The 144,179-nt window shown below is 42.7% G+C and overlaps 1 protein-coding gene across 1 annotated transcript; it reads left to right on the top strand.

Moving 5' to 3' along the window:
• Positions 1-70,604: 70,604 nt before the first annotated feature.
• Positions 70,605-125,246, top strand: SCEL (sciellin). Its single transcript, XM_065423757.1, has 20 exons — positions 70,605-70,647; positions 75,540-75,660; positions 76,369-76,431; positions 76,816-76,884; positions 80,182-80,250; positions 82,163-82,237; positions 83,650-83,715; positions 86,253-86,306; positions 91,259-91,294; positions 93,112-93,183; positions 104,964-105,032; positions 108,370-108,426; positions 111,573-111,629; positions 112,321-112,380; positions 115,075-115,158; positions 117,824-117,895; positions 120,910-120,984; positions 122,206-122,314; positions 123,430-123,532; positions 125,146-125,246. Exons 1-20 carry the CDS (start codon positions 70,605-70,607, stop codon positions 125,244-125,246), a joined length of 1,455 nt encoding a protein of 484 aa, XP_065279829.1.
• Positions 125,247-144,179: the final 18,933 nt, after the last annotated feature.

The following is a 144,179-nucleotide window of genomic DNA, read 5'->3' as shown; positions in this document are numbered from 1 at the left end:
GACAAAGGCAAATTTCACACTGTGAACAGGCCCTAAAGCAGTGGTGGACAACCTGCAGTCCGTCAGCCACACACGACCCATCAGAGTCATCCGCTGGCGAGTTGCCAGACAGTTTGTTTACCTTTGCATGACCGCCCGCAGCTCCCAGTGGCCGCGGTTTGCCATTCCCGGCCAATGGGAACTGCGGGAAATGGTGGCCAGCATGTCCCTGCGGCCCACGTTGCTTCCCACAGCTTCCATTGACTGGGAATGGCAAACTGCGGCCACTGGGAGCTGTGGGCGGCCGTGCAAAGGTAAACAAACTGTCTGGCGGCCCACCAGCAGATTACTCTGATGCCATATGCGGCCCACTGGCTGCAGGTTGCCCACCACTGCCCTAAAGGAACTCCTCACTCCTAGTCCATGGGGAAGAGGCTCACCCCTCACTACCTGCATACTAGCACTACCTACCCACTGGGTAGGGGCTTAAATGTCCCTTACTGTTTCTCCTTTCCATCCTGATGGCTTTTTCCTCTGTCTTGTTGTGTAGGTTTCTGCCTGTCTGTCTTTAAGGCAAAGATACAGTAAAACATGAACATACTACATTGTACATTACAGATACAGGACCAGTTTAATATTCAAAGAACCTGGCTATCGATTCTGGCTTGCTGGCTGGGAAACCCTCCTCCTCTGAGTATGCTAAAAAGGGAGACCACATTTCTAAATACCCATCCTAAGATCCACATTTCCCTTGTGTGCATACATGATGTTAAAGCTTTTGCATTACAAGAAAAGTCCATATTATACTCTACCACAATTCTATAGGAGGAGGGGTCAATTTTTTCCTATAATGTGCTATACAAAGTTTTGTTGCTAACATAATTTTTTTTTTTGTCGTTCTGTTTAAAATGTAGATATTTTAATCTAGCACTAAGCATATATCTATACTGCAACTAAAAACCAATGGCAGGCCCATGCCAGCTGATTATGGGCTTGGGCTAAGGGACTATTTAATTGTGGTGTAGATGTCTGGGCTTGGGCTTCAGCCTGAGCTCTGGGATGCTCCCACCTTGCAGGGTCCTAGAGCCCAGCCCGCAGCCCAAGCCCAGAAGTCTACACCACAATTAAATAGCTCAAGTCAGCTGTCACAGGCCAACTCCAGGTTTTTAATTGCAGCATAGTCATACCCTCAGTAAGCAAGCCAGAGAATCTCTAGGAAGCTGGCATTTTTTTATAAGATGAAATTCCTGGACAAAACTTGTGTAGGTTTCTTAACTATGAGCCTAAACTATTTGATGATGTCCCTTGTAAAGTATGCACATAACAAAAACACGAATAATGTGCATTTTGATAGTTCCTTCTACCATAGGACCTCTATTTATTTTACAGATGTTAAGGAATGAAGGCTTACCAGCACCTTGATCGGGTAGGTATTATCCTTAGTTTGTATGTGGGGAACTGATGCACAGAGAGTAGGTGACTTTCCCAGACTCAAAGTGGAAGTCCCTGGCAGCATGCAGATGAGAAATGTGTACCTTCTGCATTCCAGTTCTATACTTTAATCACAAGCCCCTCCTCTCTACCCTCATTATGAGTAAATTGCTATTCCAATTGATATCTGCATTTGATGCTGACATTTTGCCTAGAGCAGGAGAATAAATAAATAAAGAATAAATCACTTCTTTAATCGGAAGTGCAGAATCTTTTTTTTCCTCCAATAACAAGAACCTTTCTTCTGGGGCTGCATGACTGCACCATTGAAGCATCCATCTCGTGACCTGGCACACATGAAAGATGATCAAAGCAACAGCTTTGGTTGGTTTAAAGCAATTTTATGGAAACTGCAAGCTGGACAAAGCAGCTGAAAAACAACAAGGATTGCAGAGGTATCGAGTATACTGGAACAAAGCAGGGCAGAATTAATAGATCCTAAACGTTCTTAAGGGTTTTTCTGCAGTCCCTCCGTGAGCTAAATAACCTATTTAATTAGAGCTGGTGAAGTCATCACAAATAGCTTATTCCACAAATGATTTCCCTCCCTCAATTGATTATACAAACTGTATTTATATAGGCTTTTCCCAGTATCCTACCAGTTCTATAGATGACCAGCCAACACTCATCAGATAAGTTATTTGTGACTTGAGGTTATTTTCCAACCATTGACAAATTTATTTGAAAAAATTTCCCCCTGCTATTTGACCAGCTCCAAACTCAGTATGGTTTCTCTTTTGAACACTGAACAAACCAAGAGGCTTAACAGTCACAAATGGATATATTTGTCAAAAGCCTCCAAATGCTCTTGGAACAGTCGATGTATAGCATATCTTTTAACATAAATAGAATAGTGAATCAGGAAATATGTACAGTACATTAGTGTTTGAATTAATTGGGTGTCATTGCATTAAAGCAATACAGAGAAGGCAAACAGTTTTAATCCAGAATAAGTAATTTTAATGAAATGTTTTCTCAGGCACCTATTTCTTTCAAAGGAATGTAAACCATTTGTCTCATTTATTAATCCTTATCGGTATTTGACACATGATTTATTAATGACCTGCTAAAAAGCCTTGATGTAACTGTCCAGCTCTTCCCCGCCCTCTTATGGGGGAAGGGTAAGACAAGCACTGTCATCAGCAATTGGCTCTCATCCAATAATTCTAAATAGCACTGTGTAAAATTAATTTGAAAGGCCAAGAGCTACGCATAAACATCCCTTGTGTGGCAGGATATATGTTTTAACTGATTGGTTTTGCTTTTATTATCTAATCTGTCCTGTGCTTTGCAATACTGGGAGGGAGGAGTGAGCTCCCCAATCTTGCAAAGCCACCTGACTTCTTTGTCTGCTAGTGTGCACGTTGTCTGCTACAGAACAAACCATGAAACATGTTTTCAGTGTTAATAAACTGCTCACATGTAGTCTAGACTGCAGTACGAAATGAAGCAAGACAGTGACGTAATCCAGTTGGAAACACTTTCTGTGCTTCAGAGGCTTTTTTTCCCCTCTGCATCGTGCCTTTGGAGAAAGGCAGATTAATTTACATTTTACAATTATGATTAACAATTTGAGCCAGGCCCTTGAGAACAAGAAGTGGTCATATTATATTGCCTTCCATTGTGCATACGCTGTCCCACATCTTCCATTGTTGTTTGCAGTATTGTTGTAGCTGTGTTTGGTCCCAGGATATTAGAGAGCCAAGGGTGGGTGAGGTAATATCTTTTATTGGACCAACTTCTGTTGGTGAAAGATGAGCTTTTGTGTTTACAGAGCTGCTCTTCAGGTCTGGGAACGTGTCACAGCTAACTACAAGGTGGAATAGATAGTTTAGCATAAGTAGTTAACACATATTCTAAGGAATCATTCAAGATGAAATGGCCAATTAACACCCCTGCAGTCAAAAGACAAAAAAGGGGGCTAGCAGGTTCCATATTGTTATAATAAACCATAAATTCAGTCTTTGTTAAAACCATGATTTTTAGTGTCTAGCAAAGTTATGAATTTAAGCTCCCAGGCTTGTCTTTTGAAGGTGTTGTGCAAGTTTCCTTTGAGGATAAGGACTGAGAGGTCCAGATATGGAGTGATCGTTTTGTGAAAAGTGATCATCCAGAGGTGATAGGGTGTTTTTATCTTTTATCATTTTTCTGTGTGAGTTCATTCAGGAGCATAGTGATTGTCTAGTTTCACCCTCATAGTCAGTGGTGCAAGTAGAAATCATTTCTTGCCGGTACTGCACTCATGGGAGGGACACGGGGGAGGGGGAGCATGTGACCTCCCCACATGACTCTCCATGTGACTCCGCCCCACCCCACCCCCAGCCTGGGGCCCCCACGCTCTCCCCGTCCCCTCCGGCACCCCCCTTACCTGTCTAAAATTTTACCTGTAAAATGATGCTTTGGGCCCCTGGTGCCATCTGTACTTCCAGGTGTCATTGAGGATCCAGCAGCACCCCAAATTGAAAACTTCTTAAATGAAAGGATAGGAAGGACAATCACCTCATTTTCCCTTAGCACACTATCAGTGCCTCTCTTATGTCCAAACTAAGCTTCTGCCAGCTTGCCTTTATCTAAGGGTATGTCTTCACTACCAACATTAAAGTGCTGCTGCAGAGAGCTCTCCCAGCGCTGTAAAAAACCCATCTCCCAGTGCCGGTGCACTGTCTACACTGCCACTTTACAGCGCTGAAACTTGCAGTGCTCAGAGGGGTGTTTTTTTTCACACACCTGAGCAAGAAAATTTCAATGCTGTAAAGTGGCAGTGTAGACAAGGCCTAAGTATTGCTCTCCACCCGGCACTAGGAAAGCAGAGATGCTGCGCCATCTGGGTTTGATGGAAAAGAGGCATAGAACTGTGTGTGCCATGTGCATCTTGATAGAACTACAGCCCAAATTTTTTTTTATTTTCCTCAGCATGACATACAGGAGGGGCAATCAAAACCAGCCTGGCAGAACATGCATGAGAACTGTCTCTGATCAAGACAAGCAATAGATCAAAATCACATTGTTTGATCTCTTGGGGCCAAATCCTGTTCCCATTGAAATCAAAAGAAGTTTTGCTATTGAGTTCAATGGGAACAGGCTTTGACATTTGGAGAGGAAAGAACAAAACCCCTTAAGTAAGGGTTGCTTATACCACAGGTATCAAAGGCTGATGACTCTTGAGAAAGTCAGCAGACATCTGATCTTTGTCCATTGCAAGGGAGAAATCAGCAATGAATGAGGTTAGAACAGTCTTTGTACCATATACAACTCATAAGTCCATCTGCAAAGGATTAAGGAAATATGAAAGCTCCAGATTACCTTAAAGTTCTCAGTCCCTTGGTTAGAATGCTCACATCAATATATGTTCATAGTTCTGAGGCTGGAGCAGGAATCAAAAACACTGTTTAAACACCTTCCGTCCCCCCACCCTCCCCCTCTTGAGGACTCCTGACCAACTTACCAGCACAATACATATGCTAACAAACTTAAACAAAGCCTTTGTTTAAGTTTGTTAGCATATGTATTGTGCTGTTAAACCCTTATAAAGAATGAATGCCCCCCACCCCAGCCGTGTTCTGCTCCTTTAAGGAGCAGAGTGCAGCTCCACACCCCTTCCAGAGGTGCGGGGGTAGCCTCCCCAAGTCTTTCCGGTACCCCATTCCCGCTAAAAATCTCTTGCCGGTACTGCGTACTGGAGCATACCACCCTACTTGCACTCCTGCTCATAGTTGTTATTGGGGCATTATTGCCCAGGATAAGGTATGTGTTAATTACTTAAGCTGAACAAACCCTTCTGCCTTTATTTAGCTGTGACACTCTGCAAACCTGTCCCAGACCTGAAGAAGAGCTCTGTGTAGCTCGAAAGCTCATCTCTCTCACCAACAGAGGTTGGTCCAATAAAAGATATTATCTTACCCATCTTGTCTTTCTCAGTCCCACATGATATTCTTATATGCAAACTAAGGAAATGTAATCTAGATGAAGTTACTATATGGTGGGTGCAAAAGTAGTTGAAAGACTATAATCAAAAAGTAGTTATCAATGGTTCACTGTCAAACTGGGAGGGCATATCAAGTGGGGACCCACAGTGGTCAGTCCTAGGTCTGGAACTATTCACTATTTTCATTAATGATTTGGATAATGGAGTGGAGAGTGTGCTTATAAAATTTGCAGATGACACCAAGCTGGGAGCTGTTACAAGCACTTTGAGGGACAGGACAATTCAAAACAACCTTGACAAATTGGAGAATTGGTCTGAAATCAACAAGATGAAATGCAATAAAGACAAGTACAAAGTACATCACTTAGGAAGGACAAATCAAATGCACAACTACCAGATGGGAATAACTGGCTAGGTGGTAGTACTGCTGAAAAGGATCTGGGGTTTATAATGGATCACAAATTGAATATGAGTCAACAATGTGATGCAGCTGTGAAAAAAAAGCTATTATAATTCTGGGGTGTATTACATATGACATTCCAGTTAAGACATGGGAGGTAATTGTCCGCTGTACTCAGGACTGGTGAGGCCTCAGCTGTAGTACCATGTCCAATTTTGAGTGGCGCACTTTAGAAAAGCTGTGGAGAAGTTGGAGAAAGTCCAGAGGAGAGCAACAAAAATAATAAAAGGTTTAGAAAACCTGACCTATAAGGAAAGGTTAAAAAAACAGCCACTTTAATCTTGAGAAAAGGAGACTGAGGATGTACATGATAGCAGTCTTCAGCTATACTAAGGGCCGTTATAAAGAGGACAATGGTCAATTGTTCTCCATGTACACTGAAGGTAGCACAAGAATAATAGGCTTAATCTGCAGCAAGGCATATTTGGGTTAGCTAATAGGAAAATCTTTCTAACTATAAGGGTAGTAAAGCTCTGCAATAGGCTTCCAAGGGAGGTTGTGGGACCCCCATCACTGGAAGTTTTTAAAAACGGGTTGTACAAACACCCATCAGGGATGGGCTAGGTTTATGTGGTCCTGCCACAGTGCAGGCAGCCGGATTTGATGACTTCTTGAGGTCCGTTCCAGCCCTATATTCTTTGATTTTATGTGCTGGAGCTGGCATTGTTCACAGCAGATGGTAAGCGAATTTCACTTTGTCCTTAAGCCTGGCAGTTGCCCTCTCTAGCTGTCAACGGGTTTGGGTTTGTCATATTCATTCTAAAAAGCTGATACAGGCATTTCATGTACGCTACAAAGCTGTGCAAGCAAAGGACACCTTGTAGGGGGTGGGAGGGAGAGTACCACCTGCTGAAATTAGAAGTGCAGTTTAGTTCCTGCATTAGTGCATTAAATTACCAGGTGTCCATTTCTTGTTTTGATGGAATTCATGTGAACCCAGATTCTTTATTCATTACCATAGGCAGTCCACATCATTCTACGCATAATATGATTTCCAAAAAATTTATTTTGTTTAGTTTTTTATATAAGCATAAAACATTGAATTATAAAAACTAGTTTAAATTAAAAGCTATCATAAGATGCAACTGTCCTACTTTAATTTGTTGGATAGTAGGGCAAGTTCTTATTTTTTATATAAAAAGAAAATATACACACACACAAATCAAAATCCAAGCTGGACAAAGCAAGTGTTTTTCTACAAAATGAGAAAATTCAGGTGTTAATTAAGTGCCCTTGGTTAGTGTCTTCTTCAAAGTCTTCTACATCTTTATAAGGCGTCAGTCAGCATGACTTGTAAAATAGCCTTCTTCATTCCAGCTTCAAAGGGTACGTCAATACTGCAGCAGAGTTTTAAAAAAAAATATAACGTAGTTATTCTGAAAGCAGATCAGAAATACTACTCTATCATTGCTTAAGGTTTTTTTTTTTAATAGCAATTATTTTGAGTGCATGATAATACTTGCCAGTGTGCTTTCAGCTTTCAGCTTCCACTCCTTGATATGTTCTTGAAGTGCTGCCATTTTGCAATAGGCATTGAATCAAAGGGTTGAATTGGGGAGACTGGCATAATAAAAATAGCATGTTCTGAATCTCTATCCTAGCCCTGCTTTCTTATAGGCAGGGTCACATTGTGGAGCCAGAATCTCATCAACTGACAATGGAAAAAATGTCAGAGTGCTGTCTTACCAAGCAGCTGTCAAAATTCTTAACGTTTTATATTGCTGTTATTAAAGGAAGACTTATTGTGCCTTAAGATGTAACCTAGCCTAAGAACTGTCCTCTATTTTAGGTCTAAAATATTCCATCGGGGGGAAAAAAAAAAGCAAAGAAAAATGATAAATGTAATATAGCAATTTTTACAGTGCCCTCCACTGGTAGTTGTAGTAATTATTTGCACTGTAGCAACAATTTGCTCAATGTTTCACAATACCTAATCAATTATGACAGCACTTCTTAGTATACCGGCTGTGTGACTACACTACTTAGAATCCTTTTACAAGAGTTAGATGTATTTACACTTAGAGAGTGAAAAAGCATAGTGAATTGTTAGTATTATCATATTTGTATAGGGCCTACACTGTGCTTCTGTAAGTACTTCACAGAGAAATATGAAGATCAGGTTTTGCCAAAAATATTTGATTGTAAGCTCTGTGGGGCATCATATAATCTGTTTGAGTAGATATATCCTGTAGGTGGCAGCTCGTGATTTCAGCAATGAACAAACTTTTTTCTTTGCACTGCCTTCAGCTTCTGCAAAGAAGTGCACCGCAACTAACACAGCATTTCTGTAAAGATCCAAAACCCTATATCTGCAGTTATACAGAATCTGTAAGATTATATATAACAGTGTTATCTGGTAAATCCCAATAATATTACAAACCAGATGATCCATGTAATCCATGAACCAAATGAAGTCAATGAAAGTTGGTGTATTCCTTTAGCATGGAAGGGGTCTCCTTAGCTCTGCTTGAATTTTACTAGCAAACATTTCATAAACTGTTTATTTCTATATGTCCATTTTATTGCAGATAGCAGGGCTAAATATTGTATGGCAAAAGCCACAATTGTATGCATCTTTTTCAATCTGTGCTTGGCTTAATTCCATGGATATGAGTAGAGCCCTGCGCGGATACAAAATGTATATCCACGGATATAAATTGGTATCCACAGAGATGCAGGGCTCTACTGGGAACTGCAGCAGCGAAAGCAGCAGCCTGGTGGGTGGCTGCTTTCAGGAGCCAGTAACCCGTGCTGGCAGCACCTCTGCCATGGCTGTACCATCCTCTTCCCCAGACACTGGCGTGGGCACCAGGCTCACCGGCAGCTGTCCCTGGTTGTGCTAGTGCGGTTGGCAGCTGGTGGCAGCTCCTCTATTCTAGCTCCTCTATTCTAGAGGAGCTGCCAGTGCAGGGCGCCGGCTCTTGAGAGCAGCGGCCTGCCAGGGTGCTGCTTTCGCTGTTGTGGTTCCTGGTAGAGTCCTGCATCTCTGTGGATACTGATTTATATCCATGGATATGAATTTTGTATCTGTGCAGGGCTCTAGATATGAGAGACTGAGATACATAAATCGTTGATTCCTTTCTTGCAATAGCACAGACCCAAATCCTTTATTGGATTCAACTGAAATTTTACATACACCTCTACCCCAATATAACACGACCCGATATAACATGAATTCGGATATAACGAATTGCAATATTAGTAGAATTGTAGATAAACAAAATCAAACTTGAATACTGATAGGGCCCAGTTATTCCTGGACATAATAGTTGATAATTTTCTTTGTTAAATCATCACTGAACCAACAAGAGGCAATTCAATTTTAGACTTGGTTTTAGTAAGTAATGAGGCCATCATAGAAGAGCTGGTTGTAGGAAATAACTTTGGACGAGTGACCAGGAGTTGATTCCGGTCAACTTAAATGGAAGGATAATCAAAACCGGGTTGTCGGCTATGGCTTTTATTTCAAAGGAGTAGCCTTTGTGAAATTAAGGGAATTAGTTAAAGAAATCAACTGGATTTAAAAGCACAAGGACATAAATGTGGAGGAGGCATGACATTTCTTTAAATCAACTATCTGAAAAAAATCTGCAATTTGCATCCCAAGCAAGGCTCCAGACCCAGCCAGATGAATAACTATCTCAAAAAGGTTATTGGAAATGAAATGAGTGTATGGAAATAGAAATCACTAAATCTGAGGAGGAAGAAATACTCAAAGAGCTTTCTGTGCTCAAACTGGGGGGACTGGATCGTTTCCATCCCAGAATACCAAAAGAATTGGCACAAAAGATTGCTAGTCCCGTGGTAAGGATTTTTAATAAATCTATCTAATTTGGGATTAGAACCATATGACTGGAGAATAGCTAACATCATACCTATATTTAAGAAAGGGAGAATAAAATGATTGGGCAATTACGGACCTGTTGTTTTAACCTCAATAGTATGCAAGACTTTGGAACAAATTGTGAAGGAATGAATAATTAAATTCATGGAGATAAATGAAAAAGGGGATGTAATGCAACATGGGTTTACCAAAGATAGATCATGCCAGACTAATCTGATTTCCTTCTCTTAGAAAATAATTGATTTTTTTAGATAAGAGAAATACTAGATATAATGTACTTGGATCTTGGTAAATCGTTTGACATGGTACCCCATGGAAAATTATTAGTTAAATTTGATAAGATGTGTAATAGTACATTAATTGTAAGGGCTTAAGGGTAGAAGGCAATGAGTTGTGGTGAAGGGTGAACTGTTGGACTGGAGGGAGGTTAGTAGTAGAGTTCCTCAAGGATTGTCTTGGAACAAATCTTTTATTCAATATTTTGTTAATGCTGTTGGCACAAAAAGTAGGAGCGTGTTAATGAAATTTGCTGATGATGCAAGTTGAGAGCCATCGTCATTACAGAGTAGGATCAGACTGTTATACAGAAATATCTGGATTACCTCATAGAATTGTAGGGCTGGAAGAGATTTTGAGAGTTCACCTAATCCATCTCCCTGTGCGGATGCTGGACCAAGTAAACCTAGACCATCCAGGACAGGATGTTCTTAAAACCCTTCAGTGATGGGGATTCTACAACCTTCCATGGAACCTATTCCAGATCTTAACTACTCTTATCATTAAAAAGTTTTTCCTAATAGCTAACTTAAATCACCCTTGCTGCAAATTAAGCCCATTACTTCTTGTCCTACCTTCAGCAGACATGGAGAACAATTGATCACTGTCCTCTTTATAACACATATAGCCCTTAACACATTTAAAGACTGTCCCCCTCATCTTCTCTTCTCAAGACTAAACATGCCCAGATTTTCTAAGCCTTTTATCATTGTTATTGCTCTCCTCTGGCCTCTCTCAATTTATCCACATCTTTCCTAAAGTGTGACATCCAGAACTGTACCAAGTACTCCGTCATCACTAGTGCCAAGTAGAGCAGGACAAGCAGGGCCATCCCTAGCTATTCTGGCGCCCTACGCAGGCCCCCCGTGGGGTGTGTGTGTGGGGCCCCAGGCCTCCGTGCGGGGGGGGGGGCTGGCTTAGGGGATGGGGGGGAACAACCCCCCAGCACTCACCGGTGGCGCGGCTGGGGCCGGGTCGCTGCACTTGCTGCCGCCGGTGAGTGCAGGCCCAGCCCTGCTTCAGTCCTCAGGGGAGTGGGGGTGGGGCTGGGGCGGAGCAGGGGCAGGAAGAGGTGAGGCTGGGGTGGAACAGGAGCGGGGACCATGGGAAGAGGCTGAGCAGGGGCTGGAGCAGCACGCAGCTGCGCAGGGCACCAGGACATTTTTGCGAATGGGTAAGGATGGCCCTGAGGACAAGTACTTCTTGTGTCTTACATACAACACACTCATATTAATGCACCCCAGAATGACATTAGCCTTTTTCGCCACTGCATCACAATGTTGACTCATGTTCAATTTATGACCCACTATAAGCCCCTGAAACTTTTTAGCAGTTCTACCACCTAACCAGTTATTCTGCATTGTGTAATTGTGCATTTGATTTTTCCTTCCTAAGTGAAGCACTTTGGATTTTGTCTTTTATTGAATGTCATTTTATTGATTTCAGACCAATTCTCCAATTTGTCAAGGTGCTTTTGGATTCTAACCTGGTCCTCCCAAATTCTTGCAATCCCTCCCAGCTTGGTGATATCCACATATTTTATAAGCATACACTCATCTCCATTATCCCTTGGTACGCCCTCACAGCAAATGATTGGTAACTACTCTATGACTATGATCTTTCAACCAGTTGTGCACCCGCCATATAGTAATTTCATCTGGGCTACATTTCCCTAGTTTTCTTATGAGAATGTCATGTGAGACTGTGTCAACAAACATCAAGATATACCCCATCTACTACTTTCAGATCATCCACTAGGTTAGTAACTCTGTCAAAGAAGGAATTTAAGTTGGTTTGGCATGATTTGTTCTTGACAAATCCATGCTGGCTGTTTCTTTTAATCCTATTAATCTCTAAGGGTACGTCTATACCCAGCCGCTAGTTCGGCGGCTGGCAATCGAACTTCTGGGTTCGACTTATCGCGTCTTGTCTGGATGCGATAAGTCGAACCCGGAAGTGCTCGCCGTCGACTGCGGTACTCCTGCTCGGCGAGAGGAGTACCGCGGAGTCGACGGGGGAGTCTGCCTGCCGCGTGTTGACCGAGGTAAGATCGAACTAAGGTACTTCGAACTTCAGCTACGTTATTCACGTAGCTGAAGTTGCGTACCTTAGTTCGATTTGGGGGGTTAGTGTAGACCAAGCCTAAGTGTTTTCAAACTGATTGAAAAGATACTGGAACAAATTATTAAAGAAAGTGAGGCTGACTGGTCTATAATTTCCCGAGACCTCTTTGTTACCCCTTTTTAGTGATAAGTACTATCTTTGCCCTTCTCCAGTCCTCTAGGACCTCATCCATCCTTTGTTAGTTCTTGAAGACAATTGCCAACGGTTCCAAGATTGCTTCAACTAGTCTCTTAAGTACCGTAGGATTAATTTCCTCAGGCCCTGCCAACTTGAATCCATCTAACTTATCTTAATATTCTTTAACCTGTTCTTTCTCTATTTTTCATGGGTTGTGTTCCTTTCCTCCATGTTGTTAATATTAATTAATGTACGTATCTGGTCAACATTAACCTTTTTAGTGAAAACTGAAGCAAAATAGGCATTAAGCAACTCAGCCTTCTTGATGTTATCTGTTATTAGCTCTCCTTCCCCACTATATAAAGGACCTACATTTTCCTTCAGCTTTCTCTTGCTCCTAACATATTTTAAGAACCTCTTCTTATTGTCTTCTATGTCCCTTGCTGGATGTAACACATTTTGTGCCTTAGCCTTTCTGATTTTGTTCCTACATGCTTGTGCTATTCTTTTGTACTCCTCTTTAGCAACTACTCTTCCTATCGTTCATTTGTATTGTTATTATACAAATAACAATACAGCAGTTGTACATTTAATATTGTCTCCTTAAGAAACTGCAAGCTCTCCTGAACTCCTTTATCTCTTAGATTTTCTTCCCATGGGATTTTATGTACCTGTTCTGAGTTTATTAAAGTCTGCTTTTTTTTTTGAAGTCCATTATCCTTATTCTGCTGTTCTCTCTCCTTCCTTTCCTTAGAATCATGAAATCATCTTGATTTCATGACCACTTTCACCAAAATTGTCTTCCATCTTCAGATTTGCAACCTTGAAGACTGGAGTCACAGAAATTGGATACAATTTAATAGTCCAAAGTGTAAGGGCTTGCTCTTAGCGTCTAATAATAAGAATTTCTGTTACAAACTAGGGGCTGAACAGTTAGAACTTGGGTATGCAATATAAGCAGAGGGGGGCGGGGAAGAAGCTGTGTTCTAAGGAAGCACTTAGCTCTAAAGCACAGCTCTAAAGCACACAGTAGTGCTTCTGGAGTGAAATCCTGACTGAAGTCCACTGAAGTCAGTGGGAGTTTTGCCAGTGGCTTCCATGCGGCCAGAATTTCATCCTTGGTGTTTATCACCCAGTTGTGTACCTTACAGGTGAGGTGGTGACTGGGATGGGTGGGTGGGCTGGCTGGCTGGCTCAGAAAATATCTTGTCATAATGAAGCAGACAAAAATGCAGGCAGATTTCTGCACGCAATTGCTGGAATCAGTAGAAGGAAGACAACCTCTTCTTATTCTGAGTGTCAGGAATACAGATTTTTTTTTTATTGAATATAACCAACATTATAGTCTGATTTATGTATCAGCTCAGTTTGTTTTCAGAACTGGAGAGGGGCTGGGCGTGTTAGTATTTAATTCTACAAGGTGAGTCACCACTGTCATATTCATAACCAAAACCACACCTAGCAACGCTTTTTTAGTTACTGGGACTAGCCAGATAATCAAGGAGACACACCTTCCATTTTTTAATTTTAATCTGAGATTTCAATCGTTTTGGAGGTTAGATTTGAGCTAATTTAATATAATAATTAGAGGTTGGCATATTTTAGATATTAAGGGCATTTATCTGGTAATAGTGATCATGAAGGTTCTGACATCTGGAAATCTGTCCCTAGTTGGACTCTTCTGCAGTAGAATATGGATTAATCCATGTCATGCCAATGAATTCACCTGTGGGAATTTAAAGTGTGTGTGTGTGTGTGGGGGGGGGGGGTAATCTCAAAAATGACTCAAATGACATAATGGAGTTCTGTGTTCATCTCAAGTGCCTTACTTATATGGACAAAATATTTTTTTTAACTGCCAGATTTATAAATTCAATCTGGGCTCTGGCAGTCAGGCTTGGTTCTTTACTTGTCTCACATCAGCACTAGTAATAACCATTGAGTCTACGGGTTAAATGCCTTAAGTGAAGTTGCATGAGTGATAATGATTGGCCATGTAACTGGAATAGAGCAAAAAAAATTCTGTTGATTCACAAATCCAGCTGTTACATACTTAGCTCTGTGAAACCAACCCACCTACCAGGGGCCAAAAGCACTATCTTTTGACTGTAGGCAAGTAGATATGATACTGAAAACACACAGGATGTGTGGCTGTGTAATGTGACTGTGCCACATTTAACAGCTGCTGTGTTCAGGCGTTGGTTACATTTTGGTGATGGGTAAAATGGCTCCCACTGTATACAATGTTGTTAATTAGAATTAAAGGTTCATGACAATTTCTCCCTTTCCCTTGGTTGACCTTGAGGACAAGGATTGAGCTGCAGATAATTTAAGGCAATGTCTTCCAAAGTATGGGATATGCCCAATATAAGTGGGGGCAAAGAACTAGCTAGAGGGAGCCTAGAGAGACAGATTTCACAATTGTTTTCCAGAGTCTCCAGTTTTTGTTTTGTTTTTACTAAAACGTGTCTATAGGCGTTATAACGTGCTCCAAGTGTAACTGATGCAGTTATATCTGACTTGAGTTCCTCAACTCGCTGTCAAGGTGGAGGTTTCGCTTTATAAGTTGCATATTTGACTTTTAATTTGGAAAGCTGAAGCCTTCTCTAAACCACCTTGTATCAAGAACATTCTAACAATAATGTACCCAACCTGTCACATACCCTTTGGGTTTATCCGAACACTAATTCTCACACCATCTGGAAACTATAGTCAAAACTCAAGACCATGAAGTTCATCCCATTTATTTGAAAGAGCCAGTTCAGATGGTGAAATATTTAACCTGGATAGGAAACAACATGTTCTGTTGCTCACCATGCTACTAATGGTTTTATATTCAGTTGTGATTTTTATTCCCATTACATAGTTGTGATTATTTGCTCTGTTATCTGAGCTGATTTACTACTGCCCAAAGGGACTTGGGTATTGCAATGCTGAGCATTGCAACTCCTAACTTTTAGGTGCCTAGAAAAATCACTGGGATCCACAAAGCCTGAGTTAGGCACCTAAGCTTCCTACATGGGGGCAGATAGGCACCCAAGAATGGGATCCACAAAAGGCAGGGAGCTTTCTAAACTGACCAATGGGAGATGCCAAAGAGAGGAATAAGTCCTAAGGCCCTGCCCCCATGGAGATAGACACCTAAGCTGCATCTTGTAAGAATGAATTAGCACCCTGTTTCACTCCACACAAAATGGCTGCAGGAGGTACTCACTTTCTAATTTTTAGCCCAGTGGTTAGAGCACTCATGTAGGATACCCCAGTTTTTTCCCCCTCTGCCTTATGGGGAGAGAAAATTTAACAGGGGTCTCCTATTTCTCAGAAGACTGCATGAACTAATGAGCTATGGGATATTCTGACAGTGGTGTACCTCAGTATCTCCTATTGAAGCTGTTTCACTTTAGCTAGTTATTGGAACAGGGGGACTGTACCCTGGATCTCCTACTTCCCAGGTGGGTGCCCTAACCACCAGGGTATATTCTCTGACACATACTCTCTCTCTGGCCCAGTGACTATTTAAGTATTTACACAAAGTAGAACAGCTTCAACAGGAGATAGAGGAAAATCCCATTCTCCCCCTCAGAATAGCCTGTATCCCCATCAGGCAAAGAGGGGAACTGAACTGGCATCTCCCACATCCCAGGTGAGTGCACTAACCACTGGGCTAAAGGTTACAAGGTGCACATCACAGCCACCTCCTACTTATTTTTTGAATGAGGCCCACTCCAGAAGGTGTGCTCAGAACGTGCCTGCTGTATCAGGCCCCATAGGCAAGATAGGCATTTGCCCACCTATATTCCCCTAGTTTGTGGACCACATTGGGACTTAGGCCTCTGGACGCCTTGAGTAAGGCAGCAGTGTACATGCCTAGAGGAAGAAACTTAGGTGCCTAGGGAACTTTTACAGGAGACATTTAGGTGCTGAGTGAGTTTGTGCCCGCATAGTTAGGCAGCAGCCTTGTGGGGATCTTGTGGATTGCAATGGTCCCTAGTTTTGGGGGTTTGGGTGCCCAAATCCCTTTGTGGATCTGGGCCTAAGTCACTTAAAGGAGCAGAAACTGGCTTCAGAGTGTGGAAACCCGTCCTGCCAAACTAATCTCTACTTTCCTGATGAGCTGCTGTGCTGAGAGACAAATGAAGAGCTACAACCCGGGGAAACACACAATAATGAGACAAAGCACCATGCTGATGATTAACAATTTATTAATAAGAAATAAAATAAAGAGAACTGTTTGTATTTGTGGCAAAATATTGCCGTAAACCTTTTGGGTCATTATCTATTCATTTTGAGTACCTTGATGGCACCCAATCACCACTGAATCAGTGTCATGTGCCGTAATTAAGATTTGTATAGAGATGTCCCTAGCTGACTTCACGGACTTAATACTGGACCCATTGCTGGGCTCTACAAGTAATGCAGGGGAAATATTGGGCTGGTAAATTTCATTTGAGGGTCTGTAAATCCAGGTTGCATCCCTACAACAAAACACACTTTCACTGAGATTAGACAACTGTTTATAAAATGGATGTGTGTGAGAAGTGGGGGGAAGTGGGGAAGGCCCAGGTCTCTTCTCCGCCTGCAGTTGTGGTAGCACTGCTGTTATGTGGTCTGTTCTGCTGCCTAGCTGCCAGCACACTGTTGCACCACTTCTAGCTATTTCCATTGGTTGTTATTGCTGCTGTATTCTGCATTTTTTTTTTCTGGAGCCAAATTTTCAAAAGCAATAGACTATCTAAAGACAGCTATCATCCAGATCTAAATATAATCTCATTTCCACTTTTCTAGCTAATTAAAATTAGAAAATTAGGATCAGAATCAAGATGTTTCAACAATAGTTTTATCCTACAGAGTGGTATTAATGCATCCCCTTTTGGGAACTGCCTTTTTGTTATATAACCGAAATGTATTATCACAATAATAGTTTCTTTAATTTAACAAGATCTTATAACTATTTTCATTTTAAAAATTTGTATTTGTTCATAGCCTATAATTATCAAGTGGAAAACCAAAAAGCAGTTCACTTTAACCATAGTGAAACAAGATTGCAAAATTAGTAACAATGACAGTGAATATTTCTAATACAGATCTTAGTTTCTCGTTTTAATGCTTGAACAATAATCAACTAAAGTATATAGGTAAGATGAATACTTTAGCTTGCACAGAATTTATCTCAAGATTTAGAGTAAAATAGGTAAGGAAAGAAGGAAAAAAATAAGATGAAAGTTTGAGAGATAGTATGGATTGTGTGTAAGTGCAAGTGCGCAAGAAGAGATCTTGTAAAACAGCTATTCTATTCCATCTGGGGTCTAAGCTGCCATTTCTGGCTGCTTTTATTTCCAAAGCATGTGCTGGAGCATTTTCCTGCTTCCATTTCCTATGCTGAGGGGATTACGGATTTTTCTTGTGGTGAAGGAGGATTTTTTTTAAAGCGGGGTCTTTTCATTTTTACTACTCTATTCCCACCTAGTGCTCAAACTGCAAATTACACTCTATTATGAGTACCCGTGTCTGAATATTTTGAAATTTTAAGAGACTCTGTCCTACAAATCAGGAAGTGAGAACAGTGCTATAAAATGGTTTATTCCCAAAACAGGCTGGCATGAATGCCTACACCTGAATGTCCCCAGTCCGGAGTGATGCAGAACTGGAAGGAATCAGTTTTTCAAATCTGGTCTGAATGTGACCCTAGATGTCAGGAATACCCTGCAGGTCTGATTTTTGTATGATTTCTGCCGTTCACAGAAGATAAGTGGATTCTCTACACTTATTCCATACTTTGCCTCTCTGCTGGCAGGGCTGGATTTCCAATTAGACACAGTAGGCACGTGCCTAGGGGTGCCAACGAATCAGCAGTCCTACATTTCGAGGGTTCTATATGTGGATACAACATTTTTATATGGAGCATGTAAGTGCTAATAATTATAGTTTTAAATGACTTTGTTTTATTATTTTAGTTATAGTAATAGGTCATCACCAGGTTGTTTAGGCCTCACATTTAACTTTTTTTTTTAAAGAAAGTACTTACATTGTTGTTTTTTTTTTTTTTAAAGGTTAATAGTTGGTATTAGTGGACATGTTCCCATTAATAATTCATAAAGAATTTACCAGGTTTGGGATTTTGTTCTTAATCTGATTACAAATATGGGAACAAAGCGGACCTAGGGATTTATAGACCAGTCAGCCTAATTTTGATACACAGAACGATTCTGGAACAAATGACTAAACAATCAGTTTCTGAGTACCTGGAGGATAATAGGGTGATGACAATTCCACGTTGGTGATTCCTTAAGAAAAAAATCGTACCAAACCAACCTAATTTCTTTCTCTGACAGGGTTACTGGCCTAGTGGATAGACAGGGAAGCTGTAGATGTGATATCTTGATTTTAGGAAGGCTTTTGAAACAGTCTCACATGACAGTCTCATAAGCAAACTAGGGAAATGTGTTCTAGGTTAAATTAGAATACAGTGGATGCATAACTGTTTAATATTTTCATTAATGATTTGGATAATGGTGTGGAGACTATTCTTATAAGATTTGTAGATGCCACCAAGCTGGGAGAGGGTTGCAACCACTTTGGAGGACAGGATTAGAATTCAAAAGGACCTTGACAAATTGGAGAATTGGTCTGAAATCAACAAGATGAAATTCAATAAAGACAAGTACTGTACGTAGGAAGGAAAAATCAAATGCACAAATACAAAATAGGAAATAACTGCTCAGGCAGTGGTACTGCTAAAAAGGATCTGGGAGTTATGTTCAATTTGTGATCCACTACGTCACAATATAATGTAGTTACCAAAAAGGCAAATATCATACTGGGGTACGTTAACAGGAGTGTCTTATGTAAGACACGGGAGGTAATTGTCCTGCCCTAGTTGGCATTAGTGAAGCCTCACATGGGATACTGTATACTGTTTTGGGTGTCAATCCTTTAAGAAAGAGGTCAGCAAATTGGAGAGAGTTCAGAGGAGGGCAACAAAAATTACAGGAGGTTTAGAAAACATCACCTATAAGGAGAGGTACTTAAAACACCAAAAACTAGGCATATTTATTTTTGAGAAAAGAAGATGGCAGGGGGGCGGGGGCTGATAGCTTTCAAATACGTTAACCATCTTTATAAGGAGGATGGTGATCAGTTGTTTTCCATGTCCACTGATAGAAGGGCAAGAAGTAATGGGCTTAATCTGCAGCAAGAGAGATTTATATTAGATATTAAGAAAAGCTTTCTAACTATAAGCATAGTTAAGCACTGGAATAGGCTTTCAAGGAAGGTTGTGGAATCCCCATCAATGGAGGTTTTTAAGAACAGGTTGGACAAACACCTGTCAGGGATAGTCTAGGTATACTTGGCCCTGTCTCAGCACAGGGAGCTGGACTGGGTGACCTCTTGAGCTTCCTTCCAGCCCTTCCATTTCTATTGATTTAATGGCAATATCCAGGCCATAAAGTGCTCTGCATTTAAGCATCTCTTTAGCTGAACCCTGATCTACCAGACCCTTTTTATAGCAAGGCTGGACTGTTCATATTCAGGCAGCCTGAGCAAAATATTTTTGCAACCCTCAATTCTATCACATGAAATATCTGAATAATGCACTCTACATGTGAATGTATGTGCACCCTATCTCTTTCCCCAAACCTCTGCAGAAAGCCACCCCAAACAGTAAAATACTTACTATTTTCATAGTTCAGTTAGGCTTTCCCAGGAGTGCTAGAACAATTTGTATAGTGGGGGTGCTGAGATCCATTGAACCAATCTGTAAACCGTGTATATGATGGAAACCACTGCAATCCAGGGGGTCCAGCACCCTAGTTCCAGCACCTGTGGGCTTTCCCCCTTAATACTGGGTGCAATTTAGAAGTGGTGTGTATATGTGTGTGTAAGACCTGTCCATGAAAGCGGAAGTGGGAAAAGAGCCCTCTTTTGTGACTCTTATTAATCTACCCTTCATACCTCTACGTTGTTTCCAGCACTAACAACCCCAAACTTACAAAAGTCATGAGTCAAGCCCCCAAAATCATGAGACTGGCTTAAAAATCATGATTTTTTTAAAAAGGGGGTTCTTCATCATTTGCCTTCTGGTTTTTGAGTCTTTAGGGTGCACTTAGTCACATTTTCAAGCTTTCCTCCACAACCATAAGGCCTTAAAAATCTCCTTTTTAACACTTCCTTTTAATGAAAGCCCAGATTCTCACATAAACATTTGACTCCAGGGGATGGGATGTTAAGATAACCATGAAGAAGCTTGAGCATGTGTAAATATTGGGCTGTTCAGTAATGGAGTACACCAATCCCCTACGATAACAGTAGCGTGCCAGCCATACCAATGACTTAGAGGCAAACAGCAGATGCTAGCCTGGTGTGTCCCAATAACAACTCACACACATGGCTAAGTGAAAGGATATTTTACTAGGGCTCTCAGGAAAGGGAAAGGTTGAAGGTACCCTAGGTACTAAATCTTAAGCAGTACAGTTCATCATGAGTAATTGTGTCATATTGTTTAAGGCCAGAAGGGAGCACTAGATCATCTGCACTGACCTCCTGTATATCACAGGCTACCAACACCATCCAGCCCTTGCACACTAAACCCAACAATGGAAATGAGACCGAAGTAAATAAGACCCACAGGAGAGTAGACTATTATGTGCCAGAGGCAGAGAATAGGAGGGGTTGAGGTGAACCAGTGCTCAAGGCCCCTGGAATGGCAGGGAAATGATTAAATGAGATATACACATTTAATCCTGGCAAGTGACCTGCACCTGCATGCTACAGTGGAAGGCAAAAAAACCCTTAAGATCACTGCCAATCTGACCTGGGGGAAAATTCCTTCCTGACACCACGTATGGTGGTTAGTTAGATGCTGAGCATATGAGCAAGAACCAGCCAGCCAAGCACCCGAGAGAGAGAATGTCCTGGCCCATCCCGCCCAGTGTCCCATTTCCAGTCATGGACATCCCCGATGCTTCAGAGGAAGGAAATAAAAATATCCTCACAGAATACACTGTGGGAAAAGATCCCTTCCTGACTCCTGCCAGTGGCCAGCTGAAACCCTGAAACATGAGCTTTAGGAACACAAGATATAAACCAGAATTAAGCCCCAGGGCTGTTGAGCCCTGCCCCCCACCATCACAAGCAAACCCATCAGACAATTGCACTCATAAATTTGTCCAGCTCTCTCTTAAAAATTAAATATGTTGTTTGCCCCCACAACTCCTATCGGGAGGCTGTTCAGGAATCTCACTGCTCTGAGGGTTAGAAACCATCTTCTAATTTCCAGCCTGAATTTGTTCATGGCCGGTTTATACCCATTTGTTCTTGTATCAGCATTGTTCTTCCACTTCTATAGCTCTTCACTCTCTCTGCTATTTAACCCCCCCCCCATGTATTTATAGAGTAATTATATCCCCTCTCCATCTTCTGTTTGCTAAACAAGCCACACTCTTCCAAACTCCTCTCATGTAATAGACCCTCTGTTCCTCTAATCATCCTAGTAGCTCTTCTCAGTACTGGTTTCAGTTTAAATTAATCTTTCTTGAACATGGATGACCCAGAATAGTACTCAGTATTCCAAATGAGGTATTACCAATGCCTTGTACAATGTCATTAATACTTCTCTTGCTGTCCTGGAAATGTCTAACCGAATACCTCCTAGGATCCCATTGCCTTTTTCACAGCCCCATCACATAGTCATTCTGTAATTGACCCCCCCCCCCCCGCCCAGGTGCCTCTCCTCCTCTGTCACTTCCAGCTTGTAGTAGAAGTTCTTATTATTAAACCCTAACTAGGACCTTTCACTTTGTACTAATGAATTTCATCCCATTTCTTCCCTCCAGTCTTCAAGGTCACCAGATCTTCCTATACAATGTTCCAGTTCTCCTAAGTATTGACGATGCCTCCCGACTTCGTATCGTCAGCAAATTTCATTAGCACACTCCTACTTTTTGTGCCAAAGTGATTAATAAAAATATTAAATAAGATTGGTTCCAAGACCGATCCTTGAGGAACTCTGCTAGGAGCCTCTCTCCAGTTTGATAATTCACCTTTCCGCATAACCCATTGCCTTCTCCCCTTCATTGGTAAATATATGGGTCCCTAGGGTAGTCCATTCGAGACACAGTAGTGGTCTTGTTCGATCCTATCTTTAGATTCATAGTTTCTAAGATCAGAAGAGAGCATTGTGATAATCTTGTCTGACTTCCTGCACAACCCAGGCCATAGGATTTTCTTGAATTAAAACATCCAAACTTAATTTAAAAATTGCCATAGTGCAGAATCCACTGCAGACCTTGGTAAGTTGTTCCAATGGTTAATTACCCTCTATTAAAATGTGCACCATATTTCTCATGTCACAAATGTACACAAAGCTTCAAAAGTAGATTTTTCTGTTTTTAAGGCACAGTGTCTTACCAACACAAATATATTTTTGTGTATAGACCATTGTACCAAACTCTGTTTCTCGGTTTTACAAATCCCCAATGGACAGTAGGCTAGTGTGTTTTATCCCTACAGGGCCTACATGCTCTAAGCTAAACACATTGGCCTCTATAGGTTCCTACAGTTGCCGTTCCAGGGCCTGTTTGCTCAAATGTTACAAAATTTTGCCACTATCAGCGTTGCCATTCAATTCTAAACCAGTTTCCTGTACCACTGATACTACAGTAGTTTAACACTCAGAAGAGCTTCCCTATTGAATAGCTAAACTAAATCATATCTACATACTCAGATTCTTCTAATTGTTAAACTAGTCTTAAAGGGATGGTGGCTTCTTGAAAAAAGGGAACAGCAATACTTGTTGATACTCTTTGGTGTTATTGCAGATGCTTAGCTTGAAGAAGAGCTTTCTGCCTCAAAGTACAGCTTCTCTTTATTTTGAATTCTGCAGTCAAATCACTGGGCATGACCATGTGCTCCTGTGAAAGGAATGCTGTGGAGGAATCTGAGTTATGACTCAGAGACATCATTCTGTGAGGGATAGTAGGGAGGAGACAATGACTGTGCTTTGCCAGGGAGTCTAATTGTGTAGGCATCCAGGATCTGAGGGGAAATCCCACTTTCTTTCGGGCATCTGAGGTGGTCCAGTCCCTCGGTTCTACATTCTGGGCCACCCCTCCCCTGTGGCAGTATGGTTCACTGAGCGGCTATATTACCCCTCTTCCCATCTGCCCAGTGCTCTACAGGCCTGATCCAGCTTCCACTGAAGTCAGTTGGAGTCTTAACAAGAAGTTGAATGGGAGCTGAATTGGGCCATAGTTGTTCTTTCAAGGGAGTGGAAAATGGACGTTAACGTTAGTAGACTGGTATATTTTTGCATTCTATGAAAAAACAGTGCACTCTAAATAATTTTCAATAGGATGGCTGCTATAATAGCAGGTTCAAAAATAATGAAAGTAATTAAAAATTACATATTCAACTCCAGTTCAGAATTTGTACATGGCAAGAAGCACTTGCCACATCCGCCTGTAAATAACTGAACTGAGCAAAATAAATACAGATTTCTTTCTGCATTGTTATTATATAAATTGATCATGACTAAATGAAGTTTAGTTTCTTATATCCTCTTTAACTAGGCATGCTTAAGTTATTTTGTACTGTGATTATAGCAACCTAACTAGTATTTGGAAGCAAATAGTTATTTTTGGAGAGAAGTTGTGGAAGATGAAATTAAGCTACTAGACTTAAAAATGAGGAGGAAGCTGATCTCTGTTGTGTCTGGATGGCATTTTTATGCAAATACTATATATTTTGAATTGCTGTTTGTCTAGTGGCTTAATTAAAGATGCAAATTTCTATCTATTTTATCAGCAATAGTATTTTAGTACTGTGTATTATACAGGAATTGTCAGACTGAATCAGACCTATGGCTCATCTTGTTCAGTAACCTGTCTCTGACAGAGGTCAGCACGAGATGCTTCAGAGGAAGGTGTAAGAACCTTCAGTCAGTGGATATGGCAAATGGCAGTTTTGAGAAGGTCTGTGAAAGTGGATAATGGGGTATCTTTGCCAGAGTCTACAGAGAGCTTCTCTCAAGTGTGAGGGGCAGCATGGGAGTAAGCACAGAGGTGCTTGTTTGAAAGGCTTGGCATTATGGGCTGATTGAAGGTGAGCAGCAGTAGTTCAATAGTGAATGAGAGATGACAGGTAGAATAGGGATAGTCTATGAAGGGCCTTGAAAGTGTAGACAAGTAGCGTATGTTTCATGCGATAGAGAAGGGGGAGCCAGTGGAAAGATGCAATGAGAGGGGTGATATGGTCAAAATGACAGGCTAGAAAATGCAGTGGTGTTGTAATTGTGTTGGTCTCAGGATATTAGAGAGACAAGGGTGCGTGAGGTAACATATTTTATTAGACCAACTTCCGTTGGTGAAAGAAACAAGCTTTTGAGCTACAAAGAGCTCTTCTTCAGGTCTGGCAAAGGTAATAAGAGTGTCACAGCTAAGTACAAGATCGAATAGATAGAATTTATGCTAACTACTTATGCTAAGCTAAGGGACCATTCAAGGTGAGGTGGCCTGTTAACATCCTTCTAGTAATAAGACAAAAAGAGGGGTTAGTGAGTTACAGATTGTTGTAATGACCCATAAATCCAGTGTCTTTATTAAGACCATGATTTTTAGTGTCTAACAAAGTTAAAGCTTTAATTCATAACTTTGCTAGACACTAAAAATCATAGACTGCTGATGGACCACTGTCCATTCCGATTATCTGATTTAAAGTTATATATTAAATGTAGATCTCTTCTATTTTTCCTTCAGTTGATCACTGAAAAATATCTTTAATGGAGTTCTTCTGTGGTTCTCCAAATACATGTCTATGGTAGTTGATAAATCAATATTCTATACAGCAACAGAATATGAAAAATGCCTACTATATAGAACAAGATTGTCACTGAGTACCCAACCCACAACAAGTTGTACTCGGTTACATGGTACCTGTAGCAGGCCTTGCATGCCCAACATGACAATAACAGTACTGTTGAGATTACCAAAGATTTTGTCATATTCCAGACAGGGCCTCACCAGTGCCAAATAGAGGGGAAAAATCACTTCCCTCAATCTGCTGGCAATGCTCCTACTAATGCAGCCCAATATGTCGTTAGCCTTCTTGGCAACAAGGGCACACTTCTGACTCATATCCAGCTTCTCATCCACTGTAATCCCCAGGTCCTTTTCTGTAGAACTGCTGCTTAGCCAGTTGGTCCCCAGCCTGTAGTGGTGCATGGGATTCTTCCTTCCTAAGTGCAGGACTCTGCACTTTTCCTTGTTGAACCTCATCAGATTTCTTTTGGATCAATCCTCCAATTTGTCTAGGTCACTCTGGACCCTATCCTTCTCCCCCCCAGCTTAGTGTCATCTGCAAACTTGCTGAGGGTGCAATTCATCCCATCATCCAGATCATTAATAAAGATTTTGAACAAAACCGGCCCCAGGACCGACCCTGGGGCACTCTGCTTGATACTGGCTGCCAACTAGACATCAAGCTGTTGATCACTACCCGTTGAGCCCAACAATCTAGCCAGCTTTCTATCCACCTTATAGTCCATTCATCCAATCTAAACTTTTTTTTTTAACTTGCTGGCAAGAATACTGTGGGGGACCGTATCAAAAGCTTTGTTAAAGTCAAGATATGTCGGTTCCATGGACGGCGGGTGAATCCCTGTTTTGGGAAGGCTAGCCCATTGGCTCTGCCCCTTCTGCCCGAGGCCCTGCCCCCCACACGCCGGAGCCCCAAACCCCCCTTAACAGGAGGAGCCCTGAGGGCCCACTCGCAACTGGAGGAGCCCCGGCCTTCCCGCCCCAGCCACACTGGGCTGAGCCGCCAGCCCAGCCCCAGTGCTGGGACGAGCCCCCCCAACCCTGAAGCCCACCCCAGCCGGGCTGCTGGTCCCCCAAGCGCCAGGCTGCTGGTCCAGACTGAGCCGAGCACAGAGCTGAGTGCCGGGCCAGGCCAAGCTGCCGGCCCCCCAGCTCCAGAAGGCCCCCCAGCCCTGGCTGAGCCAGAATGGCTCTAGCGCCAGGCCGAGCTGCCGGCCCCTCTTCCTGCTCAGCTGAGCCGAGCCGCCGGCCCCCTCCCCGATCCACCAGCCACCCCCCCCGCCCCCCAGCACCGGGCCGGCTCTGGTGCCCGGCCGAGCCGACTCACTCCCCTGCCAGATGCCCCCACCCGCCTGCCGCTGGCTTGCCGCATCCCTCCTCACTTCTCCAAAGAGGAGGGACATGGCGAGCAGCGGGGTCTTCCAGGGTGGGGGTAGTGGAGTGGAGGACTTACCGGCAGGCAGCAGCTGCAGGCAGTGGGGGCCTCGGGGAAGGAGCAGGTCTATTAGACCCACCGTCCATGACTGGTTCCAAACTTCAGCAGCGGGTGGGAGATGTCCTCCTCCTCCAGTAGCTCCTCTCCAAGTGAGCAGGAAAGGAGCTACTGGAGGAGGAGCACATCTCCCTTTAGCACTCCTCGGTGCTTCAGCTTCTCTTTGATCATCTGCTATCTGTCCCAACTTCATGTCTCCTCTTCCTGCAATGCCTTGCTTCTTCTAAATGTTCACACTCCCATGTCACATGCCCCCTAGAGTGCTCACTTCAGGAATTAGTTTTAGTGTGATTAGCAGTGATTTTCTATGTCAATGGCACATGCTTATTACCTCTGAAGTATGTGCACTTGCTAAAATTTAAAAGAGCTACAGTCATAGAAATTATTCATTTTTGAGTCGATATATTTTAAACCTACAAAGCTTCAGTTTGGGGCAAAAATCTGTCTGGGGATTGGTCCTGCTTTGAGCAGGGGGTTGGACTAGATGACCTCCTGAGGTCCCTTCCAACCCTGATATTCTATGATTCAGTCTCTTTTTTTTTTTTTTTTTTTTAATGGAGATATCCTATCTCCTAGAACTGGAAGGGACCCCAAAAGGTCATCAAGTCCAGCCCCCTACTTTCACTAGCAGGACCAACTACTGATTTTGCTCCAGATCCCTAAGTGGCCCCCTCAAGGATTGAACTCACAACCCTGGGTTTAACAGGCTAATGCTCAAACCACTGAGCTATCATTCTAGCTTCTCTAGTCACTGAAATTTTTTTTTAAACTGTCCCTTTGAAAGTACAAAAAACTGAGCCCTTGCAAAATGGGACTGTTCCAATGTTAGCAATATAGTAGCTCCCAGTCTGGGTTACCCAACCTCAATGTGCATTTGGGTTGAGCTCATGAATATCGTAACATAGAAATGTAGGGCTCGAAGGAATCTTGAAAAGTCATCAAGTCCAGCCCCCTGTGCTGAGGCAAGACCAAATAATCCCAGACCATCCCTGGCAGGTGTTTGTCCAACCTGTTCATAAAAATCTCCAGTGATGGGGATTCCACAACCTCCCTTAGAAACCGATTCCAGAGCTTAACTACCCTTATAGTTAGAAAGCGCTTCTTAATACCTAACCTAAATCTCCTTTGCTGCAATTTAAGCCCATTACTACTTTTTTTACCTTCAGTGGACATGGAGAACAATTGATCACAATCCTCTTTATAACAGCTCATACCATATTTGAAGACTGTTGTGAAGTCCCCGCTCAGTCTCCTTTTCTCAAGACTAAACATGCCCCGTTTTTTTAACCTTTCCTGATAGATCAGTGTAATGCTGGCAGACCAGGTGCCAGCTGAGTAGTGCAAATTCATAGCTGGAAACCAGATCGGCTCACCTATATGTTAGTATTGTTGGAGATAGGTGTTAGACTTGTAAGGATGTGTTTAGACTCTATAAAACGCTTGTAAGTTCCTGCATGCGTTAATCTTACTCATAACATCTGTATCCTATGTATAAGGTAATATGAAAGTTTTGCTTTATAATTGTAAAAATGCCTCCTCTGAACTTTTGAACTCAGACAGAAGGAGTGGTTCCCCCACCCATCAAGAAGGACTATCAAAACTAAATGGGTCATTGTAGGACAAAAACTTTGATTTCCCCATCCACCCATGAAGAAGTTACCCGCAAGAGCTCTGGGGGAAGGGCATATAATGGTTTGAACTCTGGGGGAAGGGCATATAATGACGCTCACAAAAATAAATCTCTTTGCTGTTTGGACTCTCACAAGGGCTGGAACTAAGAAACAAAAGCAGAGCTCCCCAGGGTCAACCTGGGTTAGCCCTAAAAGACACTCAGAGGACAGATTACTACATCGGTCTCCTTTTGGAACCATAGACTAACTCATTTGTGTAAATATTTGCCTGCTTTAACCTGTAAATAACTCTCACACTTCTTTTTCCTAGTTAATAAATACTTAGTTAGTTTATTATAGAATTTGTGTAAGATCTGAGGTACAAATTCACCTGGACAAGTGACTGACTGGTCTTTTGGGACTAGGAGCAACCTGAATATTTTGTAATCTTTGGTGTGAGTGACCATTTATCACTACGTCCAGCTTCTCTGGGTGGCAAAAGAGACTGGAGTGCTTAAGGGGACTGTCTCTGACTCCATGGTAAGACTGTTACAGTGATCCAGGAGTTCACTTTTGTTACTGGGTTGGTGAAATCTAATTATAGAACATACCACCAGTTTGGGGTCTCTGCCCTGGTTTTTGTATGTAGTGTAGTTGTAGCTGTGTCAGTCCCAGGATATTAGAGAGACAAGGTGGGTGAGGTAATATCTTTTACTGGACCAACTTCTGCTGGTGAGAGAAACATGCTTTCGAGCTACAAAGAGCTCTTCTTCAGAGACCTGAAGCTCTGTGTGGCTCAGAAGCTGTCTTTCTGACCACCAGAAGTTGGTCCAATAGAAGATATTACCTCACCCACCTTGCCCTGCTTTTTGGCCGTCTTCTTTGAGGTTGGCCCGCACAGTTGTGAACCAGACAGCGTGACAATCAGGTTTTCAAAACCGCTTATCATTTATGTTGCTGTCTTCAGGACTCTCTCCAGTTTGTCCACATCTTTCCTAAAGTGTGGTGCCCAAGTTGGACACAGTGCTCCAGCTAAGGTACCACACTTCACAGTGGCATAGTAGTACTGTGCTGCTTCTTGTTCCATTCTTGTGAGCCTATAGGTATTTGAAATTGATATTCAAGCCACCACATGCGGAACCAGATGCACACCCATCCTTGGTGGTGAAAGCCAGCATAGAACAACTGTGCCTGCTGCTAATGGAAATCAATATCTCCATTAGAGAAAGGAACCTGGCAGTCTTCTTGAAAAATGCCAATAGATCACCCAGTTCTGAAAGCCAACACTGTACAGAAAACCTTTCTATCACCTTGTTTCCAATAGCTTATTCTCAGGCAAAACCACAGTGAAGCTGGACATCCCAGCTCCAAAAGCATGACATCAGCCAACAGTCTGGATTCTTGGTTGTCAGGCTTCAGATTGGGGTACAGCCTGGAGACAGCCCTGATATCACTAAAAGACAACCTCCTTATGGCAGTGAATGGCGCAGTAGGTGTATACATGCTCTTTAGCCTCCCTGCAGCTACTGACACACATGACCACAAGGTTTTGCTGACCTAGTTGCATGCTCGGTGTATTCTGGTCTCTGAGCACTGCAGGGAACATCAATTTTGTCAATTTCACTTACTGGCTGGTCGACAAGAAGAGCAGAGAATCAGTGTGACAAACAGATGTGAATTTGTTAATCTGAATTTTGCTACATCACTTAACTAAGGAGCTAGCGTGCATTTCAGTTTATTTACTTTCATGGGGACAGAAAATGTTGTTTTTAACTGAAGAGGAAATTAATCAAATCTGGTGTGTTTCAAACTTGACAGCATCTCTTTAAAATGTACTTGAACCTGTTTTACCCATCCCTAGTTTTCACCACTCCCTGGGAACATGCACCACTAATAGTATCTTGTAAATCAAGAAAAACCAAACTCAGCGATTTATCATCCAGCTTACTGTGGGCATTTTAATACACACCCAAGTCAATCTTGTAATTAAGGTGCAATGCAGTGTGTCAACTCAGTTTTCTTATTCAGCTTAAAATAGTAAAACTGAAAATTCAAGGGGCTCAAGCATTTCAGGCAATGCTTAATTTGTAATGAAAGAGCTGCAGGGCCTCAAGCAACCTTTTTACTTTCATAACTGACATGGCAAGCCCAGAGGTTTCTTTCCAGGGCTATGAACTGCCAAGCCTAGAGGTGCCAGGCCACAGCCCTGGCAAACCCTGGCACAAATTAAGCTCTTAGTTCAGGTCCCAATTAATTTTAAATTAGAATGAATTTAAGAACAACTTAACGCATTAGATTGTGCACAATGTCATGGAGGTGCCGCTCACAGTTCCATGGCTAAGATAAAGTCCATTTACATTGGTTTGTCCACAGTTGATAGATCTGAACTAATTGTCTTTGTTTAACTGCAACCAAGACCTACACATTATCCAGCAATCACTGCTGGAAAACCTAAATCTTCCAGTTATATGGACAGAATTCAAATCTCTCAAGAATGACCTGATTTATAGAAGAACCTTATCCAGAGATAGAAGGACTGTATATTTCTATGCCCATGTGTGGAGGGAGAGGAATTACCCAAAAAAGTACTCCCAGGTTTGTTTATTTCCACTGTGTCATCCCCTTCTGAGCAGTGGGGGGTGCAATGGTGCAGACCTTCATGAGATCATGGGCTGTAGAGCACATGGAGACTACGGGAAACACAGGATTAGCAGAGGAGAATCCATTCCATATATTTTGTACACAAGGAACTTGTCTTCATGACCATTCTGTTCCCCTTTCTCAGCACTTTCAATAGAAATGTAATGAGTCATGCTGCCAGTGTATTTGCCCTGTTCAAGATTCTTGTGACTTCTCCAGTGAAGATCACAGTGTGAAGAGGTTTCTCGGGATACAAGATCTGCCATTTCTTGAGGGTCATATTCCTCACAGAGTAGCTGTTTCCCAACCCCTCTCTGCTTTTTCCAGGCTGTTCTCCTTTTTCAAGTTATGGACGCCAAGTAATTTGCTCAGAAGGGCTGTTGGCAACTAATCAGGAGGGGGAGAGCTTATCATACAACCACACCTCCTCTTCATGTTTCCATGCCAGCTACCCTCCTCTTGGGAATCCCTTTCGCTTTCCTCTGAGATATGTGAGCAAAGGGGCATATTGGAAAAAGATATAAACAAACAATATAAAACCCCCAATTCTTCCCTGACCTATGCATGCTCAACCAGGGCCGGCTTTAGGAAGTGCGGGGCCCAATTCGAACATTTTCGGCGGGGCCCCAGCATGGATGACTAAAAAAAAACCATGTTAAAAAAAGCCTTTCATTTCTTAGCAACCGGTTCCCTATAAAAAGTTCTGATTTAAGGAATGTGCCACAGTATGTATTTTTTGTACCAATAGGGTTACCATACGTCCGTATTTTCCCGGGAGGAATTTTTTAAATTTTAAAAATTCCTCCCGGACGGCGATTTAAGAACCAAAAAGCCTGAAATGTACGGGAAAATATGGATGTATGTTAACCCTACCTAAAGTTCTTTTTTAAAAAGATGGGCCTGAACTAGAAATGAGCTCCGTTTCACATGTGTGGGTCCCAGCTGCTCCCTGCCCCCCACATTGAAGCAGGTGTGCAGGGTTACTGCCCTGGTAACTGCAGGGCACCAGTGGACATAGGGCTGGCTGGAGGCAGGGCAGGGGCTGACTGGAGGTAGGGTCTGGCTGCAGGCAGGGCAAGGGGTGTGGGGCTGGCTGGCTTCAGGCAGGGCCGCAGGGGGGTGCGGCATGGGTTGGCAGGGCTGGAGACAGAGGAGTGCAGGACTGGCTGGCTTCAGGCAGGGGGGGCAGCAGGGGTTGGCTGCAGGCAGGGCAGGGGGTGCAGCGCTGGTGCGGACGGGAGGGGTGTGGGGCTGGCTGGCTTCGGTCAGGGCCGCAGTGGGGTGCGGCAGGGGCTGGCTGTGGGCAGGGGGTGCGGGGCTGGTGCGGGCAGGGCAGGGGGTGCGGGGCTGGCTGGAGACAGGGCTGGCTGCGGGCAGGGCAGGGGGTGTGGGGCTGGTGTGAGCAGAGGGTGCGGGTACAGCCCACCCTGTACGGTAAGTGCACCCTCCTCGTCCCTCCCCCACCAGGGTAGCAGCAGCAGCCTGGGGCTTGGGGGCTATTTAAAGGGCTCAGGGCTCCCCTGCTTCCACCACCCCAGCCCTTCCAATAGCCGCGGGAGCCCTGGGAAAGCGGCGGGGCTCCAGCGTCTATTTAAAGGGCCGGGGCGGTAGAAGCAACGGGAGCCCTGGACTTTTTAAATAGCCCCCAGAGCCCTGCAGCCCTACCCCAGGGCTTCAGCAGTGGGGCTCTGGTGGCAATTTAAAGGGCCTGGGAGCCCCAGGCCCTCTAAATTGCCCCCTGGGGAAGCTGGGCCACCCTGGTACGGCGCACCGGCTCTTGCCGGTATGCCGTACCGGGGCTTGGGTGCGGGGCCCTCTTAAGGGCGGGGCCCGATTCAGGGGAATTGGTTGAATTGGCCTAAAGCCGGCCCTGTGCTCAACTCCCACTGACTTCCTTTTGCTTGACACCTCTGAGAATTCAGACCACTTAGTTAGGTGCCTAAATCTGGATTTGGATGCTTCATGTTAAGTTCACAAGTTTGAAAAGTTTAGAAGGGAAGTGAAGGCTGCTACATACCTTATTTTTATAACAAATGAAACAAAGAGGAAGTTGATAGTAATGAATATAAAACAGAAGCTAGAAAGTCTAGAAAGTTGATGAGGAAATCAAGGGACACACAAAAAAAATCTATGGCCAGCAGAATTAAGGACAATAATAAGGAGTCTTTTAAGTATATTAGGAACAGAAAGAATCCTGACAATAGTATTGGTCCATTACTAGAAAGAAATAGTAGAACTATAAATAATAAGGCAGACGTGTCAATAAATATTTCTGTTCTATATTTGGGAAAAAACAGATGATGTAGTCTTATCATATAATGATAACACTCTTTCCATTTCACTAGTATCTCAGGAGGATGTTTAACAGCAGCTACTAAAGATAGATATTTTAAAATCAGCAGGTCCAGATAACTTGCATCAAAGAGTTTTAAAGAGCTGGCTGAGAAGCTCACTGGACCACTAATACTGATTTTCAAAATGTCTTGGAAAACTGGGGAAGTTCCTGAAGAGTGGAAGAAAGCTAATGTTGTGCCAATATTTAAAAATGGTGACTGGGATGAACCAGGTAATTATAGGTCTGTCAGTCTGGATATCAATTCCAGGCAACAAAATGGAGCAGCTGATATGGGTCTCGATTCTTAAAGAATTAAAGCCGGGGAATATAATTAATGCCAATCAAAAGGTGTTTATGGAAAATAGATCCTGTAAAACTAAGATGATATCTTTTTTTTATGAGATTACAAATATGGTAGATAAAGGTAATAGTGGTGAGGTAATGTACTTAGGCTTCTGGTTTTTGACTTGGTACCCCCTTATATTTTGATTTAAAAAACTAGAATGATATAAAATTAACATGACACATATTAAATGAACTAAACGCTGGCTAACTGATTGATAGGTCTCAAAATGTAATTGTAAATGGGGAATCATCATCAAATGAATGTGTTTTTTGTTGAGTCCTGCAGGGATCTGTTTTTGGCCCTGTGCTATTTTAACAATAACCTGGAAAAAAACAAAATCATCACTGATAAAGTTTGCAAATGACACAAAAATTAGGGGAGTGGTAAATAATGAAGACGACAAGTCAATAACACATTGTGATCTGAATCATTGGTAAGCTGGGCTTAATCAAACAATATGTGTTTTAATATGGCTCAAAGTAAATGTAAGCATCTAGAAACAAAGACTGTAGGCCATATTTACAGGATGGGGTATGCTATCCTGGGAAACAGTGACTCTGAAAAAAGATTTGGGGGTCATGGTGGATAATCAGCTGAACATGAATTCCCAAGGTGACGCTGTGGCCAAAAGGGCTAAGCAGGGGAGTTTGGGGTGGAGATTGCCAACTTACGACCCCCCCTATAATAACCTCGCGACCCCCTGAGGGGTTCCGACCCCCAGTTTGAGAACCCCTGGGCTAACGCAATCTTTGGATGCATAAACAGGAGAATCTCACGTAGGAATCGAAAGGGTATTTTACCTCTGTATTTGGCACTGGTGAGACCACTGCTGGAATACTGTGTCCAGTTCTGGTGTCCACAATTCAAGAAGGATGTTGATAAATTGGACAGGATTCAGAAAAGACCCACAAGAATAATTAAAAGTTTAGAAAACCTGTCTTATAGTTTAGACCCAAGGGGCTCAATCTGTTTATCTTAACAAAGGGAAGGTTAAGGAGTGAGTTCATTACAGTCTATAAATATCTACGTGGGGAACAAATATTTAATAATGGTCTCTTCAGGCTAGCAGAGAAAAGTGGAACATAATCCATTGGGTGGAAGTTGAGCTAGATAAATTCAGACTGGATATAAGGCATACATTTATAACAGTGAGAGTAATTAAGCATTTACCAAATTTCATGGGAGATTCTCCATCACTGACAACTTTTAAATCAAGATTGGATGTTTTTCTAAAAGATATGCTTAGGAAAGTGTTTGGCTGGTGTTTTAAAGGAGGCCAGACAAGATGATCACAATGGTCCCTTTTGGCCTTGGAATTTCTAAAAATTTTGGCCAGTGTCCAGAAAAACTAGCAATCAAAACAACACCATTTATAGTTGGCACTGATATGCTCTACTGCTTGATATTTGTGCTGTACAAATATTAGCTAATTAATTGAGATTACTCATTGTCTGTAGTAATGTACTTCAGTACAACTCATTATTTATCCATATGTTTGTGAGTATATAGTAAACAATATAAATTTAACTTTAGTGCCCAGATTAATTGGTATCCAAAGAGACTAGAGCTGGCTGGAAAATGGAAGAGGGGGAGTGTTCACTGCAGCAAATTTCAACTTTTTGGCAAAAAATTGAAAACCAAAAACTTTTGGCTGAAAACTGATTGTAAATGTTGCTGCCTTAGGGCAGTTGCAGTATAAATGCCTCATCTTTCCTCCATACCCTATTCTCCTCTATGGGCTGGGCACCCTGGTCAGTTTACATTGATGCAGCACAGTCTCTTCTCTGGCTTGTGTTGCTGCAGCACATGATTGGAGTCCCTTGCCATGATGCATTATTGCAGATGTAGTAGTTAATCTATTTACAGTTGTTGGGTCTAATGTGTGGGTGCTGGGTGGCATTGGTGGCTTGCAATATACAGGAAGTCAGACTAGATGATCTGTTTCAGAGTAGCAGCCGTGTTAGTCTGTATCCGCAAAAAGAACAGGAGTACTTGTGGCACCTTAGAGACTAACAAATTTATTTGAGCATAAGCTTTCGTGGGCTACAGCCCACTTCATCGGATGCATAGACTGGAACATAAAGCAAGAAGATATTTATACATACAGAGAACATGGAAAGGTGGAAGTAGCCATACCAACTGTAAGAGGCCAATCAATTGAGATGAGCTATTATCAGCAGGAGAAAGAAAAAAACTTTTGAAGTGATAATTGAGATGACCCATAGAAGGTGTGAGGATACTTAACATGGGGAAATAGATTCAATTAGTGTAATGAATCATAACATTCAAAAAACAGTGGGAGAACACTTCAACCTCTCTAACCACTCAGTGACAGACTTGAAGGTGGCAATTTTGCAACAAAAAAACTTCAAAAACAGACTCCAAAGAGAGACTGCTGAACTTGAATTAATATGCAAATTAGATACAATTAACTTAGGTTTGAACAAGACTGGGAATGGTTGGGTCATTACACTAATTGAATCTATTTCCCCATGTTAAGTATCCTTACACCTTCTATGGGTCATCTCGATTATCACTTCAAAAGTTTTTTTTTCCTACTGCTGATGATAGCTCATCTCAATTGATTGTCCTCTTACAGTTGGTACTTCCACCTTTTTATGTTCTCTGTATAGATGATCTGGTGATCCATTGTGACCTTTAACTCCATGTCTCTGGGTATATATTTTCAAGCACAAAGATACATAAAGCAACTTTCATGCCCCTTGTATAGTTCAATATTTTCATAATGACTTGGAAAATGGAGTAAGAGTATGCTTATAAAATTTGTATATGATACCAAGCTAGGAGGGGTTGCAAGAGCTTTGGAGGACAGGATTAGAATTCAAAAGGACATTGACAAATTGGAGAATAGGTCTGAAATCAATAAGATTAAATTGAAGAAAAACAAAGTGGAAAGGACAACATTTAGGAAGGAAAAATCAAATGCATAAGTACAGAATGGGGAATAACTGGCTAGCTGGTAGTGCTGCTGAAAAGGGTCTGGGACTTATAGTGGGTCACAAATTGAACATGAGTCAACAATGTGATGCAGTTGTGAAAAAGGCTAATATCCTTCTGTGGTGTAGTAATATGAGTGTTGTTTTATGTAAGAAACAGGAGGTAATTGTCCTGTTCTACTCGGCACTGGTGAGGCTGGAGTACTGGTTCCAGTTCTGGGCACCACACTTTTTAGGAAAGATGTGAACAAATTGGAAAGAGGCCAGAGTTTAACTATAAGGGTAGTGAAACTCTGGAATAGGTTTCCAAGGGAGGTATGGAATAATATCTGTCATGGATGGTCTAGGTTTACTTGCTCCTGCCACAGCACAAAGGGGCTGGACTTGATGACTTCTTGAGGTCCTTTTCAGGTCTACATTTCCGAGATTCTATAATTCTATGATTGTTTGTCTAACATTTTAAATTTGATTAATTTCACCATCTTGTTTGCTTTAGCTCTTCCCAAGGGCTACCAACAACAATTACACACAGTACCTGCAAATTCTAAGTTCTGCTTGCCCTCCATACACATACCTTATCCAGTCATAACTCTGTCACCCCCCCCACTATTACCTGGTTTGGAACCCAGGAAGGCATGGATCCTGAGAATTTAACCTGTCTAACCTTCCTTTCTCTAGCCACGCTCTTCCCACACGCTTGATGTTCATTAAACCAGATGGCAATAAAACAAACAAATAAGCTGTTTATCAATAACATACGATACAAATGGGCTCTACCCATTCAGCTGGTGTCTAACTGATGTCTCTTGTCTCTGCCAGTTTTCAGCACATTTTTCCTTGGACAACTATGGTTTTATCAGTAACTCTCTTTGTATTCTTTTAGCTAGAGTAGCAATGATAATGATGTGACGGGTTGGATCACAGAAACCCCCTTGGGAGCTGCCACCTAATGTGCAAAGACTACCCCTGCTTCTGTTTTCCCTGCCAGCTTAGGACTCCAGCACCCTGTTTTGCTGAGCCAGACACTCCTGTCTGCTCTAACAAAGACTCAGGGTCTGAATCACTTGTCCCAAAGCTGCAAGTTTACCCAAAAACAGCTCACAGGAGTGTGCTTGTCTTTAGCACTCAGATGCCCAACTCCCAATGGGGTCTAAACCCAGATAAATCCGTTTTACCCTGTATAAAGTTTATGCAGGGCAAACTCATAAATTGTTCGCCCTCTATAACACTGATAGAGAGATATGCACAGTTGTTTGCTCCCTCAGGTATTAATACATACTCTGAGTAAATTACTAAATAAAAAGTGATTTTATTAAATACAGACAGTAGGATTTAAGTGGTTCAAAGTAGTAACAGACAGAACAAAGTAAGTCACAAGCAAAATAAAATAAAATGCGCAAATCTATGCCTAATCAAACTAAATACAGATAATCTCACCCTCAGAGATGCTTCAGTAAGTTTTTCTCAGACTGGACACCTTCCAGGCCTGGGCACAATTCTTTCCCCTGGTACAGCTTTTGTTCCAGCTTAGGTGTTATCTAGGGGATTCTCCATGATGGCTCCTCTCTCCCTCTCAGTTCTCTTCCACCCCTTTATATATCTTTTGCATAAGGCGGGAACCCTTTGTCCCTCTGGGTTTCCACCCCCTCCCCTCACTGGAAAAGCACCAGGTTAAAGATGGATTCCAGTTCAGGTGACATGATCACATGTCACTGCAAGACTTCATTACTCACTTGCCAGCACACACATATACAGGGAGAATCACAGGTAAACAGCCATCTGCAGACAATGGGAGTCATCAAGATTCCAAACCATCATTAATGGCCCACACTTTACATAATTACAATAGGCCCTCAGAGTTACATTTTATATTTCTAGTTTTAGATACAAGAGTGGTACATTTCTACAAATAGGATGATCACACTCAGTAGCTTATGAGCTTTGTAATGATACCTTACAAGAGACCTTTTGCACAAAGCATATCCCATTTGCATTATAGTCACTTATTATCAAATTTTTTATAAAACTATCCCAGTTACATTATATTCACTTATGATCATGTTTTTATAAAACCATGTAGACTGCACAATGTCACAAATGATGCTAGATGTAAACATACAAATGGAGCATAGCATGAGCTAGCTTGCCTTGCTGATTAGTACCTTACTCATCTGAGCAGTTCCACTGATTCATAGAGTAAGGTAGTATCCAATGTAAGCATGGCAGAAACTGGTCCTAACTTAATCCATTTGCACTGAAGGATCATGTACCTTCATGAAATGTGCTTCTTCTTGTCAGATGTAGCCTGTGCACCCTTACATTCAATTTAAAAAGGGAAATAAGAGCCTGTACAGCAGTTTTCTGATGAAACTATGAGCAATGACGGGGTTAAGGCATTTTTATGCATATCACTTAGAGCAGCTCCTCCTTGCTATCTCTGGTGTATGGACTTCTCCACACCTTCTCTCAGTGCCACACCTTGTAGGAGAATAATACCCTGCCTGATACTTTTTCATTGTCACTGAAGGATTGCTTGGCATCTAAAAAATGTATTTGCAAAGCTTTGACAGCTCTGGCGGTGCTCTTTCTTGTGCTTAGAAAGGTGTGGCAAAGATATCATGCTACATACCTTAAACTTCAGAACTGGAATGTCTTCCCTGAGAAAGGCTATGTACAATAACAGTGGTTACTAGGACTGATGCAACTTATGTTGCAAGAATTAATCCAGGAGGCAAGGCACTGCCACTGGTGCATCGTTCAGAGTGCATTTCTTATCAATTTTTGGCCCCCTGAAATATATTAATTTTGATCACTGCAAACATCGAAAGCAGCCTTAACTTGTTTGCCTCTGCATAACAGCTCCTGTCACATGATATTGCTCCTCTCTCGACCCTTGTTAACACCCCAATGGACATACCACTGCAGAGGAAGACACAGAGGAGTGTGGAGTCTCTATATAGTTGGAGATTCCCTTCTTGGAAAAGGAAGGAGAAGAGAGAGGATTTTGGGGAAGAGTTAAAGAAAGGAATGCTCTCAGGACAAAACAGTTGCATAGTTGGAGGAGGCTAGCTGGAGAAAGGAAGACAACATACTTTTCATTCTACATAGACACATATACGTAGTCATAACATCTGAGAAAAGACTGGCTTCCAACTGAGGCTAGTTTAGCACAGCTCCTACTGCTTTAGGCCCAGATTTTTAAAGTTATTTAGACAATGCTGCGTGAAGCGATGCCTAAATATCTTTAAAAAGCTAGGCCGTAGTCAGAACCAAGGTCAACACTGGACAATAAAAATTTCCACACTGGATCAGACCAGTAATCCATCTAGTCCAGTGTCCTGTCATTAGCAGTGCCAGTGCCTGATACTTCAGAGGAGAGTTTAAGAAATCCCATAGTTAGGGCCCTACCAAATTCATGGTCCATTTTGGTCAATTTCATGGTCACAGGTTTATAAAAATTGTAAATTTCATGATTTCAGCTATTTAAATCTGAAATTTCATGGTGTTGTAATTATAGGGATCCTGACCCAAAAGGAGTTGTGTGTGTGTGTGTGTGTGGGGGGGGGTGTCGCAAAGTTATTATAGGGGAGGTTTGTAGTACTGCTACCCAGTGATGAGCTCCCCAAATCCTAAGAAACGGTTCGCTACCGGGTCCTCAGCGGCACTTTGGCGGCGGCGGGGGGGTCTTCACTCGCTCCAGGTTTTCGGCAGCATTTCGGCGGCAGGTACTTCACCCGGAGCGAGTGAAGACCCCCCCTGCCACCAAAGTGCCGCTGAAGACCCAGTAGGGAACCGCGCGGTGAGTACAAGCCCCATGTGCCTGTCTCTCCCCCCCCGACCCCAACCCACGTCCTGCCCCCCTCAGAACCCGCAACCCATCAACCCCCCCCGCTCCTTGTCCCCTGACCACCACCCCCTAGACCCCCCCCACCCTAACTGCCCCCCAGGACCCCACCCCCTACCTAACTCGCCCCGCTCCCTGTTCCCTGACTGCCCCGACCCCATCCATCACCACCCCGACAGACCCCCGGAACTCCCATGCCTACCCAACCTCCCCCATTCCCCGTCCCCTGGCCGCCCCCCCCCCAGAGCCTCTGCCCCCTCCAACCGCTCCATGCCCCTTATCCAACCCCTCCTCCCAGCTCTGTCCCGGCCCCCTTACCATGCTGCTGTGTAAGGATGCCGCGTGGCCGCTGGAGCTCGCAGCCCCACCCCCTTACCATGCTGCTCAAAGCGGCAGGAGCTGCAGAGCTGCCCAGAGCGCTGGCGCCGTCAGCGCGGCACACTGGGGCTCTGAGGGGGAGGGGCTGGGGGAGCCTCCCCAGCTGGGAGCTCAGGCGGGCCGGGCAGGACGGTCCCGCGGGCCGGATGTGGCCCGCGGACTGGAGTTTGCTCACCCGCCCGCCCCTTTAGGAACCGGTTCTACACCGGCTTCTAAATTTAACAACTGGTTCTTGCGAACCCGTGTGAACCGGCTTCAGCTCACCACTGCTGCTACCCTTACTTCTGCACGGTTGCTGATGCCGGCGCTGCCTTCAGAGCTGGGCAGCTGAAAAGTGGTGGCTGCTGGCTGGGAGCCCAGCTCTGAAGGCAGAGCCGCCACCAGCAGCAGCACAGAGGTAAAGATGGCATGGTATGGTATTGCCACTCTTACTTCTGCTCTGCTGCCTGCAGAGCTGGGTCCTCAGTCAGCAGCTACCACTCTCTGGCTGCCCAGCTCTGAAGACAGCAGTACAGGAGTAATGGTGGCATGGTATGATATTGCCACCCTTAATTCTGTGCTGCTGCTGGCAGGGTGCTGCCTTCAGAGCTGGGCGCTTAGCCAGCAGCTGCTGCTCTCCAGCCACCCAGCTCTGAAGGCAGTGCAGAAGTAAGGGTGACCCTCCTAAAATAACCTTGTGACCCCCCCTGCAACTCCCTTTTGGGTCAGGATCCCCAATTTGAGAAACTCTGGTCTCCCCTATGAAATCTATACAATATAGCGTAAAAGCACACAAAAGACCATATTTCACACGGGGAGACCAGATTTCACGGTTTGTCACGCGTTTTTCATGGCCATGAATTTGGTAGGGCCCTACCCTTAGTGGACAATTATGGAACACCTGCCCACAGAGAAATTTCTTCCTAATCCTGTCAGTTGTCAATGCATGCCCTGAAGCATGAAGATTTATAGCCATTGTTAAGGTTAAAATTTTGGCACAGGGATTTTTATTAAAATTCATGGGCAGAATGCAGGCAATAAACCATAAATCATGGAAACTGGAGCACTGAAGCTGAACCTTGCCCAGGGGTGGGCGGCTGATTGCCCAAGCCCCGCTGGCCCCTCTGGGGGTCTAAAGCGGAAGTCCCACATGGGGGTCTATTAAAGTCAGAGAATCCTTAACCTCCATGACCAAATTGTATCCTTAACCATTGTTTATTTCCTTTCCTCTACAATGTAACTGTGGATGTTCCTATTATCCATATAAATGTCCAATCCTTTTTTGCATCAAACTTAGCCCTTGGCCTCATTGATGTTGATGGTAATGAATTGCCAAAGTTAATTAGGCATTGTGGATGAAAGTCAGCCCTGTATTGAGGGCTTAAGTGGGACTTAAATGGTGCATAGGTCTTATCCTGATCCTCTGGGAGAGATGGGTTTTTTTTTTTAGTGGTTTGGTATTTGTTGTTTTTCAGTTTCACTGAGTGCCCCCCTTTGACTCACTTGATAAAGCTGCTGCCTACAGACCTTGTAGGTCCAAGATCAGGTCTGAATTAGAAAAATGTGCCGCATGCATGAACAGAGTCCAGCCACCAGATGGGGATTGCACTAGTTAGTTAACTCTGTTCTAGTGTCTGGCCATTGGCTAGCACACACAACAGAGATCCTATATGTATTGCTAGAGATCAGAGGTTTGCTTAGCACACTCACTTCAGCAACAGTTATGGCAGCACTTCTGAAAAATCAGGCCCACAGTGTCTTAAACTGAGGCACCACAAATTAGTGATACTTCTGAAAATGTTGGCCATAATAATTATAGGTCCTGGAGGAAATAATGTACAAATCCAACCTGCGGGATTCTGAATAGTATGGGAATCTTTCTTGGAAGACTGCAGAAAGGAAACATTACATCAGACAATTAGGTGAATGAGCTGTGGCTGCATACTCCCTATTTTGGGATTGTCACAAATTATAGTCCTCCTAACTATTCCTGGCTGCAGGATATACCTGGTGAATCAATTGGCAATCCTCTCTCTCTCTTTCATACATTTGTGTAACAGATGTACTGCACTAGACTACATTCTGATGTTTTCATATGGCTATCTTGCTAAACCCTTAGCAAGAATATGGGGTGGGAACATGAATTTGTAATAGGTTTTTATATTTAAAAACACAACAGGTAAATCAAGTACAGAAAATACACCTCTACCCCAATATAACGCTGTCCTCGAGAGCCAAAAAGTCTTACCGCGTTATAGGTGAAACCGCGTTATATCGAACTTGCTTTGATCCACCGGAGTGCGCAGCCCCGCCCCCGTGGAGCGCTGCTTTACCGCGTTATATCCAAATTCATGTTATATTGGGTCGCATTATATCGGGGTAGAGGTGTACATCTTGCTGAATATCAAGACACAGTGACCTCACAGCAAAGGATAGGTTAAAACTAACTAAACAACACAATACCATCTTGTTAACTCAGGATGCAATAGAAATCAGGGAGCAAAACTGCATATTAACACTGTATGGTGTGAAATATTTTGCTACACTAATAGTACTACAGTGGGGTTCAATCTCTATGCAAACCCTAATGTTCCTGTACTCGTGTCATTAGGGGAGGTTTTGGAACAAATTGATAAATTAAACAGTAATAAGTCACCAGGACCAGATGGTATTCACCCAAGAGTTTTGAATAAACTCAAACGTGAAATTGCAGAAAATATCATATTGCCTCTATATACAGTAGAACCTCAAAGATATGAACACCAGAGTTATGGACTGACCGGTCAACCGGACACCATGTGGAACTGGAAGTAACCAATCAGGCAGCAGTGGAGACCAAAAAAAAAAAAAAAAAAAAAAGCAAATACTGTACTGTGCCTGTATTGTATCTTAAAGGTAGGCACATCTGGGCTGCCTGTCCCTATACCTACCCCTATGCCCACTCTCATGCACCTGGCACCCACTTACAGCTAGGAGTTGAAGATCCTGAGATTCCCAGGCAAAGCTGCAAGGCCCCGCAAGACAGCCGGAGCAGGAGCAGCATTGGGGTCTGCGCTGCTTTCCTGTAAGCTGTGGGTGCTGTTTTCACTCCCCTCCACTAGCTGGGAGTATGGTGACCAGACAGCAAATGTGAAAAATTGGGACGAGGGTGGGGGGTAATAGGAGCCTATATAAGAAAAAGACCCCAAAATTGGGACTGTCCCTATAAAATCGGAACATCTGGTCACCCTAGCTGGGAGGGGGACACGCTGCTTTCACCACCACCCTCTACCCTGAGTCGGGAGGGGGACAAGCTTGCTCAGGCTGGGAAAGAAGCTGCCTAGTTGCCTCTGGAACCTGGCCCGGAGTGTGAACTGCTGGAGCCGGAGCTGCGTTTTGTTCAGAGTTACGAACATTTCAAAGTTATGGACAACCTCCATTTCTGAGGTGTCTGTAACTCTGAGGTTCTACTGTAAATCCATGATTTGCCCACATCTTGAATACTGCATGCAGACGTGGTCGCCCCATCTCAAAAAAGATATATTGGTATTGGAAAAGGTTCAGAAATGGGCAACAAAAATGATTAGGGATATGGAACGGCTGCCATATGAGGAGATATTAATAAGATTGGAACTTTTCAGCTTGGAAAAGAGACAACTAAGGGAGGATATAATAGAGGTCTATAAAATCATAACTGGTGTGGAAAAAGTAAATAAGGAAGTGTTATTTACTCCTTCTCATAACACAAGAACTAGGGGTCACCAAATGAAATTAATAGGCAGCAGGTTTAAAACAAACCAAAGGAAGTATTTCTTCATGCAACGCAAATTCAACCTGTGGAACACTTTGTCAGAGGATATTGTGAAGGTCAAGACTATAACAGCGTTCAAAAAAGAACTAGAAAAAATCATGGAAGATAGGTCCATCAATGGCTATTAGCCAGGATGGGTAGGGATGGTGTCCCTAGCCTCTGTTTGCCAGAAGCTGGGAATGGGCGACAGGGAATGGATCACTTGATGATTACCTGTTCTGTTCATTCCCTCTAGGCCACTGTTGGAAGACAGGATACTGGGCTAGATGGACCCTTTGGTCTGACCCAGGATGGCTGTTCTTATTGTTATGAACAGTTTTATCTTAGTGCTACTCAATTTTAACAGTCAACAGCCATTAGTGGCAATTTCCCAGAAGCCATTTTAACAGATCTTTGAAGCATAAGTATCCACTGTTCACTTTTGATCAATGATATTTAAATTGAAGCTGATTTACATGGTTTGCTAACCATCTGGTCAGTTAGGGAAGCTGACCTTTGATTACTTGTTAATAAAATTCTCGATGCTGGTAATCATTAGGAAATTATGGAAAGTGTCCGCAGATAAATGGGTCGTATCAGAGACCTCTAACTCAAATCTTCTCAAGACTTTTTCTTGATTCCTCCCTAAAGCCTTATGTTTTTGGCATACCATGAATTTTTTGGGCCAGATTCTCAGCTGATGTAAATCAGCATAGTACTATTAACTTCAGTAGAGTTGCACCAGTTTACACCAGCTGAGTACGTGGCCCTTTATTTGTATGCTTATTTTGGGGGCTGCTTTTCTTTTGTTTTCTAAGATTTTTGTAATGCCCTAGCAATCTAACGCTGAGTGCATGCCTTAGTATGCGCCAGCCAACAGTAAATGATTATCTCCTAAGAACATTGAACCATGACTGTTTACATAAGGCACCACAGTAATAGATAGGGATCAAACCAGGGCTGTTTTGAACAAACCACAGGACTTTACTGCTTGAGCTAAAGGAGAATTCCTTCGCTCTGAGTTAAATAGCAGGCTCTCATAGCAAAACATGATCCCATGCCTTAAGCTAGTGTATTAGGTAAGAGATGGATCAGAAATTATGTGCTTTGGGGGAAAAAGCTATTGGTGGGTCACATTTAGGTATGTGTTCCTCTGCATTTGTTCCACTGCTCTGTAAAGCTGTTCATACATCCCTGGGAAGAACATGTCTTTGTCCGCAAGGTTACCTTGCTCTGGGAGAACTGCAGCAATTTTGAATTGTTCTTGTCTTTTTTTGGTGGAGGAGATGGTGATGCTGCCTGTGCGGTGAGGATGCCCTGTGATTGTTGTGTGGACGGGTTTTCTTCTCCCTTCTACAGCTACTTAGGCTGGATATGTCTACAAGGAGACCTAGTGCACTAGCCTGCGACGCACTAAAAGTTCCGTAGTGCGGTTCGTGTACTGCTGTTTCACATAGCAGTAGAACAAATAATATGATAATACAAATAATAATTAAATAATTTATGAAGCACTGTATACTAGAAATAAGCAGAGTTCAGAACTCTGAGTGAACAGTCCAAAATGTCTGGGGATTTTGATTTGTGGTCTTGGTTTGACCTCTCATTTTGAGATCCAGACATAAAGTATGTGTCCTAATCTGAATTGCCTCAAAGTTTGGGAATGTTTGTTCCTGAGGGTTGGATTCGGGCCATTTTTATTGTGTATATATTTTTAAATATTTATTTTTTGACATACTGTGTGAGTATTTCTTGTTGACCAGATAGTTAACTTGCACATGACAGCAATAGAGATTGAGGAGAATGGCTGGTAATCTGTGTGGTGGGTCGCTGTACTCTGTAGAAGTGTGTAAAAGTTTTCTCTCTTTTCCTTCTTCCAGTTTCAGCTTTGAAATATGGGTAAGCCACACAGTCAACTTCTGTAACGTTCCTCTTTATCAAACAGTCTCCATTTATTGAATTTGCAGATAGCACAAGAGTAATTTGTTTTGTGATAGGTCTACTCTATACTTAAGTGAAGCCCAGTATCATTCCATATTTATCTTATATTTATCAACATTTTCATGTACAGCTTTCACTTGTTGTATCAGCACCTGTTCAGGGAAGCTCTGCTTATGGTTAACGAATAGAGCCCTGCATGGATAAAAAAATTTGAATCTGTACCTGATCCGCATCTGTGGTAATTAAATTGTATCCAACCTGTGATCTGCACTCCATCTTTTATATAGATCTGCATCCGCAGCAGCATCCTCTAGAGCAGCGGTTCTCAACTGGGTGTCTGTTGGACCCCTGGGGGACTGTAAGCTGGTTTCAGGGGGTCTGTGGTCCCATGGGGCTGAAGCTCCAAGCCCTGGTGTTCCCTGGCCCCCGTGGGGCTAAAGCCAGGAGCCCCAATGTGCCCCCCCACCACGTGGCTTGAGCCTGGAGCCCCAGCGCTACCCACCATGTGGGTCGCCAGGGCTTGGGGCTTTAGCTCCAAAGAGGACACCGGGGCTTGGTGCTCTAGGCTTCAGCCCTGCAGGCAGACCCTTGAAACCGTGGTCCCCTTGAGAACTGCTGCTCTAGAGCCTGAGTCCCAGCATCCCCCCACCTGGAACGGCTGAAGTCCTGGTCCCCAGTGTCTCCTCCTCCCCCAGGGGGCTAAAGCCCAGAGCCCTGGCACCCCTTCCCCCGCAGGGCTAAAGCCTGGAACTCCCAGCCTCGGCACTCCCTTCCCGCAGGGCTCCAAGCTTTAGCCCTGTTGGGGATGCTGGGTCTCGGGGCTTCAGCCTTGCGGTGGGCACCAGGGCCCACTGCTCTAGAGCCCTGCGCAGATTAAAAAAAAATTAGCTCCACATCTGATCTGCGATCCGCAAAGATGGGAAACAAATAACCTCATTCGCATCCGCGGCTATCTGGAGAATTTGCAGGGCTCTGTTTGCTGTCTGTCTGTCTGTCTCTGGCGCATAGTTTCTTCTCTGAGTTTCAAAGCTGTGATACAGAGAGTGACCTTTTCGAAGCTGGATGTTAATTTTTCCAAAACTTTATCGGAAGCTGTTAGCAGTCTTCTGAAATTTTTGGCTAAATAGGGCAGCACTGGAAGACAGTTGGAGGTTACCTCTATGTGCTTTGTGAGCAGCATTTGACTAGCTAATGTAGAGCGATGGCCAATGGATCTTACCCAGCACCTGAACTCAGAGTTAGAATCATAGCAATGAAGGACTGGAAGAGACCTTGAGAAGTGGTCAAGTCCAGCCCTCTGTGCTGTGGTAGGACCAAGTAAACCTAGACCATCCCAGTCAGGTTTTGTCCAACCTGTTTTTAAACACCTCCATTGATGGGGATTCCACAACCTCCCTATTCCAGAGCCTAACTATCCTTACAGTTAGAAAGGTTTTCCTCATATCTAACAGTTATTTAGAAGGATGGATTCACTAAACAGTTTGTTTGATCTTGAAAAGATAAACATACTGAATAGTTTCCCTGAACATGCCCTACCTCCTGTAAACATTTCACCTCTAGGAAACAGGTAATTCAGAGGTATAGAAAGGCACATTAGCTTCCATTAATTAATTCTGAAGTTTGTGGTGGTTGGCAACATATATGCTACTTTTATTTTTCAAGAGCTGCCTCGCTGGCAGAATTATTTTAATCAACTGTGTTTTGTCAAATATAAGACATGTTCAGAATATATCTTCATTCAGCAAAGTACGGAGCCTACCTTCCTGACATGAAGTACCCTTTAACAAGAATGGAGGTTACAAAAATTTGCTCTAAAGGCACATTTGCTATGTTAATACATCTACACGCCTGATCTTGTGAGGGGCTGAGCAATGTCAACTCCCACTGAAGTCAGCTTTCAGGATCAGGTCTTACATTTGTTACTATAAAAAAGTCCCCAAATTATAGAACCAGTGTGGGCCTGTTTAATATGCACTCTTTGTAGCCTCTAGATCTTGGCCGTGGCCATTTCAGTGCTATAGAATCCTGTGTTCCTTTGTCCCTTGTTCATGGATAGAGCCTCTTCTTAACATACAGAGTAGTGAATTGCAACAGTAGGGGAAAATGGAGGCAATCTTTTGCCTTTGCCCTATTAACATTAGCAGTAATAAAATGAAACACAAATAGACACTGATGGCAGGGATTTGCAACAAGTTCTGGCGTGAGATTTTTTTTCTTGGCTGATGGTTTTTCTCTCCTAACATAACAAAATGAGACAAATATTTAATGGGTGTCAGATTCCAGTGTACATTCCTCGCATAACACTTCTGGAGACCTTTCCTTTATGAAAGATGGTGCTTCCTCGCATACTTCTTGCATGTAAATATGTGTATGACAGTCATTAAAACCTCTATTTGAGAGGCAGGTCCATTGCCCAGTGAGCTTTTATTTGTGAGGAGAATCTATACTAAATCGTATATAGTAGAGGTATCAACAGCCAGTGGGCTACTTCTGGATCCATGAAAGCTTTTTTTAATTTGTGAAACCTAGCCCTGCTTTATGTAAAGAATACAGAAAGTAGAGGAGTACAGCAATCTCACAGGTATTTTTAATTGAATTAGTATTTGTACTAGGTGACACCCTTTTCCACACCTCCCACCTCCTCCATAAATGACTCAGCCTCTGAAGGAGAAACCTCTGAGTCTTTCAGACAGTCAGATGGAGTGTGTGATACTGCTCTCTGTAAACTTTAACAACACGTCAGTTCCAGGTAGGGTGACCAGACAGCAAGTGTGAAAAATCGGGACAGGGGGTGGGGGGTAATAGGATCCTATATAAGAAAAAGACCCAAAAATCGGGACTGTCGCTATAAAATCGGGACATCTGGTCACCCTAGTTCCAGGTGACCACCAAGACAATCACTGGAGTGGGCCAGCTACAGAGTACTTATTTATCATATAGAGGTAAGCTTTACTTTTTAAATATACCATATGTTTAAAGTGCAAGATTTTAAAAAGTGTGCAGTGATTTAAAGTGCCCAATTTGTGCCCCTTAAAGGGGCCTGATTTTTCAGAAAGGGCTGAGTACACGCCCTGTGAAAGTCAAGCAACTTTATAGTGTCTCAAAGCTGGGAACCCAAATCACGGCACACTTTTAGAAATCTTGCCCACAGTGTGTGCATTACATTATACATTATAAATTTGTTATCTTGCTTGTGTGACTGATTTTATTTAATTATATTTTTTATTTCTCAATTGACAAACTGGCTGCTCACCCAGCTTTCAATGAGAGGTGTTTTCCTGGTATTTTTCCTTTATTTTGATGCTTCTTTATAATTTCTATGGCATTTCTTCTTCTTCTTTAAAATGAAAATATCACAGGAAATAGAGGTGATAAAATAAACAGATCTCATTTACCTGAACTTATGGTGAATGCTGAAAACCCCATCAGTAGTTAGCCTTTTAGGGGTAAATTATCAGTAAAGTATCTAGAAGATACTAACACACTTGCAAAGTGTGTATATAAAGTAGTAAAACAACAGTTTTGATACAAGACAGTCGTTTTAGTGCACCATGAAATGAAACATATGCTCATGGGCAACAAGGCATTTAGTTTTTTCACTTAAAATATTTCAGAGGTGAAAGGAGGAGAGGTTGCAATAAAAGTTATACAATTGAAAAAAATCCTACTGCACTGTATGCAAAATAATTATTTTAAAATTCATCTTTCATATATTTCTTAGGGAAAACGAGGTGCATAAAAGTCAGTGTTCTGACCTTGTAGGGTGATTTTTATACTAGTGACAATTTCAAAGCTTAATTTCTTTCAAAACAGAATCTTCTCCACCCATGTCCTGAAAAACCAGTTTTGGTAGCTCTCTGTGCTGCGGATTGACAACTTATTTCTGTCTTACACTCATATGCTCTTTGGGTAAACTTTTTCCTTTTTAACTTGTAATTTTTCCTGTAATTCAGATATATGGGATATTAATGACCTCCCTTAAAGTTATGAGCAACCCCTCAGCCCAATCTAAATGTTAAAATATCCTGTGAAGTACACTGACCTGTTTTTTTAACTGTGCTGTAACAATGTTGCTATAGCCTGAGTCTTGAGAAGAAATTTTCAGCCTGGGAGTCATTTTCTATTTAAATTTGTGTAAAATGTGTATGGCTACTTGGAAGTGTGGCTCTCAACAATAAGGACACTTAAAATAGTCAGCCCTTGCTAGGTAAACTCCAACTGGGGATTAAAAAAATTGTGAGTCAATTTCTCAAGGGTGTAAATGAGGGTGGAATTTAACTGTGTGTGTTTATTTGTTAGGGACAACAATGTGCTAGGTATTGTGTTTACTTAGCAACTGAATTTCCCTACTTTTAGTCTCCATTTCAGAATTGAAGGCAGGGTGCTGCTCTGGTAATAGATTGGGGAAAATAGCACCAGATCAGCCCCCCTCTTCTCTCCCCCCCATGCAGGATCCCAGCTGGAACTCTGACTCAGGCCTTGTCTACACTACCAAATTTGGTCGACAAAAGTGATGTCGACACTCAAAAATCAGCATAATAAAAATCGGAATGTCATGTTCACACTCGCTCCCTCTGTCGGCAGAGCGTGACCACAGTTGGGGCACTATCATCAACAGTGTGAACAATGCACTGTGGGTACCTATCTCACATTCCAGCTGGACACCTTCTGTCGCTAGGTGTTGAGGGAAGGTGGAGTGGATCGCAGTGCATCTTGGGACTGGGCTCAATGTCCCATGATGCATTGCTTTCTGTCCTAGCACTCCATGGGCTTCTGGCTATCTTTCATGGCATTTTTCAATGGACCTTCTTTGTGCACCCAGCATCTTTGTGAGAAGAGATGTATTCCACACTGCTCTCCTATGATCTGATAACTGTCATGAAGACATCGCGGATGGCAGTGCAGTTAATCGCCAAGTTCCTAATTGAAGAAGACTCTCAGTTGCCTGACACGCTGCGTGATATGGATAGGAGCAACTTTAGATTGCTTTTGGCATTCACAGAACAGCTGTATAGGATAGACGTTGCTTTTGGGCTCAGGAAACAAGCATTGAATGGTGGGATCGTATTGTCATGCAGGTGTGGGATGACAAGCAGTGGCTACAGAACTTTTGGATGTAGAAAACCGTCTTCCTGGAACTGAGTGCAGAGCTCGCCCCAGCACTGCGGTGCAAGGACACCAGAATGAGAGCTGCCCTATCGGTAGAGAAGCATGTGGCAAACGCTGTGTAGAAGCTGGTGACTCCAGACTGCTACTGGTTGGTCGCGAATCAGTTTGGAGTGGGGAAGTTAACCGCTGGGGCTGCGATAATGCAAGTGTGCAGGGCAATTAATCACATCCTGCTAGGAAGGACCGTGACTCTGGGAAATGTGCGTGAAATAGTGGATGGCTTTGCAGAAATGGGTTTCCCTAACTGTGGCGGGGCGATAGATGGTACACATGTTCCAATTTTGGCACCAGACCACCTTGCGACAGAGTACATCAAGAGGAAGGGGTACTTCTCCATGGTGTTGCAGGCATGTGTGGATCACCGTGGGCATTTCACTGACATCAACGTGGGGTGGTCCGGGAAGGTGCATGATGCCTGTATAGAAAGCTACAAGCAGGAACTTTCTTTGCAACCAGAAGATTACAGTGGGGGATATTGAAATGCCCATAGTGATCCTGGACAACCAGGCTTACCCCCTACAGCTGTGGCTCATGCAACCTTACACCGGACACCTGGACAGCAGTAAGAAGCAGTTCAACAACAGGCTGAGTAGGTGCTGGATGACAGTTGAACGTGCCTTGGCAGATTAAAGGCGCGCTGGCAATGCCTTTATGCCAGGTTAGACCTTATGTGGATAATATTCCCATGGTCATAGCCGCGTGTTGTATGTTGCATAGTCTTTGTGAAGCTAAGGGTGAAAGGTTTGCTCAGGGGTGGAGTGTTGAGGCAGACTGCCTGGCTGCTGATTTTGAGCAGCCAGATACCAGGGCTATCAGAGGAGCCCAGAGTGGGGCAATTCGAATCAGGGAGGCTTTGGAGCAACACTTTGAAAATGAGAACCAGTAATGTATATATCTGATTGGTGCTGCAATGTTACATTACATGTAGTTTTCCTAGGAAGGAATGGTGACATTTGGGGCCTTACTTCCAGACAGCACATGAATAAACTGCCTGTGCATGTATTAATAGTGTCTGCTAATCTCAATTTGTAGGAAACAAATAAAGACGAGTTACCATTCAAAAACTTTGCTTTTGTTGCACAAGAAACAACGCACACAAAGATGCTTGGTGGGAAAGGAGGTACCAGGAAAGAGCAGACTTTCAAAGCTGTGTGTAGGTCCGGCTATCTACACTACCGGCTATGAAAGTTGTCTGAGGGGGTGGAGTGAAGGGGAAACCAAGAAATCCCGGAAAGTGGAAAGGACGGAGTTAGGGGTGGGGCATGGAAAAGAGTTCTGAATGTGCTGCAGGGGAGGGAGGGCACGCATCTGCTCAGTCTGCAGCATTATTAAGGACTTCAGCATCTGCATTTGCTCCTCCATTACTCTAATCATCTGCTCAGTAATGTCCTTAAAAAACTCTTTTCTTTTCTGTCCTGCCTTTCGGCTTCCCAGAACTCCTTTTCTCTGCATTGGAGTCAGGGCCAGCTCTAGGTTTTTTGCCGCCCCAAGCAAAAAAATTTTTGGCTGCCCCCCGTCCTAGCTCTGGGCTCCTCACCGCACCCCCCTGCCACCCGAGCCCTGGGCTCTCCCCCACCACCCACATCCCCCTGCTGCCCCAGCCCTGGGCTTTCCCCCCCCACCTGCACCCCCCTGCCACCCCAGCCCTGGGCTCTCCCCCCCCCACACCCCCTGCTGCCCCAGCTCTGGGCTCTCCCCCCTACCCCCCCACCATTGCCCCCCCCCACACACCTCCTGCCGCCCCAGCCCTGGGCTCTCCCCCCCCCCCCCCACCCTCCTTCCGCCCCAGCCCTGGGTCACTGGTAACTCGCTCCCAGGGCAGGTCATTCAGCAGGAATTTTAGGTGTGCACAGAACACAGACAGGATTGGTTCCCATATGGTTACAGAACTGCAGTAAAGTGGAACAATTTTCAGCTTGTGTGACTGGAGGATATCTGGATGCATATTATAAGACTGTCCTACATAAATGAGGAAAAGTTGAGGTGCCTTTATTATTCTTTTGTTACACTCTTTCTTTCTATGGGGAATTTGCCAATGCAATATCACTGTCTTCCTTTTAAACAAACAAACAAAAAAAAGGCAATGGCTGTTGAAAATAGCAATTCCAGTCCTAATAACCACTGGGAAGCATTTCTTGCTCAATTTTATCCTACTTTTTCTAGTTACAGTGGATCAGTATATTTGATTTGGGAGAAATGAAGTAACAGCCGCCCAAACTGAGTTTGAGCACTCCTGAATTTTGAGGTGTTCAAATCTGGAAGGCAGGTGCTGGGGGGGCGAGGGGGGGCGCTCCGCAGGGGAGCACGGCAGCATGTATGCAGCAGCGTGTCTGGCACTGTGCGAAGCCAGACACGCTGGTCTGAGTGGCACGGTAAGGGGGCTGGGGGGTTGGAGAAGGGGTAGGGGGTTCTGGGGGGCAGTCAGGGGCAGGGAGAAGGGGGGGTTAGATGGGTCTGGGGTTGGGGGGGCATTCAGGGGACAGGCAGCAGTTGGATAGGCATGGGAGTCCCAGGGGTTTGTCAGGGGACAGGTAGGGGGTGGGGTCCTAGGGGGGAAGTTGGGGGGGGTCTCAGGAGGGGGCAGTTGGGGACAAGGACCAGTGGGGCTTAGATAGGGGGTGGGGTCCTGGGGGGCAGTTGGGGCAGGGGTTCCAGGAGGGGGTGATCAGGGGACAGGGAGCAGGGTATTTGGATGGGTTAGGGTTTCTGTGGGGGGCAGTCAGAGGGAGTGGATGGTGGCAGGGTGGGGCTACCCTCCCTCCCCGTGGAGTGTCCTATTTTTTGAATGTTAAAATATGGTATCCCTACCTTCACAGTGCAGCTCTCCATTCACAGCAGGCTGCAGCATGAGGTCTTAGCTTCCTCACTTCCTCCCCCTCTTTCCTGTTGGTAGTGGCCATGGGAATGCTGGGAAATGTAGTTCTTTCCCTGCTCCAGGGCTGGCTCTGTAGGCAGGGAGCTAACCAAGGAACTACAGCTCCCAGGGCCCCCAGTTGGTTCTCAGCTCCCATGCTGGATCCCTGCCGCCCCTGCAAATGGGCTGCCCCAAGCACCTGCTTGCTTTGCTGGTGCCTAGAGCTGCCTCTGATTGGAGTAGTGCAGTACCTCCTGGAACATGTCTTCGTTGCTCCATCTTGGGCGCTTTCTTATCTGGCAGAGACACTCGGCAAGTGTGTGTGGGGTGTTCCTGAAGGCCACATCTGTCAAAGCACAAGGAACAATGCACAGAGGCATGATTGTTAAATTCACGCACAGCATTGAAACAGTTCAGTAAAATACACCTTCTGCAACATAACAATCACTTTCTCACTGACCCTTGGCAAGCACACATCTCTGCGAACACTCAAAGCATAGTGAGTGTTGGCAGGGGGGGAAGGGGTGCTCCAAATGGGGAAAAGAGCGCTCACTCTGCAAGGGTTGTGGTGCAGCCAACTAGGGAAAAATTTCTAAATTTTTCCCACACTGCTACAAGCAGCGGTCGTTCTAGCAGATATGTCACTGCTAAGGGTAAGCAGGAAAACGAGGGTAGAGCTACTACATGCTTGTGGCTCATGCTCTGGTCCCTATGTTACTCGCCTGTGTGCTGCTTTGATCCCTGCACAAGTGATTGCCGAATGGCATGGGAAAGTTTCCTACAATGGGGGAAGGAACAAAGCTGCTCTGCCACTGAACTTTCGGCAGAGAATTACTGAGTACCTCCAGGAAACTTTCCTGGAGATCTCTCTGGAGGATTCCCGTGAGATCTCGGCGTGCATCAACACCCAGTTCTGCTGTACTGATTAGCTACACAGGGAAATGTCCAGCTCACAGAAACACAGCCAGCCTTCTACATTTCTGTACCCTGCATCCACCTCCGCACTACAAAAACCACAGCCACTTATCAGGAGTCTGATCTCCGGGTTCTTGCTCGCTGGAGAGCAACTGCTGAGACTGGCTAGACACCTTGGGAGTGGAGAACAGTTCCTGGCTGCCTGCACCACCAGGCGACCCCCTGGGAGCTGCACATCCTCATCTAACTCCACCTCTATATCTATAACTTCATCCTCCAAGTTAAGTCCTCTTTCCACCACCTCAAGGCCCGCTGAAGTATCCACGGGGCTCTTGGTGATGGAGGTGGGGTCGCCACCAAGGATAGCATCCAGCTCCTTATAGAACTGGCAGGTCTTAGGAGCAGCACCGGAACGACGGTTTGCCTCCCTCGCCTTATGGTACGCCTGCCTCAGCTCCTTTATCTTCGCCCTGCACTGCAGCGTGTCCCGATCATAACTCGTTTTGCACAAGCCTCGAGAAATGTGCCCATAGGCAGTGGTGAGCTGGAGCCGGTTCCCACCGGTTCGCAGGAACCGGTTGTTAAATTTAGAAGCCCTTTTAGAACCGGTTGTTCCGGGACAACCGGTTCTAAAAGGGCTTTTAAATTTAACAAAAGCTTCAGCAGCTGTCCACCCTGCCCCCGGCCCCAGCTCACTTCACCCTCCTCCCCTGAACGCTCTGCCCCCCTTCTCCTCCCCCTCCCCTGCTTCCTGCGAATCAGATGTTCGCGGGAAGCCTGAAACAAGCAGCAAGCAGGTAAACTGGGGCGGGGACGCGCGAGGAAGGCTCCAGGGAGGCGCGACGCAGCCCAGTCCGGCTCCGGCCGAGCGGCTCCATCTGGCCTGGCCCCCCGGCCTCGGCCTGGCCCCGCCGAGTGCCCCAGCCCGGTCCCGGCCCTGGCCGAGCGGCTCCGGCCCAGTTCAGGCCCCGCGTCGCCGGTCCCGGCCCCGGCCGAGCGGCTCCAGCCCGGCCCGGCTCAGCTCGGGCCCCGTGGCGCTGGTCCCAGCCCCGGCCCTGGCCGAGCAGCTCCGGCCCGGCCCGGCTCGACTTGGACCCTGCGGCGCCGGTCCCGGGCCCAGCCTGGCTCGGCTTGGGCCCCGCGGTGCCGGTCCCGGCCCTGGCCAAGTGGCTCCGGCCCGACCGGCTCGGCTCGGGCCCCGCGGTCCTAGCCCCGGCTGAGTGGCTCCGGCCCGGGCCGGCCTGGCTCAGGCCCCGCGATCCTGGCCCCGGCCAAGGGGACCCGGACCCGGCCGAGCGGCTCTAGGCACCACGGTAAGGAGGCAGGGAGCAGGGAGGGGGTGTTGGAAGGGGGCAGGGGAGTTCGGGAGGTTGTGGGGGGGTGGATAGGGGTCGGGGTGGTCAGAGGGCAGGGAACAGGGGGATTGAATGGGGGCAAGGGTCCCGGGGGGCAGTCAGGAAGGAGGAGGGGTTGGATGGGGTGGTGGGGGGCAGTCAGGGGCAGGGGTTCCAGGGGCAGTCGGGGACAGAGAGACGGGGTGGTTGGATGGGACAGGGGTCCCGGGGGGCCATCAGGAATTAGAGGAGGGGGTGGATGGGGCGGCAGGGGGCAGTCAGGGGACAGGAAATGGGGGTGGATGGGGCAGGGGTCCCGGGGGGGGCGTCAAGGAACGTGGGGGGTTGAATGGGGCAGGAGTCCTGGGGGGCGGGCCACGGCCCCCTCGTGGGGTGAGGAGGAGGGAACCTGTTGTTAATATTTTGGCAGCTCATCACTGCCCATAGGTATCCCAATTCCTATGGCTCAAGCACAGCTGGGACTGCACAGCCTCCTCTCCTTATATACTGAGCAGATCCAGCAGATCCACAGTGGTCCAAGCGGGCGAGCATTTGCTGCAATAACCTGTCATGGTCATCTGGGAAGGTGCGATGAGACCCCTCCATGCCGACAAACAGGAAATGGATTTCAAAAATTCCCGGAGCTTCTAAGAGGGTGGGGTGGATGGTTGTTTACCTGGCTGCAGGGCAGTGGCGTTCAAACTGCTGACCAGAGTGGTCACAGTGGGCATTGTGGGACAACTCCTGGAGGCCAATTAAAGTGATAAAATCAAGCATGGTGTCTATACTGGCACGTTGTCAACAAAAATTTAGAGAAAAAAGACTTATGTCTGTCATCGGGGTGGTTGTATTTTGTTGCCAAAACAGGGCATTTTTGCCACCAAGAATCACATCGCAGTGTGTATGCATTCACTGTTTTGTCGACAAAACTTTGTAGTGTAGACAAGGCCTCAGTTAAGGAGAAATGTTTCCCCTCTTATCACCCTACCCTTTCCAAAAGAACTAGGATGAGACAGAGGTGGCACCACTGTGCTGTGGTAGATAAAGCTGGTTTAGTGGGAGAGGAAGGAAGAGGCCCTACCTTCAATACGGAAGGGAAAGCAAGGGCAGAAAACATAACTAAACATTTGAATTGAGGCTTCATTAGTAAGGACCAATAGCACAAGGGATGCCAGTCTTGATGGGGTATCTGGACACCACTGCAATAAAAATAATAAATAAGAATGTACTGCCGGGTAGTACAGATTCGGTGTCTAGACTAGGGGTGGAATTCTGGACTCATAGAAGTCAATAGCAAGCTATCATTGACTTCCAAAGGGTCAGGATTTCACCCCATGCACTGAAGAATTGTTATGTAATATAAGGGTGAAATTGATTCTAAAACTACCTAAATATGGATTCAAATGTTATACTGATATTTCCAAATAATGATTAGTTGCCCATAATGTTTACTTTCTAATACCTGGAAATTTCAAACAAGAGATCTGTATTTGTTAGCATGGTGAAAAATACAGTTTAGGTTGAAATGAGCTTATAGTTGTATGGATAGTTACTATTCATTGGCATATACTCATAAGCCTTGTTATTTTTATAGGAAAGAAGGGAGAACATAAAATAGTCTGACCTGATCTGACCGACTAGGTCATCAACTGATGGCAACTTTTAAGGAAATACTGTAGTTACTTTTGAAATTGGAATTAAATAGGACTAAATGTATTTTTCAGTTAAAATATCAGATACACCCTGGTCATATTTTACAAGTAAACAATAAGCCATGCAGGAGAGGATTAATAGTTGTTTCAAGAGAACAAAACAAAGTAGAGCAGAGAGATCCCTTTACTCTAATCATCTACCAGAGGAGATTCTTACTGACAAAATGTCTCTTGAACTGAAGCAAAAATCAATGCAATAAGTTAAAACAGGGAAAATGTAGAACAATAATTAGGAACATTCCTAACAGGGAGATGAATTAGACTGTGGCATAGCTTATTAAGAGAAGCTGTGAAATCCCCATTGTTGGAGGCATTTAAATCTAAACTGTACAATCCATTAGAAAGTGTGCAATTTATCCTTTCCTCTCCATTCTACTTGCTTAGATACTTTGATGTGGTATAAGAACCTAGATAGATCCCTACTTCTAAAAGCTTTATTAAAATTCCTTTGCATGTGAAATAACAATCCATCATAACTAGGACTGGCTGGAAACCAAATCCACTTTGTGAAAAAACTTACTGGTGTCACTCTCCACCTCACAATAGCCTGGCAGCTAGGGCACTCATTTGGGATATCGGAGACCTAGATTCTGCCTGATTTGGAGCAGGGGCTTAAACCTGGGTTCCCTACCTCATAGGCAAGTACCCTAACCACCAGGCATCTGGCTATTGTGGGGTAGGGTTTTCATCTGTGTTTTGACCAGAAATTCCATCCTGGGTCTGAGAAACCTTCCTGAGAAAAAAATCATCAAAACCAATTGGTTTCTGCAAAACCCTTTCGCTTCAATAGACAAATTTTGTTGAAAATTTTTAGAAAAATTCTAGTCATTGCTGTCTTCCTACCTCTCGTATTGTAAGCTTCCACTCTATTCAACATGCTATAGTGAAAATAAGCTTCCTCTCCAATCACTTGTCTGCTGTCTGCTTCCCCATCACAATCAACTTCCTTATCCTCCCAGCTTTTTACAAATCCGTCCCAGCCTACATCTCCTGTCTTATTTCTTCTTGCTCCCTCACATGGGTCCTACACTCTGTCCATTGCTCTCACCTTGTTGTCCGCTTTGTCTCTTTTCCATCTTGTGCTTTTTGTGATGCTTTCTACACTCAGAACAACCTCACTCCTCCTGTGTGCCCAGTGACTTTTCTTTCCTCCTTCAAGTCCCCTCTGTAAGCCTAACATTCCAACACTAATCTCCACTTGCCATTCCCTTGCCTTGCCATTATAATGTTATAAAACTAAAACCAAAAATATGTAAACATAGCAAAAAAATATATCAACACAAGGTGATACAAATCATTGTAACCCTATGTGCCAAAAATTATTTCTGTCCCACAGAATTTCTGATCTTACTTCAGTTTTGCTATTGTCCTTCTGGTTAATATGTTTATTCTGAAATAGATTGTAAGATAGCTGGGCAGAAAACTCGTCATCCTAGATGTCCCTAAAGCACCATGGTTTACAGGCATCTACTGCTTTTTCGATTTGTTTAGTTTTGGTTGCTTATTTCTGTTCTATTCAGTAGGAAGGTGGAACAGTGTATCTCTATGAGAAACCCTGAAATGTATACTTTGTACAGTAAAAGCTTTGTTATCCGGCATGTTGGGAGAATGGGGGTGGTGCTGGTAAGTAAAATATTTTGGTTAACTAAGAGGGAGGGAATGTGGGTGCAGGACGGGACTCAGGGCAGGGGGTTGGGGCACGGGGGGGGGTGCTGGATCCAGGCGGTGCTCACCTCAGGTGGCTCCCTGCAAGTGGCAACATGTCCCTCCTGCTCCTAGGCAGAGGCGTGGGCAGGTGGCTCTGCATGCTGCCTCCACCCACAGGCACCACCCCCGCAGCTCCCATTGGCCACGGTTTCTGGCCAATGGGAGCTGCGGAGCCAGCGCTCGGGGCAGGGTCAGCGCGCAGAGCCACCTAGCCGCACCTCTGCCTAGAAGCAGCATGGATGTGTCGCTGCTTGCGGGGAGCCGCCTGAGGTGAGCACCACCTGGATCCGGCACCATGCACCCCTTCCGTGCTCCAACCCCCAGCCCCACACCCCCTCCGTACCCAAACTCTCTCCCAGAGCCCGTGTCCCACACCCCGTCCCGCACTCCGAACCCCTCGCGACTGTTCCTCTGCCTAGGAGCAACAGGGACATGTCACGGCTTCCGGGGAGCCATGTGGAGCCAGGTCGGGAGTCTGCCGGCCCCGTGCCAACCGGATTGTAAACCAGACTTTCAATGAAGATCAGAAATGATGGTTTATAGAGCTTTCTGGTTGGCTTTTACTGTAAATAAAAGGAGAAAAAAAGTAACATTGAAACCTAAGACCATGTTCTGAAAAGCAGTTCTTGTACTGAAAAATTAAGATTGGATTTCAGATGAGGAAATTTAAAATACACAAATATGATGGGCCACTACAGAGAAACAGAAGGGTTTCATTGTCACTAAATTTTATTTTCTAGTTTGTGTATTGAATAGCTACCAAAACAACTTAGGCTTTTAAGATATTATATGTCTGGGAAATTCATCATAGTATATAAGGGGGGAGGGATAGCTCAGTGGTTTGAGCATTGCCCTGCTAAACCCAGGATGGGGGCCATTTAGGGGCCTGGGGGGAAAAAAAACAACCTGTTAGGGACAGTACTTAGTCCTGCTGTGAAGGCAGGGGACTGGACTCAATGACCTTTCAAGGTCCCTTCCAGTTCTGTGAGATATGTATATATCCATATATTTTTTTATTTTATTTTAGTTATACTGATTAAACTTGCATGAGCTTTCTCCTTACAGTTTTAAAAAATAAGCAGTAGATTCATTTTCCTGAAAACAGGTTCTTCAACTGGCACCTTTGTGATGTCCTGGATGGGCAAAGGGGCTATAAAGTCAGAGGATGTCCCCATCTGGGGATTCCCCTGACATAGGACATTCCCCTACACCAACCGTCAAAGGGCTATGTGCGGTGCTGCTGCATCTGGCTATTTTCAGCTCATGCACAGACCTCCATGGGCCGTTTTGAACCAGTGCATTATATCCTGAGTCCACTCTAAATGATGCTGTGGCAGGGGCTGGCACTAAGATCAGGAGCTGCAACTGGCTCCTTTGCAGCCTTGCCTGCAATTTGACACAGATGTTAGCGCATTTTTTCTGTTCTTTAGGAAAATCAGAAAACATCAGAATAATACTGAACACTACAACTTTCAAGATGTATGGTACACACACACATGCCATTTCATCATAGCAGTGACTAAGGGCCACAGCTGTGCATTGCTAGTTCTGTATTTGGCTACTTGAGGTGTGAATTACAATATGTCGAGTTTTATTAGGTGACACTGTGGTCTGACAGAGTTTGATTAAAAAAAGATGCAAAGATAGCATATTCATGTTGTAACAGAATCTGAAAAAAGCCCTACTTTATCGGGAAAATCAAACTGAAGATATTTTCATTATGCTGGAGCACAAGGTTTTGGATAAATGTAACAGCCTAAACAGTTCTAGATATATCTGATAACAAATAATATTGGAATGTGACATAGTTTAGAAAAAGTAAATATGGAAAGGAAAAGAGGGGGGAAAAGAGAGCAACCAAAATTCTTATACCACAATGCGAGAATAGGATTTCTTGGATTTCTAATGGAATAAATGTCCAGTTTCTACCTCTGATTGGTCACAAGGCATTGGAGAGTCAACCTAATCTAGGTCTGAATATTGCTTCAGGGAAGTATAATTTTGTGGGGAAATTCCACATTTTGGACAAAGCAGGAAATAATTATCTATCTGCTTTATTCTTTTTAACAGCAAAGTTTTAAAGCTATTGAGATGGCTGGAATATTAGAAGTACAATAGTTCCTGGGAGACAGATTGATGGACGGAATACAGGTGATTAATAAAAGCAATTTATCACCGAATTCTGCGTAGTTTTATGGTGTGTAGAAGGAGCCTCTTTTATTTCATATAGGGCACTAAAGGAGGAAATACCAAAGTTAAAGATTACTGTACAACTTTAACGTGGCCCCCTTTAGGAAGGACTTGTCTACACAGGGAACTGTTTCTGGTGAACTATTCCCAATTTATTTTGGAATAAAGAGTGTCCATAGAGGAAGTTAATCAAGAATATTTAATCTATTTTAAATTCACCTAATCTTATTTTGAATGAACTTTCATGTGTAGACAAGCCCATAGTCACATGAGAAGAAAGATGACAGGAGAGGCCCTGAATCTTTTTTTAACAAGGCAACAGCTATCCTCTGCAAACTGGAAACTGCACCATAAACACAACTGACCTCCACTTTTTATGTGCGGAGTGTGTACCCCACATTAAGCCTTTAGTAAGAAGCCACATTTCCTCTTCCTTGCTTTGTGTATGGTGACATGCTCATTACATGGTGTATTGATGTGGAGTACCTTAAAGATGGAAACTGAATACTTGTCCACTAAAAGCAAAAAAAAAAAAAAAGTATCTCTAATCAAAGTATTTATAAATAAGCACCTAATCATTGTCATATCTAGATGCTAAAGAATAGAGAAACTTTCTTGTGAGTAAGTAAAATTTGACATGGAGAAATGTGAACCTGATTTAGATTACTTGTATTATGAATATTTTCAAATGAGGGATTTGGAAAGGTGTTGCATACACGTGATGTATGATTACTTTTGTTTATGTGCAAGAAGACTTGACCATCCATATTCTGGGTTGGAAATTGGCTTTGTTCACACCAGCTGAAATTCAGCCTTGTGTGTAGCTGAGGCCTAGGAATCGCTTAAGCCCTATTTTGAGGAGTAAAGTGGTGCACAAGCCTTCTATTGGCTGTCTCCACTAGGGCAGATTCCACCCTCTGTGGGGAGCAGATGTGGAAGTGTCAGGGCCTCTATGCTGCTTCCACAGCGAGGAACTGAAAACAGATCCCAACAAGATCAAGTCAGTCAGAGACATGTCAGCTCCAGTGGATGTGAAAGGGGTACAGCACTTCATGGGAATGATAAATTTTCTGTCCAAGTTCTGTCCACACGTGGCTGCAGTAACAGAACCCATATGTCAGCTCACAAGGGAGGATGTTGAGAGGGACTGGGTAGGTTCCCAACAGGAAACATTTGACACACTGAAACACATGGTAATGGATGTCCCTGTCTAGAAGTACTACCAGCCGGGAGAACCACTGATACTCCAGTGTGATTGTGACCCTAATAGCGTCCCAATGCCAGAGGGGAAGGAGCTCTCCAGAATGTAGCAGTGAGCCACAGCTGGCCAGACCAGCTCCGTGTACCCCAACTCACTGCTATCATCTGTCATGTTAAGATATAGGCAAACTGGCTGGTTATTAATATTATGGTGTGGTGTATGTATGGGTGATGTTTCCAGCACATATTTATACTTTTTCACATGTTCTTAAGAGGTGTAAGTCAGGGTGGTCTTAAGTTACCCATCCTAGACAAAGGAATGTGGTTCTGCCTGCTTGAATATGTCTCCAATGTAAATTAAGCAGGAGGAGACAATGAAATTACATTTATATGCAAGGTAGACAAAGCCATCTGGCAAACTAGGGTGGGGGGGGCCGCTTAACACTCTCTGCGGGGGGGGGGGGTGAGGGGGGGGAGAGGGGAGGGAGATGGAAGCTGCAGCTCCAGGAAACCTTCCTGCCTCCTGAAACAAGGTCATTGAACTTTGGTAGATCTAAGGAGAGAGAGAGAGATTTTGGCATCCTTCATGTGAGGAGACAAAGAAACCAACTGCTTTGGGTTCTGTGTGTTGGATCCTGGCTAAGGACTGGCCAGCCTTGCTGGAAGAAGGACTGTGGTGAGAAAACTACTGTAAACAAAAGACTCTAGTTTGCTAAGTGAGGTTTTAGTCTTAGAAGCATATTTTTATTTTTGTTTGTAACCATTTCTATCCAAATTACTTCTACTTGGTATCACTTACATATCTGTTCTTTGTTAATAAACTTACTCCATCTCAGTAACTATCTCAGTGTAGTGTTTCAAATGGAAAAGTGAAGTCCTCAGTCAAATTAACAGGCTGGTGCTGTGTACTGTCTCTTTAAAGGAGCAGTGAACGTGTAAGGTTTCGTGTGTTCAGTGAGAGGACTGGACACTACAGGGGAGATGGTTTTGGGGAAACTCGGGGCTGGAGGGGCTCTTAGTGTAACCCTGCAAAGGAGTAACCAGGCTGGTGGAAGCCAGGGTGAGGCTATTGTGTTGTGAGCAGGCTGCTGGTATCAGGGCTCTGAGCCACAGCTGCCCAGCATGAACAGCCAGAGCTACAGGGCAGGCAATTACTGGTCTGGTTTGAACCCCACCGCATCACAGTGGTGCATCGGAGAAAGTTTTGGGTGTAGCTCCTTTGCAGGAAAAGCCAGTCTCTCATGCCAGCAGAGCCCTGTGAGACTGAATAGGGGCACGCACAAATAGAAAACGAGCTTCTGGCTGTGTTATTTGGTGGAGCGATTATATCAGTACTTCTGTGGTCAGCTAGTAATAGTGCAATCAAACTACAAACTCCTAGAGACAATCCTGGCAAAGCCCCTTCTCAGTGCTCCAAAGAGATTGCAGTGCATGTTGATGCACCTCTAGCGCTGCCAGGTAGAGATCTGATATTGTCCAGGACAATTATTGACGTTAGCTGACACCTTGAGCAGTGCCTATATACCCAGCATGAGTAAGTTGGGGGAAAGGGATGAGGGCATTGAATCCATTAACATGCTAGCTCCCACTAAAACCCAGTTTCAACAGCAAAGCTGATGGAAATCAAAGAGGCTATGGAAAAGGACATCTATGACTACAGGCAGTCAAGAAAGCAATATCATGAGGGTGGCCAGAAGACAAAAACCAAGTACTGGTAGGAGCAGAACCATATTTTCAAAATAAAGATGTGCTGAGTGGATGGAATGGAATCATATTTCGAGAGCAGAGAGTTGTTTTTCTTGCCTCGTTACATAAGGCTTTCATGGAAAACATACATACCTCACACCTGGGCATTGACAGCTGTTTTAGTTGGGCTTGAAAGCGTGTTTACTGGCCATTAATGAATACACAACTGGACTCCTTGTTAATAGGGTATGATACCTGTTAGGTGTGTGATAACCACCAGTAGAAAGAGACCATGTGAGCTGCCTGTTCGACCAGAGGAAAAGGTGGGAGTGGACTTATTTACCTTCAAGGAAAACCAGTACTTGATTACAGTGGATCCTACTCAAACTGCTGGGAGGTCAATGCCCTGCCTGATAAAAGAAACAAGTCAGTGATTGGCAAACTGAAGGCCCACTTTGCAAGATCTGGCGTTCCGGACACTGTAGTCATTGATAACAGACTCCAATTTGCCTTGGAAGAATTCAAGGAGTTTGTGCTCATATGGGAGTTTGACCACCACAACTCCTCCCTTGCATACCCACAGAATAATGGTGAGATGGCCAAAAAAGTCCTGCGCAAGCACTGATGGGATGAAGGACCAAAACCCTGCTACCTATTGCAGACAGAAGGATGGAGATACCTCAGAGAGTAGTTGGCCAATAATCAAAGAAAGCAGGCAGTAGAGTATGACAGATCAGCCAAGGACCTACTGGCCCTGGAGACAGGCACTCCTGTGAAGATCTAACCATTAGAGAGACACCAGAAGGAGTGGACTAAAGAAGTTGTGAGGACTGCAGAGGCACCCAGGTCATATGAGGCAACTATGCAGGAGTGACAAGTGATCTGAAGGAACAGAAGACTCTTATAAATCAGCAGATACAACACCCAGAGAGAGCCTGCAGAGATACAGAGATCATCACTGAATGGAGAGACAGAGAATCGTCCCGAAGCCAATCCCACAAGGAGGGAGGAGACTCCTCAGAGAGAGAATTTGCCAGATTCGGAGACAGGTGACAAAGACAGAGATAGTTCTCTCCCAGTGTGGTTGTCTGTTGAGGAGACCAAGCTATCTCAAAGACTCTATAACCAGCTGAGTCTGTCGTAAAGACAAGACACCAACTTAGCAATGTGCTAGCAACATCTCATTGAAGGGACATGGGGTGGGGCTTGGGCATAAATTATTTGTTTTTAGTGTTTATGTTAAAATGTTTGTGACAGAGGGAAGGTGTGTCAAGTAGTCAGAGGGTCAATGTTCCCTGGAGAGATGGTTATTGACAGACACGGATGGAACAGGGAACACCAGGGAGTTAGGCTGGGAGGAACGCAGCTACATGGACAGAGTAGTCCACAGGGTTTAATAAAGGTTCACTTGTTCAAATTTATTTGCATTCCTCTTCACTTGTTGGGAATGAAACAGAGTAAGTGTATGTACATTAGCTTTGATGGAGCTAGGGTGCTAAAAATAGGAGTGTAGCTGTGGCAGCATGGGCTGCGGCTTGGGCTAGCCGCCTGAGTATAATTCCGCCCGGGACTATAGGTACTTTCTTGGGCAACTAGCCCATCCCACCACCCATGCTGCCGCAACTACACTTTTGTTTTTAGTGTATTAGCTCAATCAAAGCTAGCATGGGTAATGAGCTGGAAACTACACCTACTTAAATGTAGCTGTACGCAATAACTGACTCCTGTGTTCCTGATTGACTAAGCTGGAGAGTAGAGCAGAAAAATCTTATATTGCATTTAAACCTTTAATACAGTGGTGGGCAACCTGTGGCCCGCGGGCCGCATGCGGCCCATCGGGGTAATCTGATTGCGGGCTGCGAGACATTTTGCTGATGTTGACTGTCCGTAGGCCTCTGCTTCCCGCAGCTCCCATTGGCCGGGAACGGTGAACCGCAGCCACTGGGAGCCTGAAACAACAGTTTCAGAGCCTGAAACAACAGTTCTGAAATGAACTGCCCCATTTATTCTATACACATAACAATAATGCTACGCTAAGAGGTAACATTGTTAACTATTTCACTGCTTCTCAAAGCATGTAGGAAAGGAAAGGGTATCATATTATGAAGACCTACATCAGCATTACCCTGACATCATGGAAGATCTATAAAATTAAGAAGGGTAGGCCTTTCCAAAATCATGTTGAGATTGTTGGGGCCATAATTGATTTCATTTTCCTAAAGAGGTGCTCAGCTTCCAAAGGTTAACTGCCTTTAAAAAAAAAAATCAAAATCTTTATTGGAAAATAAACCCAATCCCTTTCTGTAGAAACAACTGGGCTGTCTCAGATGAAGCATTGCCAGAGTTGATTGCTTGTTAAACGTGTCAAAATGTCAAACTATTATTCAAGTACTGGATGAAATGAAGAGCAATAGATGGTCAGCTGTTGCCATGGTGTGTGTGTGTGTGTTTTTAATCAGAGACTGTCTTGTGTTCTTGCTTTTCGTGTGATTATAGCAATTTAGGTACCCTAAATTATGCAACAAAACTCATTGCTAACTAGTGATGCCTGTATGATAACTTACACTGAATGTCTTTGGAATAATTCAGATATCTCTGCTTAATGTGTTGGCAGAATTTTTAAAGGGTATTTTATGAGTTATTACAGAATCAGATAGGTTTACCAGAGCCTTGAACATATTTTTATTGGGTGGGGACTAAATAATGCAATCACATATTTTGTACATTACACAGTGCCAGTGTATGCTTTGTACCAACAGACAAGTCAACAGGGAAAGGGTGTTGTTAGTGATTTAATATCAACATGTTGGAATTTAGATTCCTTATTAAATTGTGAGATATTAGGGTGTAGGAAACTTTTAAAGATTTTCTGACTCAGACCTGATTTTTGTCTTTACAAATACCTTGTTAAATATTCCCATTTGCTTTAATCAGAGTCTTGCCTGTTTTGATTATTATTATGATGTCAGGAATCTTGAGCGTTTTCACTGAATGACTTTGCAAAGCTCAATTAAAAAAGTAAAAATGCAATTTCTTGTCAGTGCTAGTTTTCATGAATTTTAAATAATACTGTCAAGCCTGCCCTTAGTATTTTTTTCCAAGCTTGAGGAACTTTTTGTCCCCTTGCCCTGACTCTTGCCTGTCATTCTCACATCCCACTCTGCATTATATTGTACAATCACATCAATCTCAAATTGTATAAATAAATAGGGTAACCATATGTCACTGTTTTCAGAGAATTTCTTTGTCATTCTTACAGATAACTGTTTTGTCCTGGTTTTTGTAAGCTCTAGCAGACTGGACACCTGAAGTAACTGCAAGCCAGCTGATGAGCTCCAGAGGGTACGTCTACACAACTATTGGGAGTGAGTCTCGCCGCCTGGGTTGACAGACTCATGCTACTGTGCTGAAAATAGCAATGTGGGCATTCCGGCTTGGGCTGGAGCTAGGACTCTGAAGCCTAAGGAATGGGGTGAGCTTCAGAGCCTGAGCTCCAGCCCGAGTCCAAATGTCAAAGCAAGGTCTACACAGTTATTTTTAGTGTGCTAACCTGAGCCCCACTAGTGCGAGTCTGTCAACCTGAGCTGCGAGACACGCTCCCAACAACAGTGTATGCATACCCTTAGGGACCACCCCTAGCTCTGTCCTAATATAATGTTCATAGAATTATAGAAGATTAGGGTTGGAAGAGACCTCAGGAGGTCATCTAGGCCAACCCCCTGCTCAAAGCAGGACCAACCCCGACTAAATCATCCCAGCCAGGGCTTTGTGAAGCTGAGCCTTAAAAATCTCTAAGGATGGAGATTCCACCACCTCCAGAGGTAACCCATTCCAGGGCTTCACCACCCTCCTAGTGAAAAAGTTTTTCCAAATATCCAACCTAGACCTTCCCCACTGCAACTTGAGACCATTGCTCCTTGTTCTGTCATCACTGAGAACAGCTCCATCCTTTTTGGAACCCCCCTTCAGGTAGTTGAAGGCTGCTATCAAATTCCCCCTCACTCTTCTCTTCTGCAGACTAAATAAGCCCAGTTCCCTCAGCCTCTCCTCATAAGTCATGTGCCCCAGCCCCCTGATTATTTTCATTGCCCTCCGCTGGACTCTTTCCAATTTGTCCACATCCTTTCTATATTGGGAGTCCAAAACTGGCCGCAATACTCCAGATGTGGCCTCACCAGTGCTGAATAGAGGAGAATAATCACTTCCCTCAATCTGCTGGCAACGCTCCTACTAACACAGCCCAATATGCCGTTAGCCTTCTTGGCAACAAGGGCACACTGTTGACTCATATCCAGCTTCTTGTCCACTGTAATCCCCAGGTCCTTTTCTGCAGAACTGCCGCTTAGCCAGTCGGTCCCTAGCCTGTAGCAGTGCATGGGATTCTTCCATCCTAAACGCAGGACTCTGCACCTGCACTTGTCCTTGTTGAACCTCATCAGATTTCTTTTGGCCCAATCTTCCAATTTGTCTAGGTCACTCTGGACCCTATCCCTACCCTCCAGCGTATCTACCTCTCTCCCCAGCTTAGTGTCATCTACGAACTTGCTGAGGGTGCAATCCATCCCATCATCCAGATCATTAATGAATATGTTGAAGAAATTTTTTTTTGCCACCAGACCTCTAATAAAGTCCTCCAGCAAATATCCCCTCCACATATAGGCCCTGATTCACTACTTGCTTACCTCAGTGTAAAACTGGCGTAAGCGAGTGATAGATCAGGTACACAGAACAGAAGGGATCAAGGGGAAGACAAAGGACTGAGAGAGTGAATGATTGTGATAGAGAGAATGAGGAAAGGATATGAAGGTGACAGCTGGAGAGGGAAGAGGAAAGAAAGTGAAGACTGAAGCAAGGGGGAAAAGAGAGGAGAAAGGGGAAGAAAAACAACCCAAAATCTTAAAACATAGTACATGTAACAGAAGGGAATGGCAGTTTTTCTCTCTTCTCCAGCATCCAAATCCTGCTGCACAAACTACCCTGACCTAGCCCCACTAATATACTAATAAAATACCCTGTGAATCCTAGTATCCTGTGAATCCTTCTCCTTTAGGACAAGCATCTTATTTTCCACACTTTACAGCTGGTTGATCTAGAAAACTAGCTTAGTTTTTAATAAATTACGTCTCAAATTATTAAAGAATTTGAAGTATTTGCAACAGCCCAACATTTCAGATGTGATTTTTTTGTTTGTATGAATTCATGTATCAGATTGTTAGTATTAAGGTTTGGACAGTTCATATTCTACTGATATCATTGGCTATGAGAGGCTTTCATGACTCCTTGAAGACCTCAAATATTTCTTGATCAGGTTCTGATTTGTAGCGAGTATTTACTAAGATGCATTTAAATTTTGAAATCCAGCTATTAATACTACATCCTGCTAAAACTCTTCAAGATACAGCATGTTTCACCATCCAAAACATTTCTAACTGTCTTTGTTGCTAATTCTTAATCTCACCACAGTGTTGTTCTTTAATGTTTTTTCTTTTAGATCCCAAAGGAGGATACATCCCTGAATAAAATGTCAACCTTCACCGTAGGAAAATCATCCCCTAATCAAAGTGGTATGTTGATGCTGTTACTTTCAGGGTATTTAAAGCATAGGGGGAAATAACAAGCCCTTTTCATTGCATGTATGCGGTATGTGAACCTAATCCAAGTGCCATTGTGCCCTCCATATTCTTGTTTCAACACAACACGGTTTCAAATCAGACTGCATGCTGCCCACCCTAGAACAATGGCGGACTACTTATTTGATTAAGTAATGCATGTGAGGACCGGTTTGGGAGGTGGAGGCAGCAGTGCTGCTTGATCCTTATCAGCATTTTCATTCTGGTTGAAGTGCTGGGAATGCCAGCACCACACAAGGGAGGAGTGGGGGAGGGAAACAGCGGGGATAGAGCATGGCTTCTGCTCGCATTAGTGCCTGTGGTTACCCTGGAGACCAAGGAGCAGCATAGCGGGGGACATGCTCAGCGGCTGTTGAGGGAAGCAGTGTGAGCAGAGCAGGCTAAGGCGTTGCAGAGAGAGAAAGGGAGGGGCAGGCTTACTCCCTGCAACATTGTCCCTCTCCCCAATACACCCTGTAATTTCAGATTGTTGGAGAGGGAGAGACTGAGGAAAGAGGATTTGGGGCAGAGGGAAAGAAAATATAATTGATTGGTGGTTGTCAGGCAAGATTTTTCGTACTGTCAACCCTGTCTGTAATAATGCCTTAAAAAGGAGAAATATGGATAGTGATTAGGAAAAGACTGATGGCAAAAGGTTGGGAGTTTGGATTCTGCTTGGATAAATGTCCAGATGCTTATTAGAAGTCTAATGACACCTATTCTTTTGCATTTGACACAATTGCGTTAAAAATCTCAAAAGATTTCAAGCACTTCAGGTTCTGGTTTTGGCTGGACACCCAGAGTCCTCCCCCTGAGCTATTAAAATTAGGACTGTCAAACGATTACAAAAATTAATCGCGATTAATCATGAGATTTTTTAAAAATCATGATTAATCGCAGTTCTAATCACATTGTTAAACAGTAATAGAATACCATTTATTTAAATATGTTGTATGTTTTTCTACATTTTCAAATATATTGATTTAAATTGTAACAGAATAAAAAGTGTACAGTGCTCACTTTATATTATTATTTTTATTACAAATATTTGCACTGTAAAAAAGATAAACAAAAGAAATAGTGTTTTTCACTTCACTTCTTATAAGTACTGTAGTGCAATCTTTATCGTGAAAGTGCAAATTACAAATGTAGAATTTTTTTGTTACATAACTGCACTCAAAAACAAAACACTGTACACTTTGTATTCTGTGTTGTAATTGAAATCAATATAGTTGAAAATGTAGAAAAACATCAAAAACTATTTATAATAAATTTCAATTGGCATTCTATTATTGTTTAACAGTACGATTAAAAGTCCGATTAATCGCGATTAATTTTTTTAATCAAGTTAATTTGCTTTGAGTTTAAATTTATTAAAAACTAAGCTAGTTTTCTAGATCAACCAGCTGTAAAGTGTGGAAAATAAGATGCTTGTCCTTTAGGACAAGCATTCAGATGCTTTGAGTTAATTGCTTGAGTTAACTGCGATCAATTGACAGCCCTAATTAAAATGTTTTCCTTGGTTTTAAGCAAATATGTTTATACAGCTATTTTAAATAACTGAAATATAAATCTCTGTTAGTTGCTGCATTGCCACAGAGCATCCATAGGGGATAGCAAGGAACCAGGGGTGGCTCTATGTTTTTTGCCGCCCCAAGCACGGCAGTCAGGCGGCTTTCAGCGGCACGCCTGCGAGCGGTCCGCTGGTCACTGAGATTCGGCTGCATGCCTGCGGGAAGTCCGCCGGTGCCGCGCCTTCAGTGTCCCCACCGCCGAAAGCGCGGGACCGGCGGACCTCCCGCAGGCATGCCGCCAAAGACTGCCTGACTGCCGCCCTCACGGCAACCGGCAGGCTGCCCCCCACAGCTTGCCGCCCCAGGCACGCGCTTGCTGCACTGGTGCCTGGAGCCGCCCCTGCAAGGAACCTCACTACACAAAGGAGAACACCTCAAACAGGAATTCTTGTGGAGCAAAGCCACCGTTACACCCTTGAAATGGCTACAGCATGTGATCGGCGCCAAGTAAAGCTTACAGCTCAGTTTTGCAGATGCATTAAAGGTTGTTCCTTGTATCCTCCCCTCCCTTTTGTACTTGCTCAAGGACTAAGGCAAGCTGCAGCAAAATATATACATTAAATCTGTATAAGCACATTAATATATGTCATCCTTGACTTGATCAGTACAGATACAATTTGATGCAGATTGGGCCACACATACAGTAGAAACGCACATTAACAGTAAACTATTTGCACTGCAGTATTACAAGCAAACATTAAATGCATATTGTTTAGCTGCTGCCTCTAGATGGGGCTTCGTTTCAAGTTAATTGGATTATTTAAATTAAGAAATATGATTAAAAAATCCAAAATGGACTTTTGGAGTAATTTCACTTTCATGATATGCCACTGGGGAGAAATGAATGTTCCACACACTAGGCTTGATGTACTCTTGGGTATATATTGATGTGCATCTTGAAAACACCACATCTATGCTTGTGCTTATGCGTAATAGCAGATTTTTAGAGACGTGTGAGACTGTAACTGACTTTAGAGCAGAACCTTAAATGTGTTGGAAAGGGTTTGCAGGAGTCCTTTGCTAAAATTATGCTATCAATATGAAGGGAGTGTTGGGAAGATTTCCTTACTTCCGATGGAGTTCTTCCTTTTGGATACTGCTAACCCATTCTTGCTGAAGATGGCTTTTATGCTTGGGGCTCATAAAAATAATTTTGAAGAGCAAACGTTTTGCACCAGATGTAAGGTATTAAACAAAATTACTTGGAGGGGGGGAGAGTGTACAGTTCCCTCTACAAAGTCTTCAAACCTCCATCCTCAGTTGTCAAATGTCGGAAGTTCTATTTGTCTGCCTGCCTATTGTTGTTGTTATTCCATGTCCATCACTATACTACTGAATACTGTGCTATATTATCAATACACTGAGCAAAGTATACATTTTATAGCAAGTGCATTTAATATAGGTTAGTTTGCTAATTGGTGCTGCCTCCATCTTTGACTGTAGCTACGAGGAAAAAATGTTTAAATGGAAAAAAAATGAATACCTTTCTCACTCCTTCACCCCTCCATTCTGCAAGAATTAAGGTGTAGATTTTTAACAGTGAGGGTAGTTAACTATTGGAACAACGTATGTAGAAATGCACTGGACTCCCTATCACTTGAAGATTTTAAATGAAAAATGGATATCTTACTAAAAGATATGCTATAGCTCAAACAGAAGTTATGGGCTTGCTGCAGAAATTATTGGGTGAGGTTCTTTGGCTTGTGTTAGGAGGCAGTCAGACTAAATGATTATAATGACTACTTCTGGCCTTAAAAACCTATGAATCTAAGTGCATGGTACAAAGGATATACCACAGCGTAAGAGAAGGAGAAATTAGGAAGACATTTTTGGAAGCTTATATTAAAATATTGGTAACATCACTGGTCCAGTGAAAAAACCTGTCCTTGTGAACATCCCAATCATCCCACAGGGAACCACAGAAAATGGTAGAGGACATGTTATGGCTTGCAATCTTTTCTTGATTTTAAATGTAATACAGAATTCCATCTTTGTACTCTGACATTGTTTTTTCAGTAAAGAAAATATTTCTGAAGCACGTACTCCAGGCACTCTCCCTTAAAACAAACAATCATGTCCTTTGCTGTGTTTCGCTTCCTCTATCTGGCCTGTGTATTTGTGGTTCTTCATACTTGTCACTACACTTGAATTTCATGGATAAAAGGAACTTGGCTTCCTCTTTTCACAAGTCAGAGCAAAATACTGGTGCGACAAATGAACCCAATACCGACTGTGTGTACTCTGTTTGTGAAGTGATATGTCTTTCCAAACACAAAGAGTATAACCATATACTTTCAATCTGAATGACGTTTAGTTATATCTGCTCAAATCCATTTTGAGTGAAGCAAGGAGTTTTGAAGGTTTTTTTGTATGGTGCTCAGAGGCTAGGCACATTATAGAGATAATCCAATAGGCTTCCCAAAAGAAAGGGTGCAGAACCCATTGTTTCTTAGCACTCCAATTTATTGAGTAAGTGCGTGTCCTTAATGAGGGTCTCGTGTGTACATGTCATATGTCTAATTTGTCACCTCCAACTTGGCTTCAAAAGGAGTTTCCATGTGTCATGACTGCAGGATTGAGCCTCCACTGCAACTGAACACACAATTAAAGGGAAGGTGCAGTAATGGTAGAAAACAAAGTGATGGTAAGGAGCTCAGACGGGGAGAAAAGGATATAGCTGTAATAGGCTTAAGAATGAACAGGGAGGCTTTTCCCATGGGGCCAAACTACCACTAAAAGCACAATTATTCACAGCTGTCTAATACACTGAGAATATGTTCTCATGGATCATGTGAAATAATATTCTTCAGTGTACCAGGCATTAAGACTGTTTGTTAAGGTTATTTTGCATGTTTGTAACACATTAATGGATATTTTCTAATTCACTCATCAAATCAACTCTGTGTTCATTCAGAAGTAAATCAAGCTGCTGATTTTTAAACTGAAATTGTGAATTCAAATTGGTAAAGTGGGATTCAGGGACTTCTACACTGGTTGCAGCACAGCAGGTTATTTATTGGTAAAACATGGAACACTTAGGAAGGTAACTTCTAATACCCAAATGACCTGCTGAATGATTGTACATGTGGCTTAACAGACTGATATTAAAGAAGCCTTGATCTTCGTGTGTAATATCTAAAGATTCAGTTTGTGCCATAAATATATATAGGTATATTGCAAACTTTCTCAGAAAAACAAGTATTCCTAATGCAATTCTAAGTTTTAGACCTTTATCGCATAGTTTTTTCAATAGCTGTGCTTCTGCATTGATAGATACGAAGAGTCCCACTCTTACAGGGAAAAGCAGACAACAGGTTGTTCATGATGACAACAGCAAGCGAAGGACCCTGTTGCAGGATAGCAGCTGGATAAAGAAAAGACCTGAGGAGGAGAGGTAAGGAAAGAATTAATTTCAGTTCAGGCAGTAAAGATCATATGCAGCATATTTTCCCTGACTGCAGGTTAACATACTCTTCTATTTATTTTTAAATTTATTCTATTATCTAATTTTTTGCAAGAGTAATGCTTTAGCAAGTGGGTTTGCATTTATTTCACTATAAAATCTCTATTGGCCCAACCCTGAAGTGCTGCTGAATGCCTCCTGCAAGCTGTTAACATCCTTAACTTCCACTGTTACCTCAGTGGGAGCTTGGGGTGCACAGCACCTCACTAGATGTGCTCAGCACCTCACGGGATGGGCTCAAGATGACATTCCCTTATGCTTTGATTACTGGAATACCTGATTTTCCATGTCTGGAAAAATGCCAATCATTTAATGTTGACACATTCATTTAAGGAACTTAATTGCATCAGGACCAATACTTTAACCTATTGTGGTGCCCTATTATTATGATTGGTGTTACAATAATGCCTAGAAGCCGCAATCAAGTTCAGGCATCCATTGTGCTAGGCACCATACAAATACATAATAAGAGACAGTCCCCATTCCAAAGAGCGTACAGACAAGAGCTGCTGTCAGTGGAGTTAAAATGGTTTAAAACTGGTGTTAGATCTGAGTCAAGACATAAATCGTTGTCAAGCAATTGATCTTTGTTTAAATAATTTGATTTTCACCAAAGATCTGACTTTTTTTTAATTGCAGTACTAATGAAAACTATGGCAGAGTTGTGCTTAACCAATACAAATCTCAAGATAGTTTACACAGGTACAGTAAGTAGTATGTCTATACATCTGTCAAATGGTATTGCCAGAGATAAAGGAAAATACACACACTAAAGTCTTGTTTATGCAAAGAACTTGTTTTGTTCAATTTGACCCTGCTCTTCCTCCCATTATTATTAATTACTTACCTCCTATCGACTTCAATGGGAACAGGATCTGGCCTTTAACTCTGAATATATTGGAGTACTGCATAATGTCTTACATCAACATTTGCATATTGTTTTCATTTTGATCAAATGAATAAAAATGTTAAAATATATTTGTATATATGCTTATTTAGAATAAAATGTCATTTTTGCAAACAAATGCAAACTTTAAAAATAGTTTGTTTTTAATTACATGTCTAACTAATTTTTCTTTATAACAGTAACTTGAATGAAAAGGAAGATCAGAAAGTTTTACTTGGCCGATACAGATCTGATACTACTTTAGACAGGTAGCATATTCTTATATACAATATTTTGTCATTGTCATGCAAGTGGTGTTTTGTATATGTTTTGTCTACAAAAGGAGAAGTATTAACAAGTAAAATGGCGTGAGTGGCATATTAACTTTTGCATTTATACCACGGTAGTCTGATTTATTTATTTTCTAAAACTACTCTACGTGTATTTTTCCCTCCAAGATCTTTTGTCTTGAGGAGGCATAGGCACTGACTTCCTCTGTTTCTGGGTGGTGCTCGACCCCGGCTCCGTCCCAGGCCCCACCCCATCCCACCCCACCCCTTCCCTCAAGCCACACCCCTGCCCCACCTCTTCCCACCCCTGCTCTGCCCCAGGCCCCACCCTCGCTCTGCCCTGGGCCCTGCCCCCACTCCACCCCTCCCCCAAGCCCTCACCCCTGCCCCACCTCTTTCCGCTCCATCCCTGCCCTGCCTCTTCCCATTCCCTCCCCAACCTCTTCCTGTCCCGCTCCTCCTCCTCTCCCCCCATGCTGCTGAACAGCTGATCTGCGACACAAGGAGGCGTGGGCGGGGGAGGGAGGCGCTGATCCACGGGACTGCCGGTGGCTGCTGAGCACCCTCTAATTTTTTTCCGTGGGTGCTCCAGCCCCAGAGCACCCACTGAATCAGCGCCTATGTGAAGAGGGATATATTGGTTGCATAGTTCTGTGTCCAGAAAGCATTCAGATAGCAGAATGGTGTACCAGTTTGCACATAAGTTTATGTTGATGCACCTTCAAAAGGGAGTTCCTATTTTTATTATTCTGTGTCTGTAGCACTGAATAGGTTCTACTATAAAAAGGGATTTCCTTTGTAAATGGAATTCCTTCTGATTTACTCCCATGCAAGTGAGTGGAGAATTGGGTCCTCTGTGTGACATATAAATATATACAACTTTTCTGCCAGCAAATACAGTCTCTGTCATGTATGTGAAATAGCAACGGGCGAGCCTCAAATGTTCACATTGAGGGAGCCTCACCCAAATTTCTCATTCCTTCCGAGTCCCTACACTTCCCTCCCACAATGTATCATAAACCCCTACTTTATTTATGAGAAGTGTGGGGGAAGGGGATTGTCTTATTTTACCCAGATTGTTTCTCCCGTCTTATTGAGAACTAATTAGATATGTGGGAAAGAGGTGGAAGACATGCCTTAAAATCAGCTAGTCATCATGATGATCTTTATGCTTTTACTTCTTTGTACAAAATATTACTGACTCCAAAACTGATGCGGTGAAGAATAAACACTAACAATTGCCTTCTATGATATCTGAGTCTTGAAAAAGGCGATTGAAGTAAATGAAAAGAACACTTATGCCAAGCTCAGGCTTCCACTCCATTGTTGCCACGAGAGGCTGAGATGTTGGGACAGTAACACTAGGGAAATTAAAGATGTAGATTTGGATTTTTCTGCAATGTCCTCAATAAAAAGCAGAATGAAGGACAAGCATGTAAGTCTCAGTGAATAACAGCCGGTTGAGAATTACTTTAAGAAATTTTCATCCCTATGGCCCCTGTAATGTTAGCAAGCTTAGTGAGACCTCTAGTGGTCTGCTGAATAACTGCAGGCTACAGTCACAAATTGCCTGGGGCATGAGCAACTTGAACTACTTATATATCTAATTTTAAGAATTAAAAAAAAAAAATCTAGAAAACACGTTGCACAGATTGGGCCCTGGAATGGCTATGCAAGAATTTCCATTGAAAGCAATCAGCGCCCATCTGTGTATCTGAAGGCAGAATATGTAATTCTTTGTTTCAGTCAGTGACATCTGATTAGTAGTTCTCTGACTGAACATGGCTAATTATTGTTCTGTGTCTATTGCACTGAATAGGCACTCTTTTATAAAAAAAATAACTGGAATTATTTTCATTTTTGTATTTAAATAAATGGGACTTGACTGACAACCATTTTTCAGCGACAAGTGAGTGAGATAATATCTTTTATTGCAGTGATTCTCACCATGGGTCCGAGGCCCCTTGGGGGGCCACGAGCAGGATTCTGGGGGGCCACCAACCAGGGCCAGCATTAGATTTGCTGGGGCTCAGGGCAGAAAACCAAAGCCCTGCCATATGGGGCTGAAGCCCAGGCCCTAAGCTCCGCCACCCAAGCTTGAAGCCAAGCAATGTAGCTCTGTGGGGGCCCTTGTGACATGAGGCCCTAGGTAATTGCCCTGCTTGCTACCCCGTAATGCCAGCCCTGGCTTTTATATGCAGAAAACCAGTTATTGTGACACAGGTGGGCCGTGGCATTTTTAATAATATGTTGGGGTGGGCTTCAGAAAGAAAAAGGTTGAGAACCCTTGTTTTATTGGACCAACTTCTGTTGGTGAAAGAAAGAAGCTTTTGTGTGCCACATCGCTCTTCTTCGGGTATTTTTTTTTCTTCAGAGCTCTTCAACTGCTTTCAGTTATTTAAGCCAAACATTTAAGATAAACAACCCCAAATTAGTGTTTATAATCAACCTTAAAGTATATATTGTACACTTGAACTTTGTGCAGAACTCCTATTGATACCAAAGGGAGTTCCACACATGGAATGAGGCTAGAACTTGGTAAGTGTTATCAGTTCTGCTAGAATCTTTGTGATACTCAGACTTTAGTGAAAGATAAAAATGCTATCTTATTCTAATAGTGAATTCACTAACAGTTTGGAAAAGTTTTAGGCAATGACTATAGCATCCATAAAAGTCATGAAAAGTCATGTGCTTGATCCTTAATGCAAATCTAATGGCTGAATAAAATCAATATTAAGTACAAATAATCTAACCTCTTTGGCTAATGTTACCCCAGAAGGTCACACGTCTATTCCATCACTGATTCTGTACTAGAGTTTCTTCAAATCACATTGATCTCTAAAAGCCATCATGAGAGAACATTGTACCTCTCATGGGACAGTGGAAGAGGGGTTTGATTATAAATATACAGTACTGCCTCATCAAAAGACTTTCTAACAGTTTGATCTTAATAGTAGTCACAGCCAGTTTAAAGGAAAAATTCTAATCATTTCATTTTAATGACGACTGTGGTAGTTACAGGATATTTAACCATTCAGAATTTGGACATAGTTTATAATCTTTTTTTCAGTCACATGCATGCGTTGAAATTATGTGTATTGGTTCAGTTACTATACTATTCTTACTCATCAACATCTGATGTACTGGCTGTCAGAAGCTATGCAGCCTCACCAGGTAATAGTTGATGATGTCATTTTATTCTTAGTGTATTTTTAAAGACATGATTCTAATCTAAATGTTTTATGAAAATGAATTTTGTTCTGTATTTCTATACAGAATTTCAGACACAAGAGATACTGATAAAGCAAATAATTCCCCACCCTTAGATAATAGGACAACTAACAGGTAAGAGTCTGAGACCTGCTAACTCTTAAAAAGATCCTTATACGTTCTTATTACTGTTATTTTATTAGTGATGCCATATATCAAGGATGAATAGAGAGCATAAACAATGATGTGTGATGTGACAAAGATTTCAGAGCTGGTGAGAATTTTTTTTTAATTTAGGTGAAAAACGTTTTCATCAAACTTTTCAGCAGAAAACTTTGACTTCGTTGAACAAATGAAAACTGAAAAACTGAAAGAATTTTTGGCAGCTAAAACAAAAAAAAATTGTGTTGGAGGTTTTTGGTTTTTCAAAGAAAAATATCTAACAATTTGGAGGAAATCAGACACTTTCTGTGAAAATTTTCATTTATTCAAACTCAATTTTCCATTGGCAAAAAGTTTTGACCAGTTCTAGATTTTTTGTTGAGTCAGGGATGACCACATTAAATATATACTAGTGTTTGGTGAACAATACTGAAAACATACCTTCTAAATTACTGTTGGCACATGAGTAATTTGTCTCCATTTAAGAAGATAAAGGTCATAAAAGCTCAGCTATTATATTTATAAATGCAATTGGTCAAATTCCCCGCTGGTCCAACTTCATTCAATGTCAGTTATATCAGTGATAAATTATGTCCAATATAGTTGGTTATGATAAGCAAACGCTATACGTAAGTGTAACCCTGGGAAGTGGTGAGATAACTCTAAAGTGAAACTGAGTGACTATGACACATACAGTGCAAGTGAGACTATGCTTTCGTATTAAGCTTTCTCACAACTTTGTTGTAAATCAGTATGTTAAAGATATGTGAAATGTCATATAAACTGGGTTTTATGTTCTGGCTGGAGATAATTCTGAATATGCCTAGAGGGAAATTCAAAAGAGGACGCATGGTGGGACTTAAATGGTACATAGGCTTTGCACTGGCCCTCTACACATGTTCCCCTGATGAATGTTCATAACAAGAATTGTGATAGATTCCATACTATATTTATCCTCACTAGTTCAAAAGTTGAGACAATAGGACAATAACTTATGAAATGCAAACCTCTTATGAGGAAATAGCTGTAGGGTAGAATGTCAAATAGTCTTGTAGGCATGTACTTAAATGTACAGCATTTATCATCCATCATCATCATCATGGCAACTCCCAAAGGGATGTAGCCTTCTTGTAAATCATGCACCACCCAGATTGATCTCTAGCTAGGTTCTTAAGATGGTCTGGCTGGATGTTCAGTCTATGGCCATCATTGGTGATCTTATTACAACTCCAAAGCTTTTGGTGACTACGTGATTGCTGACCCTATAGCGGCATTCCTCAGTAAATCTGCTTCATACTTTGTTGAACTTCCAGCCTAATAATAAGAAAGCATCTGAAACCAAACCAGTGCTGATGGAAGTGGTTGCTAGCTTTGGTTACGGATAACCTCGTTCCTGATCTATGCATACTATGGCACACCTGATGAAGATGAAGGGAATGTACAACATTGCCACAATAATAGTATCTAATTAAGAAACATACATTTCAAAATGTGAAAAAAGGAGATTTTTTTAATGTTTTGGTGGCTATAAAATGTAGTGTAGTGACATGGATGGATATAATGGTCAAGATTTTTACAAGTGGCTAATGATTTTGGGTGCCCAATTTAGACACTTTAAAGTGGTCTGATTTTTTCAGAATACCCTCTGAATATAAGGACCCTTCAACGTATCTTACATTGGGCATACAAAACTGAGGCTCCTGAAATCACTAATCACTTTTGAAAATCTTAGCCAACATATGTAGCTATAATTGTACCAATTAGTGTTTATAACTCCATCCTTTAAAGAGTGCTGTGATAGTAAAGAACCCATTCCTTAGTTTATCAATTAAAATCATAACTTCACTGAAAAACAATGAGCAAACTAAGTCTCTTTCGTTAACAGACAGTCCTGGACTCCTTCAAATACATCAACCACTACTACCACCACCACCACCACATCTCCTGTGAAGCACAAAAGGTATTCAATATCACCTTTGTTTTACTCTCTGAGGATATATACAATACTGTTGTGCATCAGTAATGTGTTAAGATATATTGGAACAATAACTTCCTCTAACAAGTTTGGAATTCTTTTAAAAAGAATTCTGCTCCTGAAAATTATCATTATCTGGCTATTCCCCACTGGACCACTGTGGGGGCAGGGACTTTCTTTTTACTGTCTGTTTGGGTGGGATCTAGCACTGATTCTTGATTAGAGCCACTACACACTACTGCACTACAAATGAACAATAATAGTACTGTCTTCTATAATGGATAAAAATTGGGGTTAGAAACTTGTTTGATTTCAATGGCATTAGCTGGGAGATGGAGAGAATTGGCTATGGAGTAGAGAACAGAGTTGCCACTTGTAAGGTTCAGAAGACCGGGACCCCCAGTAGGATCCTGAGTCTAAAACTGGACAACTGTCAGTGTGTACTGAGTACCCTTACAGATTTCCCAAGACAGTTACCTCAAAAAAGGGGGATTCTGGGAAAACCTGCACAGGTGACACCCCTAGCAGAGAACTGAATTATTAACTAAAAATGGGTTGCTGGTGGATACCCATTTTCTTGTGCATTACCTTCCTGGCAGCAGCTCCCAAATTCTCTCCCTTCTGGCTTTGCTCCAATTCCATCTCCATTCCATATACTAAAATGATCAGCAATTAAATTGTTGACATTGAAATTAAAGTATTGCTGTTGTATTAGAATTAACATCCCTAATGAGATTAATGGAGGACAGACACTTTACTCCCCTCAGTCATTTTCCTTAGGCTGTCTGCAGACTTGGGAAGACACCACTGCCTTAATTACACTCGGTTCACATTTAGAAGGTTTTTCTGTACAGCAACGATGGCTACAAACTTACTTTTGTTAAAATGAAAACTTAGATTCTGCAGAATCTGAATGTGTTATGGAGGCCACGTAAATACATCAAGCTTTCCAGATCTGTCAGCTGGGCTTGGGTGTTTGACCCATCTGGTTGTCCCTCATGAGACCTGTTTTATTGGCACAAGGGGCTAAATTCTTACTTCACTTGAGCTGCAGCAAAGAAGAACTTGGACCAAAGACTGTATTTTGTACATTGGTGGCACCATTGTAATTAAAGATTTCACTTTATGTTCACTTGCATTAAATTTCCATAAGAATGCTCTAACAGAGTGAACAGAATGGTGTCTCAAGATGGTGGTAGCTATGAAGGTACTGGAAAATAAGTTTAAAAGAAGAAGAAGAATTTAGGAAATGTTATAAGCATTTTCTATATCACCTCTGAGATTCTAACATTCTCCTTTCAAAATATTGTATAGACAAATAGAATTAAATTGCTGTTCATCCACTAAACACTGCATGCTCATACTCTATAATTGAATTATTCATTAATACTTAACAGGCAGTCTTGGATGCCACCACCAGTCTCCGGTTATAAGAACACCACAGTTACTGTGGAAAACAAAGGGTAAGAACTAAGAATAGCATTTAGGTGTTTATTATTATTATACCTGATCCTGCAAGGTACTGAGGACCCTTAACTTCCACTGAATCAGTTCTCAGTAGCAGGTGTTTAGGAAATTCAGAAAAACTTGTTCTAAAATTAGCTGCAGTTATGTAAGAAGTGAATGTTTAGTTTTTAATGCTACTGCTGCATCTGCTTTCTGTCTGATGAATAATGAAACTGCTCACATCTCAATGTTAAATATGGATGAATTATTGAAAATGTGTATAAATACCCTGTGACGTTGTGCAGTCTATATGGATTTATAAAAACATAATAAGAAGTGCATATAATGTAACTGGAATAGTTTTATAAAAATATGATAAGTGAATATAATGTAACTGGAATATGCTTCATGCAAAAGGTCTCTTGTAAGGTATCATTACAAAGCTTATAATCTACTGAGTGTGGTCATCCCATTTGTATAAATGTACCGCTCTTGTATCTAAAACTAGAAATATGAAATATAACTCTGAGGGCCTATTGTAATTATGTAAAGTGTGGGCCATTAATGATGGTTTGGAATCTTGATGACTCCCATTAACAAGGACCATTGTCTGCAGATGGCTGTGTTTACCTGTTAGTCTTCCTGTATATGTGTGTGCTGGCAAGTGGGCAATGAAGTCTTGCAGTGACATGTGATCATGTCACCTGAACTGGAATCCATCTTTAACCTGGTGCTTTTCCAGTGGGGTGTGGGGGGGGTGGAAACCCAGAGGGACAAAGGGTTCCCGCCTTATGCAAAAGATATATAAAGGGGTGGAAGAGAACAGAGGTGGGGAGAGGAGCCATCATGAAGAATCCCCTAGCTATCACCTGAGCTGGAACAAGAGCTGTACCAGGGGAAAGAATTGTGCCCAGGCCTGGAAGGTGTCCAGCCTGAGAAAAAAACTTACTGAAGCATCTCTGAGGGTGAGATTATCTGTATTCAGTTTGATTAGACATAGATTTGCGCATTTTATTTTATTTTGCTTGTTGACTTACTTTGTTCTGCCTGTTACCACTTGGAACCACTTAAATCCTACTGCCTGTATTTAATAAAATCACTTTTTATTTAGTAATTTACTCAGAGTATGTATTAATACCTGGGGGAGCAAACAACTGTGCATATCTCTCTATCAGTGTTATAGAGGGCGAACAATTTATGAGTTTACTCTCCATAAGCTTTATACAGGGTAAAACGGATTTATCTGGGTTTAGACCCCATTGGGAGTTGGGCATCTAAGTGCTAAAAACAAGCACACTTCTGTGAGCTGTTTTCGGGTAAACTTGCAGCACTGGGACAAGTGATTCAGACCCTGGGTCTGTATTGGAGCAAACGGAAGTGTCTGGCTCAGCAAGACAGGGTGCTGGAGTCCTGCGCTGGCAGGGAAAACAGGAGCAGAGGTAGTCTTTGCACATCAGGTGGCAGCTCCTAAGGGGGTTTCTGTGATCCAACCCGTCACATACCCACACAAGATGTGGGTGTTATCTTTATTCTGGATTTTTCATACTAGTGAAAAATTGCATTGTGATCTCAGTGTTTCTAAGTGAAATTGTATTTACGGAAGTGAAATTATGTGACTTGACCTCAGTGTATAAATTTAAGCAGGTGCATACATATTTGCAGGATTGGGGCCAATGGGGGCTGAGGGAAGCGGCAGCCAGCACATCCCTCGGCCTGCGCCGCTTCCCGCAGCCCCCATTGGCCCGGGACGGCGAACCACGGCCAGTGGGAGCCGCGATCGGCTGAACCTGCAGACGCGGCAGGTAAACAAACTAGCCCAGCCTGCCAGGGTGCTTACCCTGGCAGGCCGCGTGCCAAAGGTTGCTGATCCCTGCTTTGGAAATTTGGTAGGGGGTTGCCCTGTGTCAGGGATAAGCCTTTTCCTGTGAAAATCCACCCAAACTTGGCTATGTTGTATGCAAACACAAAAGCTTATATGAACACACGGGCCTGATGTTGAACTGCTTATAATTGTTTAAATATATTCTTGCATATAGATAAATAGTGCACTTTTCTCAGTAAAAAGAAAAACTTTGCACATACAAATTATGCATGAAAAGTATGTATATAAAACGTGGAGTTTTGTATGTTCAAGGCTGAATAAATCTTCAACCAGTCAAAAAATGTATACCTACATAACTTGAAATGGGATATCTGATTTACCCCAAAATTTATTAAAACAAAGAAGCAAACAAACAAACCAACCCACTGACTCTCTTATGGAAAATTTCAACTGCTTTTGTTTAGTTTTTACCAAGATGTTGGGAGTTGTGGGGGTGGAAGTCTGAAAACTGGCCCTTCATTGGAATGCTCTCTCCAATCTTACTGTGGAGGGGCTATGCATATTTCTGTAATAACAAATGAATGTATAGCTTTTTTGAAGGCGCACACTAATTTCACCATTCTCAATATTCTATTGCACCTCTCAAACCTATTTCTAAATGGTAAATTAGAGAATGAATTTTCTTCTTAAAGAAAAATGCTCAGATACTTTTCATTGCATGTTTTAATACAGGCAGTCCAGAACTCCACCAGATACAACCACCACAACTATAGTTGATACTAAACGGTAAGAATGAGCACAGTGTTTATATTATGATTAATTCTGAACCATGCTGTAGACGTGTTTTTTTTTCTGTGCTGCAGTACAGTTCCTTTCTAGCCACTTAGCTCACTACAGAATAGCAACTCTGTGATAATCCTGAGTATTCTCTTTTGCCAATGGATAAACTTCCAAATGGATATGTAGATGCAATACATCTGCTTCCTTGTGCTTTTGATTTCAAAAGCAATTTGTAGTCTGGCATTTTCCTGAACGCTTGTGCTCTTTTTCTTCCCCCCCCTTGCATTTTCTTTACTATGTGCGTATCCAGAGAGTTGTTGAAAGAGACAAGGAGTTCTGTGGAGCTCAAAAACTTCTTTCACCAACAGAAGTTGATTCAATAAAAGATATTACCTCAACCACCGTATTCCTGTCCATAGAGTCAGCAGTTGCAGGAAGTTAGAATTCAGCATGGATGCAATTAACGTAGCTTCAGTAACTGTCTATATCAGGGGTGGGCAAACTTTTTGGGCCGAGGGCCACATCTGGGTGGGGAAATTGTATGCAGGGCTGGGGCAGGGGGTTGGGGTGCGAGAGAGAGTGCGGGGTGTGGGAGGGGGTGCAGTGTGCCGGAAGGGGCGCAGGGCAAGGGATTGGGGCAGAGGAGGGGTGCGTGGTGTATGAGGGGGCTCAGGGAAGGGGGTTGGGGCAGAGGAGGGGTGCGGGGTGTATGAGGGGGCTCAGGGAAGGGGGTTGGGTGCGGGAGGGCTGTGAACTGCGGGAGGGGGTTGGGATGCAGGAGGGATGCAAGGTGCACCAGGGAGCTCAGGGCAGGGGGTTGAGGTGCAGGACGGGTGCAGGGTGCGGCAGGGGGCTCAGGGCAGGGGGTTGGGGTGCACAGGGGTGCAGGGTGCAGCAGGGAGCTCAGGGCAGGGGATTGGGGTGCAGGAGGGGTATGGGATGTAGGACAGGGAGTTGGGGTGCAGGAGGGGTACGAGGTGCAGGAAGAGGGCTTAGGGCAGGGAGTTGGGGGGCGGGGTGCAGGAGGGGTTCGGGCTCCAGCCCGGTGCCGCTTACCTCAAGTGGCTCTGGGGTGGCAGCGGCGTGCACCGGGGCCAGGGCAGGCTCCCTGCATGCCTACCCTGGCCCCAGCCCCGGCCCCCCGCCGCTCCAGGAAGCGCTGCGGCCCCTGGGGGGGAGGGGCGGAGGGCTCCGCGTGCGCTGCCCTTGCCACGCCTCCAGGTATCTCCCCCAAAGCTCCCATTGGCCACAGTTCCCCGTTCCCGGCCAATGGGAGCTGCGGGGGGCGGTGCCTGCACGCAGGGGCAATGCATGGAGCCCTCTGCCCCCCTGCCTGGGGGCTGCAGGGACGTGGTGCCAGCGCCGCTGCGGGCTGGATCCAAAACCCTGAGAGGCCGGATCCGGCCCGCGGGCCGTAGTTTGCCCACCCCTGGTCTATATGCACAAGACTTTTAGGGCTATTCTGGAAATTACATTACAGCCAATGTCATACCCTTCTATACAGAACTGTTTTCTTGCTGTGATGTAGGGTATGTATTTAAGATTTATGACTAACTCATACCCTGGCTCGTGTAACTATGGTGGGGGGGAGCAGAAATGGAATCTGGAGTGTTGTCTGTTACAGTTATCCTGACAGGGCAGGATTCCAACAGAGGGCTGCAGCTTGCTACTTCTCTGAGTGGAAGCAACCTGTGTGCTGCCATCTGCCATCTAGTGCTTGCTGTTGAGAGAGGACATGCACCAGCCAACATAGGGGGAAGAGTTCTGTCCTCTATGCAGCAGATTAAGTCCTCTTGGGGATATGATGTATAGACATGAGCATTAGCTGTTTTGATCTCACAGCAGTCCACACCTGTGTGCAATGTAGTAATCATGCCCTGCTATTTGCTTTGTGGGAGGAAAGGCTCCCCACTTCCTTTTCCCTCCTTTTACAGTGGAGATGGCATGATTGTGCCCATAGAAAGTTGCAAACAAGAAAGGAAAACAACGACAACAACAACAAAAAACAACCACCACCAAACACACAAATACACACTGCATAACCCTAACACTCCCCCCACCCCCAACAAACAGCTTATGGCATTTTATAAGGAAATTTCTATCTTTGTCTATATGGGTTTTTATGCTGCTTTAATCTTCTGCCACTGTCATTTTCATATAATCTAGCCCACTATATAATTTTAGATGACTGCAGCTATGCCTAAGGGTAAAAAGAGGAGTTGAACTATGACACTTCTTATTACTCCAACTCTTTTTTGTTGTTTTACCATAACATATTTTAATTTTTAAAGATGGCAGAGATATTTCTACTGTATACACATGGCATATAATATTTCTTTTATGGTTTTATCCAACCTGCTATGCAAGCACTGTTTTGAGTCAAATAAATATGTAAGCTTTGCAATTACTTTAACCTTCTTAGTTCGCTACCGTCCATCTGTTTAACCCAAGATTCAAAATCACTGCTCAATAGAAGTACGACACCTAAGGCTGAAGTTTAGTTTCTGTTACATCATTGCTTGTTGCCCTCATTTTCATCAAAATGATGGATTTATTTTACAGATGCTGATCATGATGCATTTATTTTGGATTAATTTCAATATCTCACTAGTGTCATGGCAATTGTGGAAGCATCCCAAGTAACAGAACTGCAGAATGACTGTTAATGTCTTCCCAGCAGACAACCACCAAGTATTGCACAAGGGAGGAGTAGAGAGTTTTACCTGGCCTGGTCCACACTAACCCCCCACTTCAAACTAAGATACGCAACTTCAGCTACGTTAATAACGTAGCTGAAGTCGAAGTACCTTAGTTCGAACTTACTGCGGGTCCAGAAGCGGGAGGCAGGCTCCCCCGTCAACTCCGCGTACTCCTCTCGCGGAGCAGGAGTACTGGCGTCGACGGCGAGCACTTCCGGGATCGATCCGGGATCGATTTATCACGTCTAGACAAGACGCGATAAATCAATCCCAGAAGATCGATTGCTTACCGCCGGACCCGGAGGTAAGTATAGACGTACCCCCTGTTTTGGACAAAATTGATACGATTCTATTCCTTGGCCTCCTCTCCTCTTCCCCCTTATGCTGGCCTTCCCTCTGCTAGTATATTCCCCTGCCTTCATTACTGCTCTTCTCCCGCAATGCATACTCCGTACACACACAATTGCCCCACAAGGCAGGCATTGTCCTCATGAGACTTTCATGACACAATTCATTCATGGAGCACCTCTGATTATAATTATAGTGACCATATGTCCCATTTTGGCCGGGACTGTCCCTTTATTAAGACCTGTCCTGGCTGTCCGAACTTTTTTGGCAAAAGTGGGCATTTGTCCCGTTTGCTCTTGCCAATTAATCATAAGTTGGCAAGAACAAACAGGACAAATGCCCACTTTTGCCAAAAAAAGTGGGGCACGCACCCCTAGGGGGGCGCAGAGGAACATACAGGGTGGGGGGGAATGGTAATGCCAGCTCTTTGGGTGGGGGGTGGGGAGAAAGGGCTCCATCAATCTGTGGGGAGACAGGGTTTGGGCGAGCAGCAACACCAGCCAAGCAGGGGGGCAGGCCAGGCTCAGGCAATGCCAGCCCTGCACAGGGTGGGGGATGGCCAGCAGTGCTCGGACGACGAGTGACACCAGCCCCACATGGGGAGCAGGCTGGGCTCGGAAGAGAGCTTGCATGGGGGGTGAGGGAAGGCAAGGCTGGGGCCAGCCCCACGTGCGGCGGTGGGAGGGAAAAGGCCAGCTCCACGTGTGGCGGAGGGGAGGGGAGACAGGGCTCAGATGAGTGGCTCAGGCCAGCCCCGTACAGTGTTCTGATTTCCCTTTGTGAAATATGGTCACCTTACCTCTGATTGGTGTTGCCACCCTGCACTTGGCCATCAAAGATGGGAGTGAAGTGATTAATTATTCATATTTGTAAAGTGCTTTGAAGATGTACATGCTATTTTTCAGTGCTCAGTATTATTATAGCTAATAATAGGCACCAATCAAAGGAGAGCTTCCCACTTCGCTTGAAGCATGTTTCAGGAAGACCATGATGTGGCGTGTTGAGCAGAGTTGCAACAAGATTAAAATCAGAAGCAAATAGAGAGATGTGGAAACTACGTAAGCAGGACTACCATTACATGGCCAAGAGTGGGGAGTCAGAGCACCACTAGCCGTGCACTGCTCAATTCTAGGAAAAAGACCCTATCTGTCTTTGCCATACTTATAACTATGATTTCTTGGAAGGAATTCAGATAATAAGCAAGTGGTCCATTGCTGGTGGTAGCAAAGGGTAATTTGCTAGACATCAGATTTTTAAAATTATTTTTTTTATTATTGCTATTAAGAGAAAGCTAGAGTGTAGAGATGAATCATTCCTTTGGAGCTGAAAGCAGTGAGACACAAGATTGTCCTGTTATCTTCAGGAAGGGTGTAACCCAAATATGGTCTGGCTTCAAAGAGAGCTGTCACTAGTTTTCAGGTAGTTTTATGAGCCAAAGAACTGCTCTGAATTTTTCTGAACTCACTATGTCCAAGCATGACATGAATTTCTATCGTGTCCCATTTCAATTCCATGTTACTTAAGCACTAATTACTGGACACTTAAAAGGAACGTGCAATCCATGTTAAGTATCTTATCAGTTCCACTATAATTGAGCTTTTGGCTGCCAACTGAGTGCTGAAACCAAAGACACATGGATCTGAGTATGTACTTTGGAGAATAGTTAATTGACGCATGATTGTCTAAAGTAAAAACAATATGTAAAAATATGATAGAAATGTCTTATTATTTTATTTTCAGTATGTTATCTATATTGATTTATGCATTATTCATACACTAAGAAAACATTGTTGTCTTATAAGGAAGGAAAAGTAAGATAGACTGTTGTTAGATTTTTAAATACTTGTGAGGTGCTCCAATACTAGTGTTTGTTACTTCACATCTGAAGTGCTTATGGTTCTCTTTCTACAGAATTGCTTCTTCAGACAATTCAGAAGGGCCAAAGATGTAAGTTTGTTTTATTTTAAATATTACTTGTAAAGCTCTTAAGCTTGGAAATACAGCACAGTTCTGTGCATATTGTTGTGTACTTGCTTATAACAGAATGAATATATGATTTAACTGAGATTTTCCTGATCACACAGGAGCAAGCAAAGAGGACATCCCACACAGTATAAATATCCTTATCCTTCAAATAGTTTAGAGCATTTCAATGTACATAGCTCAGCATTTAAAATACAAACAACCACTCTCCCCCACGCCCTCCAAACTGTTCCCTGATTTTAATTCCACAGTTGTCGTTATTGACACTACTAATGTCCCTCAATATTGAACTGACTCTTTGGAGGCAATCAATAAATGGAAGAAGAGTAAATGAGGGAAAGAATAAAATAATGGGAGGGGAAATAGTAAATTAAAGTCTTATTTAAGGTAAAGTCTTGACTTAAGCTAAATCGATATAAGGCCCTCTTAAACCAATTTAAGAGTGCCCACACAGTGGAGTTGTGCCAGTTTAACTAAATCAGTTTCTAAACCTATTAGTTAAATAAGTAAAATATTCACACATAGAGAACGCTTAACTGACTTGGACTTAATTTCATGGATTGGGTCTATCTACTACAGCAGTTCTCAAACTCTGTCATAGTGTAGATCCCATTTTAATAGAGATATTGTCTGTTGGACCACATACACTCCGATTCCCAATCCCATAGCCCACCTTCCCTCCCATTCATAATCTTATAACATCCCTGTAGAGACAACCCCACATATTAATAATAATATTAATTATTATTAATAATAACTCATATTATGAATGTATTTAAAGTATTTTAGCTGTCTTTTAATGTGATTTAGCACCTAGATATAAGGAGAGAGAACCAGGACCATATACAGCCTGCTCTCTTTGGACTAATTGCAAATGTTCCACAGAGCACTTTGAGAGTCATTGGTCTCAGAGCTTTATGACATTCATATTACATCTATTCATTGATGCACAATAAAATGTCTAGCTAGTTCTTGATCCTACTAACACTTTTGCACATGCTTAACTTCCACAAGTAGCCATACTGACTCATGGGAAAGTTATTCAAGGGCATAAGTGTTTGCAGTATCAAGGCCTTAGTCTGCTAAAGGTGTTGCAATTATTATTTTGGTGAGAGAAATACTGTATAATCTTAAAAATTAAGAAAAATTGACCAGTACTCTGCTCACATTATTCTTCATATGCAAAAGTTCATATCAGATCTGCAGGGATTTTTTTTACTACAAGCACTTTCAAATCTCAAAAAACCCCACAATTTATTACTGAATCCATAATGTTAAAACAACCAATCCAGAAACACCAGTTTTTCACAAAGCTGAATGGGTCACAGCACTGATGTGCAAAGAAGTGTTGTATCAGTGGGTATATATGTAATTTAAAAAAATCTGTGGAAAGTACTTGTCCTTTCTCAAAAAAAACCCCTAACTCAGGGGTTCTCAAACTGGGGGACGGGACCCCTGAGGGGGTCACGAGGTTATTACATGGGGGGGTCGCGAACTGTCAGCCTCCACCCCAAACCCCGCTTTGCCTCCAGCATTTATAATGGTGTTAAATATATTAAAAAGTGTTTTTCATTTATAAGGGGGGTCGCACTCAGAGGCTTGGTATGTGAAAGGGGACACCAGTACAAAAGTTTGAGAACCACTGCCCTAACTCATTACTGTATTATAAACCTAAGAGATACAATGATGGGTACTATTATAACTTATGCATATGGAATGAGATTTATATAACTCAGGCATGTTACTCATGAATTAAATATATATTTAACATTGTATTGCAGGACTGTCTATTCATCAGAACAAACTACACCTGAGAGCTCAAAAACTGCTGTAGACAATAAAACCAGAACAAGGTATTACAAATAGACATAATCAGAATGATTGGTATGGAATGGGAAAGAGAAATATACTGTAATAGATTTATTAGACCTCAATATTTGATGGGTTACGTGGCTTCTGTGGATGAGGGGAAGCAGTATGGACCAAGTTTAGGACTAGAAGCCAGGAACTCCATGAGTGCTAATCCTGGTTCTGTCAGTGATTTGCTGCATTATCTTGAAGTCATTACACCTTTTGTGCTTCAATTTCCACAGCTATCAAATGGGAATAGTGTGGTGGGAAGTAAAGACCTCACACAGGCAGCAGCAGACACTAAAGGGTTAATGAAGAGAGCAATCATAGAATCATAGAATATCAGGGTTGAAAGGGACCTCAGGAGGTCATCTAGTCCAACCCCCTGCTCAAAGCAGGACCAATTCCCAACTAAATCATCCCAGCCAGGGCTTTGTCAAGCCTGACCTTAAAAACCCCTAAGGAAGGAGATTCCACCACCTCCCTAGATAACCCATTCCAGTGCTTCACCACCCTCCTAGTGAAAAAGTTTTTCCTAATATCCAACCTAAACCTCCCCAACTGCAACTTGAGACCATTACTCCTTTTTCTGTGATCTGGTACTACTGAGAACAGTCTAGATCCATCCTCTTTGGAACCCCCTTTCAGGTAGTTGAAAGCAGCTATCAAATCTCCCCTCATTCTTCTCTTCTGCAGACTAAACAATCCCAGTTCCCTCAGCCTCTCCTCATAAGTCATGTGCTCCAGCCCCCTAACCATTTTTAAAAAGCAACAGAGGGTCCGGTGGCACCTTTAAGACTAACAGAAGTATTGGGAGCATAAGCTTTCGTGGGTAAGAACCTCACTTCTTCAGATGCAAGTAATGGAAATCTCCAGAGGCAGGTATAAATCAGTATGGAGATAACGAGGTTAGTTCAGTCAGGGAGGGTGAGGTGCTCTGCTAGCAGTTGAGGTGTGAACACCAAGGGAGGAGAAACTGCTTCTGTAGTTGGATAGCCATTCACAGTCTTTGTTTAATCCTGATCTGATGGTGTCAAATTTGCAAATGAACTGGAGCTCAGCAGTTTCTCTTTGGAGTCTGGTCCTGAAGTTTTTTTGCTGTAAGATGGCTACCTTTACATCTGCTATTGTGTGTCCAGGGAGGTTGAAGTGTTCTCCTACAGGTTTTTGTATATTGCCATTCCTGATATCTGACTTGTGTCCATTTAACCTCTTGCGTAGTGACTGTCCAGTTTGGCCAATGTACATAGCAGAGGGGCATTGCCATTTTTGTTGCCCTCCGCTGGACTCTTTCCAATTTTTCCACATCCTTCTTGTAGTGTGGGGCCCAAAACTGGACACAGTACTCCAGATGAGGCCTCACCAATGTCCAATAGAGGGGAATGATCACTTCCCTCGATCTGCTGGCAATGCCCCTACTTATACAGCCCAAAATGCCATTAGCCTTCTTGGCAACAAGGGCACACTGTTGACTCATATCCAGCTTCTCGTCCACTGTAACGCCTAGGTCCTTTTCTGCAGAACTGCTTCTTAGCCATTCGGTCCCTAGTCTGTAACAGTGAATGGGATTCTTCCGTCCTAAGTGCAGGACTCTGCACTTGTCCTTGTTGAACCTCATCAGGTTTCTTTTGGCCCAATCCTCTAATTTGTCTAGGTCCCTCTGTATCCTAGTCCTACCCTCCAGCGTATCTATCACTCCTCCCAGTTTAGTGTCATCTGCAAACTTGCTGAGAGTGCAGTCCATGCCATCCTCCAGATCATTAATGAAGATATTGAACAAAACTGGCCCCCACGACCAACCTTTGGGGCACTCCGCTTGATACCGGCTGCCAACTAGACATGGAGCCATTGATCACTACCCGTTGAGCCCGATGATCTAGCCAGCTTTCTATCCACCTTATAGTCCATTCATCCAGCCCATACTTCTTTAACTTGCTGGCAAGAATACTGTGGGAGACCGTATCAAAAGCTGATACGAACCTGTGGACGCTGCAGGTAAACAAACTGTCCTGGCCTGCCAGCGGATTTCCCTGACGAGCTGCATGCCAGAGGTTGCCGATCCCAGTTCTACAACATCAGATGGGGGAAAGCTACCTAGAGAGAGCAACTTTCAGGCAGAAGGATCCAGGAAAGGGTCCATAAGGAAAATGACTGCAAAGGCTGTATGTAATAAGCAGTCCAGGGCGGCAGCAGGGGACCTAAACAAACAGTCCTTCCCTGCCTAATGCTGGGACCCAGAGGAGAGGTGAGCTTGGGTCCTCCTACAGGCTCCTGGAGGGAAGGAGGAAGGGACTGCTGAAGCTCCAGATTCAGGCTGGCAACCCTAATTTAAGACTACTGGACTTTATATTTGTTCCTGTTTTAACTTTCTTTGTTCCTCCCTGATGAAGAAGAGAAATAGGGATATTGGGTGTCAGGGCTGGTGATTGGAGGCCCATCACAGGACCTTTAGGATCTTGAGGTGAGACCCCCTACTGCCCTGAAAGGGGAGAGACTCAAAATGACCCAGCCACAGGGTGGAGCTGTTAAAAGAGGCTGAGCACTACAGGCCACGTTTTGGAGCTGATACCAAAAAGGAAACTGGGGCACGGCTGCCTTTTTTTCAAAGATTTGGCCACAAAAGGGCATATTAAAGGGCAAGAGGCTGGATGATAGTAGTTTATACCTGCTTAACACAACTCACAGGCAGGGTTTAGTTAATGTCTGCACAGTGCTATGTGGGTAAAAGAGCCATATTAGTGCAGAGTATTGTTAGTGTTAGACAGAAAAATGTAAACACAATTTAATGTGACAAATATTAAAATGTGTTTTAAGAGTTAGTGTATGTGGTACTGTATTTTGAAATACATATAGATAATATTAATCGACTATAAAAGTTGTCAATGAAGAATGTGAAAATGCTGATTATTTAAAATCCAGGCAAATTGGGAGGCTTGTCAGAATGGAAATGGTACATTTTCCAGTGTATTCAGTAATAACCATCACAAACATTGACTCTGTGCCCTTGCCTGTACTATAATGCCCTGACTATGCAATTCAGCTATATGGTTAAAATTGTGAATTCATTACAAGAAAGATACTTTTAGATATTCACTGAGAATTATAGTAGGTCACAATTTGCAATTTTGAATTTTGAATAGGAAAGGCTACAGATTTTAAGTCAGTTTAAATTAGCTCAGTTTAATTGATTTGATTAACAAAGTATAATTTTTGGAGATCTAGAGCCATAGCATATGTTACCTTGTATTCTCCAATAAATTCCACAGTACATTAGAACAGTTCAAAATCAAGGAAAACACCCTGAAGATGTCTGGCAGTGTAATTCTCTAGGAAGAAAGCAGTGCTTAAGTGAAACATTCCCATCCACAAATCTTGGAGATTTTACAGAATAAAATATACCAGTTCATTAACTAGGGATGTCACAGCCATTCCCCACTATAAAGGCTTCTTAAAGTCTTCCTTAATCCCCATTTTCATTTAGTTCATATCCATCCTCCCCTAGTGGGTCTCATTAACATATCAAGCTTTATATTCCAGTTGTTCCATTGGTGGAGAGCTGTAGGAATAGTATTTGACTGATCTACTATGTTACTATGGTAACCTTGCTCTGCAGTTATTTGTGTCACTATGTAAACTATAAGTAGCCTGGAAAACAGAGGGCTAAATTTATCCCTTTATCCTTGATGTAACCAATCCTACAGTTTTATGAACCTACAAATTCTGCTAAATGTATGTATCCAATAGTGCTCAACAGAAACACCATTTTCTGTTAAAAATGCTACATTAATGCTATAGTTTTGGCAAAAAAATATTTACTCCACACCCAGGAAAATTAACAGTAAATCTATTTTCTAGTAATGTTGAAATTCACTAAAATAAAATTAAGGTAATATTTTAGTTTAAGTATGAAATACTTTATTGTCATGTACTTTTACTCAGAACTGTAACATTTAAATGCATTTTTAAATATACATATTTACTTGGATTTTGTTTTTTCTCTGGAGAGATGTTAAAGTATTAATGAATTAATCCCCATTTAAAATGACCGGAATATGATACTTAATGCATCTGCCCTGTCTTCTGTAGGGTACAAGAGTTCAGCATTCTATTCATTCTTATGTGATTGGGTTAAATATGGATTCTTATTAATATTTATGAGCACACAATAGCTATCAAATCCTCTTCATTTTGAGAGGGCTGTGTTAGCTAGCAAAAACATATAACTGGAACAGACATGTATGCTATTGGATACTACAGATTATACTTTATGGTAAATCAATCCCCGATTTTCTTTGCCATCCTCATAGGATCCAAGTTGTGATAAATCACCCCTTTTGAGGAGAACTGTAACTGGCTCCCTGTGGAAGCTGTCAGTGCTAGCAGGAGTATTGTTTGGAGGGAGATTAGCTGAGATGGCTGTAAGGTGCTCTCTCTCTTTGCGGCAAAGAATGTTAACTCCACAGTGCAGTTTGCCATGCAAAAGTCTTTGGAGCAGGGGGACTGGAATCTGGAGCTCCGAGGCTATAGAGTCATTCTCTCTCTCTGGTTCAGTGACTGTTTGAAGCAGTTGTTCAAAGTGAAACAGTGTCAACAGGAGAGACAGAGAGACACCCATCCTCCTCCTTCAGCATAGCTCAGTGGTTAGGGCACTCTCCTGAGACGTGGGAGACCCCTATTCGAATAATTTCTCCCTGTCAGACAGAGAGGAGAATTGAACCTGGGTCTCCCACATTCCATATGAGTGCACTAACCACTATGCTAAAAGGTATACTCTCACTTGGAGCAGGAGGACAATTTTGAATGGATCCTGATCTAGTAAGCATGCACTGAGTGGCACTCCTCCACCTATCTCCCTCCAGTTTGAGGATTGCACTGGGGCTTTGGCATCCAGATCTCTGGAGTGGGGCAACAGTGCCCAGGCCCAGAGGCCAAAGCTTCGGAAACTTTTGCAGCAAAAATGTAGGAATCTACAAGGTTAGGCAGCAACTGAGTGGGGCTTTTGTGGATCACAGTGGTGCCTAAAACTGGGACTTAAGTCCCTTTGTGGATCTGGGCCAAAGTGCCAAACATGACTTTTTGGTATAGTTGGGAATGAGGCCCGCACTGGGCTTCTGTGTATCTTGGCCCCTCTATTTCTTGCAAAGGACACACAGAACCCTGGGGCTGCATTAACCTCCCTGGAACTACCAGGGGGGGAGAGAGTGGGAGCGAGATGGGAGGATGAAGTTTTCTTTAGTGGGTGGGTGTACTTTGGGTGCTGATTGACCTGGTGTGGGTGTGGGGACATCTTCTGAGAGGTGACTCATGTAAAACTTTACCCTATGCTCATTTATTCTCTATCTTAAAATATAATATATACACCTGCCCTGAGTACTACAATCCACAATTAACCTGTGTAGCTCTCTGCAACAAGATAGTTTTGAGGGCAGAAGCTTAGTAGGATTCACAAAATGATTAGATCACCATAAGATTAATGAGAACATGTTTAAAGGGATATAAGCATTTAGGCTTCATTGTATAAGCCAACTACTAACTACCTGAAGTTAGAGGGAAATTTCCTCTATAAGCAGGTCACTTCATAAATTACAGGGTCCATTCCTCTGAAGCATCTGGTACAGGCCACTGTCCGAGACAGGACAGTGGACAGGCTGGACCACTGACCAGAATGGCAATTCCTATATTCCTGTATATAGCAGCCAAGCATCCACACTCTCCTTCTTCAAGTCCCCTCCACCCCTGCTCCTCAAGAATCTTACTATTTTTCATTGCCTCGCCTTCGACTGCTAATCATATTCTGTCTCCCCCTGCTTATATCCCTAATGGAAAACAAATCTATACTATTAACCGAGTTGGATATTTTTAAGTTAGAATAGTAACTGACAGGGAATATCAATTATATAGGGCACTATCTATACTATATAAAGTCTATATGATTGACATTCCCTCTCAGGCCAGGTCTACACTACCGCGGTAGTTCGACGGCTGGCAATCGAAGTTCCGGGTTCGATTTATCGCGTCTGGTCTGGACGCGATAAATCGATCCCGGAAGCGCTCGCCGTCGACTGCGGTACTCCAGCTCGGCGAGAGGAGTACCGCGGAGTCGACGGGGAGCCTGCCTGCCGCGTGTGGACCACATCTGAACCGCGGTAAGTTCGAACTAAGGTATGTCGACTTCAGCTACGTTATTCACGTAGCTGAAGTTGCGTACCTTAGTTCGAATTTGGGGGTTAGTGTAGACCAGGCCTCAGTTACTACTCTAACTTATAAACATCCAAGTAGGTTAATTAACATAGGCTGTTGATAATTACAGTTGAGGATATAAGAATGTTCTGATTTGCTTTGTAAATGTCTAATCCATTCAGCTATACTTTATGGTTCTACTACTGCAGCACTTCTACCTCAAACTATAACGTGGAAGATATATTTATTTATTACGTTAGTAACGTTTCCTTAACTCTCACATTCATTCAGCATGTGCTTGACATGACTAAAGTAAGTAATTTCAATTTAGATATATCCTTTTAAAATTATATATATTTTAACACTGAAAAAATTAAAACTGAAAACTAACCCTTCTAGTCATCTAATCTTTTATGTTGCATCTCTTCCTGGGGCTTTATTTTCCCTCATTGTGTCTAAAACTTATTTGTGTGTATTATGTATAATTTAGATAGTGGGCTCCTCAGGGCAGGGGCCTTACCATCTTATACCCATATGATGGTATATAAATAATACAGGAAATATGTATAGACATACTTTTTCCTTCAGATCTGTGTGATGGATCTTCTTCATGCTGTGTTATCACTATCCTCTGCCTGTTGGTTGTGTGATGTTCCCCTTTCAGTGATGTGCCAAGAGGATTATTTTGCCCTTTGCCTTGAGCAATAACTTTATTATATTAGGTAATTGCAGCACCTGTCACAAGTTACTCTTCTGTTAGTTGCAAATACTTCAAAACCTGCATGAAGCAGTATGTTCAACAGGCGATACAGTTTGTCTATTTTAAATCATCCTCAAGGTTCCCAGTATAATTTTATTCAACCATCTATTAATGATGTCCTTCAGTAGGCAAGCAACTTATGTGTCTTAGGTTAGGTAAAGACTATGCATAAAGTCCACCCATAGTGAAACCTATCTAAAAGCATCTATCAGTATTGGATACACTGGGCCAGATACAACCCTAATGCAACTCCACTGACTTAATCTGAATTACACCAGGGACGAATTGGTGCCAGTGTGTTAAAAATAATAAATGAAGGGATTGCCACAAAGAGTTTAAATAGAATATAATGAATCAATAACAGAATAGCTTCAATTATTAATCAGTTCTAAAATTCACAAGTTGTTTTGGAGTATTTGAGAAGGTGCTCAGACACTATGGTCATGAGGGCCTTATAAAACTTGGATAGAGATCTTACTCAGATGCCAAATTGCCTCTTGTCATGCTGGCTGCTGCTGCCTTGAACTTTAATGACTGTCAGACTGTAGGAGTACAGTAAACACTGCAGAGGTTATTAAACCTGTCTTTTTTGCAGGCTGTGTAGTAAACGCGGGTTGAGTAAGAAGTTTCAGTGGTGTGTATGTGGACGAAGGTGGATACTTTGAGAGCAAGTCTTCACAGAGTAGTCTTCCTAAGTAACTTTCGTCTTGGAGGGAGATGGGGGTGGGGGACAAGACCACAAGCTCCAGCTTTCCATTGCCTATTTTATGCAGGTGTTTTCATCATTTTTCATTATTCAAGCTGCCCTAACCACTGCTTTTCAAAAGGAAATGTAATGCCACGATTTCAGAAATCATGGGGTTTGATTCTGTCTAGCTAGTGGTCCCTCATTTCCATAGTCATCTCATTTAATATGAAATGTGTGATAAATGAAGGGTGGGGGGAGATAGCTCCCTTTTATGGACACCCAGCCAGCCAGTTAGCTATAAAATCCCTCTTAGTAGTTGTTCTCTACTTGCTTTACCTGGGTTAAAAGTCTTACTACTATGCATAGGTAAAAGGAAGTGAGCGGGCACCTGACCAAAAGAGCCAATGGGAAGGCTAGAACCTTTTAAAATTGAGAAAAATCGTCCCCTTTGTCTGTGATTGTTCTCCCGGTGAGAGGGGGACAGGGCAGCAGTTATGTTGTAAAGAGCTTGAGCCAGGTATGAAAAACCATCAGTATCATACCTAGAAACTACTCATTTGAAACCCCAGATATGTAAGTAGATCAGGAAATGTCTAGGAAGATTCAATTAGGTTTATCTATTTTTTTTCTTTATGGCTTGTGGATTCCTCTATGCTAACCCCAGGTGCTTTTGTTTTGCTTGTAACCTTTAATCTGGACATCAGAAAGCTATTCTTGGTGCTTAATCCTTATATTTGCTCTTTTAAAATCTAGCAATAGCCTGAGTTTTCAGATGTATTTTCTTTCTTTCTTTCTTTCTTTCTTTCTTTCTTTCTTTCTTTCTTTCTTTCTTTCTTTCTTAAGAACAGGATTGGAGTTCTGTGTCTTAAGAGGCTGAGTGAGAGATTCTGAACCTCATTTCTAGTATACATGGCACCCAATAGAGTTTTAAAGTTAGCAGTGCTGGTTTACATCTCTTCTGTTCAATGATATAAATGATTTGCCATTGCAGAGCTGATGTGAAGAGATCCAAATGCATTATTTCTTGTAGTGTTTACAAGATCATACTTATCCTCAAAGCAGAACTGAATGAATTGCTGTCCTTTCTTCAGTGATCTTTCCCAGTCCACATCCCCTCAAAACATTCTAAACAACTTTGCCTCTGCATTTAGCTCTGAAATTCTCTGTGCTATGCAGCACATTGTGTTTTGGCACTGTATAAATGGGTTTTCACGGTTGGCTGCAGACCTCTTCAATTTCGTCATCCTTGGCTTCTGTTGGTGCAAGGCTTAAATGAGGGCTCCTTTGAAAGAAACCTGGCATTGATTAGTCTGGATTGCAACAGGAACGAAAACGCACCCCAATTCAGAATAAACGCCATTCCTTTCTCGACTTACTTTTTCTTTCTCATTTACAGACCACAAAGTCTGTTACAGGAGTGTTGAAGGGGTCCTGGACAGTCAATCAATGCTCAGAAAGGCCTGTTATGTCAATCTTTGTACAATGCAAATCCTGAATTACTTACTATGTTTCAGGGTGCGGTTCCTTTTGATCCAGAATTTGGATGTTCCAGCTGGCAATTTGTAGTTGTTTTTGTGACCTGAAACTGCCCTTTACAATGCTGATGTTATTAGGACAGAGATGTCTTTTGAGGCTTTAGCTCAACTTCAGTATTGAAGTGTCAGTGTATTCAAGGGTTTTGTCAACCTTTTCTTGGTTGCATAGTGACTGACTTAAGACCTGAGGGGCTTATCTCTTAATGACAGCAAGTCTTCTAAAATTATTGTGGCTGTTGGCTTGCTGGACCAGAATAGTTTTCACCTTTGTATTGAAGGATGTGCTAACACAAGCAGAGCTTTACCACTGTGGAAGTGGTAAAAAAAAGGTAATGTAATATTTAAAGTCGCAGCCTATTTGCAGGTGTTGTGTAAAAGGGCTGTGCAGCAATGAGAATCCATGGTGGCATTCTGGGTAACTCCGTGAGAATTCCTTTGGGAACTATGCAGCTGCACACACCAGCTGGATGGGTTCTGCCAGACTTCTACAGGTGCAGTAGTTGTCCCCCATGAACTGATACAGAGGGGTTTGGGAGCTCTGGCCACAGACACTCCTGTTCTCTTTGGGAGTGTAACAGGGTAACTGACTTACTAAATGTTCCAGTCCAGGGGTGCCCTAGTATGGTGATCTGCCATTGGGAGTTATTAATGGGAGAGAGCCCAAAGGAAAGAAAGTTCAGAGTCCTGAGTGAGAATGAGAATGTCTGGAGTCCTAGAGTAGAGACAGCTCAGAAGAAGAGCCGAGCTGGCTGGGAACTTCAGGGAGGGAATGCCTCAGCACTTGCAATCATCACTCAGCAAGTTACATCTTAATTTAAGCAGTGTTTACACTGAGGTTTTTCTCAGTCTCTCACTGTTACATGCCACGGGTGGAGCTACACTGGTGGTAGAAATGGTGAAAGCACTACAGTAAAAGGCTGCCAGACTTGTTCTGAGAGAGATTAGATCAGATGGTGGCATGAACACTGGCAAATGCTTTACAGTACATTGTTGCTACCGTAGGTGTAGCTAGCTTCATCAGGCAACTGTAGGAGTTTTTAAGAAAAAGCTCATTGCAGACAGTCTGGGTCTTGCAAATGCTGATTCATCCAACTAGTCCTGCAGGTAATCCCATTGAAGTCATTATGTTATGTGTCTTTATAAATAACCATAAAATCTTAACTGTAGTTGTTCTTAACCTGAGGGGTATCTGAACCAGTGACCTAAAGGATCTATATCCTATTACCACTCCCTTCAGACAGCCAGTTGCCCTAACTGAAGGAATTTGCAAGATGCCAGTCTTGATTACTTACTTTAATCTTGCCAAACAGATGCAGCATGAAAGAGAGAGAGAGAATTAAGGAAGTGTTACCTGTGTAAAATTTAATATATTATCCAGGTTACATTTTATGGAAGAAGTCTTTGTTCCAGGAGAACCAAAAAGCATAGCCAAACAGATCAGTCACATCAGAAGTTAGATCACAACATATATAATTTATTAGGATTCTTCAACTTTGTTTTATAAATCAGAGTAATTGACAGGATGGGTACATATAGTGTAGAACTCATATTTTATTACAGGAGAAGTATCTCTTTTTTTGTTCATGTCCCTTTAGACAGGAAATGAAATTACACCCTCCTCCCCAAGCCAATCAACACTCTATTCCCCAGTGTATTGAGAATAGCTTATAAGGAAAAAAATGCAGTTGGCTGAGGAGGTAGTTATTTAAAATATAAACGGCGGAGTAAATTTATGATTAATTTAAAACATTGGAAGTTGTCTGAGAGTTGCGGTAAGTTTATTTTATTTTATTGTCATGATTTCCAGATGAAAATAATTAACTCACCCTACCAGAGAAATGGCATTTCGGTGATCTGTTTCTTTTCTTAGCCCAGACTGCCATTCCCCGCAAACATCCTCCTTCTCACCCTGATCTCACCTACCTTCTATGGGAGTGGTCTGCTCTGAGTGTACTAAGGTGAAGATTTCTAAGGGAGCATTGGTGAAGAATAAAGGATAAATTATCTGAAGGAATTTATCTTTAGCTGAAATTTCTGGACACTCTCTGGAAGTATAAGTTAGCTAAAACAAACAATGTTTACCTGGAAAGAATTTTAAAATGCATATTGAAATTTACCTAAACCAGGGTTGAAAATCTGAAGTGTTTTTAATGCAGTTTCTTTCTTTCCCATTAACAGAGAAATGCCAGCCACTAGGAAAAACACTCAAACATAGAAAAGCTGTGACTTCAAGAAAAAACCCCCTCAGTTTATACGTGGCCAGCCCTTAGAATAGCAAGAACAAAGCCCACTTTGATTTCTACTTTTGTGCTATTCTTAAATACTGCATTATGATACCCAGACAATATAGTGTTTTGAGCTCTATAAGTACCTAGATAGAAGTTTCTTGAATATGTATTAATTTAATATTTCAATCTATTTTGTTTATATTTTTAACTTCCCTACCAATTACGCAATATTTGATAGGAAAACACTGGATTATTTGTAACATTTGACTCTAATATTAACACAGGAAGAGCTGTAGCAGTTTGGGTGTTATATTGAACTTCTTTGGAGCAGCTGCTTGTATGTATTTATATAAAACATATAACTATATTAATAGCATTTAATTTTTCATAGGCAGGTATCTCCACCAAAACCTGGCACATCTGTTGCTGAAAGAAGAATTACAACAGAAAGAACTACAAGGTAGGGCCAACATACAGTTGTTTGTAAATTGTGATACAATTTTTATAAGGCAGGAGTCCCCAAAATTTTTTATATTGCAGACTTTGAGTACAATTTTCAAAAACATCTAAGTGAGTTAGGCTCCTAATAGGATCACATCAACGCAAACTAGGCACCTTTTTAGTTTGTGCCAGCAGGGTCTACATGGGGCAGTTAGAGTGCAACATGTTAGAGCGCTCTGCAGTTCATACCCCCTGTAGAGCACACTGCAGCACTGTGTAGACGAGCTCTAAGTCTCTTTAAAAGTCAATGGGACTTAGGATCCTAAGTTACTTAGGCATTATTGAAAACTTTATCCTTCATCTTAATAGTGAAACTGTCTCTTGGAACATTCCTGATTGCTCAGACCAACTTGTCTCTTACTGATGATCAAATAACATTGGTGTGGCAACTAAAGTAATTACATGGAAAAGTAACAGTCAGAAACTATTTAATCTTGCTTTAGCTGGCTTTTTATGTTACTTAGCCTTTTGAAACAAGCAGGAGAGTTGGAATCATGTGACCAGCAAGCTCCCCCTGGAGAACAGTTTAAGAATCACTGCTATATGGAAAATAATAGTCATATATGTCCTATTCCCTCTCCCGCCCACACACACACTATATTCTTGAATACTTAAAAAAAAAAAAAAAAAAAAACCATCCAATTCTCTGTCTTTAGGGATTATGTCACAAAGCAATGGTGGGGATAAACTGAGTGTCTTATGTAATCTCATGACTCCAGGAGCTGCACCTTTAAGAAAAACACTAAATATCAGGAGATGCAGATAGAATCATGAGTTGGCAACCTGGTGGCACTAGCACTATTAGTTGCTTTCCTCCTCCAGGCCCCCGTCCCTATTCTGTCCACCCATTCTATTCCCCCATTCGCTCTTCCTCCCTTCAGCAGCTCCTGCTCCTCCTTTACTTCCTGTCCCCCTGTAGTCCTTGTCTCCCTTGTCCTCCCCAGTACCCTGTCCCCTGTCTTCCCACCCTCCCATAGGTCCTGTCTTGTTTCCCAACTGCCCCCATGGTTCCTGTCACTTCATACATCCCCAGAAGCCCCTCACCTTTCCTGCCTGTGGGGCACTCATGTCATGTCACCAATGCTACCTCTTCCCCTTTCTGTTGCTCTTCATGTCTGAGAAACTGCAGGGCAATTTGAAAGCAACCAAAGGGGAAGGCAGAGAGGCCATCTGCATGCTTCATCAGGCACCACAGCAGCCCTTGTGGTGGCAGCAGTCCAAGTCCTCCTGCTTTCTAGAGCCCAGGTGAATGTGTAACATTCATTCTGGGATGCAGGAATGCGTGAAGGTCTGCCTACATACATTAGTGTCACATGAAATCTGTGACACTTGACATGTCTTCAATTCCAGGGTCAGGGTTTAATTAAGACAAGATGTAACAGGTGCCTGACTCCCATTGACTTCAATAGGCTTTGGATAAGGCCCTAAGTGAGTTAGAAACAACTAGGGCTATGTGTACACTAGAGACTTACAGCAGCACAGCTATCAGCATAATTAAACCGTCCCAAACGAGCAGTGGTAGCTATGTGGGCGGGAGAGCATCATCATGAGATTGGCTTAAAAATAATATATTTTTTATTCTTTTAATCCGCCTTCTCTTTTTTGAGCCTTAGGGTTTATGTTTTCAAGCATTTCTCTACAACCAGGGGCTAGAAACTTACTTTTCTTTTAATGAAAGCTGAGATTCTCACATAATCAAATGAATCCAGGATCTGAAGCTTTAAGAAAACCATTAAATGTCATGAGACTTGTGATCACATAGTGAGAGTTGGCAACACTGTGTTAGTTGCCATAAATATATCAGAATTACAAACATAACAAATTTAAATGTATCAGTAATTCTAGAAGAATATGTAGATTACATATTTATTAATAGCTCGTACGTAATGTTAGACCATTGATATTGAATGCCCTCTGACTCCCTCATGGTAATTTTGTTTGATCCTTAAAGAAGACAAGATCTTGGTAATCTCAAAGTGAATCCCACAGCTGACAAAAGACAAGGGGAAATCTTGCAAAGCCCTTTGTCTTTATCTTTTGCTAAATGATGTTTGAAGATAGAACTGTTTAATGTGCAGCTATTGGAATTTCAAGTAATGAGACACATGCAATACTATGCACTAAGAGAATGAGATTGGGCTCTACAGGAAGTCACAGTGGTACTGTAGTGGGAACAGCTTTATACTTCCAACCCATCTCTCATTTCCTTAACAAATCAATGATACAAGATATTAACCTACTTAAAGTGTCCAGGCAATGTTAGGATTGATTTTAGGTAGAGCTGGTTAAAAAAGTTTTTGACCAAAAATTTTACATTAGAAAATGCAGTTTACTTAAATGGAAACGTTTTTGCAGACACATGTTGAAATAGGAAATTATTATAATATATTACATTATTTTATATTGCTTCAACATTTTTGAAATGAAGTGATTCAATGTTACTGAAACTAAATATTTGAATAGCTCTGTAATCAGAATTTGTTTGGAATTTTCATTCTGCAAGAAATATTAAAATTTCAGCTTTTCTTTCCTATTTGGAATGAAAATACATTTTGCCATGTGAGAATTTTCCATAGAACAGAAATTGTGTTTTCCAACCAGCTGTAATTTTACAGAGAGTAAATTTAAATTTTGAAATGTCAGACAATGGAAGTGTTGTCTGCCAGCTAGAGACTAGAGGGTCTAGCATGAGTGGGTTTATCCAATTAACATGTCCCCCAGGTCATAGCTGGACTTGCTGTCCCACCAACACAGTGAGAATGAAATCAGAATCCTGGTGGTCCAAAGGGGTGACTGGTCTTCAGTATAAACCAATGCTGATTAGCTTCTTCTAGTTTATGCTATGTTTTTTTTTCTCAGTGGGACTCATTCTTGCATACATCATAGTAGTATTCTGCTGATTTTATGATTCAGTAATCTCATGGTTTAAAGTTCATTGCTGGCTAAAAGGCATGCAATTTTTAAAAAGTTATTGATGTAGGGGTGTTTTAATCATGATTATGAGTGCTAAGAAGGCATTTACCCTTTTGACTCATACGTTAGGTGTAGTTGGTTGTTTCTAAAACATAATCAGGTGTTGCTCGGGTCAAATGGAAATACCTGAAAGGGTATGTATTTACTGGTTATATATCATTGAATTAGCAATGTAGGCTTTCAACTTTGCCATCAATTGGACTCTATCTGTCTTGAAAAATGTGTCAATAACCTCTTTACTTTAAGCAAGTCCTTAATTTTAGCTAATGGACAGTTGTATGTACTGACTGTGACCTGCTCTGGTTTTGCTTTATCTTTTATAGGAGCCAGGATCTTGATAATCTCAAAAAAAATCCCACAACTCACACAAATAACAAGGGGTAAGTCTTGGAAGCATCTCGGTTTCTATTTTTCTGATGCAGTTGGTAGTGTATAACTATTGGAGTTTGAAAAAAGACTAATATTAAAATCCATAAAGTCCTTAAAGGACTAAAAAGTAGCACCAGCTGTTCAGAAGTACAGGATAGCATTAGAATGAAAATAATAGCAATGATGAAATAACACTTATGTACTATTAACTAATCAGTTAACACCCAGGTGCTGGGGGTGCTGCTGTACCCATTGGCTTGAAATGGTTTCCATTATATCCAGGGTTTACAGTTTGGTTCAATGGCTCTCAGCACCCCCACTATACAAATTGTTCCAGCACCTCATCCCAGGAGGCTTTTTTGTGTGTGTGTGTGTGTGTGTGTGTGTGTGTGTGTATGTGAATCCTTGGCACTATCCATGCATGTTTATAGCTGCCTCAGAGTTCATCAGTGTCCAATAGAACTATAGAATTTTAGATATATATTTTGTAAGGGATTAAACAAAATTTGGAAGAACTCAGAATAGCGGTGTTTGCTAGAGACAGAGCAGAGTTAAGCAGTTAATAAATTGCCCCACATTCTAAAGGGACTTACTTGTGTGTTGGACCTCAATGTCAATAGAGTGAGATTCAGACCAAGGTCCTTGTTGTCCATAAACCGTTTTATGGAATGAGCTAACAGGAAGCTGCCACACTACTTTGCTAGTAGGAGCTATGCAATGATCTCCACACTTAGGACCCAAATTCTGCCTACACTTACAAGGATTACGCTATGTTACAGTGATGCTCTAAGTTTATAGCTATGATGTAACCCCATTATTTTACCCCCCACCCCGAGTCTGGGCATAGTTATAACTCCCTGAGCATCAGTGCTACTATACCCAGTCCAAATTTTAATTTAAAGGGAAATGTAGCTTTCACATTGGGCCAGAGCCTGAGAGACACTGAGGCCTGTATCTACAAAGGTACTTAAGTGTTTAAATTCCAGTTTTAACCTCCACTGTGATCCACAAAACTCCTGCTGAACCCTGTAGATGCCTAAACTCACTCAGTGCCTAAATATTCAGGGTAGAAGTTTTCTGCCTCTGAGCATGCACACTGCCACTTCCCTCTAGGTACCCAGATACCATCTCCCACCTAAGCCTCAGAGCGATCCACGAACTGGGGAAAGATAAGCATCCTCCGCCTAACTTGTGTGCAGGGCCCAATCTGGTAGGTGTGCTCAGAGGCTGCCTACTGGATCAAGTCCCATTCAAAATCTAGAAGGAGATGGAGGTCATGGTGCCCACCTGATAATGCTTAGCTTAGTGGTTAGAGCATTCACCCGGGATGTGGGAGTTTAATTCCCCCTCCACTCCAGTCCCCAGCAGAGGGAGACACAGGATTTGAACAGGAATCTCCCACCTCTCAGGAGAGTGCTCTAACCACTGAGAGGTGGGATATTCTGATGTTACCTCAGTCTCTCCAGTTGAAGCAGTTCCTCTGAGGGTAAAAAGTCATTGGAGCAGGAGGACTGGACACTAGGTCTCCTGTCTCCCCAATGGGTGTCCTAACAACTATTGGACATTCTGTCTCTGGCCCAGTGACTCTAATTATTTGTTCACAGTGGATATCCACAGCATCACAATGCCCAAGTCCCTTTGTGGATCTGGGCCTGCATGTCACTGACACAATTGGAAGTTGAGGTGCTCAGTGGCTCTTAGGAAGCATCCATCATTTTGAAGGATTAGGCTACTATGAGTAGACTCAGTTAACTATGTTCCCCTTTGCAGGCTGAACTATGTGAGAGACCTCCACATCAAAGTGAAATCCAAACTAGAATCTTCTTGGTCCACAAAGAATAACTTTAACAAACAAGCTAAAAAAGAAGTTTGTAGTCAGAGCTAACTGGCTAGGTGGAGCGAAATTAACTTTATGGTTTTACTCCCCACCTGCAGCCAGGACCGGCTCCAGGGTTTTTGCCTCCCCAAGTGGCGGGAAAAAAAAAAAAAAAAAGCCGCGATCACAATTGCGATCAGTGGCAACTCCACCGTGCCACTTTCTTCTTCGGCGGGAATTCGGCGGCAGGTGCTTCCCTCCGAGAGGGACCCGTCGCCAAATTGCCGCGGAACAGCCCGATGTGCCGCCCCTTCCCCTTGGCCGCCCCAAGCACCTGTTTGCTGGGCTGGTGCCTGGAGCCAGCCCTGCCTGCAGCCCTAGAAAGGATTTATCCTTTTGTTTTACTGGTTACAGCTGGTTACATATTGTTCCATTTTTCATGTCAGTAGAGAAAGAGAAAGTTATTTAAAGTCAAAAGAAAAGTCTTATATTAAAATTCAGCTACTTGTTTAAGCTTACTTGTAAAAGAGAAAGTGTTTCTCTATATTTAAACTGTAATTGTGTTGTATTTGTAATACAGTAATATATTAGGGTTTAATTCTTCATATTAATTTAAGGAAGGTGGTATTAAAATACTTCACAACATAAGATGAACAGCACAGCTTTAAATCTACCATAATTTATTGGTATAATAATGTAATAGTATAAGTGGAAAGAATCAATGTTTTTAATTCTATTTTTGTTAGTTTTTAAATGCTTACATTTTTAGTCCAAGGATGGAAATTTAAAAAAAGCCTCAGTCATCAAATATGACAGCAGATAACTTCTGTCATTCCAAAAAACACACTAACTGGACAAATGTATATTTATTCAAAAGTTCCTTAACAGAATGCAAGCTTCTTTAGTTTTAATGGTAACAATATTTCTTATCTTTGTGAACTAATGCTAGAAACAGAAATCTATGCCCTAGAAGACTGTGAATTAGTCAGAATTCTTCAGAAACTTCATTTCTCCTTTCACTGGCACATATAATGTAGAGTAGGAATCTAAATCATTTGATAGTTTTCATATATTTAGGTCCACAAAAGGGAATACTTCTGTGGGAAGCATTAGAATTGTACAACTTTCCTCTTGCAAATGGAAAATTAAGCATATTTTTGTGACTATCAATAACAATTTGGCATAACTATTTGTGAACTATTAACAAACGTATTCAGTATTCATTCTTTTCCTGGGGAATGGGCATGTTTTTCTTCATTTTTAAAAAAGAAATCCTATTTATATCCAATTTTATAATCAAGCAGAATATTTTAACATCACTCTATTTTTGTTGTTTCACAGAGGGAAAGACCTTGATGATCTCACTGTTGTAAATATTGCTGCACAGAAAAATAAGAGGCAAGGCCTGTAGTGAGGTTTCTCTCATATTTTAAAAGGGTTTGTAGTTGGGTAGCTGCTTAAGTGTGAGTCTTGTTACTGAGGGTTTATTTCAGTAAATGTGGTTACAGGGGTCAAAACTAACAATTAATTGACTTGGTCTAGGTTATTAAAGTAAAACCCATGTTAATTTCTTTTTAACTTCCCAATAAATACAAGATAGTAAATGGAAATAATTCAATATAGATATTACAGAGGATTTTATTTTCTATTATTGAAACTCAAAATGCTCATCAAACATCTGCTTTAATAAATAGTAAAGATGGGGGACTCTCTCCTGGAAAGTAGTGTTTGTCAGGCAACCAGGACAATGATGCAGTGTAGTCAGCAATCTCTTACTTGTGGAAAAATTCTATGCTTTCTTCCTTTTTAAAATGTAAGTCCATTTCACTAGGAGGGTGGTGAAGCACTGGAATGGGTTACCTCGGTAGGTGGTGGAATCTCCTTCCTTAGAGGTTTTTAAGGTCAGACTTGACAAAGCCCTGGCTGGGATGATTTAGTTGGGGCTTGGTCCTGCTTTGAGCAGGGGGTTGGACTAGATGACCTCCTGAGGTCCCTTCCAACCCTAATCTTCTATGATTCCATCCTTATGGCTAATTTATAGCTGAATTGAAAATTTTGACTAACGCTAAGGTATATTTCATTTTCACAGAGGCCAAAATCTTGATGAGCTCATTGAAGTAAAGGCTCCTGTGGAGCAAAATAAAAATCGGTGAGACTTAATTCATAGCTCTGTCTTACATTCATTGAAAATTAAAATGGTTTGTAGTGATGGAGCATTTTCCTGTGCAATACTGTGCATGGGAATGTTCCTTACCAATGTAAGCATGTAAACGTTTCAGATCTTTAGAAACACATATAAATTTATTTATAAATTTGCCTAATATAATTAATATATAGCTGTATTTATTTATTTTTTTAAAAAGTCAGAATACGTTACTCCCCTTAGTGCATGCAAATATCTTTGTGTCACAAAGAAGTACTTGTAGGTGTATTAAGGTGTTTGATAGTTTAAAGTATACATCAATGCTTCTAGGATTCCTGGTCACTTGAGCTGTTGAAGTCTTGATTCATTTCATGAAACTGAATTTAGCAGTCAGTCTTTCAGGGAAAACATTCATGGTATTTTGTCTTCATTTAGAGAGAATCTTTCATCAAACTTTATATCTAAATGGACCGCCCCATGCTAAGTATTTAAGAAGGATTTGTCATTTCAGTAAAGTAATAATTTCAATCCTTTTCTTAATATAAAGGTGTTCACATCACAAAAGTCCCCATCAAGATGCTACCCTGGCTAGCAGTCTCATCAGAGAGGCAAAGACTGAAAGTATATAGAGAATGAACTTCTCTCTCAGCTCTTAAAGTAGCTCTGCCTCATCAGGGTTGAGGCACAATGGAGGGCACTGCTTCGTGCTACATGCTGTGCATGTAAAACACTGAAATGGAGGAAGATTCATTTAGTGGAGAATCCAGACCTTGGCAATCTCACTGCAACAAATCAAACAGCAGGCAAAATAACCAGTGTTCAGGCTCATGGTTATCACTTTCTCTCTGAATGTAACTTATAGCAGAGTTATAGCTTTTGACATACGGTTATAGTGGCCTTTTGTTTGAGCTTCACTGTAAAAAAAAATCATAAATATTGTTAGCATTTCCTATTTAAATCACTTTATTAGGTTGATGAGGTTAAGTTTTATGCTGCTGTAGAATGTCCTGTTTACAGCCATGAAAACTCTAGGAAACTGGGATACTTATACAGGAATCCTGGTGCTGCTTGGTGTGTCTATCTAATTCTAACTAGTCATTTCTAATGCACCCATCACCGTATTACACCAAAACATGTTCTTTAGACTCTGTTTTCCATGTGGCTTGTTCCTGAACTGAAACAAAACTCGAGTTTAAAAAAAAAATAACCCCAATATAGATTATTTATTTTTTGTTGTCAAAATCTGTATATCTGTTCTGTGCTGGTATTTTAAAGTCCCCATTTAAAATGTAATATGTATCCAAAAATCCATTGCCAACATTGCAGAAATATAGATAACATATAAAAACCCCACCATCAACACAACAATTTGACAGTAGAAATGAAAACTATTAATGGGAACCTTACAGAGTTTGGCATTCAATTAGTAAGAAAAACATGTAAAAGTTTGGATGTGCATCCAAGTCTACAGAGGGCCCCAACAAGACCCACAGCATTGTATCCCCACACAATCCCCTTGCCACAACAGGTCTTGTGATAAACTTTCCTTTCCAACATCTCCATACCAAACTAGCTGCTGTTGTCATCTTGGCATGAGGTTCTGTGGCCTTTTGGTTTCTTTAGTGGCCTCATTTTCAGATTTTGTGTATGTATTTGTGCACCCTGTCTGGTGGAAGCACAGCCTCTTTATCCCCCCACTCTCCCCATCTCTCTCCCTCTTCCCCTGTTGCCCTCATTCACAGACCCACAAGGGATTCTTCTTGCCCCTATCCTTGCTGACCGCATACCTGCAGATGTCTTGTTTTAGTGTGGGTAATGGTCTGTATAGCTTTCACGCTCCTGATGTCTTCAGGGCAAGAGGGCTAGGTGGTAACTCCTTATTAGCTTCTTCAAGGATTAGGGAGCATTCAGTGAGCCCCCTGAAATGGCTGATAAGGACTCCCTGAAATTAAACAAGGAGGAGTAGTTGGTAAAAGCCACCAAGCCCCTTCCCCAGGTAAGTGACATCACTGAGCGTTGGACAGGTTGTGAGAGTGGATGTGCCAGGGAGTGGGCTTGGACAAAAGGATGGAGGTGTGTGATGAGCAAACTAGAGCCAGGACTACTTCAGACAGAAAATAGACCCACAGTACTAAGATCAGTTTGGATTTGGGTTGTCTTCAGCTGAATAACCCTTTCCAAAGTTTAGGAGTTGGGGGGTGAATAAAATGGTTCTTATTTTGGCCCATCCTTTATTTAGAGGTCTTAGTCCAGTTGCCAACTGATAAATGTCCACATCACAAAACCACCACCACAAAACACTAATTGGCAACCTTGTCACCACCCTCATTAGAGTTGACAGGCACTGATTGGGGATGGACACCGAACAACTGGCTCACAACCTACAGATGGTCCCTCCAGGTCACCATAGAAGTTGTATGAGAAAACTTGCATGGTTGCTGCCACCACAGCTTGACATGTCTGGGGGAATGCAGAACGATTTAATCTGCTGGGCTGCCAATCTGCCACATTTCATTACCGCTAAATTCACACCCTTTTTTTAAAAAAAAAAGGAAAGAAAAAATGTCTCTTGTTCACTTTCTAATGTTAGTAACACAGGGCCACATTGTGCCTTCAAGTGTCACTGAAAGTGGTCTGACTGTGCATGATTTAAAAATATACTTTGTGTCATAAATATTTGTCTTGTCATTGTTTTTTTAGGACAATTGAGCAACCCTCTGATTCTGCTAGTGCTCCAAATAACCGATCTGACACAAACTACTCTTATGACAACAGAGGATCCAGGTAGTTAATGAGTTACAAAGTTTAAATAAATAATGCCTCAAGCATTTTCCTTACACAAAATCCAGGCAAACAGCCTTTATGCGTGAAAGTTCCATGGAGACTGGAATCCTCCCACCAGCCTGTGGAGTGGCAAGAGAAACAAAGGATATATTTACTGGCTGTGCCCTTACACTCTCTGCCCCACCCAGAAACCTCCTTCCATGCTGCTATGGATAGAACCTCCAGGTTACACTGCTCCAAGGCACATGGTGGGCAGAGACACCTTGTGTCATCTCTCACCTTTCTCGGCAGAACTGTACTGAGTTTTCTGCCTTACAGGCCATGCACAGGCTGAAGCAAATAGATTTTTTTAAAAGATGCTTCCCTTTCAGTGCTGGAGTCTCTTCCTTTAGCTAGGATCTGTAACTACAGACACTTAGTATTGTAAATCTCAGTGAAAACTGACCAAATTTATGCCCTGGAAGCTTGGAGAAAGTACCAACTTGCCACTTATTGAAGGGTAGCAGGAAAGCAGGTGAAAATAAGAAATAACATGTTTTTCTGCACAAAGTCATAACAGGATTATCAAATGATTAAAAATCTTTTGACAACAAATAAACAGTGTATCATTCTGCCTGAATGAAAGAACACTCTGGATGAGGAAATGAAAGCCCCAGTGATGTGATATTTCTGTTTAAACATGAAAATGAGTATAGTCACTCTTCAGGAGCAAACAGCACAACCATATTACTAACACAGGGCTAGACTGTGCCTTTAAACACGGTCCTGTGTAAGTGGCAGTCCATAACTTCACATCCCTAGGAGGAATAAAGAGAAGGAACTGTGACTTTGAACCATAATTCCTTCAGTCCTCTTAGAATCATAGAATCCTAGAATATCAGGGTTGGAAGGGACCTCAGGAGGTCATCTAGTCCAACCCCCTGCTCAAAGCAGGACCAATTCCCAACTAAATCATCCCAGCCAGGGCTTTGCCAAGCCTGACCTTAAAAACCCCTAAGGAAGGAGATTCCACCACCTCCCTAGATAACACATTCCAGTGCTTCACCACCCTCCTAGTGAAAAAGTTTTTCCTAAAATCCAACCTAAACCTCCCCAACTGCAACTTGAGACCATTACTCCTTGTTCTGTCATCAGGTACCACTGAGAACAGTCTAGATCCATCCTATTTGGAACCCCCTTTCAGGTAGTTGAAAGCAGCTATCAAATCCCCCCTCATTCTTCTCTTCTGCAGACTAAACAATCCCAGTTCCCTCAGCCTCTCCTCATAAGTCATGTGCTCCAGCCCGCTAATCATTTTTGTTGCCCTCCGCTGGACTCCTTCCAATTTTTCCACATCCTTCTTGTAGTGTGGGGCCCAAAACTGGACACAGTACTCCAGATGAGGCCTCACCAATGTCGAATAGAGGGGAATGATCACGTCCCTCGATCTGCTGGCAATGCCCCTACTTATACAGCCCAAAATGCCGTTAGCCTTCTTGGCAACAAGGGCACACTGTTGACTCATATCCAGCTTCTCGTCCACTGTAACCCCCTACGTCCTTTTCTGCATAACTGCTTCCTAGCCATTCGGTCCCTAGTCTGTAACAGTGCGTGGGATTCTTCTGTCCTAAGTGCAGGACTCTGCACTTGTCCTTGTTGAACCTCATCAGGTTTCTTTTGGCCCAATCCTCTAATTTGTCTTCACTTGCTCCTTGTCAGGGAGGAGAGTGGAAGAATTCTGCTACTGACCTTTATCCGTACCAGTGCAAGATGCCACTCAGTAGTGAGGAATGGGAGGTGCCAAGGCTCCACCCATCCCTGTTCTCTCCACCCGGAAGGAAGAACCAGGTGTACAGTCCCTGCTCTTCTTCCTACATCTGCAACTGGATGCTGAGGGTTCTTGCTTACTCTTACACTTGTGCATTGCCACATAGGCCTGGGCGACAATTTGGCCAAGAGTGAAAAGAAACATAACTTCAGGACTCAGAATAAATATTCAACACACACATTCATCAACATTTTGCAGCTGGTGTACAATTTCTCAGTTGTCATGGCTTTTGTAACATTGTGACTAGCTTTGAGTAGTGTAATGGAAATAAAACAATAATAGCAGGCAAAGAGTGAGCTACAGCATGTAGTGTTGTTCCCTTTAAACTTGATAGAATGTGTACCCTTTACTGGCACTGTGAATAGAAAGCCAGATTTAATTAATTAAAAGTATTTAAATTAAGTGAAATGTCCTCATATGTTGTTCTATCTGTTTTTACATAGTTAATTCTTCAGACGAGTACTAAGTATTTTGCTATAGGTACTGCAAGACCAGGTAGCAACGTGGCAAATTTAGGAGAGAATGGCAGGATTGAAATTAAAAACAATTCTTCCGAATATGGAATTTCGATGGGGAAGAGGGATTGGATTTCATTCCAAGGTTCATTATTTTTGTGCATTTCCATTATATGTAGTGAACAGTTTCCTGCTATCATATGAAAAAACATGCACTCAGTTGCTGACTGAGGCCCCAGGCTCCCTGGAACTTTGTGAGGGCAAGATTGGAGCCTAAAATAACCAGTGAAATTCAGGCTTAGGAATTATCCTTGTTATTATTTACAGTCTCTCATGATTGTTTTGTATATATATAGTTAATCTTTTTTAAAGATGTAGGTATACATGTGTTTGTGTATTTCAGCAATAAAACTTCGACCAGTTACTCAAGTCCAAAGGACAACGTTGTGTACACCAGGACATATGAGGAGAATAGGTACTGGAAAGATTTTTTCTCAATAGTTTTTATTTATGTAATAATTCTGAAAATACCAGTTTAAGCATAAACAATGTTATTTTCAGGCATAGTGCACCCAATATGAAAATTATGATGAGTACTGGATGCTGTGATGGTCCACACCCTAGGGTCAGGGCAGCGTGGCTGTGACGGTCCACGCCCCTAGGGTCAGGGCAGCGTGGCCTACCGGCCAGAGTCCATAAAGCAGCCCCTAGGGTCAGGGCAGCATGGCCTAGCGGCCAGAGTTTATAAAGCTGGGGTGCCCACCAAGGGGTGTGGCGGCCCCGGTGGAGGGGCCCAGGCCCACCCAACTCCACCGGGCCCCAACCCAGAGCCCTACCAGTGGCGTAGCAACTTGCCACTGAATCAGTGCGGGGGTCCTACCGAAACACACTGAGGTTTCCCGGGTGGGAGGTACCACTCCATCACCCTCCCTGGGTCACTTCCTACCAGAGTCTGCGTTGAGGTGTCCCATGAGATGTCGGGTTTGCTGTGGTCGGCGGGGCCAGTCGCCCCTCCAGTCGCCGGGGTGCAGGTGGGTCCAGGGAGGCTCTGATTCCCAGCGTAGTCAGGAGCTGTGGCTGGCCCTCCGCAGGAGCTTCCCAGACAGGTTCTTCCCCTGCGGCCTCCAGCCCAGAATGAGCTGGGTTTCCTCCCTTTATACTGCTAGAGCAGGGGTCGGCAACCTCTGGCACGCGGCTCGCCAGGGTAAGCACCCTGGCGGGCCGGGCCAGTTTGTTTACCTGCCGCGTCGGCAGGTTCAGCCGATCGCGGCTCCCACTGGCCGCGGTTCACCATCCCAGGCCAATGGGGGCTGCAGGAAGCGGTGCGGGCAAGGGATGTGCTGGTTGTGGCTTCCTGCCACCCCCATTGGCCTGGGACGGCGAACTGCGGCCAGTGGGAGCCGCGATCGGCCGAACCTGCGGACGCGGCAGGTAAACAAACTGGCCCGGCCTGCCAGGGTGCTTACCCTGGCGAGCCGCGTGCCAGAGGTTGCCGACCCCTGTGCTAGAGCATTTGGAGCATGCCCAGTCTTGCTGGGGAGGCGGGACTTCCGCTGTCAATAATATGGGCCTAACCCTGTCTGGGTTAGTGCGGGGTAAGCAGACCCCATCACAGATGCATAGTACATATAATGACATCTCCATCCCTGATTTAGTTTTAAGGTTTGAACTATCATAACATCCCAATATCAGATAGGGAAGATTAATGTAAGGTAGTTGGAGAGCAGATTGGAGAGAAACAACTGGAACAGCAGAGAGAAGTTCAGAGAGGCCAGGTACAACTGAAAAATACAGATATAAAAATGCAGAGATGAACAGGAGACTCTGACTTATATGGATGTTTACACATGCATAGCAACCTCTCAGACTTGGCCACTTGTGATTAAAGTAAAGACCATGGCAAGCTAAATTCAGACCTGGTTTGTGGTAGCTTGGTGTAAAGCAGGGATCGGCAACGCTCCAGGCCAATGGGGGCAGTGGGAAGCGATGGCCAGCACATCCCTCGGCCCGCGCCACTTCTTGCTGCCCCCATTGGCCTGGAGTGGCGAACCGCGGCCAGTGGGAGCCGCCATCGGCCGAACCTGCAGACATGGCAGGTAAACAAACCGGCCCCGCCGCCAGAGTGCTTACCCTGGCGTGTCACGTGCCAAAGGTTGCCGATCCCTGGTGTAAAGCAAGGCACAGGTTTCTCAGTAGAGGGAAGCTCGCTGGAGAGAGGTTGCAATGATGCAAGGCAACCACAGCCTCTCCTAAAAGCCAACACAACCTGAAAAGTAGGTAGCACTAGGTGAGCAAAGTGTTATGGTCAGTGCAGACTGTGGGATGCAGTTCACTGTATCCCTTTGGGGCAGCCTCTGCCACCTGGGCTCCTGTGGAATTTTCTAGTGCAAATTAGAGATGTCTTGCCATGGTGGAACTCCCATGAGAGTCTGGAAGTCGGTGGCACAGCTAGGCATGGAACCAGGATTTCTTGAGTCCCAATCAGTGCCTTAATCACAAAACCACCCTTACACTCTCTGAAAGAAGGCATCTAATACAAGTAGTAACCACTCCTATAAAGTTATTTTTAACTGTATTAAAATACAGTGATACAAACTCTAATTATTACCTTATGGTAGTACCAATGTAGTCCTAAGGAAATAGGGTTATTAAGTAAGTTCAGAAAAGTTCAAAACCTGTGAATTTGCTTGGCAGGTTGACTTTCTTACCTGCCTCCCAACTGATGGTTATTGCTGTGCTCAGTGAAATTATTCTTGACAGTAAAGTAGCCAGAACAAGCTCTATTAAAAAAACCTGAACATTTAGCTCCCAAAATAGTTAAATTTACTACAGTATTTCCTGTTCTCAGTATAAGGAGCTTTACAATTACTGTGGTAACTAGACATACCATTCTGTAATGAAAAACTTTATATTTTAATGGTGCTCACTGTACTTCTAGGGATATATCACAATTTTAGCAAAAAGTGATTGGCTAGTACTAAAAGGGCAGCTCTTCTAGCACTGGTGGAAAAACGTGGCATTTCTCTGGCTCCTGATGCTTTTTCTAACAGATATGCTTTAGTTCAAACAGGAATTAATTCAGGGGAGTCCTTTGGCCTGGGTAATAAAGGAGGTCAGACTAGATGATCATGGTGGTCTCTTCTGACCTTATAACTGATCAATCTATAACATTTAGATCACAAGCAGTCAAAATATCATATTTCAGATTTTGCTTGATGGGTTTGTGATTTCAGTTTGAAATGCTAAGGAATTATAAAACAGCACAGCATAAAACTTGGTATTTTGTTTTAATTTACATTAAACTGAGATTTATTTTCTCAACTGAGTGTTAAAAAAAGACAAAACTCATCTCTCGATTTATTTTTACCATGTGACCACTGGTTCGGGTATGGGTTAGCATTTATGAACTGCACATTTTCCTTATTGCAGTAAAGCCTTGAAAAGTCAAAAGTATTGCTTGCTAACTGTGAATCATTCACTGCATTACAGCAAATCACCCAATGACGCATATAAAGAAAATGTCACTGGAAAGTCTATCAAAACTGTTTACTCTACTTCTGATCGGTAAGTGTGCTATCGAGGAACACTGACATTTTACAATAGCACCCATATCTACAGACAAACAAGCACAGTGGAAGCCACCACTATTGTGATCAGACTGTCTACTCAGACAGGCCTGCCTTTCAATGGAACCTTGCCATTTCCATGGCCTTGCGCTCTGCATTATAAGTTACATTACATTAGGGCTTGTCTATACAAACAGTAAATTGGCGACAAACTGGGGTGCAAATCTACCTCACACTAGCCTGCTGCACTCTAACTGTTTGTGTGGACTTTCCTGGGAGGGGGGCGCAAGGTGGAAGTTTCGCCTAGGGCGCAAAACTTCCTTGCACCGGCCCTTTGTGGGTGTGAGCAAAATTAGTTCAATTTATGCAGCCAGCACAGCAGCAGCAGCAGCAGCAGATGAGGATGTCTAGAGAAAATATTGGGAGCAATATGACAAGAAAAGGTAGAGAGAACTGAGATGATCCAAACAGTACACATGTTAATTTCACAGCAGTGAGAGCAGGAAACTGCTTCCAGCTGCTTCTGCACCAAAACTCAGTGCAAGATTGGGCACTTGAATGAGAGTCTAAATCCAACTATCAAATTGCTGGGATTGCTTCTCTGAGACATTAAAATCTCCTAATTCCATCCCTGCTCCCTCCACTTAAGGTATGTCTGTACAGCAACTTCTTGAGCCAGTGTGCTAAAAATAGCAGTGTGGGCATAGTGGCATGGATGGTGGCTCAGGCCAGCTGCCCGAGTACAATCTCATCTGTGTGACCCCCAGGTACATATTCAAGTAGCTAGCCTGACCCACCACCCATGCTGTTGCAGCCACACTGCTATTTTAGTGTGCTAGTTGGAGCAGAGATACTGTCTACCTATGCTGAGCAACACCCTCCCAGCTGCTGGGTACACTAGCGTACCTTAGTGTGCACACTCCCAGGGAGCCAGCAACAGAATACGTTCTGACTCCTATTTAGAATCTTTCGGCTCACCAAATAAGGTCAGTATTCTTGCTACCTGGTAAATGTATTAATCAGGTTGCCCATCCCTGCAGTGCATACATCACTACCATTAATTAGAACATGGAATATCGATGCATCATTATTACATTCCTGACTGATGTGCTGTATACTAATGGCCTTCCACAGTAATATACTAAATTAATCAGTTCTCCCGCTTGATTTCAATGGTAGCTGCTTTTCTGACAGCTGATGTTATATTATGTACCCACAGGACTATAATTGAAAAAGATATGTGTACATACTGCCGGAAGCCACTGGGCATAGATTCCAAAATGATCTTAGATGCCTTACAGATTTGCTGTCACTCAACTTGCTTCAAGGTAAGAAGGGGTTTCACTTCCTGCCATGAAATAGAAATAAAAATATATCCTGAACAACATGAATTATATTATATATATCATAAAACAATGTGTAGGCCTTAGCACCTCTGCCTCCAGGAGCAGAACAGAGCCTGCATTGGGAGAGGGAAGTTTTTGCCTAGGTACCATGCACCTCTTTCCCCCCCTTCTGGTCACATGGGTGGTGAGGGAACCAGCAGGATTGCTTCAGATTCTCCTACCCACTAATCCTGCAAGGAAGCCTTCAGTTGTATTAACTTGCAGTCTTATCCCCTACATATCACAGAACTTTACCTATGCTCTGGAAATCTTATGAAGGAGCTGTATTTTCCAGGGACTAGTAGGAGTTAGTGAGGCTGGGCAGCACAGCATAGGTGAAGTTACCCCTTTTGATGTGAACAGTTAGCCAAAATGGGGAATCTTGTGGGTTGTCTCTATTAGGAGAGAAATTGATGATGGAGTCAGGTATTTCTTTCATGCAATCATGTTTATTTACAAATGTATGTAAAGTCCCATTTCCCTGAACACAGTAAGACTCAAGCAGGGGATAATTTAATTGCTCACAGTTCCAAACTCTTTTCTAGTCAACGCTTTTAGTTTTTTCTCAGTGGCAAACTATCAGTGCTTCTGTGTCTGGTGCTTCCTTGCTGCCTTTTTTGTCTCCTTTTGTGGTGTTTCTGCATGCACCTTCACTCTCACTCTCGCACTCAGAGCTCAGTTTCTGAACCAGTTCTGCATGGCCGGTGTTTTGGGAAGTGGCTCCTATGTTTCAGCTATCTATTTCATAAAGGTCAAGATTGTTAAACAGCACACTTATCTGAACCACACTAGTGGAAAAGGGAATTAAGAATATTGGGGAGGAAAATCTACAGTTTGCAAAGCAGAAGGTACTGAACCTTGGGCACCACATGAAAATAATAATTTGACTGTGCTGACTAGGATTGCTATTCCTTGGAGAGATTGTGTTCAGTGACACTAAAATACTACTGGCCACAACTCTGTCCTTGGATGCTTACGTGATGGAGCTTAAATAAATATTAGACAGTTTTTTTGATTTGTTTTTTACATAAGACTGTGCATATAATTATGTGTTAAAGTGTGAAGTGTGCAAAAGACCTCTGGAAGATCTGAAAGCAGGAGACAGCATTTGGATTTACAGAAATACTGTGCATTGTGAACCCTGCTATTTCAAAATTAAAGGTAAGTTGCAGGAAGATTACACTGTAGCAGATTGGATTAAATGCTCTGTTTTCTCTCTCAAATTTCCAAAGTATCTTTCAAAAAATGCAATACAATTTTTGTTTCAGTGACTGTTTCTGGTGACATCTGTCACACTGTCTAGAGTGGCTCACAGCCGTGAGTGCCAACCTCAGGGCAGACTGTCAAGAAGCAGGGCAGAGACCCCAAACTAGTTGTATGTTCTATCCCAGTAACAAGTGTGAATTCCTAACATATTATAACAATCTTACCATGGAGTCACAGACAGTCCTGTTGGGCATTCCAGTCTATCTTGCCACCCAGGCAAGCTGGACTTAGTGATAGTTAGTTGCTGTACACAAAAGATCACAAAATATTCAGGTCGCTCTCAGTCCCAAGAGACCAGTCACTTACCCCTGGTCATTTTGTACCTTAGATCTCACACCAAAGACAATGCTTTTAGCCAGTTGAATAGTAAACTATCTAAGGATTTATTAATTATTAAATGAAATGAGAGATTTTTTACAAGGCTAAAGCAGGCAACCATATATACACAAATGAAATACAGACTAGGGCAAAGGTTCTCAAACTTCACTGCACCGCAACCCCCTTCTGACAACAAAAGTTACTACATGACCCCAAGAAGGGGGACCGAAGCCTGAGGCCAATGAAGTCCTGCCGCTCCAGGCAGCGGGGAAAAAGTGAAAGCCTGAGGCCCACCACCCTTGGTAAGGGGTCAAAGCTGAAGCCCAAAGCCTTCATCACTGGGCGGGAGGCCTGCAAACTGAGCCCCGCTGCCCAGGGCTGAAGCCAAAGCCTGAGCCCCGGGTGCTTGGGTTTGGGCCCAGGGCCTCAGCCAGTCTAACACAAGCCCTGGTGACCCCACTAAAAAAGGGTTGCGACCCACTTTGGGGTCCTGACACAATGTTTGAGAACCACTGCCCTAGCCCCAAGTCATCTACCCATAGAAACCCTAACCCTATGGTGGGGATGCATACCCATAGGAACCCTACCCCTAGCCCCAAATCCCCTACCAATAGGAACCCTAACCCTAGCACGGGGATGCCTACCTGAAGGAACCCTAACCCTAGCCCCAACTCCCCTACCCACAGGAACCCCAACCCTAACGAGGGGATGCCTACCCATAGGAGCCCTAGCCCTACCCCCAAGTCCTCTACCTATAGGAACCCTAACCCTAGCACAGGGATGCCTTCCCATAGGAACCCTAACCCTAGGGCGGGGATGTCTACAAATAGGAACCCTAACCCTAGTGTAGGGATGCCTACCTATAGGAAACCTAAATCTTGGGCTGGGATGGCTACCCATGGGAATCGTAAGCCCAGCTTGAAATCCCCTACCCATATGAACCCTAATGCTAGGGTGGGGATGCCTACCCATAGGAACCCTAGCTTTAGGGCAGGGATCCTACCCATAGGAACCTTATCCCTAGTCCCAATTCCCCTACCCATAGGAACCGCAACCTTAACAAGGGATGCCTACCCATAGGAAGCCCAACCCTAGCATGGGGATGCCTACCCATAGTATCTGACCACTAAGTATCTGGCCCCCAATATCTCTTTACAACAATTCAATTGCCTTCATTTTTGTGTATTTAGAAAGCGTTGATTGTATATTTGCTCTGATGCTTCTTATCAGTCTTTTCTTTGTCTTGCAGAAAAATGGATCTACTAGTTTGGGCTTCCAGAAACTAGGATAAAGATACACTAGTATTTAGTTAAATAAATTTTCCTAATACTTAAACAACCTATGTAAAATGTTTAATTTTTTTTGTTAGGATTGACATGTTCTAAATATAATATTACTAAATAGTCACTATAGGAACATAGTCTATGAGACTTAAAATGACTTTATAAATACTTCCAGAAAGCAACAAAATGTATGGTTCAGTATGTCCATCAGATGTGTGAAAGTTATTTCTACATGTGATTTGGCAAAAGTAGAGCAACCTTGAAATGTATCATATGGAAGGATATATCTCTGCCTGTGAGTTTTGAAGGACCTGTTTTCTGTTTATCCAAAATATGCCTGAAAATAAATAAAGAATTGTTATCTTTATATGCTATGTTTTTAACACTGATACATTTGTAATCAATGTGTTTTTGAAAACCAGTAGTCTTATGGTTATCCAGTACAGTTATAAAATGTATACTCTACATGACATTACTTTCTTATATACAGTATACACTTTTGCAGGGTGGTTATCTAAACACCTTGTGATTGCTAATTATAAAGAACATAAAAAGCACTTTTTTGGCATAGAAAATATATTAAAGAAATGAAGAGAACTGTTCATTATTTGTTACAATACATCTGTTCACAAAGAGTCAGCAATATTCTGCATTATTCACTGAGAGTCATAAAGTAGTTCAGTGATTTATTGAGCTACAATGATAGGTTTTGGCTCTTGCATTCTGTTTTGGGATCTTTGATCTTTTACATCATTAACATAATTAACATTAATTTTTTCTCCTTTGTATCTCAGCAAAAAATCATTGATGAAGTGTGACTATGAAAGAAACCTTTTTTTTTCCCCCAAAGGGGTGAAAAAAATAAAAAGACATATGGAAATCAATTGATTCCCAGGCAAAAACCTACTGGTGAAAAGAGTATTTAGTTGAAAGAGCTACCTGGGTATTTCTTAGTCCTTCTCTGCTGTTACTTAGAAGACAACTGGGTAACGCAGATCAAAACAATTTATATGAAGAAATGTTAAACTTAATGGGCTAGATCTTGCAATGTGGTCAAGCAGCATGGAGTGCAAGTCATGTATAATGTGTGCAGGGGTGTGGCTTAAAGTTCACCTTTGCAGTCCTATGAGCTTGCTACTATTCTGTGCAGTTCAGTCCCCCTGCAGTGTGAGGGCTGCTGCAATTTAAGCAGAGTTTCAATGATCACAAGGGGCTAAAAACAGATGAAGATTAGCATAGTGCAGGGTATCCTATCCATACTTCCTCCCTCTTTCCTGTCAAATCTGTAGCAGTGGGGTAATAGGCATGAAAGTCCCTCAGCTCTACCCTCTTCCAGGGCCTAGTTAAGATGGCTTCACAGCCAGATTGTGTGGGGGCAAGGCAGCCCTTACATAAAAGATGACTTGGCTTAATGGTTTTTATGAAACCTTGTGAATTAATGAAAGCAACTTTAATAAACATGTTATTGTAAATATGATTCTTGGTTTGAGCCAACTGCTGATGAATACTTTCCAGTTAAAGAGTGCTGGGACTTCTCTGCTTCATAAGGGAACAATGTCCACAATGACGTGGAGAGAGTTGGTCCGAAATATTTAACACTAGAGGATACATATTCAGTCCTGGCGGAAGCCTTCACCCGGACCAACTGAAATTGGCTGTGTGTGGTTACAGAAGAAGCTATGAATTAGAGACACAGCACTGGGATCTAGAGCCCAGGGTTGTCCACATCTGATATTTTGTTTCAGTCCATTGCAAAGGTTAGAGGCCGGCAGTAAATCTAAACAAATGTGGGGTATTTAGATCTGGGGATTTGATTCAGGCCCCTCCATAATAAAAATGTTCAGTGGCAGGGAAGCAGCAATATAAAAATAATAATACATAATTCTGTGCTCATTAATTCATACTTGATAAGCAGCCATGGTAATTGTGCCATATGTTTTATTGTTGTTTTTATTATATGTTATATATGTGCTGAAAAGTAATAACAGTTTTTTGGCGCTTGAAATTTAGCACATAAAAGGACTGGACAGCAGTATCTATTTAAAAATATCATATTAACATCTCAATGCTTATGGAGCAAAACTAAATCTCTTTTGCATCCTTTTTGCATATCATTAGTGTATAATGTTTAATTTTTCTTTGACTAGTGCTTCATGGAAACATCCAAAGGAACAGTTTTGCAGGCAGCTGTTTTAATGAATCTTTTATCTTCAATAAAGCCTTAAATTAGACTGAAAAGCTGCATTGAGGGATGCTATAGTAAATTATATGGGTTTTTGTGGTTCATCAAGCCCATTTTCTCGACATGTAATGGATATTTCTTTATTTTACAAAGCAGGGGCACAGCTCCAAAGGAGGGGAGGAATCAAGCAATAAGAAAAAAATGACACAAGCATGGAGAGAGAAATAATGTAAATAGAATGGGAAAATAGATATTCATATGTTTCGAAGATGTAGTTTACTTGAGGATTACTCACTTATTCAATAACACAGGTGTGACAATCAGGGTCCAGACACTCCAAATGGAGAAAAGGGGGTCTGAAACTCCAAAGAACAAGCAACTGAATCAACAGCTTGCATATAATGTTATTGTGTATAAATATGTCAAGTAAAGTCTCTGATGAAAGCTTGTAATGTTCTGAACTTGAGAGTCATGAGGAGATACGTATGCAGGTTATGGTTATGAATGTATGCATGTATATGTGTGTAGAAAATGGTAATTGTAATTGTGGGACCTTCCAGGCTAGTTGTTTACACAAAATTAACTCCCAGCACCTAGCACAGGGGTGGCCAACCTGAGCCTGAGAAGGAGCAGGAATTTACCAATGTACATTGCCAAAGAGCCACAGTAATACGTCAGCAGCCTCCTCCCCCCATCAGCTTCCCCCCTCCCCCCGCGCCTCCTACACACTGGCAGCCCCGCCGATCAGCGCCTCCCCCTCCCTCCCCACACCTCCCGGGATCAGCTGTTTCGTGGCGTGCAGGAGGCTCGGGGGGAGGGGGGAGAAGCGAGGGCATGGCAGGCTCCAGGGAGGAGGCGGGAAGGGGTGGAGTGGGGGCAGGGCCTGGGGCAGAGCCAGGGATTGAGCAGTGAGCACCCCCCGGCACATTGGAAAGTTGGCGCCTGTAGCTCCAGCCCCGGAGTCAGTGCCTATACAAGGAGCCGCATATTAACTTCTGAAGAGCCTCATGTGGCTCCGGAGCCACAGGTTGGCCACCCCTGACCTAGCATTTTACAACCCAGGGAAAAACAATGATGGACCATTAAAGTTAGTGGAAAGACATTAGCTCGGTCCACACTAACCCCCCACTTCAAACTCAACTTCAGCTATGTTAATAATGTAGCTGAAGTCAAAGTATCATAGAATCATAGATTATTAGGGACCTCAGGAGATCATCTAGTCCAACCCCCTGCTCAAAGCAGGATCAATCCCCAGCTAAATCCCCAAATGGCCCCCTCAAGGATTGAACTCATAACCCTGGGTTTAGCAGGCCAATGCTCAAACCACTGAGCTATCCGTCCCCCCCCCTTAGTTTGAACTTACCGCGGATCCAGATGCGGCAGGCAGGCTCCCCCGTCGACTCCGCGTACTCCTCTCGTGGAGCAGGAGTACCGGCGTCGAGGGCGAGCACTTCCGGGATCGATCCGAGAAGATCGATTGCTTACCGCCGGACCCGGAGGTAAGTATAGACGTACCCATTGACACTGAAAAGGAAACACCAGTCTTAGGCCTTGTCTACCCTACACAATTAAGTCGACCTCTGTTAGGTCGACGTACAGCCACCGCACTAATTACTTTGGTTTTTCATGTCCACACTACAGTCCCCCTGCCAGTGGTATGCGTCCTCGCCACGAGCGCTTGCACTGACTTAAGGGGGGCAGTGGGGGGCGCTGACAGCCCAGGCTATGGACTCTGTGCGGAGCCCCACTGCCTGACGCTGACAGCTTGGGCTGTCGGTTCTGCGCAGAGCCATGCTGCCCAGTTCTGACAGCCCGCATGGAACTGACAGGTGATGTAAATAATGCAGTGTCTACACAGACACTGCATTGCCCTAACTACATCGACCTAAGCACTACTCTTGTGGCGGTAGGGTTATTAGGTCAGTGTAGTGGGGGACTTACACTGGCGGCGTTGTGCTGTAGTGTAGACACTTACAGGGTTAGGTCGACATAAGGCTGAATTTGTAGTATAGATCTGGCCTTAGAAAACTAAGGAGGAGGTGTCCCCTGCTCTGCATTACTATAGTCTGAAAGAAAGAGGAAAAAAACCTGCAAACCCTGTTACAAAGGAAGGGAGGATTTTGAAGTGAAGTCTATCCAAAAACTGAGGGGCAACATCTAAGTGGGGTGCTGTCTGTGAAACACTGGATCCCCTCTCAGACAGAGGGCATGCTGGGAAACTGTTCAGAGACAATGGGTAATTTGTATTAGAAAAGGGAATTTAGCTAATATAGAAGTACAATGCCTGATGTTGCGTCTTTATGTTTATTTTCTGAGTAACTTGTATGTTTTTGCTTTTCCTTACTATTTCCATCTTTGAATCTATGATTTTTCTATTAAATAAACTTTTTGTTCATTTTTACCCCAAGCAGGTCTCTGGTGTGCAGACTGTGTGTGCGCCAAAGTGAACTGATATTGGGGGGCAGGTATCATGCTATTGGGGGTGATGAACCAGATGGGAAAAGCCCAAGTGTCTGGTAGTTAAGAACTCTGGGAGACAGATTTGGGGAGACCTGGGACCAGAAGGTGTTGTTGAGTAACTTGGCCGAAGGAAGCCAGGGTGAAACCTTATGCGTGTAGGCTGGCTACAGGTGTCAGACCTCTGAGCCATAACAAGATATCATGGCCACTTTACTACACCTAAATAGTGGATTCTACTCTGTGTAGTTCCCCTGTGCACAGCCCATTTACTTGGACTGTATACAGATGTCTGGATCTGGTTCTGTGATAAATAAAGTGGGGGGATAGCTCCATTTGATGGACACCCAGCCAGTTAGCTGTAAAATCCCTCTTGGTAGCTGTTCTTTACTTGCTTTACCTGTAAAGGGTTTAAAAAGTCCCCCAGGTAAAGAAAAAAAAAGTGGGCACCTGACTGAAAGAGCCAATGGGAAAGCTAGAACTTTTTAAAATGGGGAAAGAAACTTTCCCTTTGTCTGTTGTTCTCTGGGCTGCAGGGACATGGAACAGCAATGCTATAAGCAGGAATGCTGTGTAAGGTTTGAACCAGGTATGAAAAAGTATCTTCCATACCTAGAAGAAATAATTTGGATAGGGAATGTTTAGTTAGACGCTATCAGGTTTATTTCTTATTTTGGCTTGTGGATCTCCTCTTTGCTAACCCTGATGCTTTTGTTTGCTTGTAATCTTTAAGCTGAACCCCAAGGAAACCGGTTTGGGTGCTTAATTTTTGTAATTGTTTCTTTTAAGATCTAGCAAAAAGCCTAAGTTCCAGATGTATTTTTTTCCTTTTTGTTTTTAATAAAATTTACCTTTTTTTAAGAACAGGATTGGATTTTTGTGTCCTAAGAGGTTTGTGCATGTTGTTTGATTTTGTTTGCAGCTAATTTCTTTTGTTTTCTTTCTCAGGTCTTCACCAGAGGGGGGTGAAAGGGCTTGAGGGTACCCCACAGGGAGGAATTCCCAAGTGCTCCTTCCTGGGTTCCAAGGGGTTTTTTTTGCATTTGGGTGGTGGCAACGTTTACCAAGCCAAGATCAGAGAAAAGCTGTAACCTTGGGAGTGTAATACAAGCCTGGAGTGGCAAGTATTATTTTTTAGAATCCTTGCGGGCCCCCACCTTCTGCACTCGGAGTGACAGAATGGGGATTCAGCCTTGACAGGTTCTTTAGTCTCTGCTCCCTTATCCTTGCTCTCCTGAAACTTCTAACATAATCTGGTCACTTACCTGCTTCTTGGGCCTCTTCCCTCCCCAATGATTTGTTCTTGGCTCCCTACGTTGTGTGCATGGGCGGTAGGTATCATAAGGGTAGGTTGTATCTTCCCAAACAGCCTAGCTTGGCCCCGCCCATGCTCCGCCCCAGGCCAGGCCACCTCCTGCGGTTCCCAAAGCACACTGCCTGGCTGGCCCAGGCTTCCTGGGCTGGCTGGCCTGCCTCCTGCAGAAAATCAGGGCGGCTGGTGCTGGGGCTGCGCCGCCCGGAGCATGGGGGCTGGCCATGCCACCCAGCTGAGGCCAGGGGCCACTGTGGGGGTGAGCTGGGCTCCTGCAGGTGTGGGGGAGGCAGATGGGAAGGGGTGGGCCTTGGGTACAAGGGGAGGGGCCAGAGGCTAGCCACCCCAACAGCCGGGTCACCGGGTGCCCATTGTCATCTTTTGCCTTTGGTAACTTCTCTAGCTCTCTAATATATAACATTTTTCTACTCATGTATTAAATCTCTATATACCCCCCACCATGGGTCTGATTTTGCTCTTACTTACCGTGATGTAAAATCAGTGTAAATCTATTGACATCAGTGGAGTGACTCCTGATTTATACAGGTGTGAGTGAGTGGAGAAGAAAGCAGATTCCCCATTTCCCTGCACTTTGTGAAATCATTTACAGTGATTCAAAGCTGAATGCAAAGTGGGTATGAAACATACCAAATTGGAATGGTAGCATTTTACCCCTATTTTGCATTGATGTCAATGACTACACAAGGTGCAAAGTCACGAATAATCATTCCTATATCAATATATGCAAAGCCTCCTATGTTACCTGTCTCACCACTCATCCCTAGCACGTGCTTTATGGTATGTGCCAGAGGCAGAGGGGGTTGTGATAGAGTGATACGCTGATACTGCTGCCTCAGCCACCGTCTGCAGGCAGCATAATTTAGAGAAATCTTAAGGCTGCTCTAAGTTACATCAGGGGTTGTTTTGGCACAAGGTCAGGAGAATGGAAAGGTAGCACAACGTGATCGTCTTGCCCACGCCTCATCTGCACCAAGCACAGGCTCCTCCCTCCTCATTCTCCTGGACATCAATGTGGTATCTGAGCCCTCTCTTCTGTGGGCCTCCCCCACGGTCAGTTCTTGGCCTTGTGGTTCTTTTCTGTGTAAATTCCCCTTCTCTCATTTTATCTTTACTGCTAAAAGGACAGTGACAAGTGGCTCGGGGCTAAAGAGGAGGTTTTTTGTTAACTTTTCTGTAACAAAACCAAAGATTAATGTCAATGGCTGCATTAACTTTTGTTGCCCTCCTCCTTTTTTTATTATTTTAATATATTGTAATAAGAACATAAAAATGGCCATACTGGGTCAGACCAAAGGTCCATCAAGCCCAGTATCCTGTCCTCTGACAGTGGCCAATGGCAGGTGCCCCAAAGGGAATGAACAGACAGGTTATCATCAAGTGATCCATGCCCTGTCATCCACTCCCAGCTTCTGGCAAACAGAGGCTAGGGACACCATTCCTGCCCATCCTGGCTAATAGCCATTGATGGACCTATCTTCCATGAATCTATTAGCTCCCTTTTGAACCCCGTTATTGGCCTTCACAACACCCTCTGGTAAGGAGTTCCAGAGGCTGACAGTGCGTTGCGTGAAAAAATACTTTCTTGTGTTTGTTTTAAACCTGCTACCTATTAATTTCATTTGGTGGCCCCTTGTTCTTGTATTATGAGAAGGAGCAAATAACACTTCCTTATTTACTTTCTCTATACCACTCATGATTTTATAGACCTCTATCATATTCCCCCTTAGTCGCCTCTTTTCCAAGCTGAAAAGTCCCAGTCTTATTAATCTCTCCTCATACGGAAGCCATTCTATACCCCTAATCATTTTTGTTGCCCTTTTCTGAACCTTTTCCAATTCAAATATATGTTTTTTGAGATGGGGCAACAACATCTGCACGCAGTATTCAAGGCGTGGGCATACCATGGATTTATATAGAGGCAATATGATATTTTCTGTCTTATTATCTATCCCTTTCTTGATGATTTCCAACATTCTGTTCGCTTTTTTGACTGCTGCTGCACATTGAGTGGATGATTTCAGAGAACTATCCACAATGTCTTCAAGATCTCTTTCTTGAGTGGTAACAGCTAATTTAGATCCCATCATTGTATATGTATAGTTAGGATTATGTTTTCCAATGTGCATTATTTTGCATTTATCAGCATTAAATTTCATCTGCCATTTTGTTGCCCAGTCACCCAGTTTTGAGAGAGATCCTTTTGTAGCTCTTTGCAGTCTGCCTGGGACTTAACTATCTTGAGTAATTTCATATCATGTGCAAATTTTGCCACCTCATTACTTACCCCTTTTTCCAGATCGTATATGAATATGTTATATAGGACTGGGCCCAGTACAGATCCTAATGAGAACACTTTGCTCACTTCAGGTCTATACAGAACACAGCTGCTAAGATCAAGTTTCTTACATGTTGCTTTGATCACAACATCAGCCCATTTGTATCCCTCCATTGTTTCCCTGTTTCACCACATTGAGATCCCGCTTCTCATGCCTCTCCTTACTTGTCTGCTCTTGTTTCTTGCCACATCATCCCTGCTGCCTCCCTCCCTCTTGCCAGCAGTGCCAGCCCTGCTAACCCAATCATCTGTTTCTGACAATGACCTGCATGCCTTTTTTAATGCTAACTCTTACGTGATTCGTAAGGCCACTATGTTGTTCTTCAGATCTCTCCTTAAGACCCACTTCTGTTGTGGTGCTTTTAAGAACTCAGCCAGTGATGGTTTTCAGGGCACAGGCGGTTTAGTTAGCACTTTATTTATATACAATTCATCATTATTAACAATATAATAAATACTTACAACTATTGAAGTGCAAATATATGTAGCAATTGTACTAATTTGACTGAATTTCTCTTTTCTGAACCTTAATATGCACTTGTCTTTCTAGACTGTGAGCTATTTAGGGCAGGGACTTTATCTTGTATATCTTTGTGCAGTGCCTAGCACAATGGAGCCCCACTACTACCATATCAAATAATTCATAACTATGTATATGAATCATGACGAAAGCAGAAAATCTTCCTCAAACTAACTACCTTGTAGTTTTAATAACTGGCTAGGAGCTTCAATGACTTATATCAGTTATACATTAACAGCTACATTCTCATTCTCTATGCCAAGACTTGCAATTACTTGGTTTTGTCCTGTAAAAGTCAATATCAGAGTTTAAGTCATGCAGACAACCCGTGGATCAGTCACTATTATGCATTCAACAGACACCTATTTTCAAAGTAATCAGCCAGTTAGTGAGTTTAAAACAAAGGCATCCAGAACTTAAAATCACCTACCAAGACAACAACACAAGACACAGAATTGTTTCTGAGAAAAAGTTTAAGTTTCCGTAGTCTGGTGGTTATCGTGTTCCCCTAACACTCGAAAGGTCCCTGGTTTGAAACTGGGCAGAAATAGGTCACTGTCCCTTTTTCTGACTCCCTTCCTGCATTTTAGGGGGGGAGGGATAACTCAGTGGTTTGCGCATTGGCCTGCTAAACCCACAGTTGTGAGTTCAATCCTTGGGGGGGCTGTTTAGGGAACTGAGGTAAAAATCTGTCTGGGAGTTGGTCCTGCTTTGAGCAGGGGATTGGACTAGATGACCTCCTGAGGTCCCTTCCAACCCTAATATTCTATGATTCTATCTCCTAATGTGGAACAAGGTGCTGATCTGACACTAATGTTCATGAGAGTACTTTTATACCAAAGTATTCAAAAGAAGCAGAAAAGAGAAAGTAGGGGGAGAGAGATTAGAGGCAGAACTTTAAAGAAAAATGTTAAGGACAAGTAGAAGCAAAGCTTTTAAAAGTGGAGGATGAGAATTTGGAAAACATTAATAAGCACACAATCTCAGGAGATGTCCATTTGTGGAGTGTTGGCACATATTCTGTTGCCACTGAAGTTAATGGTAAAACTTCCACTGATTTCAACAGAAGCAGGCTCCAACCCTTTGTGTGTAAAACTGGGGTCCTTATAAACATTTGTTTTATCCTTCTATACCATTGTCTCTGTAGGGAGCTGGCATCTATTGAATTTCAATGTATTCCCTTTGTGTACATGGCCCAAGTTTTGGAATCAAGAACTGAGGACAGGAAACAACCAGCTGTACTGAAGTTCTATTATTATGACGTAAAACTACCAAATATTTTGAGTTATAAAGTGTTTTGAAGGTGTACAAAGTAGTGTAATTGGTGCTTGCATTTTACTCTACTGCAGTGAGTTTGGAGATAAAGCTATTTACATGTGAAGGTCATGTGTACTGCATATTCCTATGTTAGCAATGTGTATATTCCCATATTACATGGTACTTACTGGTTCAAGCCCTATTCTGCATTGGCACAGTGTGTCTAGATTAGGGTTTTGTGCCAATGTGATTACATTGGTGTAGTTATAGCGGTTTACACTAGGGCTGTCGATTAATTGCAGTTAACTCACACAATTAACTCAAAAAATGTTATCACGATTAAAAAAATTGATCAAAGTTAGTCGCAGTTTTAATCGCACTGTTAAACAATAGAATACCAATTGAAATTTATTAAATATTATGGATGTTTTTCTACATTTTAAAATATATTGATTTCAATTACAACACAGTATACAAAGTTGATAGTGCTCACTTTATATTACAAATATTTGCACTGTAAAAATGGCACACAAAAATAGTATTTGGTCAGTTCACCTCATACAAGTACTGTAGTGCAATCTCTTTATCGTGTAAGTGCAACTTACAAATGTAGATTTTTGCCGTTGTTACATAACTGCACTCAAAAACAAAACAATGTAAAACTTTAGCGCCTACAAGTCCACTCAGTCCTACTTCTTGTTCAGCCAATCGCTAAGACAAACAAGTTTGTTTACATTTACGGAGATAATGCTGCTTGCTTATTTACAATGTCACCTGAAAGTGAGAACAGGCATTTGGATGGCACTTTTGTAGCCAGCATTGCAAGGTATTTACATGCCAGATATGCTAAATATTTGTATGCTCTTTCATGCTTTGGCTACCATTCCAGAGGATATGCTTCCATGCTGATGATGCCTGTTAAAAAAAATTAAGCATTCATAAAATTTGTGACTGAACTCCTTGGGGGAGATTGCATGTCTCCTACTCTGTTTTACCCGCATTCTGCCATATATTTCATGTTATAGCAGCCTCAGATGATGACCCAGCACATTATTAGTTTTAAGAACACTTTGACTGCAGATTTCACAAAACACAAAGAAGGTACCAGTGTGAGCTTTCTAAAGATAGCTACATCACTCGACCCAATGTTTAAGAATCTGAAGTGCCTTTCAAAATCTGAGCGGGACTAGGTATAGAGCATGTTTTCAGAAGTCTTAAAAGAGCAACAATCCAATGCAGAAACTACAGAACCCGAACCACCAAAAAAGAAAATCAACCTTCTGCTGGTGGCATCTGACTCAGATGATGAAAATGAACTTGCTTCGGTCTGCACTGCTTCGGATGGTTATCGAGCAGAAACTGTTATCAGCATGGACGCATGTCCCCTGGAATGGAGGTCATGGAGGTTGAAGTATGAAGGGACATATGAATCTTTAGTGCATCTGGCACATAAATATCTTGCGACTCTGGCTACAACCGTGCCATGCGAACGCCTGATCTCACTTTCAGGTGACATTGTTAACAAAAAGTGGGCAGCATTATCTCCTGCAAATGTAAACAAACTTGTTTGTCTGAGCGATTGGACGAGCAAGAAGTAGGACTGAGTGGACTTGTAGGCTCTAAAGCAGGGATCGGCAACCTTTGGCATGCAGCCCGTCTGGGAAATCTGCTGGCAGGCTGGGATGGTTTGTTTACCTGCAGCGTCTGCAGGTTCAGCCAATCGCAGCTCCTACTGGCTGCGGTTCGCCGTTCCAGGCCAATGGGGGCTGTGGGAAGTGGCGGCCAGCACATCCCTCGGCCCATGCCGCTTCCCGGAGCCCCCATTGGCCTGGAACGGCCAGTGGGAGCTGCGATCGGCCGAACCTGTGGATGCTGCAGGTAAACAAACTGTCCCAGCCCGCCAGCGGCTTTCCCTGACAGGCCGCGTGCCAAAGGTTGCCGATCCCTGCTCTAAAGTTTTACATTGTTTTATTTTTTAATGCAGTTATTTTTTGTACATAATTCTACATTTGTAAATTCAACTTTCATGATAAAGAGGTTACACTACAGTACTTGTATTAGGTGAATTGAAAAATACTATTTTGTTTCTTTTTTACAGTGCAAATACTTGTAATCAAAAATAATAATATAAAGTGAGCACTGTACACTTTGTATCCTGTGATGCAACTGAAATCAATACATTTGAAAACGTAGAAAACAAAAAAATATTTAAATAAATGGTATTCTATTATTGTTTTAACAGTACAATTAATCGTGATTAACTTTTTTAATCGCTTGACAGCCCTAGTTTACACTTCTCATTTAGTCAAGCCTCTTACCCCCAGTGTGATAGTTTGGGGAATATGTCTGTGTCCAGTTATGGATTTCATTTGGTTTTATTAATATTATTTGTAATTGCAACCATCATTATGGATTACATCATCCATTTTATAACAGTGATTTAATATGGAGTGGGGAGACAATATCTGGAAAGCTGTTATAGAGCAATCACAGGTGATCAACATTGAACCACTCTCCTTTGCTTGAACCATGGAGTTTCTGTTGGCAGAGCCTTGTCAATGAACTCTTTACTGTTGCCTGTTAGGGTAGAAGGGGGTTGGAGACAGCTGCATTTGCCCCTGCTTCTTCCCCAGTTTAAATACATGGCTGGGACACTCGCAGTTTCTCCGCTTGACCACCTATCCAAAGGTGGCAAGGGACTGTTAGCTGCTTTCTAAGCCAGGGAATCCCTTTCATAGCCAAGAACAGCCGACACAACCAGAGAGAGTGGAAGCAGGAGAGACTTTACCTCCCCTAAAGGACTTGGATCAAACCTAGGACTCACAAAAGGGTGTGAGGTCAGACTAAAGGGGTTACGTTCAGGAATTTGTTGTTTTCCATAGATCTGTAACAATCCTGTGCTTTTTAGGAGCAAAGTGTGTGTGTTTAAGAAGTTCCTTTGATAAGACTGTGTTCCTTGCTTTACTGTTATGTTGTGCCTGAAGGGGTTAACTAGAAACCAGCACTCCCATAGCCAGGTGATCTCTGGGAGGAAGGTGTCTGAACAACTCGGGGGCTTGGGTGGGCTGAGGCACTGGTTCTGGGGTCTAGGTGGCCAGACTGTCTGATCCTACTGCTCAAGAGGAGTGTCAGACAGAGGGTCTGCAACCGAGTTGTGCACCTGAGAGACCCTGAGCGAGGCTAAGTGATCAGTCACAACACAGACCTAGGGGGCTTAGCAGAATGTGGAATTCAGAAGTTGGAGCCCATCACAACAGACTGGTGTCCATTGAGAGAGCAGCACTGGAACTATGGTTGTGACACCCTATCTTTTTGAGTTTCCATAGATTGACAGTCACTTATTTTTTTTGGGGGGGGGGTAATTCAGTCTTTGATTATAATACATCTAGTGATGAGCAAAAAACTTTAAAGGTGAGACGCATGGTTTACATAAGAATTCAAATGGTTGGATCCTTATCTAAATCTCTGTTGAGAAAGTGGATGGGAATTCTCACAAAGATGGTTCGGAAATGGTGCAGGAAGAGTTATTTGTATGGTAGTTCCTGTTATAATCCCATCTAGATTCAGGAAGTGTAGTGCTTCATAAAAATACATTACACAAACATTTCTGGAAATTCAGAAAAGTTTTATGCCTGGTCCAATTTGAATTTTGAAAGAAAGTTCAGGTGGTTTCTTTTTTAACCATCGGTCCCTTAGTATAGATTCATAGATTCGAAGGCCAGAAGAGACCATTGTGATCATCTAGTTTGACCTCCTGTATAACACAGGCCATAGGACTTTCCCAAAATAATTCATTTTAGAAAAACATACAATTTTGATTTAAAAATTGCCAGTGATGGAGAAACCACCACAACCCTGGGTCAATTGTTCCAATGGTTAATTACCCTCACTGTTAAAAATGTATATCTTATGTACAGTCTGAATTTATACATTGGTTTATGTTTATTCCCATTTATTCCACCCATTGGGTTATGTTATACCTTTCTCTGATAGACTGAAAAGCCCGTTATCAAATATTTGTTCCTCATATAGGTACTTACAGACTGCAATAGAGTCACATTGTAACCTCATCTTTCTTAAGCTAAATACATTGCGCTCCTTGAATCTATTACTATAAGGCATATTTTCTAATCCAATTCTTGTGGCTCTTCTTTGAATCCTCTTCAATTTATCAACATCCTTTCTAATTTTTGGACACCAGAACTAGATGCAATATTTCAGCAGCAGTCATACCAGTGCCAAATACAGAGGTAAAATAACCTACTTGAGATTCCCGTTTATGCATCCCAGGATTGTGTTAGCCCTTTTTGGCCTCAGCATTGGACTGGGAGCTCTTGTTCAATGATTATCCACTACCACCCCCATATGTTTTTCAGAGTCACTGCTTTGCAGGATAAAGTCCCCATCCTGTAAGTATGGCCTACATTCTTTGTTCCTAGACATATTCATTTATAAATAGCCATATTGAAACCCATATCATTTGCTTGTGTCCATCTTACCAAGTGATTTAGATCACTCTGTATCATTGACTTGTCCTTTTCATTATTTATCACTCCCACAATATTTGTGTTCTCTGCAAACTTTATCAGTGATGTTTTCTTCCATGTTATTGATAAAGATGTTAAATAGCATAAGACTAAAGAACCAATCCCTGCCTGTTGCTGCTGGAAACACACCTGCTGTTACCCGCACAAAATTCTCTGTTACTCACACACTCTAGGGGCACTCACCTTTACCCAATTCCTAGGGCTCAAGGTGTAACCCTCTTACTGTAGGCACCCACCCTTACCCCGTTCCTAGGGCTCAGGTGTAACCTTATGCTCTAGGGCACCCACCCTTAGCCTGTTCCTAGGGCTTAGGCATAACCCTGTTAATTTAGGCACCCACCTCTTACCCTGTTCTTAGGGCTCAGGCATAACCTTACGCTCTGTGGGTTTGCAGGGTCTTTTACCAGTGAAAGAGCCTTACACAGTAATATCCTACTTCACCTCTATTTATTAACAATTACCAAAACAGGATGCACACGCTAAACATGCAATGCTCATACAATAAGGCAGATGAACTTTTCTCGATGGCCAATCAGGATCAGGTCATCTGGGGGACTTCAGCTTCTTCAGAATGTGGTTGGCAGGGTGTTGAGGTCTGGCAGCTCTGATCTTGGAGCTGTGTCCTGGAGTTGGTTCCCAAGCACTTCCTTTTGGACCCCAATCTATATAGTGAAATTTGAGTCTTGCTTAGCTGTACCTTAACCAATCATTTTACTAAAATATTACTAAACAATTTTCTAACCAATCCTAACATACTGTAAAACAATCCTTTAACCAGTTATACCCCACCACCTTAATTGATTTACACCAGAAAAATTAATTATATAACAGACAGAAACAATCGAAGAACCAGAGACCGTACAGATAAACAATAGAGAAGTGGGGACCATAAAGACAAAACAATAATGAAATGAGGATTTCACAACCACAACTACTGTATTGATAAGTGATTTCTTGCCAGACAGAATGCTATCAAACTAAGTTTTCTTTAAGTATCTTAAGATCTGTTTTTTTATCTGGTGATGGTGGGTGCTATTAGGACAGGAAAGCCTTCTTAACAGCCTGATATTATATTGTTTTAATGTAATTTAAATGGAATGTGAGGATGTGACTTTCTGCTTCTTAGCTAATGGCTGCTGCTCTCCTAATATGGCTGCAGACAAAGGCCTTAGGCCTTACATTGTTGATTCCTTGTTTATAATTGCATTCTGAGACCTATCAGGTAGCCAGTTTTTAAGCCATTTAAAGTGTGCCATGTTAATTATATATCTGTGATGTCAATTCAAATGCCTTACAGAAGTCTAACTATATTTTATCTATGCTATTGCTTTTATCAACCAAACTTGTAATCTCATTAAAAAAATTAAATTAGTTTGATAGGTTCTATTTGCCATAAACCCATGTTGATTGGCATTCTATATTACTCTCCTTTAGTTCTTTATTAATCAAGTCCCATATCAGCCATTCCATTATCTTGTTCGGGTTCAATATAAGACTGACTATAATTACCTGGTTCATTCCTTTTACACTATTGGCACAAATTAACTTTCTTCCAGTCTCCTGGAACTTCCCCAGTGTTCCAAGACTTATTGAGGAGGAGGGATAGCTCAGTGGTTTGAGCATTAGCCTGCTAAACCCAGGGTTGTGAGTCCAATCCTTGAGAGGGCCATTTAAAGAACTGGGGTAAAAATCTGTCTGGGGATTGGTCCTGCTTTGAGCAGGGGGTTGGACTAGATGACCTCCTGAGGTCCCATCCAACCCTGATATTCTATGATTGACATTCAACATCAATGGTCCAGTGAGCTCCTCAGCCATCTCTTTTACAACTCTTGGATGCAAGTTATCTGGACCTGCTGATTTTAAAATGTCTAACTCCAGTAGCTTCTGATTAACATCTTCCAGAGATACTTGTGGAATAGAAAGAGTGTTGTCACCACCATATGAATGACTACATCATCTGTTCTTTCACAAATATAGAACAGATTTATTGAACACTTCTGCCTTTTCTGCATTATTATGGATAATTCTACCATTTCCATCTAGTAATGGACCAATACCATTGTTGGGATTCTTTTTGTTCCTAATATACTTGAAAATGCCTTCTTATTGCTCTTAACTGTGCTGGCCATAGATTTCTCCTTGTGCCCCTTTGCTTCCCTTATCTATTTTCTACCATTGCTAGCTTCTGAATTATATTAATTACTAATAACTTCTACTTTCTTCCACTTGTTATGTATATATTTTTATAGCTACCTTCAGGCCATTTTTAAACCAGTATGGCCTTCTTCCTTGACTGTAGAATTGTGGCTTTTTGGGCACCTAGTAAAGTAGTCTTAAACAATTCCCAATAATATGCTTATACAGTTTTACAGCATGAAAAGGCCATCCAACCTAACATACTATGTTGTTTGAGGGTTTTGTTCAATCATAGTATCCTGTTTTTTTCACCTTGTCCCTCAATCTTTTCCTTCTCAGGAAACAAATCTACTATAGGACCTGATGTGGTGTATGAGTTATTTAGATGTTCCTTGTGTGACACTGCACCCCATATTCTTCACAGTGATTTCATGATATGATTATGACATAGTTATGATGTATTTAATGCAAGATAGGTCATGTGAGATATCATTTAAAAGGTTATGATTTACTGAATATGATTAACCTGTTTGTATGCATGTATCATTTTTGTATCTGAAGTTAGGAATATTGACTATGTATCTGTATTACAAATGTGTTTATACATGGGGAACGCCCACCAGACAAGATGCTTTCATTCTGAAAATATGGGTGGGGAAGGGCCATTAGAGAAAACAATAGGCCTTAGAAGAAGCTTATCTCCCACCTGGGGGCCTTCCTGCGGAGGCTACAAACAGCCTCTGAGTAACGGCTGCTGTGAAACTACAGAGACATGTGACCAGGTCACCTGGTGCTGGACTCCATCTTGGGATATCAGTATTTTTCCACTGACTGGCATGGGAACCAAGCTTTGAAACAAAGAGTTCCCGCCATATGCCAAAGCTAATTAAGGCAGGGGAGTGGTTCTTCACTGACCCCCCACCCAAAGAGACTCCTGGAAACACCTGAGGAACAAACACTGAACTGGGGGAAATGCTAGACTCAGGCTAAAGGGATTTTAAGCCTGTGAATGGAACACCTGGGGATTCCAAGCTGTAAGCAAGTGCAGCTTGCCCCTTAAGAATCTGCAGCCTGCTTGTATCATCATTTAGGGTGAGACTTTGCTATTCAGATCTGATCTATGTAGGATATTAAGCTTAGTCTCTGTGTTTTGTTTATTTGCTAGGTAATCTGCTTTGATCTGTTTGCTATCCCTTATAATCACTTAAAAACTATCTTTTGTAGTTAAGAAATTTGTTTTTGTTTTGTCTAAAACCAGTGTGTGGGAGTTATAACTTGGGGTAAAAAGCTGTTGTATATTCCTCTTCACATTCAGGGAGGGGGCACATTTCATGAGCTTATGCTGTGCAGTTCCCTGTGCAGCACAAGACGGTATAATTTTGGGTTTACACTCCATAGAGAATGCGTGCCTGAGTAGCTGGGAAGTTCCCTACCTGAAGCCTTCCCTTGCAGGGTTGATCACAGCATCTGCATGTAACTGCAGCTGGGTGTATCCCTGCCTGTATGGGTGCTGGTGAAAGTGCAGGCTGGAGCCTGGAGAGACTTTGTCACAGCAACACAGTGTAAAGGGAGCCCAGCCTGAGGGGTTGAGAGGGCTCAGTGGTACCCCAGTTCCAGGTGGCACCCCGGGGGGAACCCATCAAACCTTCATGCACCATGTGGCCAGTGCTAAATACAGGGTTCTTTTTCACAGTCTGTTTTAATTTCTAAATACATTAAGGTTAGTTAGCATTCAATTCTATTACCCTGAATTCATAGGAAAACTGCAAATTATAAAACCAGGTATATTTATCTGAATGGAGGAGGTGCTGACATAGTCACTATCAAAATTGTTCTCAGCTTAATAACAAATATGTTGATTTTATTTAATCAGCTTCCCTGACCAAACACAGACAAACAAATAAAAAGGGAGACAGAAAAGGAGAAAACAGGGAAGAGAAACTATCACCCTGAGCAGTGCCGGCTCCAGGCACCACCTGGCAAGGTGCTTGGGGCGGCCGCTCCGGAGAGGGGCGGCACGTCCAGCTATTCGGTGGCAATTCGGCGGACGGTCCCTCACTCCCACTCGGAGTGAAGGACCTCCCGCTGAATTGCCACCGCAAATCGCAATCGCGATCGCAGCTTTTTTTTTTTTTTTTTTGGCTGCTTGGGGCAGCCAAAACCCTGGAGCCGGC

The sequence above is a fragment of the Emys orbicularis genome, chromosome 1 (assembly GCF_028017835.1).
Source record: "Emys orbicularis isolate rEmyOrb1 chromosome 1, rEmyOrb1.hap1, whole genome shotgun sequence".
Taxonomy (NCBI): domain Eukaryota; kingdom Metazoa; phylum Chordata; order Testudines; family Emydidae; genus Emys; species Emys orbicularis.
The sequence above is the reverse complement of the archived record's forward strand: the minus strand, read 5'-3'. Positions and strand labels throughout refer to the sequence as shown.

Coding starts and splice junctions, on each gene's coding strand:
- SCEL (XM_065423757.1), top strand. CDS start 70,605: ATGTCAACCTTCACCGTAGGAAAATCATCCCCTAATCAAAGTG. Junction 76,885..80,181: donor TCTGATACTACTTTAGACAG/GTAGCATATTCT, acceptor ATTTCTATACAG/AATTTCAGACACAAGAGATA. Junction 117,896..120,909: donor AGGACATATGAGGAGAATAG/GTACTGGAAAGA, acceptor ACTGCATTACAG/CAAATCACCCAATGACGCAT.